Source organism: Myripristis murdjan, chromosome 1, assembly GCF_902150065.1.
Source record: "Myripristis murdjan chromosome 1, fMyrMur1.1, whole genome shotgun sequence".
Classification (NCBI taxonomy): Eukaryota; Metazoa; Chordata; class Actinopteri; order Holocentriformes; family Holocentridae; genus Myripristis; species Myripristis murdjan.
In genome coordinates, this window is record NC_043980.1 from 36,614,101 (window position 1) to 36,738,682 (window position 124,582).

The 124,582-nt window shown below is 41.0% G+C and overlaps 6 protein-coding genes across 9 annotated transcripts; all 6 read left to right on the forward strand.

Moving 5' to 3' along the window:
* Window positions 1-39,943: 39,943 nt before the first annotated feature.
* msx1b (muscle segment homeobox 1b) lies at window positions 39,944-41,612 on the forward strand. 2 transcript variants are annotated; one of them, XM_030059557.1, is made up of 2 exons: window positions 39,944-40,364; window positions 41,174-41,612. In XM_030059557.1, the coding sequence occupies exons 1-2, from the start codon at window positions 39,944-39,946 to the stop codon at window positions 41,584-41,586; spliced, it is 834 nt and encodes a 277-aa protein (XP_029915417.1). In that variant the 3' UTR covers window positions 41,587-41,612. The 2 variants fall into 2 exon arrangements, with proteins under 2 accessions (XP_029915417.1, XP_029915425.1); XM_030059565.1 differs by having other exon boundaries at window positions 39,965-40,368; window positions 41,178-41,612.
* Window positions 41,613-43,952: 2,340 nt separating this feature from the next.
* On the forward strand, window positions 43,953-49,584 carry LOC115366785 (ATP synthase subunit d, mitochondrial-like). The gene is made up of 6 exons (XM_030062413.1): window positions 43,953-44,083; window positions 45,386-45,516; window positions 47,728-47,824; window positions 48,015-48,086; window positions 48,418-48,480; window positions 48,823-49,584. Exons 2-6 carry the CDS (start codon window positions 45,395-45,397, stop codon window positions 48,952-48,954), a joined length of 486 nt encoding a protein of 161 aa, XP_029918273.1. The 5' UTR covers window positions 43,953-44,083; window positions 45,386-45,394; the 3' UTR covers window positions 48,955-49,584.
* Window positions 49,585-49,830: 246 nt separating this feature from the next.
* On the forward strand, window positions 49,831-87,168 carry pnpla6 (patatin-like phospholipase domain containing 6). 3 transcript variants are annotated; one of them, XM_030074151.1, is made up of 36 exons: window positions 49,831-49,926; window positions 55,070-55,158; window positions 56,780-56,833; window positions 57,153-57,240; window positions 57,335-57,417; window positions 58,155-58,246; window positions 58,388-58,528; window positions 58,775-58,934; window positions 59,714-59,794; window positions 60,802-60,930; window positions 61,148-61,228; window positions 62,090-62,231; window positions 62,457-62,531; window positions 62,810-62,910; window positions 63,738-63,917; window positions 65,563-65,640; window positions 66,154-66,359; window positions 66,681-66,812; window positions 67,699-67,822; window positions 67,936-68,049; window positions 68,952-69,027; window positions 69,383-69,532; window positions 69,793-69,856; window positions 70,200-70,368; window positions 70,477-70,659; window positions 71,634-71,752; window positions 72,351-72,507; window positions 72,763-72,879; window positions 73,031-73,100; window positions 75,666-75,782; window positions 80,864-81,012; window positions 81,419-81,571; window positions 82,770-82,886; window positions 83,129-83,216; window positions 83,538-83,683; window positions 85,018-87,168. In XM_030074151.1, exons 2-36 carry the CDS (start codon window positions 55,111-55,113, stop codon window positions 85,093-85,095), a joined length of 4,062 nt encoding a protein of 1,353 aa, XP_029930011.1. In that variant the 5' UTR covers window positions 49,831-49,926; window positions 55,070-55,110; the 3' UTR covers window positions 85,096-87,168. The 3 variants fall into 3 exon arrangements, with proteins under 3 accessions (XP_029930011.1, XP_029929852.1, XP_029929923.1); XM_030073992.1 differs by lacking the exon at window positions 75,666-75,782 and adding an exon at window positions 79,024-79,140; XM_030074063.1 differs by lacking the exons at window positions 49,831-49,926; window positions 75,666-75,782 and adding exons at window positions 49,957-50,040; window positions 79,024-79,140.
* Window positions 87,169-96,064: 8,896 nt separating this feature from the next.
* Window positions 96,065-100,731, forward strand: LOC115362480 (ependymin-like). Its single transcript, XM_030056425.1, has 6 exons — window positions 96,065-96,140; window positions 96,826-96,911; window positions 98,221-98,355; window positions 99,017-99,200; window positions 100,023-100,110; window positions 100,581-100,731. The coding sequence occupies exons 1-6, from the start codon at window positions 96,065-96,067 to the stop codon at window positions 100,729-100,731; spliced, it is 720 nt and encodes a 239-aa protein (XP_029912285.1).
* Window positions 100,732-107,266: 6,535 nt separating this feature from the next.
* LOC115362487 (ependymin-like) lies at window positions 107,267-112,001 on the forward strand. The gene is made up of 6 exons (XM_030056439.1): window positions 107,267-107,471; window positions 108,529-108,563; window positions 109,446-109,580; window positions 110,265-110,448; window positions 111,299-111,386; window positions 111,851-112,001. Exons 1-6 carry the CDS (start codon window positions 107,396-107,398, stop codon window positions 111,999-112,001), a joined length of 669 nt encoding a protein of 222 aa, XP_029912299.1. The 5' UTR covers window positions 107,267-107,395.
* Window positions 112,002-115,853: 3,852 nt separating this feature from the next.
* On the forward strand, window positions 115,854-120,675 carry LOC115366899 (ependymin-like). The gene is made up of 6 exons (XM_030062573.1): window positions 115,854-115,974; window positions 117,048-117,082; window positions 118,129-118,263; window positions 118,948-119,131; window positions 119,982-120,069; window positions 120,496-120,675. The coding sequence occupies exons 1-6, from the start codon at window positions 115,899-115,901 to the stop codon at window positions 120,644-120,646; spliced, it is 669 nt and encodes a 222-aa protein (XP_029918433.1). The 5' UTR covers window positions 115,854-115,898; the 3' UTR covers window positions 120,647-120,675.
* The last annotated feature ends 3,907 nt before the right edge of the window (window positions 120,676-124,582 follow it).

Below are 124,582 nucleotides of genomic sequence, written 5' to 3' on the forward strand. Positions count from 1 at the left end.
CTGAGTGTGTTAATTAGCTGTTGAAAAACAGACTTCTTCCTCATCTGACAATTTAAATTATTAAAAGACAAAACTTGAAAACTTTTAACTTGCAGTAACAAAAACAAACACTTCATTGGATGCTATATGCTCATATGTGCAGTCTGACTAAAAACTAGCCAGTCGGGCTCCATCTAAGTTTTATCCCTTTTTTTTTTTTAGGTCTCTGTTACCGTGATGAAGTATTCTTTAAGTCTTGTAAATAAACTTGGGTACCACTTTGCAAAAAAAACTACCTTTAAAATAAAGGGTTTATGAATGGCTCATAATTGAACAACTCATAATTAGATTATTAATCAGGTTTATAAATCATTAATAAACAAGTTATAACAATTTCATAACCTAAGCAGCTAGCAAGATCTGAGATTTCACAGAATAGTTAGAATAGCAGTATCTTGATCTTGCCAAATAGTGAGCCTGCGCCGATGTAAGTGACTTTTTTTTATATATATATATATATATATATAATTGTTTATTAATGATTTTTTTGCAACCTAATGAATAACCAAATTATAAACTTTTCATCAGCCCTTTATAGGAGTAGTCTTATGAGCAAGTGGCACCTAAACCTGTACAATATGATAATCATAAGGGTAGTTTAAGATCTTTATATGAATGTATGACGTAGCATCTAATCATGCAGCAGGTGTAGTTAATTACTAAAAATGTACCAGAAAAATGTAGAGGCTTCTATGATATTAACATTTTCCTATTTATTTACGATATTTAATATACTATTTATCTGTCGTTTCTTTGGTTGTTTTTTTTGTTTTGTTTTGTTTTGGTTTTTTGGGAGAGAAAAGCTGTGTTTTTATACTGTGCTCTGTAACAGTGAAGAGTTTTATTCCAAATCCAATCTGTTTCGGAGCGGGGAGTCATTACCTGAAGTTCATTACTCAAAATGGTGTGGTGTTTTGCCAACCAACATCAAAAATCCTCCACTTTCCCTGAAATAATAAAAAAAAAAAAAACATGCAATTTGTTTGATTTTGTGGTATCGCTTATTTTGTGTTTGAGCAAATTTTCCTCCTCGCCCCTCGTGAAGAGTCCGCTGGGTTTTTCAGATTGGAACAAACCTCTTCATCTGAGTAGGACGAATGTGAAATCACAGCACAGCTTGTCCCCCGGGTTCAAGTGCCAAATGTTTATACCAGACCCATCTGCTCTGATGTCACCGACCGAAACAGAAATAAATGACTGAAGTGTTGAGTTCTCTCTCATTCATAATGACCCTCGCTGATTTGGATTCATTGCCTGCACCGGCCCCGGAGTAATGATTCGCCGAGACTGTTGCGATTTTGGTTGCGTTTGACATAACAAAAAACATCCGGTGGGTGTTTGGAGCCAAAGTGCCTGACAGTGTGTGTGAATTTTAATATGTGTGGTCTTGGTGGGATTCAAACCTCTAACCCTGCTTGTTGCAGAGCTATTTCTACCCACTGAGCCACACAGGGATAAGAAGTTTACGCAAAGCTTTTTGTGGAACATTTGCTGTTGAGTGACATTTGCTATTCATTTGAAAAAAAAAAAAAAAAAAAAAAAAAAAAAGAAGAAGAAGAAACTCTAATCCTAAATTACCACTAGAAGAAAAATGTAAAGCTTGTCTTTTTTTTTTTTTTTTTTTTTTTACAGCCCATTGCTCAAAGATGACCAGTATGCATAGAATTCAAAATATGATTTCTTTCATCTCCTCAGACTTTAGTTTAGCAATTCAAAGCCAAGCCACATCCTCTCTCTCTCTCTCTCTCTCTCTCTCTCTCTCTCACTCGCTCGCTCGCTCTGTTTCGCTACACTGCTGTGAGTCTGCCTGCATCTCATTTACACTCGCATATTTTCACACCATCCCTAAACCGAGGGATGTGTGGCATGATGTTTGCATGTGTGTGTGTGTGAGTGTGTGCGTGCGTGCACGTGTGTACTTATATTTTCCAAAAGTTTTCTGTGTGTCTATGCACAGAACTTATATATAAATGCATGCTATGCTGTCTGTTATGTTTGGATGTGTCTTTTTGTGTCATGCTGTGTGTGTGTCTGTATGTGTGTGTGTGTGTGTGTGTGTGTGTGTGAGCACACATGGATATGTGAGCCCAGGCTTAGCCACGCTTGTTAATTAAATCTACATTATGCCCCGTTTAGCCTTTGGGATCTTTTCTCCCCACTGTTACTGGGTGACATACTTTGGACGCCGTTGGCCTAGGGCATGGAACTAAATAAAGTGCTAAAAAGTATTTATTAGGGCATTTACAGACCCCATGCTTGGTCAAGGCATAGCGTGTTGTGCCAAGAAGGCTTAGATTTGGGGCCGGGGAAAATCACATAAAATCACCCGAGTAGTCACGTAAAGGCCGCCAGCCCCATTTTCCTCCTTTATAGCATCAACAGATCTCAACAGTAAAATAGCAGGTTGGCTTTTTAATTTGTCCTGACCGTTCGGAGTCCCCCTTCCCGTAGCATTCCCCTGAAGACTGGGAGCGAGGCCATGCCAAGAGTCATTTGGCCGTTAACATCCACCATAATCAAATTCCTCTGAGTCCTGATGTCACTCAAATGGAGGGAATGTTTGAGAGACGGAGGGAGGGAGGCTTCGGGGTGATGTAAGTGCTCTCTCTCTCTCTCTTTCTGTGTCTCTCGTTCTCTCTGTCGGTGTTTCTCGGTGCATCAGAAGGCTGATTAGACGGGAGGTGTTGTGATGCAGGCCGCTTCCAGAGCAGTGTCAGCGTTTCAATAAAAAACGGAAAACAGAAAAGAACAGCATGATACACATGCACACACACACAAAAAAAGGAAAAACAGAGATGTGGATCATGGGGAGAAGAAGGAAATGAGGACAAAAGGGGGGGGTGGGGTGTGATCGAGGGCTGCAAGGTAAACAGACGAAGCAGAGAGAGAGAGAGAAACAGGACAACAGAGGGGAAGAAATAGGATGAACAAGATAAAGAGAGAGAGAGGGAGAGCAGATGAGAGGTGGCCAGGCATGGTGGAGGTGGGAGGGGGGGGAGGTTGAGAAGAGGAGGCCAAGAGGCATGATGGTGGGGGGGATGGGGTGGTTGGAGCGGGGGGTGAATCCAGGCTGACCCCTGTGTCTGTGTGTGTTGTTGTGTGTCTCAGTGGGTTTCCTCTGCCCTGGCGCCAGCTGGAAATGCCTCCACTAAGCGGAGGCAGTACACACATCATCCTCCATTCACCCCCATTCAGTCGCCTTTGATGAGAGTAACACTATACATGCCCACCGCGCCTCACAGATCCTATCAGGCCGCTGTTTAAATGGAAGGGGAGGGGCGGGTGGGGGGGGGGGGGGGGGGGCTTAGAATAACTGATCATAACTTATCAAATGTGGGGACGCGGTGTCATCGAGTTGCGCAAAATCAACTTGGGTTTGAGTTTTGTTTTTTGTTGGCTTTTTTTTTTTTTTTTTTTCAATTGAGGAGGATGTGAAGTGATGTGAAATGAGTTGTTGTTACAGTTGGGGAGGTTTTATGAGGCGCACTGCCACCTAGGGGTCATCTCCCATGGTTGCAGAGAGGAATCTGGCACAAGGTGACTTCCCCTCCTCGGCTCCTCTTGAATTGAATTTGACCTTCAACCTGCAGCAACAGCCACGCCAGAGCCATCGCTTGGATGAACACAACTTACGGGGATTATGTTGTCTTAGCAGCACTAAACCGCTCACACTCTGATTGGTCTTTACATTTCCACTGAAGCAGCTCCAAAGTTGCAAAGTAACATGTTTTTCCACATGGCACGACAATGTCAGATACAGTGGTTTTCAAAGTGGACTCCAGAGGCTCCCAAAGGTCCTTGAGGTGCATTCAGGGGCCCGCTGCAAAACGAGGACTAGTTTAATTTCACTATACCTTACCTGTTATGATTTTTTTTTTTAAAAAAAGGGCAAAATCACTTCAAATGGGGGTCCTCAAATGAAAATGGAAATCAAACCTGATTTTCACTTAAAATGCCTCTTAAACACCTTCAAAGACATTTTTCCATATTGGATGACAATGTCACACTGCAAAAAGTCAAAATCTTACCAAGATTATTTGTCTTATTTCAAGTAAAAATGTCTTATTTCTAGTCAAAATATCTCATTACACTTAAAATAAGACATGATCAGCTCAGAAGTAACTTGTCTTTAGACAATTTTCACTTGAAACAAGTGAAAATTAGCTTGAAACAAGAAACAAATTTTGCCAATGGAACAAGCAAATTTTTACTTGTTCACTTGTGTCACAAGTAAAAATTTGCTTGTTCCATTGGCAAAATTTGTTTCTTGTCTAAAGACAAGTAATTTCTGAGCTGATCATGTCTTATTTTAAGTGTAATGAGATATTTTGACTAGAAATAAGACATTTTTACTTGAAATAAGACAAATAATCTTGGTAAGATTTTGACTTTTTGCAGTGCACACACTTATTCTGCATCTGCTGGATGCAACACTTCACTGAGCCTACATCACGCTTATATTGAGTGAAACATTCAAACCTAAGATGCCATTGTTTTACATGTCTGAGATCTTTGCAAACCTTTGGATCTCCTTTAGAATTTGAAAAAAAAAAAGTTCTGTGGGTCTAAACCAAGCTCAGCCACTCCATGATGGCGAATCCACCAATGGGACCGGCCGAGTTGAGGAGGTTAAAGTCACTGAAAAAGCTTAGTAATCAGCGCAAAGGCTTTGTAGCTGTACTCTCAGACCCCCCCTCCTCTTTTACATGGGAATTATATCTTGTTGACAATAGGTAGCTCTCATAGCGGCTATCGGATTAGACACAGTCGCTCTTTAGAGCTGCAATAAGATCCTCGAGATGGCCTTTTTAAAATGACTCAACAGCCATGAAATTAGTCATTAGTTTGTTATCCTGCCGTGATGTTGCCCGCATGCAACGAAGCCCTCGCCAATAAACAATTATCCGACCGAGAGCACTAGGTAGGCCCAAAGCTGCAGCCCAGACATGCCGTGAGGGAGGAAAACAACCCGCTTTGCTTTGCTTTGCTTTCGTTTGCTTTGTTCTGTCCATTATGGAGCTGAAAGATTGTCATTACTCACAGACCAAATCATTTTATGACATCCTGCAATTAAACTTTAAGCTAATAGGTTAATGAGACAAATGGAGGTTGAATGCATGGAGTTGGTTTCTATTAGTGATGGCATTGCAGGGAACAGTATATGGAGGGGTGTTGCACGCTCTGCACACACACACACCCGCACGCACACACGCAAACACATGCGTACACACAGCAGAGGCACTCTCTCACACACTTTTTACACAGACACACAACAAACTCTCGTTTTCAGTCTCTCTCTCCCCCTCTCTCTCTCTCTCACACACACACACACACACACACAAGTACAAACACAAAGAACAGGCTGATTTGATTTAGATTTTGCGGTCCCTGCACAGTGAAGCCTCAGACAGGCGGAGAGGACTTGAGCAGAGTGAACCTCAGTTCAGGCTGAGCCAGGCTGCGTCTGTTAAGCTTCAAGCTGAAACCATCCAAATTGGGTTTAATCTGTGTTTTGCTTTGCCAATTATCGGCCCGCAGAGCCGCATGGCAAATGGGGATGAATGGGCTTTAGATGGGCTTGGTTGAGAGGAAGGTCACAACGTGATTAATGGTGATCCATTGAAACCATGACTCGGCCAACTAAGCTGTAGTACGGGATGAATTATCGGCCAACGCACATCTGCAGCAAAAATGTAAAACATGATGCAGCAGAAACACAATATGGGCTATGGACACTATAAGATCTTCAGGTGATGACTAACCACAGAGTATAAAACATACTTAAGGTTAAAGTATTATAATAACAATAGACATTTACCATATAAAGGACAGATTATTATTATTATTTTATTTTTTAACTAGGATGGTGTATAAATGTATCCAGACACTCAGCTCTAGTGAGGCAATGTCAAGGCCTTGTCCTCAGCACTTAAGTGTTTCAGGGCATTAGGTAACGTGATTTTATATCCATGTTGCATTCACATCATAAAGAAAGAAGCAGAAGAACCAGAGTAACAACTTGTCGGTACAACGTGCAACCTGGAAGCACTCACAGGAACGCCGTCATCCAACCTCTTTTTTATTTATGTGCTTAAAGTCAACTATAAACCAAGCGCAGTGCATTACCTGCTTTTCGTACTGTTGATTGTGTTAGTGTAAATATATTGATTTTTATTATCTTGGACTGCCAGCGTCAGCAGATTCGCTGCTGTGTTTGGCACCTGAGCAATTTGTGATGCAGAGTGGAAGATATCAGAGCCTGCAGAAAGGGGGAAAAAAATCCACATCCTACTTGTAATAACAACTAGGAGTCATGACTGTTTTGTTTTTTTAATCCCAGTCAGCGTGTTTATGGTAATTCCAACATTAATATGAATGCAGCATTAAGCTCATAGTGGATTTTAATTCGCTATGCCCAATTAATGGTTTTGCTCTCAATGCACCGTCAATTGTGCTGCTGTTCTGTATCCTCCTTATGATGGAGGACCTCTGTTAACAGACACTGGCTTAACCAAGGCATAGGTTTTTCTTGGATTTTCTTTGACTGATGCTGCTGACAGATTGTGTAAAATCTCTGTATGGGGCGGCTGAGGGCCACTGAGTGGCCTGTGCCTCAGAGAACCCCACAGAGACTCAGTTAAGGCTGACAGAGCTGCTCGGCAGCAGCACTGGCTCCTGCTGCACAGGACAGCTCTGCCTCTCTGTTACTGGGGAACTAGAGTTTCACCACTGGATTCTCTTGCTACCCATAGATGATGAGCACTGTAGATCATGCTAAATTATCTATCCTTTCAAAAGGGAATGAAAATGTCACTGTGACTTTGAGGTTGTATTCCCAGGTTTCTGGTTCTGGTTATGGACGACTGGATGTATAGCAGTCAAATTTGCAGAGTATAGTAAAATGCACAGCATTCCATCAAGTAAAAAGGGATATTGGTATTTATGAGAGTATCTCTCAAGAAAGATGCTTGGCAATTTGCAGCGACCGTTATATCAAGAATCCTCCCATAACCTCACCATAAGTATCTGTGAAAAAAAGATGTCATGTCATCTGCCTGTTGCCTCACAGTGGCCTAATTCTTGACATGTTTTCACCCCTCACTTCATTTGACAGCGGTCACAACCAGACAGGGAAAAAAAATACACTTTAAACAAAAAACAATAAAATTGGAAATGATGATGAACAACTGTCAACAAATAATGACAGTTGCCATTAAACTCCTGAGTGCCCACCCCCACCCCCCCTTTGCCACAGGCTTTTCTCGAGGGGAGAAGCGGGAAGCCAAGAATAAATTGTCTGTCTGTAGTCATTTGAATGCAACATTTAGCTGTGATTTATGTGAAGGCAGAAAAGCATTATGAGAAAACATTTTCCAAGTGCAACAGCTTGCAGCAATTTACATTATACGGGGGGAAAACCGCTGAAACAAATATTTGACTGGCCTCCATAATGAAATGGATATATTTATACACATTGAATTGAGTCAAAGGCCCTGTAACGAATGCATGGCTTTACCAAAGGACCTTTTCTGTGTTCTTGTAGTAAACATTTTACTGATGCTACAGGGGCTTGGAACGAAAGTTATTAGAGCCATAATTCTCCCAGCGGGCCAAGAGATATAGAGATAATCCACATGAAGGGAGGGAAGATACGCTGAAGGAAAATCCACATTGTGTTTGTATTAGCGGCCCTGACAGTAGGGGATTCAGTGATTTACCAATTACATTTTAATTAGTTCAAGTAAATCAGGCTGAAATGCACCCAGTTCTTTTTTAGTGTGTTGTGTTATCCTTTAACCCCCCGCACTGACTGTGTCCCGCACTGTATTTCTTTTCCAAAAATCCATAAAGACATCCAAATCATGAAATTACTTATGTATTTATTATCATAAATAAATGACTATATAAGTGAGTAAGTAAGTAAGTAAATAAATAAATAAATACATGATCTAGTATTTATTTATTTATTTTGTTATTTACTTATTCTTTTATTTATTTATTTTGTTTGTTTATTGTGGCTATAACTGTCTTTAACTATAGGCTCATGAAATGCAGATGTTTTTCATTTTTTTATAATTGCTGCAAAAGTAAATGAAATAAACATATAAATGATGAGCTGAAAACTCCGACTTTGTGATATAACTGTACAATACAGAATACAGAATGACCGACCTACCACACACATACACACACACACACACACACACGCAGGCGGAAATTCAGCACCATGCACTCTTTCCATACAGGCGACAGGACACGACTGCAGCAGCCTAATTAATATGTCACAGAGAAAATATTTTAATGAGTTACAAATGGGGTGACTGCACCCATAAGACTGCACACTGCCCTGTGCCATTTATTTACAGTGAGACTGAGACTTACTGGCATGAGGCAGCGCATGCAGCAAATTCTTAGACATCTAAATTAGAGGGGGCCCACAGTGTCGTGGCTTCAGATACATGTGTGTAACCCCTGTGGTCTCCTGTCCCCCCCCCCCCTCAAATTTGCGTCTTTCCTAATCAATGCCAAATGGAGCTTTTTCCCCTCTCAGCTTGCCGATAGAGAGCTGGAGAGGAAGGAAGTCATTGTATTCAATGAGAGCCTTCCATTTTTATTTTTTACAGCCACGTCACATTCTATCCCCCCCACATACACACAGCATCTCTTACAATTACCAACGCTTTCATGTGTCCCAGTCAGCGGCCGGTGGGGGGAAGGAGAGCCAATTGCTTATAATTAAGAGGCATTTGTTTGCGAGCTGCGGGGTGCTAAATCCTTCATGCACATGGCGCTTTTTTTTTTTTTTTTTTTTTTTTTTTTTTTTGTCATATTAGCAGTGCTGTATGGTGAAACGTTCAGTGCAAACGCAATACACAGACATCGCTCATGATGTTACGTAAAATAAAACTGTCGCTTTCTTACGACGCACTGATTTGATTATGATTTCTCGATAAAATTAAAGTTGCTATCATTGTGTTTATCCATTGCAAAAAGGAAGAAAAAAAAAAGTCCCTCCGCTGTCAGAGAGGCCGCTTAAAGCCAGTTCAAAAGTACTGGAGAAAAAAACGCCCTCGACAAGCCCTCGCTGCACTTTTAATCTCATTTACACCTAATTCCACAGTAAAAGAATTCCACACTTTGCCCAGCATATGCTTGTGATTATTAATTAGTGTTTTGCCCCACATTTAGGTAATAACCAGAGAGAGAACCAGTAAAAGGCTGTGAGCTCTTATACCCAAGGCAAAGGCTTACAATTAAAGTTTACAATGTGTTTGTTTTTCAATAGGTATTTACTTCTAGCTGATGCAACAGCTTGGCAGACAGGGACGCAGAGCAGTTTTAACTCCCCTGCAAGACAAACAGAGGAACGTGGGATAAACATCCATAAGTAATTTATTAGTGAGTTAGGCTGAGAACCATGTAGACTCAACCATGAAATTACGTGTTTAGTCCTTAAAAGCTGGTGCGCACGAGAGGACTTTGTAATCTTAGCTGATTTTAATAACGTGGGAGACCACAGACATAATGACAGATGTAACAGGTTTTTAGCACTTTAATCATAAGAATGCACACACACCAGAGGAGTCAGTCAAAACGCCGGAACACACACTCGGTGTTTGCACGAAACAGTTTCAGAATGGTGATTCTAGGGACTTGGTATTGCACAGAAACTCACGTGACTTCATTTTCGGCCACTTAGGCGGGTTGCAGTGGTAGCAGGCTAGCGGGGTCGATCCAGATGGCCCTTTCCGAAGCCAGCTCCTCCTGCGGGATCCCAAGGCGTTCCCAGGCCAGCCAGGATACATACTTCCCCCAGCGTGTCCTGTATCTGCCCCGGGGTCTCCTCTCAGTTGGTCGTGCCTGGAACACCTCCACAGGGAGGCGCCCAGGAAGCATCCTGACTGGTGGCCCAAACCACCTGAACCAGCTTACCTGTTACGACCAAAGCTAAACTTCTGGCAAACTCTCGTGTTGTGGTACATGTTGCATAAGACAGCACTCGTATTGTTTGTTTTTTGGTTGGGTATGGCCCTTTTCCACTAGTATCTACTCGGCTCAACTCGCCTCGACGCGGTTTAGGTGGTTTTCCATTACAATTGAGTAGCACCTCGCCGTGGGTGGAGTCGTCATAGCAAGGCGGCGCACCGTCCAGCTCCCTCTGGATTCTTTGGGCCGCCACCAAGCACAGAAAAGTCTCCACGTCTTTATTTGACCGTGGTCGCGGTTTGCTTGCCATTTTCCGACTTTGACAACTTCACTGATGATCAATGTGCACGGTCGCTGTTGCCGTTTTTTTTTTTTTTTTTTTTTTTTTAAATGTCAGGTTTTGTTTTTCGTGCAGGAGTCGCTCTCGTCACTCCCTGTCCAATCAGTTGCCTGCACGGCGTTTACGTCACATTTTCGGCTCGACTCAGCTCGCTTGGAACCCCGGCTGAAAAGGTCCTAAAATGGGACCTGCTACCAGGTACTACCACCTAATGGAAAAGCTCTCAAACTGAGTAGAGTCGAGCCGAGTAGGTACTAGTGGAAAAGGGCCAATACTGTCCACCTTGTTTGGGAAACACAACTCCTGTCAGTTTGGTGACACCCGGGGCATAATTTCCCTCAGGGACATGAAAGACATGTCCCTCTACCCCTTTTCAAAATACCGTTTGTGCCCCCCCACTTTCACCACAAAAATCATGCATTAATACACTGCTGCCTGGCAATCTGTCAGATTGTGGCTGAGAATGGGAATTTAGCTGCTGACTGTAAAGCCCTGATGTACTCCAAAAAATTGCCACGGACGAGGATGGACATGGACAACGTGCTTATGTGGTTCTATAGTAAATAAAAAATAAAGGCCAAAGCAGGTAGGTTATATGTGCAGTAAATAGGGTTCAAAGCTCATGCTCAGACTATTGTCACTGATTTTCAAATGAGCTTCTGTGAGATGCAAATGACAGATTATCTATCAATAGTGGCACAATAATATATCATATATCTGTTGTTCCTGTTCCTCAATATGTATATTGGGGTATATTAGATATTAGGTATATATATATTAGGTATATCAGGTATATTAGGTATTAGGTAAATTCAGGGGCGCCGTAAATGGGGGAAAAGTTAGGACGATTCCAAGGGCCCTTGCCTGACAGGGGCCCCAAAAAATAGGTAAAAACAAATATAAAATTATTAAACCATCATCGAGTAAATATATATGTAGGCTATATATATATATATATATATATATATATATATATATATATATATGTATGTGTGTGTGTGTGTGTGTGTGTGTGTGTGTGTATACATACATATATATATATATATATATATATATATATAACTACCATTATGATCACTTTGTTTTTACTTGTTTTTGGCAGTAAAAGTTTTAAATCCCCATTGACCACAAAGTAAACATCCATATTGGCCGACCACTCCCCCCTCCGTATCTGCATGAAATGGTTCGGTCCTGCAGCTATGCTACAGCACTTGTCAGTGACTGTGTGCTAAATTAATTGCAATGAAGAGACAACAGTGGGTGACTAAAATGTTGCCAAGGAAAATAAAATCAGGATTTCAGAAAAGGAAAGAGAGAAAAGAGAGAGAGGAGAGAGAAAGGAAGGGGTGTCGAGCCCTAACTGACTTTTTTTTTCCACCAAGAAAGGTGGGTAGCCTGTCTGTGAGTGCTATTAAGCTGTTAGCTAAATGTCCGTTGCGAAATAAGCTAGCTAGCTACAAACTGGTGTTAGCGTATTTCATCAACATTTAATCAGTGCAGGGAAACGTTTTGCAAGATGTTCATATTAAATCCTTGTCCCTGTCCCTTTGAGCAGACATAGCAGGAACAGATGAGTCAGCAGCACTGCAGTCTCCCCATACCAGCACCCCTCCCTGTCCCAGTGAAGAAGGTGAGCAGCACTGTGTTCATGACATGCCAGCAGGGCTGTGAACTAGCGGTCGCTACTCGCCAAATGCGCCTAAAATATCCACTTGGCGAGTTAATTTTGAAATATTTGCACCAAGTCATGCAATAAATTATGCAGGAGGTGGCTTTAAATGCACATGGTAACGTTAGCGCTTGACTGGTGATGTTTGTGTGTCGCACTTCAGTAGCTCCCCAAAGCCCGTCGACCAGCGGGAACCGTACGAGTCCCAAAGGCAGAGAAACTTTCCAGCCATTGATATAGAAACGTAGATGCCGCGTTCGCTATTGCCGTTCATCACCACTATGCGTCTGTCGGTCCGCCATATTGCACAGGGCGGAAGCTAACGTTCTAAACGTTGTAACCCCAGTAACCCCAGAGTAAACCGACTGTCACTTGCTCAATCCTGAACCGATTTTCAAGAAATTTGACTTGTTATAAACGCGAGAACTTGAACATGATACTGGTTACTTATTGGAATTAAATTCAGATACTGATGGTGGGTCTAATCAGCTCTAAATATCAAAACACCCCGTGAATAGCCACAACTTACCTCTCAGGGATATGCAGGCTACTGTCTAATGAATAGGGAACATCAAATGTAAAAGAATATTGACAATTTCAACTTGAGTGTCTCCAAATATATAGATTTCTATATCCATTGTATTGTTAGCCTATAAAGCCACCTGGTTGCTTGTTATTCTATTAATAATAATAAAATCAATTCAATAATAAATAGAACAAAACTTTTTTTTCCCCAGACTCCAGTTAAGAGAACACCCAGTCAGTTCATCCGCACACACCCAAGACACATGATAAATCCTATTTTTTCCATCTTCACAACATGTGAAAGACCCAAGTTTGTTGTTCCGTTCAACCTTTATTTAATCAGGTAAGTCCCATTGAGATCAAGATCTTATTTTCAGGAGACCTGGGTACATAGGTGCATCCACAAGCAATCAGTATAAAATGTAAAATATTAAGTTGAGAATGATTAAAATAATACCACATAACACACAATGCCACATAATGACAGCATAATAAAATAACACAAGCAACACAATAAAAATGTCAGGGAATATTATGAAAATCTGGGAATAAATTCCTTACCAACATTCTTCTTCACCAATGTGTTTATAAAGGTGTTTAATAAGATTTAAAGTCAACTCCCATAGGAAAATCTGTGACAGCTAATGAAAGTTCCGATAGCCGGGAAAACTGAAAACTGAACACAGTCCTTGCTAAGCATGGTTTGCCCAGTTCTGTCAAAGTCCTCTGCCTTGAAATGACAGCTGTAGAGAAGCGTGGTCTCAATGGGCTTAAAATCCTTCCTCCTGACAGCTATGGCCCAAGCTTTCCGAGCTTCAGGATCACTCGGGAACCTCTGACAAAAAACAAAGCCATCAGCAAGCCGTAGCATTAACGGTTGCTGAATGATGCAGCTAGTGCATTAAGCCAAAGTTAGCAGCATAAACATAGCTTACTAGACGTAGCTAACATAAATACACTCCTCTGAACATTTTTATTAACTAAATTATACAAAAAGATCAAAATATCACGTTTAACTTTACTTTAGTCATATACTCAGTAAGCTAGCTAAGCTGGAGTAAGAGGCTGGTGATGTGAGGTTACTTGCGTTAGATCACCACCACAGTGTCAGCTCATTTTCATGACAGTTTGAAGCAACATTTTACGATCACTAACTTTAAACAGTTCAATACAATGAAACTGCCACTTATACCTGTGAAAGGTTATCCCACGTTGTCGATTTTCTACTCAAAAGCAGCACATGAGGCTGGCATATTCGCTGCGGTCTGCTGTCTCACTCCCGGGCGCTCCCACTCTGTTACCCCTACCAATATGGCGGCTCCGCTGACGTATCGCCAGATAGCAAACGCGGCATCTACGTTTCTATATCTCTGTTTCCAGCTACCACAGCGCACTGACATAGATTGTGTAACAAAGTCAAGAGTTGCCACTCCGCTCTATTTTCACTGGCTAACAGCAGCACGCTGGCTTAGCTTGTCTATTCAGAGAAGAGGTATCACCTCGGCTTATTTTTCAATCTGTTATCGCATGCATGCTACTGCTCATTCATTGGTAGCTGAATTGTTAGGTCTGTTTGATAAGTAATTTACATTTTTAAAACAAATAATAATTTATCATATTGTTAATTTATTGGAGTCAAGCTTACTGGTAAACATCTACTCCTTCAAGATAAATTATTATGTTCTACAAGTCATGAACATACACTAACACTACATACCAAGTGTTTGAGCAGCATATCTCCTCTGTGCTACTAAATCAATTTATTTTGACTGAAAAGTTGATATATATTTAAGTTTGTTTTTCTTTTTTAACAATCCTTCCTAAATGTTAAGAGAGTTTGCCTTTTGGAGAGTTGACAATAAAAATACATTGAGACTGTAAAAGATGGACTTGAGCACATTTTTATGGTGGCTTTTCAAATAGTGAACTGCATACTGTATGCAGACTTGCATGTACAAGTCACCTGCAGTAAATATTGTGCTTGCACTATTATTGAACTACAAAAAGCAAGACAGTTGAAAGCCTTTCATTTGAGTTATGTAAAGCTTTTGATGGGACACTTGGGTCTTGGAGATGTGGTGACAATCTCTGCGCTGAGGGGGCCCAATTGATTTTTTTTTCATGAGGCCCAAATTCCTGGCGGCGCCCCTGGGTATATTTAGTTGGTAACCTGTCTAAGAGCCTGTCTGTAAACGCCTCAAACTAATATTAAATCTGCCCGATTATCCTCTAGGCCTCACTTCTATTGATCTGTGTCTATGTCTGTGTCTACTGATCGAAGTGCACCTTTAAAAAAAGGTAATGCACTTTTAACAAGATAGCAGGTAACTCAGCCTCAGTTGACTCAACACTTTTACTTACTGAACTGCGTTTTTTTTTTGTTTTTTTTTTAACCTCTTCAACTCTGCCGCTCCCATCGGTGGGTTTGGCATAACAAATGCATGCTGTACAGCCAAGTTTTGCTCAAACCCACAGAATTTTATTTTAAATTCTAGTGGAGATCCCAAGGTTTCCAAAGATATCAAATATGTCCTGCTGAATTCCAGAGAAATCATCTAAAATATAAAATGATGCAGAAGACATCTCAATATTTTTTCTTTTTTTATTTGATGTAATACTACAGCCATGAGGCAAAGGCATCTTGGATTTGAATATTTCACTCAGTATAAGTGTGATGTAACTTCAGTGAAGCGCTGCAACCAGCAGATACAGAATATGCTTGTGACACTGTCTTATAATATGGTGAAATGTTTAATTTTGAGGTTAATTAAAGGGGCAAATAAAGGGAAAATCCGACTTTATGTGAGTTATGTGGAAATTATGCACGTCGCATTCAAAGCCAAAGGTGAACAAAATCACCACAGAAATTTTAAAATAAATGGCTGATTCATTTTTTTTTTTTCATAAATCAAAGCAATTTTGGCTACAAGCACCAAATCTGCATCCAAGAGATTTCTGAGTGAAATCCCAGGATTCTGCTGAACTGCGTGGTTCTGGAAAAACTGAAGCTGGCAGGACAAACAAGTCGGTTCTTACTACTCATCTTCGGGGGCGGCTGAGTCACAGGTCCTGACAGACGGAGCAGAGGGCTAATTTTCTACTGGGGAGCCAGTACAGACACTGCAGTCTGACACACTTGAATACACAAAGGCATGAAAGTGAAAAAACAAAACAAAAAAAAAACTCAATAGTCAATGTCAAGAAAAGTCCAATCACTTTTTTATCTCACTCCTCTTCTAACTTCTTCATGCCATCCTTTCCTTTGCTTGGCTCTGTTTTGTGTGTGTGTGTGTGTGTGTGTGTGTGTGTGTGTGTGTGTGTGTGTGTGTGTGTGTGTGTGTGTGTGTGTGTGTGGCTACAACTGCCACAGCACTGTCATTTGGCCCTGCTGACACGGCAGAAAACCGTCTGGGTCACAGAGTCAGCTGGCACCAGAGCTAATGGGCCAGGCCTGTGTGTGTCCGTGTGTGTGGGTGGGTGTGTGTGGGCGAATGTGGACACACAATAATGGATGTGTGTGGGTGCGTGTGCATATTTTTGGTGTGTACGTGTGTTTGAGTGTGCTCATGTTTGTGTGTGGATGGACAATGAAGGTGAGTTTCTTTACATTTTTTGAACGTATGTGTGTGTGTGTGTGTGTGTGTGTCTTTGTATGTGTATATAATCAACCTGTGTGTGAATGTAAATCCACACAAATGGTTTTGTGAGTTTGCGTGCAAGCAGATACACATTAATTAGCGTGTGTACTTGTGTGTGTGTGTGTGTGTGTGTGTGTGAGTCTCTGCATGGCCCCCTGCCCTGCTCTGTCCACAATGAGCCGTGCTCTGAAACATGGAGCCGAGTGATGACAGGCCGATCGGCGGGGGACAATGTGCTGTAATTTGTGAGGGGCCTTGCCGCGAGGGGAATGATGGGTAATTAAGAAGAAGACAGTGAGAGACACGGCGGGGGCCCGGTGACAGGCGTCAGGCCATTGGCTGTGTGTTCCGACAAACCAACAAACCCTTCTCCGGTTCTCCCGTAACCGGTTGGCCCTCTTGGTCTCACACAGACACACACACACACACACACACACACACACACATACACACACACACACAACCTCTTTCTTTTTCTGTCTCAGTTTCTGCTGCTCTGTCTCCTTTTCACTGCCTCTTTCTCAATTCAGTTCAGGTCAGTTCAACCGAATCATTTCAGTTCATTTAATTCTAATTCAGGTCAGTTCAGTTCAAGTTGGTTCACTTCAGTTCAGTTTAATTCAGTTTTCTTTAGTGGCATTAATGGCCATTTTTTTGCCGTTAGAGAACAATGAACACAACATAAATGAGCGTACAATTTGCTAATTATATTAAATACATTGTAATGTCCAGTATTACATAAGGAAATGTTATCATGTAAAAAATATAATTACAAATATGTACAGAATCAAAAGCAGTTATAAAGTATTATTGTAACAGTGGTCATAAACTCTCTCTGTCTACCTGACCTCCCCTGTAGTAGAATAATAAACAATGATATTATTAATAAACTCAAACTTTTGTCTACTACTGACTCTCCCTTGCGAGGTTTTATTCTTAAGGAATCCCTTCTCTGAAGATTTTTCTGATTTTTATGTTATGTTTAAAGATAACTACAGCTACTTTACCCGAGCCAGGATATCACTATAATCATGATTGAAAAAGGCACCCAAATTTACAGAAAATTTCACAAAAGTTGACAAATTTATTCTTTCTTTTGCTGCTTTTAATCACGGACCCCCTGAGCCTGTGTGTTGAAAGCTACCGTGCTTGTCTGTATGTGAAGGGAGTAGTGTAGCAAAATTCCCGGAATTTTCATAGTTGGAAATTTTCAATGGGAAATTTCGGAAATTAACGGGAATTTTCAGGGAATTTTCAGGAATTTATATTCACTTCATTCACTCGGTCATATACATGTATACATAATAAACATTTTGGTTTGTTATAAGCAGATATGCATGCAAACATGTTACATTATAATGAATTTCCAGGGAATTTTGGGGAATTTTCATAACTGGCAATGAGTCTTTTCCATGGCTGTGGAGGAATTTTGGCCCACTCTTCTTTACATGAAAGGCCTGTTTAAGGTCATACCACAGCATCTCAATTGGATTTAAGTCTGGACTTTGACTAGGCCACTCCAAAACCTTCATTTTGTTTTTTAAAGCCATTCAGAGGTGGATACTTTTTCACAGCACAGTATGCCACCCTCAGCAACTAAAAAAAAGTGGTGATATTGATGCTGACATTCATTTTATTGATTATTGTTTATTTTTGCCCAATTCACCTCAAGTTAACAACAAAATGAAAATTTCCAAAATTCCCAAACTGGAAACTTAAAAAAAAAAAAAAAAAAAAAAAAAAAAAACCTCATTCAAATTGATGACAAGAAAAAAAAAACTCAGAAAATTCCCAAAATTCCAGAGCCGAATTTTCCTGGGAATTTTCGGAAAAATTGGGGAAAAAATGACAGCAGAAATCTCCTGAAAATTTCCAATATTCCAGAATGAAAATTCCCAAGGGAATTTTCGGAAACTTTTCGGGAAATTTACCGGAAACTTTCCCCCCCTTTGCAACACTAGAAGGGAGTGAATCTCATCTCTGTGAAATGTGTGAATATACAAACTGATCACAAATAACTGAAAATCATCCTGTGATGGTCAGTGCAATCCTTTCTTTGTGATGCTTCTGCTTCAGGGACCCGTCTCCTACATTTCCCAGAATGCTTTCCAAAGACACCCACAGAATGTGCTGAGTGTATTTCAGCTGTGGACTTTGTGTGTGTGTGTGTGTGTGTGTGTGTGTGTGTGTAAAATGATGGGAGCATTTCACAATAGTGAAAGTGATTGCGATAGCAGCGATAAGCATTTCCCGGCAAGAAAGATCAAGGCCTCTGTCTCTGCTGTGATGGATTTCTTCCTGTGTGATGCTGAACATGAATGAACAATAGTGAGTCTAGAAAAGAGCCGTTGTTGTTTGATATGGAAGGCCTGACACCGAAATCTGATGTTTCCTGCTGTGCATCGATGATTTAGATTGCTGAAAGATTTCCGTGATCCAACTGCACTGTAGAGGGGCTTATGTTTGGCCAGTTATCTGCAGAAAGTCACGCCACCAGAACGGACCGAGAAACGCAAGGTACGTAGCCAAAAGCTGTTCTCCAACAGGTTTAAACCGTTATAGGGTTTCCTTTAAAGGCCAAATCCAAAATAAATAGATTTTTGATACATCTTTGTGTTGTTTCGCCTAAAAGCGTCTCAATAGTATCGCACAAAAAAAAAATGTGGTTCTTCACATATAGGCTGCGGTTGAAATGCAATACATATGAAAAGAGGCGTTTACCGGAAAATCTCAAACATTTTCTCTTTCTTTTTCCGTTGCGTTTCTTTTTTTTTTTTCCCACCCCTCCAAACCTTTTCATCTTAAGGAGTTTTCACCGCATTACCACAGGGACCTGAACCGCAGGACCAAATCCTCAAGGTACACGGCTGCAGCGCCGAGGCTCCGTTCCCACAGACTTCAAACCCGTATCAGCCCCGTGTCTGCACATCTCTCCCCTCACATCTCCCTCGCAGTCTGTAAATCACCGAACCTTACTCCCGGGTCCATTAAATAAACGTGCAGGAGTCGCTGACTAATTGATGGCGTTACAATCTGAACTGTTTCATAGCGGCACTAAATTGAAAACAGCGGGGGGAGGAAGGGGGGGGGGGGGGCATCGGTAGTAAAGAGAGGGAGACAAAGCTCCTGAGGAGGAGGTTTTGAAGATAGAGAGAGCAGGAGAGGGATGCTGATCGTCTGGGAAGGCTCCGAGGAGGAAGTTCAAGGAGAGCGAGGGAGGGGGGGGGAATCAGCAAGATAGAGCAGGAAAATCTTCAGAGGAGGAGGTTTTGAGGAGATAGACGAACGGAGAGGGAGAGAGGGAGAGAGAGACGGCTGGATGGGGAGGAGGCGAGGGAGAGAGCAGGGGGAGTGGAGGTTTGTCTTTGATCTCGGTGCATGTCTGCCATGCTGTTTTCCTTCAAGGCTTCCTGGTAAGTTTCAGTAGACACCAGCGGGTCCACTCTCGGGGATAGGACGCTAATGGATCACTTAAAGAGGCCTAGTCTTTACGGCCGGGCTAAGTGTTATCAGCTGGGGTTAAAGACACTGACCACGGAGCGCACCTCTGCCAGATAGCCGTGCCCCCGGGGATTACGGTGGAGCGAAAGACACAGTTGAGGGAAAGTGGTTTTCGCTCCCTGTTTTGTTTTGCTTTGTTTGCCTGTCTTCGATCTCTCCTTTTTTTCTCTCTCTTTCTCCCTCCCTCTCTCTCTCTCTCTCTCTCTCTGTCTGTCTCTGGGCATGCATAAGGGAATATCTTTCCAAAGTTCCCAGACTGCCGTTTGAAACCATTTGTCAGCTGTGCAAGACAGAAAGCCGACGATGGATTCCAGAGGTTGAGGTGACCCCTTTCATACAGCAGTTTATCCATGGGGCCTGTCAGTGCCGACTGCCTCAAATAAGGCGCAGGGCCTGTCCGATAAGGATCACAAAGACAGGGACATGCCTCCTAAAGTGATCGCTCTCCAGCAGTGTTTTTGTTTTAACCAGCAGTCCAAGGGCGGGATTGACAGCTCGTAGACTCCCCCTAATTGAATGTGATAGATTCAGTCATTAAGTTAATTGGCAGCTGGTTCTGATCAAGACCCGTCACGCTCACTCAGAAATTTATGTCATAATTTTTGTTGTCAATTGGGAAAAGCTTAGCCCTCCAACTGAATACCATTTGCTTGCTCTGGAAAAAGGGCACGTTGGTCAGCAGGAGCTTCATGGGTCTAGTTTAGAGAACATTTCAGCTGTAGCCTTTCTCCGTGTCATGTGTTTGTACCAAAATAATTACTGAATTTAATCCACAGACATCTGTCCATAGATGCAGGTTGTCCATTTTTTGTGAATATGGACACAAATAAAATTAGTGAAAAAATCAGGACACAGTCTCGTTCTATGAAAACGGACATTGGTGTCACCAAGAACTTGAACCCGGGTCGCCTGAGTCAAATTCGTGTTGACAGACCCATCTATCACCTCACATACCCTCTAACACACAGTTTGTGGGTCTCTATACTACCTCATGATACATGGTACAGGTAAGAAAAATACACAACTTTTCAAGTCATCCTGATTGTCATCAAAAAAAATGGACAATTCATGTCCATGGGCATGAATCTGTAGATGAAATTTTCATGGCTGTTTTACAAACTGCCGTGGGACTGGGCAAAAGTGCATGTGGCCCAGTGTCAGATGCTCATTTTTCCAATTTGTAATCCGTTATGAGTTACTTTCTTTTCATTAGAATGTTTTTGTTTATACTGTTTTATTTTTGGAACACCCATTTCAAATTACTACTGCAATCTTAATACGCCTGATGCCAATGAAACTGTCTCAAAGTCATAAAAAGAGAGCAAAAATCTTGCATTGCATATTAAATCAAAGTATGAAAACACTATTGGCAGCACAAGCCATATTCCTATGGCATGCTTTTGAAGTTCTTTGATGTAAAAGTACTAACATTACTCACTTTTAAGATGATGAGACTACACTGCAACAAAGTAAAAAGAAAATCTGCCAGCGGTAGGGGTTAATCCCACTTGCTTTCAATGTTAACAAACTTGTTTCCAGAATTTTATTGAATCAAGTGTCATTTTCTTGATCCTAGTAAAGGCTAATCCACTTTATTCTGACTTGTTTCGACATATTTACACTTGTTCCCAGAAAAAAAAAATCCCTAAACAAGTAAAACTACATTAAAGTGGGATTATCTCATAGCACTGGCATATTTTTTCAAGGAAAAAATGGATTTTAACACTCAAATTGCAGTGAACTCGCTTTCCCCAACACTGGCCCCAGCTGAGACACACTGACATGCTGAAACCTCGCCATGTCACAAACAAACAAAATGCAGCTAAACTTTTACCTCCAAGCAGCTGCAGCCGCCACCTCGGTATACTTGTCAAACTGTCAATCAGAGAGAGGTACAGCCTGAAAACTGGAAAGGCCCCTGGTGCACACCGACACATCTCACATAAATGGAGGAGGGACCTGTCGTAAAATAGCCAATAACATGTGTTTCAAATTGGCCATTGGTTATAGATTGGTTTACAAGGCTGGCTGGTTATCGCCCGGTGGCATTTCCCTGTGTTGATAAAGCACCAGGGAGTTGTGGGTCAATTAGTTTGCCACACCAGAAATTCCTGCAGACGGCCAATTAAGCACTTAGCCTACAGTCATGCTGTATGCTCTTCCTGTTGACGGCTCAGAAAGGAGTTATTCTGAGCCCCCGGCATCTCCCCGCTCTGCCGGTGTAAAACCCTATTCTAAGTCAAGCGCTATTATGAGAGCTCTTTGGGAAATCTGCATAGTTAGCTGAAATTACTTTAAAAAAAAAAAAAAAAAAAAAATTCAAGCATGTGTGTTTGTGAGCAGCTGGCAGATGGGCTGTTTGGTGCAATGTAGTGATTGCGGTTTCGAATTTTGTGCTTTTAGGACACTGAAAAGTACGGAGCCCCTAAAGTGACATGGAGAAATTTTTTTTTTTAGGTTTGTTTCTCGTGCGCACGAGATAGTTTCTCGTGCGCACGAGAAAACACATGGGGAATTTTTTTTTTTTTTAGGTTTGTTTCTCGTGCGCACGAGAAACTATCTCGTGCGCACGAGAAACTTTCTCGTGCGCACGAGAAAATACATGGGGATTTTTTTTTTTTTTACACATGTTTCTCGTGCGCACGAGAAAACACAAGGGGATTTTTTTTTTTTTACACATGTTTCTCGTGCGCACGAGAAAACACATGGGGAATTTTTTTTTTTTTTTTTTTTTTTTTTTCAGATATGTTTCTCGTGCGCACGAGAAAACACATGGGGAATTTTTTTTTTTTTCAGATATGTTTCTCGTGCGCACGAGAAAGCATTGGATGCGCGCGCATGCCTATATGACACGTCCTTCCGCTCCACGGCGTCAGCCACCACATAAACCTCCGGTTTGCGGCTACCGCAACAGCAGCAGCTGCTTTTTTCACCCGCTCCCTCCTTGATCTCCCTAAAATTACTGTGACAGACGTTAACCGAATCATTCAGGCTAATTCCGCCACAGCCAGCAAGGGAAAGGACAAAGGATTTACACTCTACGTGTCAAATTACGTCCAGAACTATGAAGGTAAGTTAAGTGTTTTACGTTAGCCTCAGACTAGACTAGCGTACATGTTAGCGAGTGGCTAACAACGTTAACCTTCAGCGGCATCAGCTGCACCAATGATGTTACTGTTATAGTTTGTCCGGTGTCTTTTTGATAGAACGTATTTAACCTATATGTACATGTTGATCACAGTTTCAAACAAGGCTCCGACAGGGCTAACAGGTAGATGTCAGTGCTACAGGTCAGTGAGGAAGAGTTAACCTCCTCACAGCCTGAGTTTAAGGGAGAGTCCTCATGCAGGTTCACTTCAGGTTCCTGAGAAAACAACTTACTCACATCAAGTTTTTGTGAGACATACCATTGTGATAAACGTCAGTTCGGCTTACAATTGATTCAACTAGTCTTTATTTATTTATTCTTAACAGTTTATGGTATTTATAGAACAGGAGGCTAGAGAATTATAGGGGTCTTATCAGGTGAATGCTCCTGTTTATTTGCTTACACATCTCCTCTTTATGCTCACTGTAGCTGTAATGTGTTGCAAATGCAGTATTTTCTTTTGTCTTAACATGTGTGTATTGTAACAGATTGTACTGAGGGATTCACGTCCTGTAGAGCTGACAGCTGCCAGTGTTGGTGTGTGGCCGGCCCCGCCCTGTGGAACCACGGAGCAGCTCTCTTGTACCAGACTGCCCACTACTCCCAGAAGAAGCTCACCTCTGTCCCAATTGTTTACACACAAGAGGACATGTTTATCCAGAGGATTACCTGTGACAATGATATCACAAATATCATGAAGGAGAGGGTTGACTTTTTCTTTTTTTATGTCTTTCTCAGCATATATTTGTCTAATTAGTTTTCCACTATAAGGCAAACAGATCCTCCGCACACTGACGCAAACTTTTACTTAATCACTTTATTTCACTGGACTGTCTGTGTCAGTGTGCGGGGGATCTGTTTGTCTTAGTGTGTCGCACGTTCCTGCTGCCTTCCAGCACCTGACTACCTGTGGCTGTGCGAGATTTCATTGATTGTAGTTTTCCACTATGTTGACTGAATGAAATGTCATAAACCTCCAACTTACTGAATGAAATGTCATAAACCTCCAACTATGATTTGAATTAAAAACATACTGATTGAATTACAAATGGCTGGTGTTGATTAGTTGTCTATCAAATATACAAATATGTGCATATTTTAAAATGAAGTAATGAGAAAATATGACAGGCCTTGATACCAAAGTGTTTATGTCAAAGTACCAAAATGTTAACACAAAAAGCAGTAAAGTTGAAGTTACATTAAGTAAAACATACACATCAGTTGAAAAAGAAACAAGTATTTCAACAAATAGTAGTTAATTCAAAGTTAACAATGAAATATCCTTAGTAGGTGAACATACAGATGACAATGAAAGAAACAGTGATGTCATGTGATTGCATTGAAACTATTCTCCAAACGCACACAAATTATGGTTGTTGTCCATCCACAGACTTCTATGTTCTAGTACAAAGCTAGACAAATTAATATGGTACACTTCCAGCACGTAGTAGTCTGGCATAAAGACACACAACAGTGTTCAGCAGTTGTACCAGATGTTCGCTGATATTTGAACTTTCTCATCTTCTCTGTGGTAAGGATAGAGTTGACTAGCTTTGCACTTAACAATATGGAGGATGCAATGGTTACTCCTGTGAAAAAAGGGCAAAACAACGCAAAGGTCAGAAATTTGAGCATTGAGGTCAGAAAGGTCAGACACTGAGGTTTTCATCACCATGTAAATATACTGTAGGTCATTACAGCTAGTTGCAATCAGACTGGGAAATGTGTCTGCTTTTAAATCCTCATAAAACCAAAGAGACATTGTGATTCAAGTTTGACAGCATTTAGGTGATACAGTAAGTAACAATACAAACTTTATGCCTTAACCGGATCTGGGTTAATACCTTGCAGTGAGATAAGATAATTATTTAGTATTATGTAAACACACTATACACACCTACACACAAATATGCCTGTCTAGTCAAGTTTAACAAGTTACCATGGTTCTTGGCTTGTGCCACCTCTGTTCTGACTCTGTGCAGCTGTGCACTGGTGGGACAGAGGTGAGCTTCTTCTGGGAGTAGTGGGCAGTCTGGTACAAGAGAGCTGCTACGTGGTTCCACAGGGCGGGGCCGGCCACACACGCCTTGTTTGAAACTGTGATCAACATGTAGATATGGGTTAAATACGTTCTATCAAAAAGACACCGGACAAACTATAACAGTAACATCATTAGTGCAGCTGATGACGCTGAAGGTTAACGTTGTTAGCCACTCGCTAACATGTACGCTAGTCTAGTCTGAGGCTAACGTAAAACACTTAACTTACCTTCATAGTTATGGAAGTAATTTGACACGTAGAGTGTAAATCCTTTGTCCTTTCCCTTGCTGGCTGTGGCGGAATTAGCCTGAATGATTCGGTTAACGTCTGTCACAGTAATTTTAGTGAGATCAAGGAGGGAGCGGGTGAAAAAGGCAGCTGCTGCTGTTGCGGTAGCCGCAAACCGGAGGTTTATGTGGTGGCTGACGCCGTGGAGCGGAAGGACGTGTCATATAGGTATGCGCGCGCATCCAATGCTTTCTCGTGCGCACGAGAAAGTTTCTCGTGCGCACGAGAAACATGTCTAAAAAAAAAAAAAATCTCCATGTGTTTTCTCGTGCGCACGAGAAAGTTTCTCGTGCGCACGAGAAACATGTCTAAAAAAAAAAAAAAAATCCCCATGTGTTTTCTCGTGCGCACGAGAAAGTTTCTCGTGCGCACGAGAAACATGTCTAAAAAAAAAAAAATTCTCCATGTGTTTTCTCGTGCGCACGAGAAACATGTCTAAAAAAAAAAAAATTCCCCATGTGTTTTCTCGTGCGCACGAGAAACTTTCTCGTGCGCACGAGAAACATGTCTAAAAAAAAAAAATTTCCCCATGTGTTTTCTCGTGCGCACGAGAAACTTTCTCGTGCGCACGAGAAACATATCTAAAAAAAAATTTTTCCCCATGTCCCTTTAGGGGTTCCGTAGAAAAGCCTATCCAAAAAAAAAAAAAAAGAAAAAGAAAAAAGAGACAGAGAGGGAAATAAACACAAAATATAAAGATGGCATGTCGAATAAACACAATCAAAAAAGGTTACAACAAGTTCATGTGTTCAGATGTCTGCGTCGGAGCAATGAGATGATTGGAGCGTGGGTCAACGTGGTGCCGAGTGGAGGCAAAAAGATGACAGAGGATGATTGCAGGGAATCAATTTTTCCATTCTGCTCTTTCTTTCTTTGTCACAATGGCCTCCGCAAGCTAACCCATCTTCTGGAATGAGGAGGATAAACTGTTTGTTTTTTTTTTTTTCCCTGCTACTTTGTTTTCCCCCCATGCCTCTCTGTAGAAAGAGCTCCGAGCAGGAAGGGGCGGCGGTATTGGCGCTCGCTGTGTCACTCGCTTTTATGATGAAGTCTTTTGTTCTCGTAAGGGGTTGCAAATTGTTGTTTTTGTGATGTCACGCAAACAGAGTGGCAACGGTAAACACATCTCCGTTGCGGGATGCCGGGTCAAAGCGAGCAAGCGGAGGGGCTTGGAGATGAGACTCTTTTCAAAGGGCACAGAGAGCAACAGCTGAGTGGTGTGTGAGAGAAAGACACATACAGAGACAGAGAGAGAGAGAGTGAACACTAAACTCTTGTCGCGCTCCCTAATGTTTTGTTTTGACCATAATCATAACCATCCACACGCAGGGAGACGGCCGCCCCCGCATTTAATTGTCAGTGTTTTATTGTGCGGTCGACAAGTTGATGAAGGCGAGCGCCGTCGTCACAATCGTCCTCATTACCTCCATTTTGCAGGGGCGGCCATCTGCAGCACTTCAAAAGATGGACCTGCACTGAGTTACGGCCGTATAATCGGATCATATTCGGTGACACACCTACGAGCCGCCCGTATCTGTCTCCGCGTGTGCCAGCCAGGGGGCTTCAAACGAAAAGCAAGTTGGGTTTGTGGGATCGCTATCATCCCCGCGGCGATTACCACATGCACCACCACTTATGATCACTTATAACAAGTCCATGGACACGCCGGGCGTCAGCTGATCCGCGCCGACGGGCACGAGGAGCAGCACCCCGGGAGAATCCCCCCTTTTAAGGCCAATTATCCCGTGGAGCCAGCGTCGTTTCAAAGGCCAACAGTAGAAGATGTTGACTCTGATAAGGGACACATGTGTTCCATCACCCTTAATTGGAACAGGGTTTCCTGAAAAAGAAACAACCCTGGAGCAATATGACAAAACAAACAGATTTAAGGACATAACAACTGTATTTGTAATAGGACCGTGTTTCATGGTGCATGGAAATTGTTTTTTTTTTTGTTTTTTTTTGTGGTGCGTATTTTCTCTTTCAAAAAGACCTTTTGGAATAGCTTACCACAGCAGGGTGGATGTGTGAGAGAATCTCAATATTGTCTTTTATTTTTTTTTTTTTTTATTTTTTTTTTTACTGGACATCATTCTGTCTTGGAGAGCACACTGAAGGTTTTAAAGAATTACCATGACGATAGGCTTCCAAACCTCCTCAAATCTGATTACAGGTCTGCAAAAACCACAAACAATGCCGTGGCAAGCATGTCGCTTTACGGAATGTCACAAAAGCCAAACTCCGGCTCGGTTTTTTTCTCTTTTCATCCCCTGCATAAGAGTGAAGACATACTTCATGTTTGTTTAACAGGAAACACACACAGTACAAATTTACAGTAAGAAAAAAAAAATAGCTGAGCTACATAGGAAATCTCATGAATCCTGGTTTTTAAGGTAAACAAAAACAGCTTATAGTGCCTTTAATCTTGGGAACGCTGTCAGAAGGAATTACATCATCTTTTGTGAGAAGATGCACTCATGAAAAGGTCTCTGGCAAATCATTTGAAAAGCTAAAGGAGAGCAGAAAGGTTTTAAAATTTGTTTATACTAATGACGATGAAAGACAGGTTTAAAAATGGGTCAATATTAATGACAGGAGCAAGTTATGCATGAGACATTTTCTATTTTAGTAGCAAAAATAGAAAAAAAAAACAGGAGTCTGCTGTACCTTGATACATAATAGTTGCTCCCAATCTACTCCCCTGATCTGTAGGATGTATTTAGCATTTACAATTTCTTTTTTTACGGGGATATTATTACCGCTTTGGCTCGGAGCCCTCTTTTTGGAATCCTTCCCTTTAATGTTAAATCATGTGGACATTAAAGTCTTTCTTTGACTTACAAGACATGACATCTCTGGAAACATACAACCCAGGTCAAAGATGGAGCTCGTTAAAGGATTGCTCACAACCACAAATTCAGGGGGCGAGCGGGAGAGAGAGAGAGAGAGGGAGGGAGAGAGAGAGAGAGAGAGAGAGCGAAGGGATAAGGAGAAAAAATGTTTAGTTAACAGACTTCAGTCGTGGGGAAACTGGGCTTTGTAACGGGCCTGCGAGAGATGAGAGACAAAGACAGTTTTGTGCAGCCCGCTCTGGAAGGCTCCCCTGTCTCACTCGGTTTATCACAGGAAAATTGTGTTTGTTATTGACAATGGCTTTTAACAAGCACCACAAGCAATGACGGGTTTGGAGGGGATATGAATATGAGGAGATAAAACCTCAAAATAACACACAGTGTACTTTTCTCCCTCTGATGTTAAATGAGGACCACGTTTTTTAAAAAGGTCAGATATGATTAGAAACTGGTGCGTGCAACCATTTGATCACAGATTAGCTTTTCCTATTTTCACTGGTACCTAACTGCTGGGATATTGGAGTTTTGATTTTTTTTTTTTTTTTTTTTTTTCATTCAAGGACAGAAATCACTTTTATCAGGAAGAAATTGATCAATTTTCCACAAGAGATGGGACAGCATTAAATTCCAAAATTATGATTATTACGACCCAATTTACATGGCTTTCGGTCTTACTGTGGTTTTGTTTAAATTTCAATAAGATATCATCTCACCACGTTTTGTATCGAAAATCACAATTTAAATAGCATTATTAAGCGTTTGCATCAAAATAATATCACAACCAATGCCATGTGTTAAAATACAAGTGCCCAGCTTCTGTAAATACAAACAGGCCTTCTTCAGAAGACCACCAGTATGCTTTGTCAACTGGAACATGTTTACAACCACTGAGCCACTGAATTTAAATGGAGGAAATGTAATTGCTGAGGGTTACTAAAAACTTAGCTCATGTCGTCAACATATCTAATGTAGGTAACGCAACTTACAAGCTCACCTGTCATGGTGAATAGGCGAGCGGAGCCTGTAGACAGACAGATAAAAACTGGGCGGTTGATGCGAGACAGGAGCATACAATGTACCTGGAAAATAGGACTTTTTTGAAAACATGTTAATCAGAGAAAAAGACATTAGTCACCCAGTTAGGGCTTGGCTGAGCTGCTGGCGCGAATCAAAGAGTGGACTCAAGCGAGATTAGCATCCGCACACTCATGTGTCAGTGCAAATACAATACTTTATTAAGCGAGCTGTAGGTCAGAGACGCTATTCAAGGCTAAGAATGGGACTGACTCCGTAGGGCCTTTGTACAGCAGCCTGTTACGACCTACAATTACATGCAAAGTTAATGCAAAGACGCAAGCAGACGCAAATGTGTGCAGGGTGGAAAGGGCTGTGAATTTTGTGCTTGAGTTGAAAAAATTTCAACTTGCGTATAGGTATGCAAAAGGCGCAAATTTTGCGGGACAGAAATTCACACGAGTTGAAATTTTTTCAACTCAACCGAAAAATTCACAGCCATATTTGTGTGAGCATGCTGAAAATTCCCTCTGGGTTTGGCCTGAGCACGCCATTGTGGTGGGTCAGTCTTGCAAGCTTGCAAGTTGCGTTAAAACAAACAGCCTCTGTGGTCGTTCGGGTTGGAGGACTTGCTGCTAAAAACACACTAATCACTGTTAGTGTAATTTTTAGCACGATAATTCAAATTTTGTAAGTGTGTAACAACCCGTTGGATATTTTATCATGATTTATGGTAAAAGCAGCTATCGTTGGTTATTATGAAGTGCACTAAAGTTCCATTTCTCGATGAGCTGCTCTCACTAAATGTTTCTCTGGCCCGTAACAACGGCATGTGCTTAACAAACTCATCTGAAAACACACTTAATACGCTCGGTGATTCTCACCCACAGAGTACAAAGCTATCTGAAACATTCAGACTTTACACTGTCCAGAGCCAACCAGGCATAACTACAGCTAACTATTTGTCTCATTAACTACACTTTGTATCCCATTAAACCAAGCCGGGGAGACACTTAATGAGCTCATAGACGTGCAAATTACAGAGTTAATATTGTAATCTTCAATTAGACTTTACTAGACTCCTTTGGATTTGGCGACGTTATTTTTAACTCTTATTTTTCCAAAGAAACGCAACAGCCAGACGAGCTCCACAGGTTTACGCATCCCATAACGGGTCGATAATCCCGTTTGCTTCATTTGGAGTGAGTTTTCTTTTTTTTTTTTCTTTAGTTTTTTTTTTTCTGTTTCTCTGTGATTAAAGGGGTTAAATCGCCCAACATCATGATGCAATTTGGGTTTTTTAATCACCGTTTTAGCAGTTACAGCGCGGCTGTCCGATTTCCTGCAACAAAAGTGTGTAGCGCCATTAGCACGAGTAATTCCACACAGCAGGCCTCCAGTTGTGCATGTGATCCGCTCGGGACGAGAAGAAAACAACACGGTTCACAATGGAAAACCTGAGCTAATGTCCTCGATCATCCCACCTTGTTGTGGTTGTTCTCTGGGCCAATTACATTCTTTGGACATTATGGGAGAGAAATACCCACAGATGGCATATAATCACTCGGTTCCATTGTACTGTATCATGTATGTGTGCGCGCGTGTGTGCGCGTACACGCCTGTTTATGTGAGCTCACGCTGAAGTTGAGGCATGTTTAGCATTACTCTATCTCAAACGGCCGTATTCCACCCAGGCCTGTCGAACACTGAAACGCGCCATAGTCCCACATGGTTACCTAAATGGGTAGAGAGAGCGCCGGAAAGTTCCTGCAAGGTCAATGGTGAGTCATGGGACGGGTGGCAGACGACTGGGGAGTGCGGTGCGGTGCAGGGATACTTTGCTACTGTGTCATCTTTACATTAAGAGACGTCAAGGTCGGGCTTGTTAAGGGCTTCCACAAAGAGTCCCCCGTTCTCTGCACACAGGAGACGCAAGTCATCCTGTGGACAGCCACACACTCATAGTAAAGTGTATTTTTAAAGGACTCCATGTGCCTGACAATGCGGAGGCGAACACTGCCGTCTTGACCCATTCCACACTGGAGTCCAGCGCCAAAGTCAAACAAGTAAAGGCAGCGCAGCAGGTCAGATATTGAAAACCACGCGCTTATGGAGTGAAAAGGAGACCTCGAAAATGAAAACTCCTGTCCCGTTTTAAACTGTGTGTTATATAAACCCAGCCGGACCGGGTGATATCTGATAAAATAGATCAAAATTACATTATTGGCTTTTATAGCCCACTGAAAACATAGCCCAAAGGTATGCTATTTGGCAGAGAGCAGCTCGTAATATGTCTAAGAATTGTTACCATCTGGCGTGACTGCGGGGAATGCTTCTCTCTTAAAAACCTCAAAGTCAAAATGATACAAGGAAAATGCAGCATTCATAACCAGGTTGGCTTTTTATGGATGCCCGTCCACATCGATTTGGCTCCACGGTGTCTTAAAGATAAGTTGTGCTATTTAGAAGCCGTCGTGTTTTGTTATGGTTTTTCTTTTTTTTCTTCTTCTTCTTCTCTACAAAGTTGGTTTTATCATTGTGCTGCAAAAGCGCACCAAGCAAGAGCACTCTATTTGAGGGATGGTTTATAAAAGTAGTCATTTTCTCTAAAAAAGTGACTTCCAGCGATGTCGGCAGAGTTATGGCATATAGCAAAGTGCTTTTGTATAGAAGTTTGCATGTTTCTTCATCCATACCCTCTTAATGTACAATGTTAATACAATATAGAAGCCTTCACTCCGGACAAGGGAACGGTATACCCTGACATTTTAACCCCTTTTTCAGAATTACACCCTTCTAATCGCACTCCTGTACGCAGTTTCAGCCCCCATTACCTTATTATGAGATTACAATGTCAATGTGCTTAGAATTGTGACAATTACAGTAAGTGGTGAAGTAATTTTCTGCTTTAAATGGGCTCTTTGTGCGCGATGTTGCTGTTTATTCCCCCGGACTATCGTATGGCTTGAAGGAGGGCCTTCTGCCATTAAATCCAATGCATTCTCATGTATGCATGTGTACAGATGCAAGTGCTGGGCACACGTACACGCATTTGCACACAGATACATCCATGCACACACACACACACACACACACACAGAAAGCTTCCATGGAGCAGGAATCCCTGTGTGTCTGAGGCCTGTGGCATATGAAACATGAGTCCCTGTTTAGCAGTGTGAACCACGGGGGAGAGGCAAGGGGGAGGCTGTTTTCTCAATGCCTCCTTGACCTGTCACTATTGATGATGTGTGTGTATGTGTGTGTGTGTGTGTGTGTGTGTGCGTGTTTGCATGTTTTTTGTGAACACGCTTGTGTATGTGTGTGGATGAGGGGCCGTGTGCTTGTGTATATGTAAGTGTGTGTTTGTGTGAGCGTGTGAGAATCCGGCAGACATCTACAGGGGGACAGCCGGCCCCCCCACCGCACCCCGCCGCCGATATCCTCTCATACACCCCCTCCCCATACACACACCCGCCTCCTCTCTGCCTCCTCTCCTCCCCTCTCCTGGCGCCCCGGTATGAGAGAGAAAGCTGTTGTTAATAAAAAGTTTTCAAAGAATGGGATGAAAAGGGAGGTGAAATTGAGCGGCCCTGGCCATATTATTTCTTCTCTGTATGGGAGCTGGCCTCTCGCGGGCTCTCCGACGCTCTCGGACCGGGAGGGGGTCGCTGGCTCGGTGACCATTACTGCCCCGGGGCCAAAGCAAATGATTTGCCTCTCTGAGGCTTCAAAGGGGAGCAATTACACTTAAGTAACCAAATGAATAGATAGCCCAGCTTGGCAGCAGTTTGGGGGAAACAGTGGAGGCCTTTGAGGGAAGAGGCACCACACCTCAGGAGTAATATGTAACAGCTCGCATCACAGAAGAAAAAAAAATAGAAGAGAAGAAGAAGAAGAGGGGGGAAAAAAAGAGAATGTCCTGCCACTGAATTCAGAAGGAGAAAAAAAAAGGAAGGGGGTCATCAAGGTCTGAAGCCTGCCAAAACCAAAACAACAACATCGCTCAGGCCGGCTTGCTGGAGTACACCAGCCATTTTAATGGCTTTTAAGGTAGAGAAGAAATTGTAAGGCTCTTATATGCTAATCTGCAACTACTGGCCACAAAACAGTACACTCAACAAAATACTGCAATTTGGGATAAACTGCAAATTAGATTTTGTTTAGATTTTTTTGTTGTTTTTATGATGTTGTTGGGAAATGTGGTGTGTTGCGAAATTACCTCCAATTCTGTTCATTTCATTTGCGGCGCTGACTGTGAAAACACTGAGTTTTTCAAAAGTTGCACTCCCTTTGTCGCGTTTGAGAAGCGCGGCGACGCGATTCGCTTCCGACAATACCTGAGTTTCCGCGTTTGCCTGGACGCGGTGCGCGGCGCTCCCGTGAAAAGGTGCGGACCGTGCACTCAGTCACATCGATTGCGGTCTTGAGAACCGTTTTGCGGATCGCAATGCTGAGTGACACGTATAAAGTCAGCCGGTCCCCCCTCTGATAAAAGACTTGAAAAAGGCCCTATTGAGTGAAGTGGAGACTGTGGGTTTGGTAGGGGAGCTCACCTGTGGAGAGGGGTCTATAGCCGCATAGAAGGCCCAACAGCTGCCAGGGTTGTAAGTCTAGGCACCTAGCAGAGCCGCAGAATGGGAAATGCAAGGCCCTCTTTCAATGCACTGCCACTTAGTAACAGAAGGCATGTGCCAAACTTGCAGAATGAGAATGAAAACTCCCCCTTTGGAGTTCACTAAATATCAGCAGCGACTCTCTTTTTTATCCCCTCCCCTCTCTCCCCCCCACCTCTCTTTTTCTTTTCTCTCTCTGCTTTAGTCTATTATAATTCCTCCATAAAAGAACAATGGCTGACTGAAAGACCCCCAAACCACAGAGATATACCAACAATCGGCAGGGAGAGGGATTAAGGGGGGGCTCGGCTGAAGTGTGGAAGCCATCAATTACTGAGGGCCTAAAGTTAACATCCCAGCAGGATATGTGCATTAGAATGCAGATATAGCCAGGCAATGGGCAGCAGATGCCTAGCGGAGCGGTCAAAAGAGCACCCCGAGCTCATAGGAGGACATATGCAGTGTGGGAGACTTTTGCCTCTGTTCCCTTGCCTCGGATTCTGCAGAAGAATAGAAAATTAAATTGAATGATGATTGTAGTAGCCACTCAAAAGGGCCATTGTGTGGGACAAACAGAAATTATGGGTTCGAAATGTGACAAACAACTGACATCTCGCGCGGCTAATGGATGCCAAGAACTCCGTGCACGGCCGCGGCGCAGTAAATCTCACACATCAGCATGGAGACGGCCAAAGGATCTGAAGCAACAGGGTCCGCCGCGGCAACAAGTGGCCCTACCGGCTTCAGGCAGGCCACAAACGTACCGTGATTCCACCACATGCGCTGCCCTAACGGGATTTCCCCCCCTTTCCCGCATCTCTCTATTCTGGCCGCTCAGCAAGACTCAGCCCTCTGGGCTTCCCCGCACTGCTAATTTACACTAGCCCGCAGGCTACCTTCACAGTCAGAACAGTGCAATTGTATTTTCAGGCTCATTAAGCAATAGCACCAAAAAGAGGGGAGCCTTTAACCCCCATCCACTTTCCCGTCCACCCTCTGTTCAACGCGAGAGAAAGGCGAGCGAAGAAGAGATAAAAGGTGAGCTGGGGAAACAGAGCAACGTGCTAAATTGAAGTTGTGAGGCTGTATCAAATTGTTTGTGTTTGCTACAGCGGCAGCAACTGCTTTCGTTTAGGAGCTGGGGAGGAAAAGAGCCCTCACGTCTCTCTCCCTCTCTCTCTCTCTCTCTCTCTCTCTCAATCTTCTGAGAACCAATCCGGCTGCTCGGTAGCAGCCCTATTCAGGATAAACCCATGCTTGTTTGTTTGAAAGGGACCCCGCTTTTTTAACTTCCCACCCATTCCATTGTTCCACTGTTCACGGGGAGGACTTTGAAATTATAATCTGGGGAACATTCAAACACACACATTTGTTCTGACCTTTTATTGCCTGCAATAACATTATTACTGTCAGACAAGCATTGGCTGCTTCGGAGCGACAGTGCTCTCATGCTCTTAGGCTGCAACAGAAAACATTTTGTTCATTTTTTGTTGATTTATTTTCCCATTGTGGAGAAAAAAAAAAAACAATCTGGCTAAGAAAGAGCCATCAAATACAAATAAAGTTGCTATCTTGTAAACGATGCGTGCAAAAATACAAAATCACATACTACGAAAGTTATGCAGAAATTTAATCTTAGAGCACTCAAAAGGCGGAGGTCTAACAAAAAAAAAATGTGAAAACTGATCAAATAATACAAAGAATTTATCCGTTTCTTCCAGAAAATACTTCCTATTCTCTTTTATCTTTTGAGTGGAAAAGCTTTCGACACAAAGTTATTATCTTTACTGGTGTGAAGAACATAACACAACATATTAGGCTTATTATTTGGATTTTCCTGTGATAAAAGACTAGAGCTACTGTGTCTAGACTGTGTTGATTTGTTGTAAAAATGATCTGCTGTCATCACTGTAAATGTACCTGCATGCACCATGACACAGCGAATAAATTCAGAATAGATCAGCTCATTTACAAGATCATTAAAATCTGGCGATGAAATTACACTGAAAAGAAAGGAAACCGGCTGCAACACATTTTTATCATATCCTGTCCTTACGCAGTCCATATGTCAGCCAATAGATTTTTATGGTGCGAAAAAGAACATTTCATATAATATATACCAAATTGCTGTAATTTATACAATAGTTGCTGGTTTTGGCCTTGCTTGGATTTCAAGCCAACAGTAAAAGAGAAAATTGATGCTGCTGCCGAGGTTTTTCTCAAATATACTGCATCACAACTTTGGCTGCTAAGCGCGCATGAGATTGTGGCGACATTCTTCGGTTTGTGAATGAGACCACAGAGTAGCCGCACAAAGTTCCTCATCCCCAGTCCTCGGCCTAACTCGCCCACTCGCATTGTCTTGAGACTTTCCTCAAGAATGCTGATTTCTATGGCCAGAGGCAGGCCAGACAAAATTGCCAATTGCATTGTCACCTCTTGCGGTTTTTTCCCCTTTAACTATCTCTGCTGGCAGTGGAGCTCAGGAGACGCTCTCTCAAGGCTCAACAAAAGCATCTGTTTTTGTGAAGAGACAGAGAGGGACACCATTATGTAAAAAGGCAGCGCTGATGCTATTTAAAAACATATCCATCAGTAAGTGTAACACAGTATTGCTCCTCATACGACCAAACATTTTATATCAATTTCAGTTCTCCCACCGCAGCTGTACGAAATCAATCACGCTGCATTTCAGCTTGAGTCCAAAATGGCAGCTGTAACACCGGAGGACACTCCATACTCCTGATTGCTTTTTTATAGCCCCGAAAAGAAGTCATCATGATGGCCATTTGCTTCCCTCGCTTCAGTGCAGACAGAATATTTCTCTCATTACCCTGCATTCAAACGCAGGGCTCTCTGGTGCCACAAGAGGAAGTGGCTTTGGCGGAAAATGGTAAACTAGCGTTTAAAGTGCAGGATTGAAGCCGGTCTGATGTGGATTGGATCAACTTGTTAAGTCAAATGAAAGGTCAAGATATTTTTCCACTGTAAAACCCAAAGGCACTGCTATTTAAGCTGCTCTTAAATGGAGACTGTGATGCTGGTCACCTTATGTGAGCGCAGGCAAATAAAGCAAAAAGTTCCAATGAGGAGAAATTCATCCCAAAAAAAAAAAAAAAAAAAAAAAAAACAGATAGTTACCTCTTGCTTTCATGGCAATGTGAACTGAGAATTTTCCCTCGGGTGACAGCCACCGTTTTTTACACCAGCGCCTGACGTCTACTCACTCAGAGCAGGGCGGCCTTGGCCAAACCGAGCAGAATATTCCCGTCTGCGCTCGCAGGTTTCAGACGTGAAAAGTGTGAGCTGCGGTGTCACGGAGGGTGGCGCTTGCTTGGCCCCGTCCGCACTCTGTCATGTCAGCAAAGTGTCCGTCTCACTCAGGCCTGTGTAACCCGCGGCTCTTTGTGCCACTGTCAACACGTCTCGCAGGTATTGGGTTCCAGCGCTCCCTCACTCCTCTAAATGATCTGTTTGTTTGTCAGAGGGCCTCGCTACAGCAGGGAATTCACACATTGTTGATGGGAGACAGCTCAGCTCACCTGATGTAACACACCACCACCGGAGGAGCACGGCCTTGGCTCATTTAGAAATGGATTTGATCGCTCTGACTCTCTCTTGCCCTGATGTGAATGATTCCCACAAGAAAAAAGGTAGTAAAATCACACTGAGTGTGGTCAATCGTGTCCAATCGATCATTTAAAACACAGAATGCGAGGCGGCTTTCTCACATAGCTTATCTCGCCCCGGCTTGGGCCCTTTGCACTTTATGAACTGGCAAAGCGGTTTCGTCCAAGCGTGAGAGTGTTGGACACGTACACGTGAAAAAGTTTTCATTTCTGGTGCCAGCTGAGGGAAAAGCGCTTCCCATTGAGCTCGCCCCGACCTTGAAGGACAGATCTGCTTTCAAACTCAGTAACGACTTCTGACACAGTTCACTCGCCTGCATGCTGTTACAGAAATGCCTTTTGGGGTGGAGGAGAGGGGGGCCCCGAAGCGAACCGCACTGGACAAAACGCCAGGGAGGGAGAGGCAACTGTACTTGAGTGTAGATTTATCTCTGGGTGTACCTGTATCGGATGAATCTCTGTGTGAGTCTGTGCGCTTTATGGGCCGACTCTCATCCCCGTCTTGCATGACACTATGGAGATTAGATAGAGTGAGGGGTGCACGGTCACTGGGGTTTAAACCTAAACCAGCTGGGTGACGGGAGGCCCCGGCGTGCGAGGAGACAGAGCGTTAGTCTGTCAGATAGGAAATGAAGGAGCCGGCTGAACATCAGGATTTACTCAAGATCAACCAAAGTTGTGCATCTTACCTGGCCGAGGGCTAAATTGTCCTTTTTTTTTTTTTTTTTTTTTTTTTTTTGGAAACCTAGCTGTAGGTGATGTCACTTAAACATTCTGTCAGCCAATCTTTTTTTTTTTTTTTTTTTTTTTTTTGCAATTAAAATCAATCAGTATTATCTTAGAACCGAGCCCATTTCAAGTATTTGAGTTACAGTCACATGCTTTGTCACAGAGTCTTAAAAAAAAAAAAAATCCACCAGTTAACGCACACCTCCTGAAATAGACCGTCCAAACAACGAAGGCATTCATGCTTTAATTCAGTTATGCTGTATATTTGAGCACCAAGTGGACAGACAATGTAATTTGTTAAGCAAAATAGGGTGGGAATGTGGATCTTGTGTTCCTGGAGCGGCCACAGGCTATTTTCTCCCAGGCAGCCACTTGGATCCTGGATCAAACCAATTAAGATAACAACAGAGCACTATCCATCTTCTCTTCTCACTTAGCCAGTTCTTAATTGTGTATTTGATACTGCTGATGACTGTCCAGCTTTCAGTGGGGGGTCTGGAGATGGGTTGGGCTGATGGTGATGCCGAGGAGGCCATCTTGCACTGCTGACTGTATTTAATGTGGTATCAGGTTGGAAATTGAGATTATATAGCCAGCGCCATGAGGGATAGTCTGCATCTCCCTTGGCAAAGTGGAAATAATCTAACAGGGAAAATAATTATGAAGGCACAAAGAAATACCACAGAGGCTAATATGTAATCCTACACTGAATTGAGGAAATTTTATGCACAAGGAAATGTCAGTGAAGTGTTGCACACAGGCCACTGGAGTGTAAGTATGCACATAAACAGCATTAGTGTGCAATTAAATAGCCACTTTCATATGCAGAATTTTCCCCATGAAGATTGATTTTTATTGAAATATTCATTTCCAATAACAGGTCAGGGACATTTTGTTTGACTTAATTAAATTCTCCTGCTTACCTACCCTGCTGTGAGAAAGAGTCTTTAATTGTTATTGAAGTTGTGTCTTTTTTTTTTTTTTTTTTTTTTAAAGAAATGGGGTTATTTCCATTATCACCGTCCTAGGCCTGAAACAGTTAACTGTCAGAGCTCGCTTCCTTCCAGCTACACGCAGTGGACTATGAAATATTTCGAGGACAATTGGTTAAGTGGAGTTAACCGTTTGCCTTTTCTCCCCAAGGTATCTTCCTTTTTGATCCTGCCGAGCCTGGCGCCTTCCAAAACACAACTTGTCTGGCTTATTAAATAGTTTGACCTGGGGAGGAGAAAAAAACGCCCGTTGCTTCTCATCGGAGGCCATTGTGGACCAAAAAAAGGACCCATGACAGGCCTTAAATTGCTGTAATGTGTGTGACCAATAGACATACTTAATCGATTTCTCCCCCCGTTGTGCGCGTCTTCCTATCTGGTTTTATTTTTAATTAACTTTGCTTGTGTTTATTTTTTTATTATTATTATTTTATCAGGTGACTAATTAATTGGAAATAAGCTTATAGAATTCTTATAATTATGTTTTCTATTGGACCTACACTTTTCCTTATAGACTTTCCCTAAAAGACAATATATGTTATTTGTGTTATGCCGATACTGTCTATGGCATTTTTCAGTTTCCATCCAGTTTTACGGTTTTAATCCAACCTGTGATACCAAAGAGTGTCCGGCTAATGGATGTAAATGGTCAAGATAGTCCTCCCCACTGGTTAATTGCACTAAAATTGGTCTACTTTGTGTGAGCCATCAATAGCCCTGCGCCGCATGGGGTCTGTATGATTAACTTCTCCCTGCTTTCAAAGGCCTCTTGATGTCTCCTTGGAAGGCAGCGGGCCAATCAAAACTGGGGTCGGAGACGTCATGAAGCCAACTTGACGAGCTGATTGGACGATGCGGGGAGGGGGGCCAGCCCCTGTCCTTTTATAGACGACCCCGTCTAGTGCGTAAAGCTACTGGGCACCGCTGACAGCGCGGAGACTCGCTGGACACCGTACACCTCACCAACTCCATTCCACTGAACGGGCCATTCGGAGGTGCATGGCCCCATCCCCTTGTATAATGATGAATCCTATACAGGGGTCGCCGTCCCAAGACGCCAAACAAGTTCATCAAAAAGAGGAGGCGGACACGGAGGGCGAGGAGCTTCAGCCTAAAGATATGACAACCGAGAAAGGATACAAACACCAGCGGAGCAGCCTTCCGTTTAGCGTCGAATCGTTGATTTCCAAGAAGACCACCTGTCGGACTTCTTACTCCCCCTCAGATCTGGGGCTGGTGCTGCCGAAGCCCGCGGCGGCGCAGAGCGCACAGTTCTCTCCAAGGACTTTTTACGCGGAGAGAAAGGCTTCGGCAGAGAGCTCGCAGACAGTATCCACTAGTCCGAGCGACGACAGTCCGCAATTTTGTGAGAAAGATCAGAGCACTTGGTTCCAGACGTCCTCCTTTTCTACTCCTCCTCGTAAGTCCGTCCCTCCACATTTCTCGAGGCTCTAGTGAGTTTCGCTCAGCAAACACCCAAACGAGGAAACTGCATTTTACTAATCATTTTAGCGTAAATAACAGAGGCAACATGAGCGTCTTTTGTGTTCCCCAGATCCTACAAAATAACCCGCTTCTCTTTTTCTCCTTCTGCGTCAAAACAGCACTGTGCTGTAGCTCCGCAACTCTGTGCGTAAAATTCTTCCCTGCGACGTGCCTTCCACTAATTGTAGACATCGTGATGCTTCCAAATTGTGTGTTGTCCTTTGCCAAAGTGCATGGAAAGCGGTTTTTGGCCGCACAGGCATTCTTTGTTTTTGTTTTTTTGTTTTTTAACATTTGGGGAATGCGCAAAAGGAAACATTCAGACACAATTCATTTGTTACCCCCTTCTGTTTGTTTGTTTTTTTTTAAAGATGATAAGATGCACATCTGCAAGCTTTGCATGTATTGGTTCCATGTGTAAATCTGTGGGTGATTATTTGCACGTCTCAACACATTTCTGTGTGTTTGCTGTCCTGTAATGGAAACAGCTCGTAATGCGCACTTGCACATCAGCCGCATCTGTCAACAGTGCTGCTGTATTTTTATTTATTTGCTGTATGTGTTTGGTTGTTGGAATTAGCTGTTTTGTTATCTCAGCACTCTGGAAATGTATCACTCATATGCTTGCCTGTTCAGTTCTGTCCTGCTGCGACGACCCAGTTTTCCCACAGTTATCATTTAAAGTTAAATTTAGTCTAATCTAAACGTCTAAACTTTTCCGCCTTTGTTGTTTCTTCCGCACAGGGAGCTCAAGTCCAACTCAGTGTACTTTAAGGAAACACAAAAACAACAGGAAACCTCGGACGCCCTTCACTACCTCCCAGCTGCTGGCGCTGGAGCGCAAGTTCCGTCAGAAACAGTACCTCTCCATCGCCGAGAGAGCCGAGTTCTCCAACTCGCTCAACCTGACGGAGACTCAGGTCAAAATATGGTTCCAAAACAGGAGAGCCAAAGCCAAGAGACTGCAGGAGGCCGAGTTGGAAAAGTTTAAGCTGGCCTCCAAGCCAGTCCTACCCGCCTTCGCTCTGCCGTTCCCCCTCGGAGCGCACATGGGATCCCCAACATGGGGACCATCAAACGCCTTCCCGAGGCCCAGCCTGCCCGTCCCGGGACTGTTTAGTGGACCCGTCACTTATGGGATGTATTATTTGTCTTAGTATCCTTGTGTTTGCTTTTGTGAACAAAAAAATGTCCTCTGGTCATGGTCGCAATACACTCATGAATGAGGATGATGCATTATCTAGGAAAATCCCTTTATATTTTTATTTGGGAGTTTAAATGGGTTTCCTATTTTTTTTCTCTTTCTCTCTATGGTCCAGCACAAAACCAATTAGAATTTTGGACGGATCTTGAAATATATAATTGGATGTATAATTGGACTGAGTTAACATGTTTTACCCAATTATATACTTAAGATATGTCCAGTGTTGTGGATTGTGGACACACAAGCCTAAATCGGTCAGGCGACAGTCCAAATGTGAATGTCAGGTTTTTAAACGACATGCCTTAAATATCTCATTCCAGTTGAACCGCCATGTTCCGTAATGGCCTCATTGCAAGGCCTATATTCATGTTTGGGAAACTGGACATTTACATGAATGCAATAATCTACTGTAGCGGGGGGGAAATGCTTAAAAGCAACAAAAAAAAAAGTACTTAAACGGCGATCTGTGCCTTAAGACCAGTGTGCTCTCTACATAGTCACTTGAAGTGTTTCTCCTCACTCTGACTGCTTCTATCATTCCACTGATTTCGGGTAAATTCGCAGTTTCCAACAGAGTTGCTGTTTGAATGTGTTGATTTCTTTACAGCAGTCCCTTCCATGAACCCTATAGGCCTCTTTTGTAAACCTATGGAACAAGATTATATTTTAGAAAACATATGTATTAGGTAAATGTCCTTTTTAACGTTCACTACGTGGAATATGGGAGTAAGAAATATAGTTTTTGTTTTGTTTTGTTTTTTTGACCAATTTTGCTGTAACGATGTAAATAAAATTTGTAGTGTTCATAAGGCCTGCAGCATTGCTTGAAGAGCGCGCAGGAAAAGCGGTATTTATTGAATATCTTTGTATCTGTACTGTGTACATACATTCTCCTATCTAAGTCTTCAGTTACTTGTAAAGACTGATTTCTGTAGGCCTGAATAAACAATATAAATGACGCAAAGCCTTTGGATTGTTTTGCTCGACAGATTACGGGCGTAAATTAAAATGAACTGTTGCAGCCTATCCATATAATCAGCGAGAAGGATCCATTTCCAGCAAATAATAGTCATCTTATTTTGTATCCCGGTCAGTCAGCAGCCAGAGGAGGCTGGGCGTGGGCTTCAGGTTCACACAGATAAAGCCGAAATTCTGGACAGCTCCTGAAAATGAAGCTGCGCCTGCATTGAAAGGGCATATAGCCTACAATATTTTAACAATGATTTCATGTAACCTAGATAGAGGCCTCTAACCCTTATCATCTCTATATAAGCCTATCATTGATGTGTCCTAAAATTTCATTGCATGTCCTAAATTTATTTTATTATTATTCCATAGCTTAAAATGGCCCAGTAGGCTTATAGGCTGTTGCTGTGTCTCTTGCCATGCCATCAAGAAAATCTGAATGTTTGAGCAGGCTACTGAATACACATTGTGTGACTTTAACTCCAAGAAGACAGACTAGCATTAAATATTCAGTTACCTTAAAATTAATTTCATTTATGACAATCATCAGCTGATTTAGTATAAATCATACGTAGTGCCTCTAATTTATTAAAATGGCTATTTGGTAGAAGATAAACACTGCATTAAGAGTGTGAGAAAAAAAAAAAAAACATTTTCAGAAATATCTCTAATAGGAAAGCTTTAGCAGGAGTAGGAAATTCAGTAGAATGGGTTAATCCACTTTACACACAGTTTATACAGTGGGTGTATAATTTTGCCCACTTCAAGAATCACACATGCGCTCAATATACAGTGGCAATTTTCATGTGCTGTTGGAAATATTAAAATTATGAAGTGAGCGCAAATGAACTATGCACAACTCCTCCACTTACCCAAAACAGTAAGCAACCGGCAAAATGCCAGTATTCTATGATACCCTAGCTGCCAAAAATGTATGATTTATGAAGTGAAGAACATGGGAGCCGTGTCAGCAATAGATGGTAAAATTTATTTTATTATTGACAATAAGTATTTTAGATTGTCGATGACAAATTAGTCCAGTATGGCTGTTTATTTATATCCCTACTCTGTTAAACTGTTTTTGCCATACTTAACATAGGCCTACGTAAATACATCAGCATTTCACTCAGATTAAAAGTGCGCGCTAGCATTGTTTTTAATTGCTATTATTTTAAACATTGAACAATAACTACCTTTGCAGCGAGATGTATTTTTATTTTGAGTGATTTATATTATATGTTTATTGATTAATTGTTTGTGCCCGACTGAAAGCATCATTCAAGCATTCAAAAGTGAACATTAGTGTTACTCAGACAGAGGTGCTTGCGAGGAACGACTGAGAGCAGCAGTGGCAGCAGACTTGTTGTAAGGCCCCGGCCTTCCAGCAGAGGGCGGCAGCAGGCTCCCTGCGCTGCTTATTGCTCAACGAAGAAGACGCACTTCCGCCGTTGCGCACTGTCAAGGAAAACGCTTGGTGCTGCGAGGTGAGTGTATCTGCGGGGACCTTTATTTAATGACTGAACACGGCATTAAAATAACTTTGAATGAGAATTCAGTTCAACGCACGCATTTCAGGCGTGTGCGCGAGATGCAAAACTAAACCTAGCTTCATTTTGCATTTTGAGGACACACTCATGACGCGCCGCAGTCTCTGACCTTGGCTAGCTACAGGGAGCTAACCTTCGCTAGTCCGCTAACTGCCTGGACCTGAATTGAAATGCTAAGGACCTTCTGTCATGAATAGAAGTCAGATCCGTCATTAAACACACCTGCGTGTCTGTGTGTCAGTGTCCTCAATAACATGCTCTGTCCTAGAGAGTTGTCTTCTTTATGTTTGTGCTAACGACAGAGCTAACCTTGTATATTTTACTGGTTTTGATACGCAGTTCTGTCCACTGGAGAGACTGAGAGGTGAACCCCCCTGTTACCTTCAAATTTAACATTTTTTTTTTTTTTTTTTTTTTTAAATCATTTACAGTCAGTTTGACGCCGGTAATTTAAATCTCCAGAAAATTATTATAATAAAAAATCTCAAGGTTATGTTTTATGTACTTGATGTGTGTTGTTGACTACCTAAATAATCCCCTCACTCACCTCCTTCTCCTTGTTGGAGTCATGTTTTGTCACATGAACTGTCAGTGGTTTTCTCACTAGTACAGGTGTGGTTGTGTTTGGTTATAGCCCTAAAGCACAGCGACTTTTTTTTAAAGATTAAAAATGACATGTCATAGTTTCTCAGTGTCCAAAATAACTACAAGCAATGTGTGTAAAATGTTGCTATTTCTTATTTTTTATACAGCTACAAAGCCTGCGGTCAAATTGACCCCAAAGAAACACTGATGTGCACAAAATGTGTACAGATCATTGGAAACATATCATCATGTCAATCTTATGTTTACCCATTTGTCATTTTTAAATAAGGAGAAGTCATGAAATATGTAACAGAAGAGAAAGGTGTTAATCATGTATTTAGAGACGTTAAACATTGAATGGGGTCAGACTGACCCCAGAGATAAGAGCTTACCTGTGTTGGGGTCATCCCAGTAAACTCAAAGCTTAATGGCATCTCAGTGGAAAACTGTGAGATGGTCACTAGCAAGGTTTCAGCACTGCCCTGCTGATGTGTCCTTGGGCAAGGCACTGAATCCTGGAGTGCTGTTCTGTAGCTGCACCACGACCTCCCTGTGGAGGGGGACAAGCATGAACCATGATATCATCACCATGAGAGTCTGAAATGTCACCTCAGCAAAGGACGAGTTAAACACGGGTGCCCTCTGCTCTTTCAGATCATCAGGATGGCAGGCCGCCGTGTTGCCCTCAAAGCCATTGACTGGGTGGCGTTTGCCGAGCGGGTGCCACCCAACCAGAAGGGCATGTTCAACGCCTTGAAGACCCGCACCGACGCCATCTCTGCTAAGTGAGTGGCACCAGCAGGAGTCTTGAGGGAGAGCTGAGGAGTCTGCACACACACTTACAGGGGTTGTGTTTCCCATCAGAGTGTGCAAGTGTCAGCGTCTCTTTATTTTGTATGGGAACTTTTTCTTAATTGTTACACAATGGGAGCACATAGTGAGTCAATAGTAAAAGTGAACTGATGTTGTTATGGCCTGGTGATTCCTGTGTTCGTTTGCTGATTAGCAAAGCAACATTAAACTGCTGCAGTTCTCAAATTAGTGTGATGTGAAGAACCCTCCCGTACAAAACAGCAACACTGTCAGAGGTGAATACAGCAGTAACTGTTAGGCAAATTGCTCAGATATATATATATTTTTAATAAGAAGGTAGGTGGAAGTTACTGATGGCACATTGTTCCATGTATAAAGTGCAGTTGATTTTATTAGGTTCATCACATACAAATGATTGCACCTTGTGCTTTCTTTCGATATGGTTCTGCATTAAGTCAGTATTAGGCACATAGTGGTAATGGTTAGGTGTCAGTTACCTATGTCCAAGTTGTGCTTTCCAACCAACCAATCAAATGTGTTTTCATCATGTTTTAGACAAAGAAAACAGGCAGTCAAAATACTTCTATAACATTGATTGTATAAAGGGGGAAGAGCATGTAGGCCCTCTAGTGGTGTTGATGCTGGGGTCTACTTATTTGTATATGCTGTCCATAAATCCTTGGGATTTAATCAACAAAAACTGGGTTGCAAATTGTTAAGCATCATATAAGCTACACAGACAAAAACATGACTTTTCTAAGTGTCTGCTCAAGATGATATGATCTCTGTATGAGAGGACAAACAGGCTGAAGAAAAGTAATACTCTTGGCATTAAAAATTCACTAGTTCAGCGATAGTAGCAATAAGAAAATATATCCATGTATGTAAATATGAACCTGTAATGCTGCTGTTTGGCAAAAACACGGGGGCGCTGTTTGAACTTGAATGCACCAGTAAATGTGACCAGTATTAGATGTGAGTGAAGCTGTAATCAAAACAGAACATTTCAAAATAAAATTCTGCATGAAATATCAAAATAAAATTCTGCATGAAGTATGAAATCCAGTCACAGAATCTTGTAGAGGACATCCTTAGCTCTCAAATGACATGTATGTTTTCTGTTGTAATAGATATTTTTGAACAATTTTATTGAACAATAGGAACATGTAATCACTCAAACAGTGCCCTTGTATTTTTATCAAACTAAGCATTAAGCACAACATTATAGGTTGATATTTACACAGTAGACACAGTAACATATCAAAAGACAGCACATGAGCCGTCTGTATGTAATGAACCTAGGAAAAGCATCTGTACTTTACACATAGACCTACATCCCAATGAAATGTGTGAGGAAAAGCTTTAAAAAGATGTAAAAAGTGCCAGTGGTAAATTGGTATGCCTTTCAGTTTATTAATTCTTTGCTGACTCTTGCATGTGTTTTGCCCTCAATATTTATGTGTGTTGAATTATTAGTTTGGGGTAGTGTTTAACCAGTATACCTGAGAGTAAATAAGGAGCACATGTATGATGGCATATTAGTGCAGCTGGTTTCTGTGTGATCGCGGAGCAGGCACTCTAGGCTTTAATGGCGTTCTAGTGTTTGTTCATTCTGTATATTCAAGTAATCACAAGGAGAGTGTGTTTAATAAGTTGCATTTTTAATGGATAAAATAGGTTGAAAGAAGTCATTATGATAATATTCCTCTGACCTTGCACTTCATGAACTTAGTGTGCATGAGTCATTGTTGCACTTTGTATTCATGAGCTTATCAAAAAAAAATTTCACTGCAACATGGAGTTTTTGCCACGGCAGGTCCATTTATTGAAATCTTCACACAAGCTTTTAAGTGGTTGCTTAGTAGCCTGTCCCTGGGGTTTCAAGTTTAAAATTTGGCTTGATTTAGTACTTTCTTAAATTAGCCTTATGGGGATATTTATCTGACTGTTAACAGCTATCATGACATTTTTGTAATATAACACCCTATTTATGTCAGACAAAAGACAAATTATTGATATGCAAATAAGTGTATTTGGAACAGAAGCTCTGAATGGCACTGTCACATTTTTGTTAATGGTGATTTAACAGTAACTAATATTTAATACCTACTGATCAAAAATAAGTAAAATCCGAGCACTTGCCTTACACTCTTCGGTCACACTCCTGTGTTTGTCTGTCCCAGGTTGGCCTCCCTGCCAGAGACTCCTGCAGCCATTGACTGGAGTTACTACAGGAAAGCAGTGGCTGCTCCTGGCATGGTTGATGAGTTTGAGAAGAAGGTGAGCTTGGCAGGCTGTCGGGTGGTTCCACATCTCCAGCACTGCCTAATAAATCTCTTGACCTCTGGGTGCGAGAATCGGTCATGTAGTGTTCATTCATGGTTATCTAGCTCTGTTATAATTTTGTTTTGTAGGAACTAGTTCAGTATTTTATGTGCATTACAAGATTCTTTCTTTTTTATGTCTGCAGTTCAAGGCCCTAAAGGTCCCTGAGCCTGCTGATACACAAACAGCAGCCATCAATACACAGGAGTCCGAGGCTGTAAGTGGTCCCATCGCATGACTCCACTTGACAAATTTCAGCTTTACTTCAGCAAGCTAGACTTCATTGATGACTTTAGCTTTAATACTGGTGCTGTCAAACAAAGACTGATAATCCTACTTTTTTGTAAGTTTACAATGGGGTTTTGAAGTGGTATAATTGGTCCCAGGGTTATGAAATTCACTTGACACAAATTGCACACTGTATGAAGAATGCCAAGGCTGGAATCATGAGGTTCTCATATGATATCAGCAATATACTTTGTTGTTGTTCTCATCTTACATTCTTGTTTTTTTTTTTTTTGTTTTTTTTTTTTGTTTTTTTTAAACAGAATCAAAGTGCAACAGTTTACGTTGAAGCATCTAAGACCCGTATCGCTCAGTATGAGAAAGAGGTGAGACCTGGATGTGTTTCCATCATTAAAACACCTAAACTGTTTCATTTATACAGAGGAGGCATTACATAATTTCTATGAACTATTGGATGTCATGGTGGCGTAATAGGTCAAAGTGCATAGAGCATATATGTAAAGCGTGCATTTCAAATTGAAAACGTAACTTTTGTTTTGTGTAATTCCCTCTCTGCGCCCCGTTCACTGCTGTATGCTACCAATAGACCAGAGATAATGACAAAATTAAAGCAGGCTTTTTTTTTAGCTCCACATAGACACATACAACTGTTGTCTGTGCCTTTCCTTACTGGTCTCTTTCTCTCTGCTCTGTCCTGTTTGTCCCAGCTGGACAAGTTTAAGAACATGATCCCCTTCGACCAGATGACTATCGAGGACCTCAACGACGTCTTCCCCGAGACAAAGCTGGACAAGGTCAAGCATCCCTACTGGCCACACAAGCCCATCACCGAGCTGTAATGGCATCAGCTGACACTCAACTCACAATAAAGATTATGTATTTTAATGAGAACCTTGTGATGGTTTGATTGTGTAATACATGTAAGAAGACAAGTTGTTTTGCCAACTCAAGAAGTCAACCTGTGTGTTGGTCTTTATTTGATCTAGAGAATTTAATATGTGGAGCCCTGCACACACAGTCCTCCACTGATTACACTTTGGTAATGTGTGAGGCTTGAGCCACGAGGGGGCAGTGTAGGCATAGCTTTACTTTGAATATGTCTTTGAAAGGTCAGCTGTGGAGTTAATGGCTAATTTTCTACTTTTCCACATTTAATAATGCCATCTGCATTGAACAGGGATTAACATATCTTGCTACTGTAATATGGAGAGTAAGACTTGGTGTCAAATGAACTAAATCATGTAGCACGTGTAGAATGGAGAGTGGATCAATCATTTCGCTTATCAAAGTGGGTTCTCTGATTCAATTAGCGACAGTTTTGATAAGATACAGTACTAAGGTATGATGATGAAAAGATGCAATCAGTTTTCTCAATGTAATAATAAAGCTTAGGTGAAAAAAATGTTCTGCATCAGATATTTAATCAAATTAGAATATATTCCTTACCAATAAAACTGAGATTGAACCACGACCTGCAGTGATGTGTGTTAATTCCAGATTTGACAGGGATATTTATCTGTGTATATAAAGTAAGTCAACGTGTCAATCTCGCGGTTGGTAACCAATCACAGGTCGATTCACTCTGTTTCCCCCAATGAGCACCGGGCATTGAGTTTATATTTACATAAAAGTGGGCGGGTCATCAGGTCACGACCCCTTCCTTTGCTTCGGATTGGTTCAGGCCCGCAGACTCCCAGTTCATGATTGGCCGGAGTTGTTGCAGGATAACATAGGAAGGGCTTCGTGAAACATAATTTCCGTTATGTGTTGTTTGACAGTCAGTGACGATTGACGGGAGTCCCTCAGTTCAGGTGAGCTTATAAACCTTTACATGTCCTCTTTTACTAACCTGACTGCAATTTCACGAACAACATCCACCGGGATTTGTCTCCACCGTGATTGTCTGAGATTTGTGTTCCCCTTTGGTGAGTAGCCGGGGCTGAATTACATTCGGTCAACAGTCTTTTCACCTCGGACTGCGTTGGACTAACATGAACATTTTCTCGGCGGCGGTCAAAAGAGTGTATATAAGCTCAGGAACCGGCAGCAAGCTGTTTCATGTCCGTGTGAGCACAGTAAACATCTGTAACGCCACTAGCTAGCTAGCTCGCCTGACAGTGTTAGTGGTGAACGTTAGCTAACGTTACTGAAGATTACCTCAACGTTACGGTAGCCAGCAACAGCCAGTCAAGTGCCACCTGCCCTATCTCGTCTAAATATGATTATTTTTGCTGTTTTTCGCCCCTATGGATTTTGTTAAGTTGCACTATTATCAGTAAAGATGAAATGTTTGGTATTCCTGTGTGAATGGACACCTGGGCCTAGCTCTAGCGTGCTGGCTGTCACCTCCAGGCTTCATTTGAGCTGTTAGCTAGCCGACTCAAGTCCCCACTGCGTCAGGACACTGGCCGTGTCCGCCGGCCTCCATTCAAGCCGTGGAGCCTGGGCTTCAGAGGGAGCTTAATGGAAGAAAAGTCAACACTGTGCTGTTCAACGACTCCCCGTCAGCTCTCAAACGCAGCTATGTTTACAACACGACCAAACAATCCTGCCAAGTGATTTATGAAGGAGTCTGTAAGGAGACACCCCTGGGTGCAAATTATGCAAAACTATTTTGGCAAGAGTGATGTGATCTGATATCGTCCTCTGAACTCACCTTGGTAGTCAGTGTTGACATTGGTGTTCGTCTAAACTCTTACTCAGTGCATTTTAGCTGTCATGTAGGCAGGTGAAACCTGAAGTGACACACTCGTTGACAGGCAGTGGGCCGCTATTAGTGTGGACCACACCTTCCATGTTTGGCTAGACTTTCAGGGTGAAAGGTCACTGATCAGCTCACAGCAAATCTAGCACTTTCTGAAGGCTTACAAGTTGGTGTTGAGGGGAGCACACCCAACCAGATATCTCTGTCTCTGTTGTCTTGTGTTTCATGAATGATGCAGACGTGGAACATTTTCAGGATTGCATATGGTGCAGGGGGCATAAACAAATGTCTTAATGGCAGTGCCAGGTTTCAGCATTTTCAAAGAGTTTATAATGCACCTGACACTTTCTCATGTATCTGTAACACTTTGTAATCCCTGAAACTTATCAGCTTGTTTGCTGTTGTTGTGAATCCCATGGGCTTGAGTGTATTGTGTCAGGGCTCAGTCTGTGGATCTAGCCCTGCACAGAGGGGGTCGACACTAGCCCTATTGTTTCTTGAGGACAATGGGAGTAAGTCCACATGGAGGGAGGCACTGCTTGGAGGCTAGAGGTTGGCTAACTGTCTCAGCCTAAGGAGAGGACAGCCCTGTGCTTTATGTGCTGTGTTATTACCACATATCTATGTAGTAATATCTATGTGGTTCAGTTTCTGAAATGAAACAGCCAGGGTCTTAAACATGCCAGCTTCACTGTTCCTCCATTGGTTTGTGTGCCTCTATTCTTTAGGTAACCTATAACCTATATTCACTTTCAGTTTATTTTGTAAGATAGAGGAAAGTAGCATGTCACTTAGGTTATATGCATATAAAGACTGAAAAATGGTGTCATGTTGTTTGGGTTAATGTTTTAATGTCAGACAAATCTGATGCTGCAGATCATCAGCTGAGACAGTACAGCTCCTTTTGAGGTTTTGCTTACCTCACAACATGGACAGGCTTATTGTGTGTAACATGACACTCCATCTTCAGCCTTCCAGTAGCTTAATTTCATCTGCAGAGCCATTTAGCTGCCCACCTCCCAGGCACTGATGTCATGGATTACAGAGAGAAATACAATTGGATCAATGATCCAGCCAGTGCTAGCCTTTGCCATCATTAAATAGCTGTTTTAGCCTAAACAATCACAGGGGATTATTTGTAGATAATTGACTAAATCTTTGTAAGCCTAATATCAACACATATCTACAGTTATTACACCATGATAAACTGATGTCATCACTGTTATCTTTTTAAAAGTAGTGTTCTAGTTATAAACTCATAAAATACTGTCATACAGACTTTTTATTAGCAGATAAATGGACAATCATCTATCCACTGGGTCTTTTCCATAGCAAGGCAGTCTAATTCTATTGGATGAGTGCTGTGTTTTCCTCTAACGGTCCTCGTATTATCTGCCTTTGGCTTAGAGCTGCTTTGCCTGTTTGTAGGCTACACACTCCTCAGTGAACTAGCCTACTTTGCATGCACTCAGCAAGTACGAGGTCTGTGTTGTCAGCCTGATTGTTTTCCCTCTGACCCCGCTGTCTGCTGGAGCTGTCAGAGCAGGACTGGGAAACCAATGCACTTCAGTGAGCTAAGCTAGCCCAGCTGTTTATTTGTCCATAGACAGTGAATGAAGCCTGTTGTTCCAGCTACATTATGCCCATGTCAGCTGAATCAGTCTGCATTAGCAGAGGCAGGCAGGGCGCTGGTATGTAGCAACCCTGGATGGACTTTTGGAATTATTGCTCCTGTGCAACAGAGGAAGACTCTGTGATGTTGGACAGCTCCGAGATGTGAATGAGTGTGCTTATATGACTGTTGCTCACAGGGTAAATAAAGGTATAAGTATTCCATTTATCTGAGACATATCTGTTCCCTGAGTGGAAGGCGTGAGATGAGGGAAAGGGTGGGGGGTGGGGGGGGATGGATAGACACATCAGTTTGCTTTATTTCTATAGCACTGTTTCAAAACAATCAGCAGTTGACCAAAGTGTTTTACACAGTCACAGAAGAGTAGGAAACAGGAAAAAAACACACACAAATTGATACACAGAATAATATAGAAAGTGTCTCTAAAGACACATAGACAATAACAAAACCTATGTGGCCTCTAGAATGCCTGGGGTGGGGGGTGGGAGGGCATGAGCAAACATGTAAAGGGAGGGAATTCCCTGACTTGGGTCCAGCAACAGAAAAAGCACAGTCATCTTTATGCCTCAAACAAGTATCTGGGATGGAAAGCAGTTTAAAGCTTTTTAGATGAAAGTAACATGTTATAGTCCACTGGTAAAACCAGTGCAATGATGCTAAAATTGGACTGATATGGCACAGTTTTTTGGTTTTTTTTGAGTTTTTTTTTGACAGTTGTGCCACTGCATTTTGCACCAGTTGAAGTCGTGACAAAGTGGACTGACTGACTGTGGAATTCAGTGTGTTGCAGTAATCCAGGCGCAAGGAAATAAAAGCATGGATCATTGTCTTAAATTCCTAAAAAGAAAAGGTATTTGACATCAAAACTCTAAGTTGATAAAAGACAACTTGACTATAGCTTTTGTTTGCCAAATTTGAGATCGTGGCCAAATAAAACGGCAAGAATCTTTGCTTAGAGTTTGACATAACCAGAGAGTGATCCTAGATTACTATTACTATTATTATTATTATTACATTTAGCAACATCAGGGGAAATCCAAAAATTTAAATATCTGTCTTACTCTCATTTAGTTTTCGGAAATAGCCGTTCAATACTCCATGTCGTTTAGGCAATCTGTCAGGCATTTCAATGTATCAGGGCCACCAGGTCTCAACGGGAGGTACAACTCTGAATCGTATGTGCTAAGTACCAGTTCTTGTGGTACACCATACAGGAGAGCGACGGGGGCAGACAGTCCACCAGCTCGGACCAAAAAGGTCCTCCCTTTTAGGAAAGAGGCAGTATCTGAAATGCCCACCCAGTTTTCCATGTGGTCAAGAAGGATGAGAGAGAGAGGGAGTGACAAGATTGTTTTCCTCATGATCTTGTCACTCATGTGTTTGCCTCATCCATTTTTAAAGTAGGCAGGTCAGACGGGTTTAACAACAATCCTTGTCCTATACAGAATCCCTGGCATATGCATCAAGGTGTTAGAGAAAATCTCTCCTTCACTACAACTACCAATAAACACACACCGCACAGACACATTTTTAAGGAGAATAAATTCTTAAGAAAAACGGTGCTAACAGACATAACAGATCTTGTCATGATCACATTTTTTGGTGTTTTTTATATATAATCAATATATCTATGTAATCAATATAATGTTGTTGTATCTTAAGTGCTAAAACTCCAGTAGAAGTAACCCAAATTGGCGAGTTGGGTAAGAGGATCATCCATTGGGGAGACAAATGGAGAGGGGCGGATGGATGGATAGACAGAAGGGATGGGGTTACCATCTGGTTAGGATTTTATCTGGTATCTGGATGGCCTGTTTTATGTGTGTGTGTGTGTGTGTGTGTGAGAGAGAGAGAGAGGGAGAGAGAGAGCCTCTGACCCAGTGTTCTCTGGGGGGCAGCGCTAGAGGATGCAATAATTTGATCCCTCTCTGATTCTAAAGCTCAAACAGAGGGGTTTTGAAGGAGAGATTAAGGATGGGTTATAACAACCCAGAAAATTAAGAGTACAGAGAGTCCAATTATGGGCTCTCTCAACCCCTCTGCCCACGGCATGGCTGTGTGCCCAGCTCCGTATTCTCTCTCCCTCTCTATCCTTGAGTCTCTTTCTACATCTTGTGCAGGTGCACTGTTTTTTCAGCTCAGAGTCATTTTGTTTTTGCATACATGTGCGAATTTTAATAATAATGCAATTCCTCTGCCCACTTGAGCAAATCTTAATGTGCCACAGGAACAAGACAATTAAAAAGCAAGAAGAAAACAAAAGCAAAGCGATATTTGTAAACACACTGAGGTAAATTTGTGGTTCATTTCAGCAGAAAAAGGTTTTTAGGCCTGATTGTCCCATAGGCAGGGAACAGCCTCATATACAGCTTGTCTCCCCATGACACAAAGTTTAATGGTGTGGGAAGAGCAGGCTGTTGCCTGATCTAAGGATGTCAGTGGGTGTTTGTGGGTAACACATTCTCAGAAGTAGAGCGGTACATTTCTGTGGAGGCACTGCCAAGCCAGGATGGGGGGTTTAAATGCAGTCCATGACTGTGCATGCATGAACGTTGATGTGTTTACCCCTGCATATGAGTCAGCCTGTCTGTTGAGCACTTAATGTGTTTGTTTCCAGTGGCCGTTGATGGACCATCCCTATGAAGAGGCGGGGTTAGAATGGGACAGAGTACCTCGGAACAAGAGGTCCAAGGAGACCCCTCCGAGGTTGGTGCACAGTTCAGTTTAATGTGAAACACAATGCTAAAACACCACAAATCAGAGCAGCTAAGATTTGAAATAAAATTAGGTATGGGAGGCAGAGTATCTCAGTCCAAAGAGACAGCTAAAAAACATCTACGTCAAAAGAAAAAACACCCGCATTTATATATTTAATTCAAAACTAGGAAAATTATATAATTAAATTAAAGTGTAATCAGCTTACAGGCATAATACACACATCACACACATACATATACACACACGCAGGCTACAGTGCACCTACTCAAAGCCTCTTCCACTGTCAACTTTCAGCAAAAGCACTCTTGTGCCTGCACATGCTTGTGCCTGTGAGCTCACCATCTGGCAGTCTTTCGTCCATATCCTCCGTCTCCAGCTGAGGCATTTTGCTGCCAAATGACCCTTGGCTCCACCACCCACCAATCAATAACCACTGATAACAGACATGCTGTCTCCCATTGGCTCTCAGCCGAAGCGTAAAAAAAAACCCCTATAGGACATGCTCTAAGAATACTGTATCTGATGACAAGCTTAACACGCACACACACTTTGAGTTCTGATATTGCGAAACAAACATGCTTATCTCGACCACATGATCTCCCTGCAGGAACCACATTCTGTTTTGCTGACGAGTAAACAATGTACTTGACATGACTGTACTGAACCTGAGTGATGAAGGTCTTATTGATCACGCTAAAGCGGAGGGCCAATCTGCTTTCCATGAATAGGCCTGTTTAATCATGAATAGGTTTGTTTGATGTTGAGTGGCGCCATGCACATAATTTGAATAGGCTACTTCCTGTTTATTGTTGATTGTTTTGTTTCTCTTTCGTTTCTGTTGAATTTTTTGTTTTTAATTTCTTCCTTGCTTTCTTATTTGCTTGGATTCTGTCTCTCTTTCTGCCTCACTCCAGTACAATTCTATCAGATTGCATTATAATCTTGTGGCCTGTGTGTAGAAAAGCGTCATCCTCTCATGCATCCATCACTGACTTGAGGCAGTGACACAGAGCAGTGGAAGTCAGTGAGGTCAAGGTCACACGGCATGGTTTTCCGCCTTATCTAAGCTCAAGTGCACCATACCAAGCATCAGATTCATTTGGTGATGTGGGGAGGACTCGGGCCCCATGGTGGATGGAGATAGTCCTGTAGAGTGAACTGGTTCAAGACTGGAGACTTTGGCCTTGCCAGGAGTGGTCAGAACCTGACAAGCCTTTTTTCTAAGCATCAAACTGCACTAATTTAGAGAAGAAAGGTCATATTTTCCAATGTGCTGTACAGCCCAACCTTCCTCTCTTTCTACATAGTCATCCAAACTCACATACACAGTCACACACACACACAAGTGAGTCTAATTCAACTCTGAGATGCTACACCATCATCCCTCATCTCCTCTCCTTCCCCCTAGCACTGAAAGTCAAGCATTCCTGCCACCAGGGCAAATCCCTTATTCCCACATTCCGTTACACTTCACTGGAGCTGAAGCCTCCCAGGAACAGGCTCTCACAGTGCTCCACTCTGAATACAGTAGCCAGGCCTGCTAACATAGTTTTGGTGTTGTGGTTTGGTCAGGTCAGTGACGTGCTTCTATACTTGTGTCTTATATCAGGAAGGGTTTGATAATATCAAGACATTTGTGGAGGAGGAGCTGCAGACAAGCATGGTGAGTGACAATGTTTCGTTCAAATATTGAGGTCTCTTCTTATTATTTCATTCATTCAGCAGTGGTGGGCCATCACAGCAAGATTACCACAGCCACTACCGTGTAATTACTGCCATGGTGCAGCAGTCCACTATATCCAAAATGGAAAGGCTCATGAAGCCCCTACTATAAAATAATTAAAAATTAATTACACAGGAAGAACTGATGTTGTTATATTTTAATTAGATTTATAATTTCTGCATTTTTCCTTATGATGCAATTCTCTTGTCCCTTTGTCCATATTGCGACTGTATCCCTATCTTCCCCCTTCTCTCTGCAGATGGTGGGGATGGTGATTGGCGCAGGCATCGCCATAGTCCTCATCGCCATCCTCATCTTCTTCATCCTGCGGAGGATCCATCTTCGAAGTCAGTAATCAGCTCTTTTCTCACTATGCCCCGATAATTTATAACAATTAGCTTTGCTCTAATGTTCTGATTTGTTATTTTCAATGTTTCACAGACCTAGAAGCCCAGGAAGCGCCCAAATACCGCTTCCGCAAAAGGGACAAAGTCATGTTCTATGGGCGAAAGATCATGCGTAAGGTGAGCGTCTCACTGGCAGCAAATGAGGAGGATACTTCAGCAGCTGCTATGCAAGTCGGGATGCTTGCTGGGCTGGCAGGCTTGAGCACTTGCCATTTCTTCACAGTGTCATGGCCTCGAGTCTTACCCACAGCCTTTGTTCAGCTGTGCAGAAAAACAGCCAAGCTAAAAGAATCACCTTTAAAACAATACACCAGCAGGTCCTTTTAAAAAGTCTCAAAATGTCATATATTCAGTTTTATATATATATTAGGCCTTCATAGTCCTAAATGTGATTGGATAAACGCTTAATTCCAACATAAACATTTTATGTGATTTCAGTTTCAGTCTGTCTTTCTGTCAAAATGGTCTGTCAAAGTTCTTTTCCATCAGTGTCTTTGATCTTATAAAAACTTTATTGAACCTAGTACTGCCTTTATACTGACCTGCTACACTTACGTTTTGGGAAAACGACCCAACTTATTTTGTACTTACCTGTTTTCCCTGTAGTTACTTAACTTGCTCAAGCTGTGAGTTAAAAAAAAAAAAAAAGTAATGTTCAGTCATCTAGTTAATAACCAACCATATTAACAAAAAATTATCTCTGCATTGGATAAAATACATAATACTTACTTATACTTACCTGCAGTGTTTATTTGGATGAGAAAAAGTTGACTTGCACAAAAATTGGTCAAAAAGTGGTCAAAATATCCTTGCTTCACCTCCTTCCTCATTTGAATTTTGCTCTTTCTCACCAGGTCTCTCAGTCTACCTCTTCCCTCGTGGGTACATCCTCTTCTTCTCGTCCACGCCTAAAAAAGAAGCAGAAGATGCTCAACATTGCCAAAAAGTACGTTGGAAACCTCACCTCACTAACCACAGATTTTCGTTTTCAAGCTGATCAACTGACCTCCATTATCATATCAGCCAGGGACTCATCCCCTTCCCCTCTCTTCTCCTCTTTCCTCTCTCTCTCCATGTGGCTGTGCAGGATTCTGCGCTTTAAGAAGGAGGTACCCACCCTGCAGGCCAAGGAGCCCCCTCCCTCAGTGCTGGAGGCTGACCTCACAGAGTTTGATGTGGCCAACTCCCACCTGCCTTCTGAAGTGCTCTACATGCTCAAAAACGTCCGGTAGGTTTGTGCTGTTAGTCGCCTGCATGTGATTGTGCGATCACGATTGTACACATACACAGTATTCATAAAGGTGGTGGTCTAGCTTCTCAGAGAATTTTTTTTATTTCATTTCATTTGAGAGACTTCAAAAAGCCGTGAATTTTTGCAAACCCTTGTGTGCTGTCTAGAATGTGAATGCTTTTGATTATGCTGTCAGACGAGTTAAGTATTAGTCTTGAACTTGTCTTCTGTCCTCCCTTGCAGTGTGCTGGGTCACTTTGAGAAGCCGTTGTTCTTGGAGCTGTGCAAACACATGGTGTTTGTGCAGTTCCAGCAGGGGGAGTACGTCTTCAGACCAGGCCTGCCTGACAGCAGCATCTACGTGGTGCAGGACGGAAAACTAGAATTGTGCCTTACTGGAACGGTACAGGACCAACACATTTGACTGTGTCTCTTTTGCCTACCTTTGAATCTCAAGCATGTACAACAGTTGCTTTTGTCGCTGAAGTTGTGTGGTCTTTTGTTTGTTGCCGTGAACATTTAATGCACACCCATGATTATCCATACAAAGCGCGAGCAACCTAAGAAGGGGCTTATCCGTGAGCCTTCAATTAACCAGAATTCTGGCTTTTAACCAATGATTAGCACTTACTAGTGTTTGACTCAGATAATCTCATCAGGGATTTGAGAGAATATGGCTACTCGCAGTGGTTTCTCTCTGAATGACAAATAAAAAAGCTCAAAGCCACTTTCAAGGATATTCAGCATGTCTAAGATGGGACATTTCTCTTTACTGAGATCCCTATTTAAAATCTAGGATTTGGTTTAACAAATGTCTGTGAAAGCATACGGACTCAAGTTTTAAGAAGCACTATGAAACAAAAACCTCCCGTGCAGCTGTATCTTTGAAGCTGACATTCATTCAGTCACTTTTCAGGCTAAAAGTGTGGATAATGGCAACTTCAAAGAGCAGATGGAAACCAAAGTTATGACAGTGTCCAAATGCAATCTTGTCTTTCTTTTCTCAAGCAATAGTGCACTAGATAATCTTTGAAAAATCATTCTCGCTAGTGCTCTCTTTTTGGATCGACAGTGCTGTCCCACAAAAGCTTGATGTGAGGTGCCGGTATAATCTCTGTGATGGAAACATTCATCAGTCATATTTTTGCCCCATATTTCTACTTGTTTGTTCCTGTCTTCCAGGATGGCAAAGAAAGTGTGGTGAAGGAAGTTTACCCTGGGGACAGCGTCCACAGCCTCCTCAGCATCCTGGACGTCATCACGGTAGGCCACACACACATAAACGTGTACATACATGCAGGCTGCTTCCCACGCATAACGCCATACACATACACACACGCATTCAGACACTGTTGTAAAAGAGATTACAGTGCTGGATGTCATCCGCACAGACCATGCCCATTTCCTGGCATAAATTCCTTGCTCCTTGCATCATGAAACACTGACTTCCCTGCTAACGCTGCAGCCCAGTACCACTGGCTTTGTTCACACTTTGATTGCGTGTTTTGCGCAAGTCATTGCAGCATCTTGCATGAGTTGGATGAACATTTCAATATTCACTATGATGTCCAATTGTGATCAAAAGTTCCTCTTAATCGGGGATGGTAAAAATGATGGTGACTATGAAGATTTATAATTTACCAGTAGGCATATGACAGGAACACTGGGTGGATATACCAATATTGCATTTACATCATAATCATCATAAAATCTGGATTTTACATATAATATTGTGATTTGACATGCGTGGATGCAATTTTCTGAACTTATTCGACAGCTGTAGCTGTTTTGTTATTTGCCTCTACCTGCTTGGTCATCATACCCACATTGCTATTGAAAGAATGAATGTGAATGAATGACTAACGAATATAGTTTATTTCAGTCACACATTAAAAAGAACATCAACTAATTTGTGAATATGCAACTGAGAACACAAAATTTATTCTTAACTACAGTCCTTGCATATTTTAGATTTTAATCATTTGACATTGTAATCCTTCATTAGTGAATAAGTGAACAATACAATGTATACAGACATTTCTTATTCAACAGATCAATTTAACTATTTATCAGAAATCTCTGTGTGTAAATGTCTTGTGAAAGGCAATTGACAGGTAATTATTGTGCACTCTACAAACAGTAATTGTCCATGTTTGGGCTTTTATTATTAGATTTATTAGATTCAGAAAAGTGAAATGTTTTTGAAATAGCGTATTATCTCTCCGATGACTCATACTAAGCTAGTGTGTTTTTGTTTTGTTTACGCACAGGGCCACCAGAAGCCATACAAGACGGTGTCTGCACGGGCAGCTGAGGTTTCCACTGTCCTCCGTCTACCTGTAGAGGCCTTCCTCTCCATATTCGAGAAGTACCCAGAGAGCCTTGTGCGAGTGGTACAGGTGAGTTGAACGGTGAACACTTGAATTTCAGTGTCTACTCAATTTCCATTATTTTTCCTGTTGTTGATTATGTAACTCGGCCACATTTAAAGGTTTAGTTCCCACTGAGGCCACCCATGGTACGAAATGTATGCACTCATGGCATTCTAATGGGTTACCTATTAAGTTTGTTTTGTTATAGTATTGTTATGTTATTGTTTCTGTTTCATCTGTACAGATCATCATGGTTCGTCTCCAAAGAGTAACTGTCCTGGCCCTGCACAACTACTTGGGGCTCACCAATGAGCTCTTCAGCCATGTGAGTTCATCACACACATGCACACATACACACACAATGCCTAAGCATACACAGTACAACAGAAGTGTAATACATTCACCTACAATTTAAAAAAAAAAAAAAAAAAAAAAAAAAAAAATTGTAGCTTGTTTTTCTGAGTTAATGCGATAATTATCTCACAAGTATGAGAAATGTTTTCATGGAAAAATAATTCTGCTTGGTTTATCTTAGTTAATGATGCAGTGTTTCCTCTGTAATTTGATGCAGCTGTGCTGCTCTGGCTGGTTTTGTCCGCTATCTGTCACTGTTTGGGTCTAAGTTATGTATCTAGCCGATGTACTAGTGCTAAAAAAAAAAATTTAATCATAATAAAATAAGCATTTCTAAAACATTTGGACCACACTCAGTTTTATGTAATAATAGCCTAAATTACAATGATTAATGTTTAGCAGTGGTGTGCCACCTGCTAAATTATTACAGCAGAAATACTGAATGACATAATAATCCCAGAATTCTGAGAGAGGTTTTATTTAAAAAATTTATTTTTCCAAATAAATTAGGTTATTATCTCAGCAGAATAGATTATTTTCTATGACATCTGCCATTTTCTTGCTTAATGAGTAATTATCTCAGAATTCTGAGATAATTATCTCATGAATTCAGATAAACAAAGTGAAAGCATTACGTTTCTGTTCGGTACAACCAGATAATCCCATTCCAGCATCTGAGACTACTTCAGTTTGGCATTCATCAGGAATGCTGCATCACTACCTCAGTACACATGGTGTTTTTATTGTGACTTGGGTCAAATACCGCCAACTACACACAAACAAATCTACCATCTCCTGAATATGTGTATATACTGCGCCCACTGTCCCACAGGAGATGCAGCCCATGCGTGTGCCACCCCTGTCCCCCCACCCGGCTCGTCCATCCACCAGTCCCATCCGCCATGGCAAACGCTTCGGCAGCCTGACGGTACCTGAGGAGCATAGGGAAGCTGCCGTTAAGGGTGAACCCTCAGGTGGGGAGAGAGAGATGTAAAGCCTCTAACAGGGTTTGTCTGAGCAAAGCAGGACAATGAAGTCACAGATTAACAAGAGGATATTGAATTGTTACATTTGGCATTTTCTTTTAAATCAGCTCTTATTTTCTTTTCTTTATGTGACTGTTTCTGTTAAAATGACAAAGTTTAATGTGAGACTGTTATTTATATTTATTGGGTGCTGCATTTGCGGTTTATGCACAGGAGGGGAACAAGGAAAGGATGGAGCATCAGTGCCAACTCTTAGCAGGACCATCTCCATGCCAGTGGACATCGCTGGTGAGGGATTTTTCTACTGTCCTAGAAGGCTTTTCTCAGCGTTTTTATTTATTTATTTATTTATTTATTTACCATTGTACAGGGGATGATGAAACTGTCCTTCCAGTTTGTTTTTACTTCTTTAGCACTGAGAATTATGAGGCCCTTTCTGTTCCAGTGTTGATATAATCCTTCAAATCTAACATGAACATCACCCAAAATTGAAGTACGAGCTTTTTGCCTGACAGCAACAGAATATTTTTGTTTATTTCTTTTTTTTTTTTTTTTTGACTGTGCAGGCATACAGAAAAGCCTGAGATCAGACTTTGACATGGCGTACGAGAGAGGACGCATCTCTGTTTCAGCAGAGGAAAGCAACACCCCTCCCACCTTCACACGGGTCAGTACAATACACACGCACTTTACACAAGCAAGATAAGATACTGCAGCAGTAAACATAAAGATAACATCTTGATAACGTTTCGATAAAGTATATGCATAAAATATGCTAAAGGATATAGGTAACAATAGTTAAAGTAAATAGAAATACAGTATATTTAAAATGTACTGTATTTTTATTCAACACTAGGGCCCTGTCTCTGTTTGTCCAAATAATTAACGCCTAAATTGGCGTGTCGGAGATGCTTCATGTTTATACGTGCTGGCTATCATTAAATTAGAATAACTACAGTAACACTTTACCTCTCACAGGTCTTATATCAATAATTTAACACGCTGAATGAAAGGGAGACTTAAGGGAGAATTCAGCATGAGTACTTACTTTTAATACTGAAAATTTTGAATGCAAACCTTGCACTTTGAATGGAATGTTTTTCCATCATGGTATTGCCACTTTTACTTACTACAAGTAAAGGATTTCAGTGCTTTTTTTCAGGCTTCCTAATGTCCTTCCCCAGTCTTGTTTTTTTGTTTCTTGGTTCTCTCTGATAAGATATGAGCAGTATTAGTTTCTTTTTATCATTCCAAAACGCAAAATGTCCTTCTTGAAAGTTTAAATGCAACATTCAGCGTATCAAAGGTGCCTCCGACTATATTATCTGAAGTCTGAGTTGTAACCAAAGATCTTAAGATAGCCAGTCATGTCACTTATAATCCATTGTGAGCTTTATTTTTGTCCCAGCAATAATTTCTTATTCACTAATAAATTTTGTAGTGGAGGAATTTAGGATTGCAACTCCATAACAATCTTACTGTATATCCTTGCAGTCTGTGTCTCAGGACCAGCGGGAGAGGAGAGTGACAGTGGACGAGGTTCCCTCCGGGGTCTACTTGTATCCGGAAGAGGAGCCAGGGGTGGACAGTATTTTTGCACCTCTGCCGGGTCGGCCCAGCGCTGCTCTGTTTGAGGAGGCCCAGAAAGAAATCCTAAAACTCATGAGGATCGAGGTTAGTTTGACTTTTTATGCCATTACTTATTTTTTCATGCTGTATATTGCATGGCACTTATGAGTTTTACGTTTATTGTAATATAGACAAGTAGAAAAAGTAGCTACAATGTTTCCCAGGTGCAGTTGCCACGCAAACACTAAAATTGCATGCAAAAATCAAAGAGACATCGACTTTTCAGTCAGCAGACCTTTCTCTGGGTCTGTGAATAACAAAGGAGTTAAAAAATTTCCAATCACATGAAGTGACAAAATACGCTGTTTTGTGGATGCTTTTAGCAGTACCAAAACATTGTTAGAACGAGTGCTCCCTGTGTGAGAATCAAACTAGAAGCAAATTCAAGTCAGTGGAGCGAGGCAGACGGAGTGAGATGGATGCAACTTCACCTCAGGCAGTGTGCACTGCAAAGCAAAAGTCAGTCAGTTTTAAGCAGGACTCTGTCCAGCTGCATATACATTTCTTTCCAAAATGGATGACAACTTCACTTCAACACTACTTAGTGGACATTTATTCCACTGTAAATATTGAGTATTTTTGACCAGTTCAATCTGCATAAATAATAAAGCTAAATTCCCATAAAAGCTATTTTTGTGGTGCTGGCTGCAAAACCTACATTTGTAAGGGCTAAAATGCTAGATGATAGCATGACCAAAAAAAAAAAAAAAATGCAGTTAAACTCATGCTTGTACTGTAAAGCAAGCTCTGAATGTATGGTTCATGCCCTGTTTCATGGACCGAGGAACAACAATAGGTCCATCACATTATTCTTTTTCACTTGAACGAGCACAATGTCTCAAGACACCGTGGGACCTTGGAGCATCTGTTGCAAGATTAAAATGACTAAGATGTTGAAAGAGGTCAGGCAGCCAGTAAGCTCCATCTAGACTCATGAGCTATACCCAGGCTACATGAGGGGAGGGGATAAGCCTCAGCCACTTTAATTCTCAGACAGCAGCATTCTCTGTCTGAGTTTGGAGTTTAGAGTTACAGTTCACTGGTTTGCACAGAAAACAGTAATAAAACAGGAAACCTGGAACAGAATATCCTGCTCAAATAAAACCCCAAGGGGTTTACAAAAGCATTTCTCCCTCAAAACACAAAAAAGGTCAAGATGATAAAATTGCAGCTGATTTTTTTTTTTTTAAGACACTTGATGTGGATGGCCCAGTTTTTATACCCACTATTAGGTGGCAAAAGTTAGATATTCACCAAACTGTCACTTGCCTATTTGCTACAGATGGTGTAAACCTAACCCCAATCATAAAATTACCCTCACTTGACACTACTTTTTGCACTATTGTATGAGCTGAAACTCAGAGGACTTGTTAGTGACAAATTGTAGTTACTTGATAGTACACTGAGCATAAGCATAAGCAGATGTGCACCTGCATATGTGTGGTGTGTGTGACAAGCCTTCTGTCTCTGTGCCTCTTATTGCGACACTTCATCTTACAAAATATCATGTCGGTGTGAGGACAGAGCTTGAGAAGTCAACTAAATGTAGCAGTATCCTCTGCATTTTGGGTTTCCTGCAAAAATGGCAAAAAGACAGTGAAGACATTGTTTTGCCAACATTGTTTCCCCACAGTTCCTCATTCACTTAAGTGTTTGACTGTTTTCTCACTGACTGTCTCTTCTCATCCAGGACCCAGCCTTGTTAAATGGGAGAGTGACTCTGCACCATGCCAAAGCTGGAGCTGTCCTAGCCAGGCAGGGAGACCAGGTACAAAACACAATATATACTGCTCCCTTTTTTGGCAATTAAAAAAAGGGTGAACTAGCACTGGGCGATAATGCAAAAAAAAAAAAAAGAAAAAAAAAAAAGATGCCTCAATATCTTTCAGCTCTTCCACAATATCACCTGTCCATGCTACAGAAATGATATTGAAATTATCTCTGTATTTGCAATAATAGTAAATTTTACACCATCATGAAAAGTATTGTGAGTATACTTAAAATATTTAAAATTTACCCAGCCCTAGACTGAAATGGTAAATGTACCTGGAAAAAACAGAGCCAGTGTGTTATGGTGGTTAGATTGTCCTATAAACTGAAAGTCACAGGTTTGAGTACAAACTGGTGAAATGCACTCATACATGTGTGACTCGCGGGGGGAAATTCACTGTGAGCAATGCAGTAGTCGTAGGACTGTAACTAAAAAGAAACGTGACAGAAAATAAAACATCTTTTTCTGCTTTCTCTGTCCCTTTTCTGCTTCCTCTTTCCACCCCCTAAGGACGTGAGTCTGCACTTTGTCCTGTCTGGCTGTCTTCATGTCTACCAACGCATGATTGACAAGCAGGAAGCGGTCTGTCTATTTGTGACCCAGCCGGGCGAGATGGTGGGCCAGCTGGCCGTGCTCACAGGAGAGCCCCTCATCTTCACCGTCAAGGCCATGAGAGACTGTACTTTCCTCAAGATCTCAAAGTCGGACTTCTATGAGTGAGTCATTGATATCTAGAGCGGTCAAATGTCCAAGCACACAGAACATCATGAGTTTATCAAGGACTCACTCTGAGCAGGAATTCAGCTGAGCCCTATACTTTGTGTGGTTGCATTAATAATATAATAATAATTAATGCAACAAACACAGAGTTTACCGTACATCCAAACAAGACATTTTGTAATGTTATTCACAATTTTATTACAGAAATATCGTAACCTTGCAATTTAACTATCCAGTGTAACTGTAATTAGTATAAATGTAAATCACTGTGTGCTGAGTGGTGCTGAGGTCTCTGTGCTGTGTGCTGCCCCCTGCAGGATCATGAGGGAACAGCCCAGTGTGGTCTTGAGTGCAGCCCACACTGTGGCCATCCGCATGTCCCCTTTTGTCAGGCAGATGGACTTTGCTATCGACTGGATGGCAGTGGAGGCTGGCAGAGCCCTCTACAGGTACTTGAGTGCACAGTCATTGCTTACTTTGTGCAGGCATTCAAGTCTAGATGGGTTAGAGGACCTTGTCATGTTTCTATTTTTACATCACAGTCATGTTCATGTACTGGATTTAAGAAGAAAACAGTCAGTATACTTCTCAGGAATCCCAGTTAAAGATAGAATAGTTCACTCAGAAATGAAAATGTGCATAATTTACATATCAGCCTTTTTCAAAACAGCTGAAGTGGGTGTGAACCAGTTTTTTTAGACTTCCAAAAAGGTAGATAAAACCTAACAAAGAGCACATGAAGGCAGTAAGACTTTTCCACCAGATTGCTGTATAGAGATCAGAGCTCCGTGACTGCAGAAAATCTAGGAGGAAACAGCGTAAATATAAGACTTTGTTTATATAGGTTTTACTTCAGAACACATGGGTTACGCTACCGGAGCTGTTTGGACTAATTTTATTATAATGTTTTTTTTGTTTGTTTTGTTTTGTTTTTTGCTACTTTTGAAATGCTAAAGAACCAACTCAAGTCACTTGACAAAGCGGTACCAGCAGACGCACTGTGCACTAAAGTAAAGTTTAAATCTCATTTCTAACATGGGGGTAAAAAGTTAAGGACAAGCTTTTCTTTTATAGGTGAACTATTCCTTGAACTATGAAGTGAACTAGCAGCAGCCCGACTTGACAACTCCACACATTGACAGGCTGATTGCAAACACTATTACTTATGCTAGTGTGTTTTATGAAAGAACTGAATAAAAGTGTAGAGAAAGTTAGAAGCTTGACTGTCTAGGGACCTATGACAGGTATTATTACCGACGATGCCTCCATACTTAATGCCATGCTTTTCAAAGTCTGTGTTGATGATGCTGTGTTTCTTCCTCTTCCTACTCACAGACAGGATGACCAGTCGGACTGCACCTATATCGTTTTGAACGGCCGCCTGCGTTCAGTTATACGCAAGGCAAACGGCAAGAAAGAACTGGTAGGGGAGTATGGCAGAGGAGACCTCATCGGAGTGGTGAGAATAAAGCTCTTTCCCTCTCAGTCCCTATCAGTCTGTCTTGGTGTCAGAGGAAACAGCTCTGAAAAGGTATTTCATGATAATGGCGTCCTGATATATTTGTGCTTTAGGTGGAGGCGTTGACCAGACAACCAAGAGCCACCACGGTCCATGCTGTGAGAGACACAGAGCTGGTCAAACTTCCAGAGGGAACACTAAACAACATTAAGCGACGATATCCTCAGGTCAGTGTCTTTACCTTGTTCAGCAAAAGACCTTTTTCACAGCAGCCATTTTAACATGAAAAAGCAGGGTAAACACAGGTATTGCTAATAACATTAAGTAAGATTCCATCCCTTTGAGATGTAGCAAAGTCTTTCAGGATCCTGGCTCTGTTTGACCTAAATGGAAGGAAATCTTAATTAATGTAATTAGTAACACTGCTCACATCAACTGGAAAGTTTAAGGTTCAACAGAAAAGTACAGTAAGCGAGCATGCAGTTCTTCAAATTTATATGAAAAGGTAACACTATCAGCACTGTTAATTTAACACAAAGATGTTAGGCAGAATTGGTTTGTTGCTCAAACATTAGCATTAATATTAGCAGGTAGCATTAAATATGGATTTAATTATGTTTACAGTTTTCATTTGCAGGATACTTTCAGAAAATTAGACATTCAAGATTGGTAGTAGTAATTACCAGATCGGATGTTGACATGAACGCTATGAGAGAAGTTTACACTTCTAGTAAATACAATATGATGTGAAAGGAGTATAGTTTACATAAGAATGTCCATAATGGTACTACCAAACTGAATTTGATCTGCAGATTCCCTCTCAATCTTAAACAGAGGGCTAAAACCCCAGCTCTTTAGGGAACACCTTCTCACCTAATGGATTGTGTAATTCCCCATAAAAAAAAATCTGCCTTTATGCTCTCATCCTTCCTCATCCCATCCTTCCCTCCTTGCACTGCCTTCTAGCTCTGATGTCCGTTGGACCAGAACCAGAGCTTTGTGGCACTTGATGTCATTGTTCTTTCCTGAATAGATCTTAACTTGTGGTGTATAAAAATCTCATATGTATGTCACTTTGAATAAAAGTGCAAAATGTAAAATGTTATTGTAATTGATTCTCTGTCTTTAGGTGGTGACAAGGTTGATCCACTTGCTGGGTCAGAAGATCCTGGGGAACCTGCAGCAGGGTCGTGGGCCATTTTCAGGTGAGACGATGATGATGAAGATGTTAATAGTGGTAATGGTAATGATAGTAATGGCCAGACACGAAAATAAAATTCATTCATTAATTTATTCCTTCAGTATGAATGAATGTAATAGTAACCTATAGTAACAGTAAAGTTATGAAGTATTATAAAACAAAATGAACAATTTTTTTTACATAAAAAAACTTCACAAAATCTTATTATGGAGAAAATCATGTGTGGACACGTCTCTACCCACAGGTATTGACAAATAAATATTTAGACAGGTGAAAATTTCATATTGGCCTTGAATAGCAGTGAGTGATCCAGAGGATACTGGACATACCGACATTAGATCTGTGATCCTCTGATCCAGGTTCAGCGCTGGGTCTGCCCTCTGTGACGACCAGTGCTGACGTCACCAACCCTGCTAGCAACCTCTCCACTGTGGCTGTCCTGCCGGTATGTGACGAGGTGCCAATCAACGCTTTCAACCTGGAGCTCAGCCATGCCCTGAGTGCCATTGGTAAGCCCATCATGGTGTCAGTCAAGCAAAGCAGCCCATCTTACTCTTTCACAGTTTTATTCTATTAAGTTTACGTCTAGTTTTATATTACAGCAAAAGGGATCAGTGCCATTTTTATGTGATCTTAAACTGGTGCTGTTTAAATGAAACCCTTTCCATATTCTGTAGTAAAGCAAACTGAAATCTCTGTGAGGAAGTGTAAACTCCCTTGTCTTGTAACAATGTGTATTGATGCACAATTGTCCCCATCTGATGTTTAGGGCCCACTCTGCTGCTAACCAGTGACATAATCAGAGAGCGACTGGGTGCCTCTGCTTTGGACAGGTCAGTTTGATGACATCAGTCAGTGAATCTTCTCATTCCTCAGTCTTATCAAACCTCCAACACAGAATCTCAAACTGCAATCAGCTCCTTTGTATAATCTCTCATGCTTGTTTCTTTCATTTCAGTCTTTCTGACTTAATTTTTGTCTTGCTGTAGTCATCTCCATGATTTCCACTTTCTCTGTCTCCCGTTTGTCAATTATAATATCCATTTACTCTCCCCTTAGTTTTTTTTGTTTGTTTGTTTGTTTTTCAAAATCATATTCCTACTGTGACTGTCCACTACCTTATCACCCTGTGTCTGTTTGGTCTCCTTATCTCTGTCTTTCCTCTCTGTCTGACAGTATCCATGAGTACCGTCTCTCCGGCTGGCTGGCCCAGCAGGAGGACATCAATCGGATCGTCCTGTACCAGACAGACAGCAGTATGACCCCCTGGACTCAGCGCTGCATCCGACAGGCAGACTGCATCCTCATTGTGGGCCTGGGGGACCAGGAACCTGCCCTGGGAGAGGTGTGTGTGTGTTTGGGTCAATTTTTTAGCATTTTGGTCAGCAACACATCTTAGAAATAAACTTTTACTCTCTTTCTCCTCTCCTCCTCATCTTCTCTTTCACTCCAGTTGGAGCAGATGCTGGAGAACACGGCAGTTCGGGCTCTGAAGCAGCTGGTGCTGCTGCACAGAGAGGACGGGCCAGGCCCCTCCAGGACTGTGGAGTGGCTGAACATGCGCAGCTGGTGCTCAGGACACCTGCACCTCAAGTGTCCACGCAGGGTCTTCTCCAGACGCAGTCCCACCAGACTGGTATGAAGCCTTGCAATCTTTTTCCCCTGTCTCTGCCTGGTTTTTAATATTTCTTTAACCCTACACTTCACTAGCTGGTCTCTAAGACTTTGTCATGCTTCTGAAAAACAACAAAAGTTGCGCAGACCTTACTTTTATGCCCCCTAAGGATGCCCACATTTGTTTAGTTTAGCGTTATTCAATCAAAGAAGAACACATGGTATGTGGGAATATAAAAAATCCTGTCTATATTTGTTCTTCAGGTTTTTTGTTGCGTTTTGTTTTTAACACTTGTACCCTGCAAAAGATGTAAGAAATGTGATGTAAATATGCTGTTTAGGTTAGCTAATGTGAGTTTTGTTTTAGCTTTTCTGTGAGGAAGGTAATAATCTGACAGGCCTAATTGCTTAACTGTTGCTTTTAATTATTTATCAAGTCACTAGGCTCTCAATAAACAAAAGCACAGGATTCACAAAAGAGGTTTTCCTCTATCTCCATACACCAGCATACAATAAATGTCCTGTTAACATATAGATTGAAAGGTCATCTGTAAACTGAGTCATAGTGTGAATCATTGTGATCATTTGAATTTTGATCGTATTGGTTTGTGAGGTATATTCAGTGCCATTTTCCTGAGGTGTTTGTTATTTTAATAGTAATCCTGAGTCAGAATGATATGACCTATAGGATAGTCATATTGCATTACCACTATCAGCATTGAGCTTTTTGAATATTCACAAAATATTAGATTGCAGTCAAGAAATTAACATCTGGAAAGCACTGAAATGAAAAATTTATCACAACCCTGACTTTGAATTGATGAATGGGGCATGTGAAGCTGACACAGTTTTTCACAATCTCTCACATACACACTCTCTCTCGCGTGCATGTGTTTATGTGTGTGTATGTGTGTGTATGTGTGTGTATATGTGTGTATATGTGTGTGTGTGTGTGTGTGTGTGTGTGTGTGTGTGTGTGTGTGCGCGCACATGCAGAGGGAGGTATATGAGAAGGTGTTTGAGAAGACGGCAGACAGACACAGTGATTTCTCTCGGCTGGCCCGGGTTCTGACTGGCAACAGCATTGCCCTGGTGCTGGGTGGAGGGGGAGCCAGGTGAGTGATGCCGATGAAAGAGGTACAAGCCACAAGCAGCCTCACAAACATGAAGAGCGGTTTGTGTTTCAGTAGTGCTCATGTTTTTTCTACTCACTCGTCATGAATATTATCCTGTGTGAAGGCAGGCCATCGAGTCTGACAGTAATGTTAAATCAAACAAAGAGATTTGCTGTAGCTGAAATACCCATTTCACAGCCACGATTTCTAAGTAAATTCACAAAGTGGGCCTGTAATAGAGATGCTGTTCATTTGTCATATTTGCAGAGTGAATCCCTTTTCTGTCCATAGCAGGTGACAGATCAAAATACAAAATTTGCTCCTAAATAGCAGTGCTGACACACTCCCCAGAGAAAGCTCTATTCACTCGCTGTATTTCAGTGTCATTGTTTTCTTGTTCCATTTGGTATAACGTGATCATTGACTGGCCAGGTTGGCAATAATGAGTGTGCTGGGTATACTCTGCCAAGGCGACATGATGTTATTTTTGGATGCTGCAGTTTAAACAGTTTCAAACTATTGCCTCTTGCTGCCATTTGGAGCAGGCACCATATGAAGTTGCCGTGTGTCTGATTTGTTATTCTTTTCTCGTATGCAGAGGCTGCTCTCATGTGGGTGTGATCAAGGCCATGGAGGAAGCAGGGATTCCCATTGATATAGTGGGTGGAACCTCCATCGGTTCATTCATTGGTGCACTGTATGCTGAGGAGAGGAGCGCCGTCCGAACCAAGCAGAGGGCTAGAGAGTGGTCCAAGGTACACACCTCCATTTATGCCAGCCATCAGAAACTATTGTCTCCTGCTGTCAATCATTTTCCTCATACCTGATGTCCAAGAGGATATTTTTGATCACTCCCAAAACGAAAAAAAAAAAAAAAATTATTTAGCCAGCAGCCTTCAACTCCATAAGAAAGGGAATGCCTAGTAACTGAAACAAGAGCCATCCTAGTATTGGTTCATGCAAGAGTGTAGTCTTATTTTGCCCTCTCACACACTGTTGCTCCCTTATAGGCAATGAACTCAGTATTCAAAACAGTCCTGGACCTGACCTATCCCATCACCTCCATGTTCTCTGGGTCAGCCTTCAACACCAGCATCTACAAAGTGTTCCAGGACAAGCAAGCTGAGGTGAGAGGCCGTAAATTAGTTTCACATTGTAATATGTTCTGCCAAAAAACTAAAAGGGACACGAGTTTTAGGTTAAGAAAAATAAAGACAATGATGGAAATGTTAATAATTAACTTAAGTTCATTCTATCCATTTCTTTGTGTGTGCCCAGGACCTGTGGCTGCCCTACTTCAACGTCACCACTGACATCACAGCCTCAGCCATGCGTGTTCACCAGGATGGTGAGTGACAGCAGAGCTGACTGCGTGGGCACCTTTAATTAGTTATTTATTTATGGATTTATTTGGGTTCAGATTGTATGTTAACGCTCAGGATTATAACCAAATATATAAAGACAGGATATGTTTATTTCTTCATTTTTTTTGATGAATTACAACACACATAATTGAAGAATGGGCATGTGTATGAAGTTAAATGCACTTTCTCAATATTTAACACATGCTATAGCTCAGTCCAACCACACTGTCCAGAATGGCAGAGAACTAATGTTTGAAACTGACATGGTCGGTAGTATATTTATCAAAAATAATCCAACCGCCAGTAATAATTATGCTTTCAGCCCTCAGTCACTCAGTAGCAAAATGGCTCAGTGACTAAATCTGTTACTTAACTGAGTTTACTGGCGTGCTGAAGCGGCCAGTTAACCTTCAGAAGTGACTACATTCACTGTCACTCTTCTTGTTCTCCATAACACAAGGCTCATCAATATTATACTCTTAAACACATGAAAAATTCTTGAGGCAATACAAACTTTAACTGGCCCATATGTAATCTTGACTAATTGAATGCTTGCTTTTAAATGTACCCTATATTAAGATAAGGCTATATTATAAGGAGATTATATGAATTAGGGACAAATTATGGACAAAAAAATATGTAGATGTTCGGATGCTGGCATCCTTATGCATATATTGTTTCTGAAATGGGTTTTATTTGACTGGCAAGAGAAATGCACCATCACTAACATTAGCTAAAGTAGACGTAGTGTGGGATGACTCCAATCAGCCACCCACCCCCAAATCCAGCATGGAATTAACTGCTACTTTCCATGGCATGTTTTGCCGTTTTTACAGTAATCAAAGTTATGCTGCTTTCTAATTTGGTTTAGATCCAACTGAAAACAATTGTTGTTCCAGTGTACCATCAGTGTTGTGATGGAGGCTATTTAGAATTCAGACTGACTGCTGGATTTGTTGGGGTTTTTGTGGGTTTGCAGGGCTGGGTCTCCCAGAGAAACGTTGAATGCTCATGATTGCATCTTGGCATGTGTGTACTAACTGCTGGAGCAAAGCCTTTATCTCTCCCTCAGTCTCACTATTTCCCTCTTCCACCTCATTCACCTCTTCTCCGCAATCTAGTCTCCACTCTTGATTTTTTTCCTGTCTCTAGTTCCTTCTTAATCACCTTCTTCATCTCTCTTTTCTGTTTTTACTCATCTCATTCCTCACTTTTCTCCTCTTCTAAAATAGGTGAATGTGATGAAGCTATAGTTCCTTTGCTGTTTTTCTTTGCCCTCATTTACATTACACATCTGCTTTGTGTCCAAAACATGTCTAAAAACTCCCAAACCACGCCCTAGTTATCTCCCTAATGTCAGTTCCTTTGACAAATAGAGACATTGCAGAGCTGTCTGTTTATAGGCTGCACTCTTGGCAACATAACCGGTTTAGTCGCTGATCCCTAGATGCCAACCCCTTCCCACGTCCATGTCAACATGTAGGATCCAGAACACTCCACCCTGCCTTTCTTCACCCTGCTCCTTAATGCCACCCTGCTTTCCTCGCTCCTTTACCTCCTCTCTGTGCTTCCTGAAGCACATCTGGTGTTCTTTCTTCATACATCTCTATTGTGGCTCTACTCTGAATGTCCGTTTGACTCTATACCCTGATCTGATGGGTAGATTGACGCTAGGCCTCACTGCAGTTTGAGGCTTCTACAAAAACAATGTTTTATTCTTTTTTTTCCAACCACAGTGACAGAATGCTGACAACTAAAGGAAGTCAGTAGTCTACTGAAGTTGAGATTCAAATTCCATTTCTTAAAGTTAAGAAGAGAAGGGTCATCCCTTCTCTCTCTCTCTCTACTGCTTTCTACCTCTCTCTCTCTTTCTCTCTACCTCTTTCTACCTCTCTCTCTTTTTCTCGCTCAGCCCTCCCTCCCCCCAAAACCTGTTGCTTGTTGGGGATCCAGTGGTCTAACCGCACTAATACTAATTCATTAATACGCTTAATAAAACTATCAGACTTGGTATACCTGTTCTAAGGATATAAAGCTAAATTACATGTGTTGTCTTTCATCCAATAAATTTGTTATCATTTGTATCATAGGCTATGTCATCGGCTGGTAATTTGTTAAATAATTAACATAAATGGGTTTTTTTTTGTAATTATCAAGAGTGGCATCTTCTATGACATTGTTTATCTGAGCTCATACTTTCACTAGGAATAAATGTTGATGTTCAACTGGCCATGGAATAGTTCTAGAGTAAACCATAATAATGGAATTTGTCTTGTCTAGAATTGATTATTTTCTGTTAGAAATTGTAGGCATAAAGAGTAATTTTTGTTAAGACTGTGTTGTGTAAGAGCTTTGTTACACCCTGTTCATTCCCCTTCCCCTCTGTCTCGCTCTTTGCAGCCTCTCCCTCTTTCTTCCTCTATTTTGCCGGCGTTCTCTCTCTCTTTCTTGCTGGTTGTTTCTCTCTGTTCCTCTCTCTTTCCATGAGTGACGTGGAGTCTCGTCCATGTTTGACGCATTCCTCCTTCTCCATCTCCATCTCCCGACAGGTTGCGTCTGGCGCTATGTTAGAGCCAGCGCCTCCTACACCCCCTATTTACCTCCCCTCTGCGATCCCAAGGATGGCCACTTGCTTGTGGATGGTTGCTATGTTAACAATGTCCCAGGTCAGACTTCAAGCTCCCGCTCACCAAACCCCTCTCCCCCATCCCTAAATCGACAGTCGCCCACTTGGCTACCCTCCTCCTTCCTGTCCTCTCCCTCCCACGGTCCTCACTCACTCCTTAACCAACCCCGCCCTGACCAGTTGGACATTGGGTACCCATGGTTTGGAAGGAAAGACTAAACCCAACATGTCTTTGGATTGATCAAATCAGTTCACCATTTTTTTACAACATATCTTCGTCACTTGGCTTTGTAATGCCCACACACAGCAGATACTGTACTATCAAATCCCTTTTGGCTTGTTGCCACTCCTGAATCTCAGCCCTTACCTACACCCTCTGATTGGCTGTGAGATTTCCCCGTGCATGTTTGTATATTCAGAGAGGCAAGCTTCCTACCTTTTGCTGCTTTTAGACCTAAATAGAGTGGGGTGGGTTGGTTGGATTGATTGTGTTACATGCAAATCGCATAATTTTAACTTCAGCAATACAAATCCTTGGTTTGGAGCCAAGAATTCCAATTATGTGGAAAGCATTTGAATGTGCAAAAAGTCATATGAGTCTGCCAGTTAGAACAAAGGAGCTTATGAAAGGTACTTGAAGACAACAGTTCAGCTGACGTTGACGAGAATAGAGTGGTCCATAATAGCATGACCCTATTTGTTTCTACAGTACAAGAAGTCTGTTTGTTTGTCTATCAGCCATAAAGTATTGTATGGTAAGATGTAGGTGATTTCATTGACAACTAGTTGCATTGTGTTAGGTAGTGTACATCTTGTTGCTGCTCTAAGTGGTGTGATATCAGCTGATTACAGGTATGAAACAGTCGTAACACTACAGCTACAGTTAGGTACAGTTAGCTTGTTCACTCTCATGCAACTGCAGTGCTCTTAATGAATGACTAGACAGAATGCCTAGGGACAAATTAGCCAACCTGACATCAAATCTGTCCATTCTCACATATCTTGTTATATACACTGGGAAATGAAATTGTGACACAAGATTAAGCCATGATATTGCTTTTCCTGCAGCTGTTAATTTTTGTCTGTGCGGCTGTTGTTGGTCTGGTTCAGATACTGCGGCTTTCTTAATAGCCTGTGTTCTCTCATTAGTCACTGGCACATAATGCAACATGTTGATTCACTCAGCGTCCTTATCAGCAAGGCCTCTTGTCTCCTGGTCTGTGCAGTTTGCCCGGCTCAGTGTGTCAGCCTGTAGTAAATACCTTCTAAGGCAGGATCAAAGTGTAACTTCACATTTTTGTAGTCTTATAAGAACATGTTGTGGTGACAATATTGTCAATTGTCAATATGGTCTGACTGAACACCTACAGGCCATCCATATTTAAACCTCTCCATTCTATAGGGCATGGCTTATGGTTGGCCCTATTGTTACAGCAGGGTGTCTCTTTGCATACTTTTTTTAACCAGGATGGTTCCATTGAGATACAAGATGTCCTTCTCCAGGTAGTCCTGGTCAATTCAGCTGCCACATCTATTGATTCCTTTTATGTCTTATGTATGTTTTACCCAATTATGGCTGTTAGAATTAGTATTCAGGCAGATATAAATATATCTCAAAGAAACTAGGAATGAGCATATCAAGTGAACGTCTTTCAAAATTTTCTCCCAAGGGAGCATGACCCGAACGCCCCTAGTTGTGGCAGGTTTTCTTTAACTGTTGCAGTGCTCTCACCCCTTTCCTGTTTTCATTCCTGCTCATGGGTCAGAGAAAGAGGTGCATGATGGTCCTGCTTCTTGTGGCCTGCATTTTGTGACTGCAATTTCCACTCCCCTTTGTATCTCCAAGGATCTCGACTTGGCAAGTAAACCCTGATGTTTTCATGCGCCACGACACTTGCTTTTTTAGGTTTTCCTAAAAACAAAACTAAACAAAATCTCAGTCTCTCAAGCAGCATACACAAGGACACATACTTTAGCCTGGCCAATGGAAATGAATCAGTCAGTTTTTTTGTGGTTCAAGCTTGAGATTCAGGTATGAAGAACAGTACTGTGTATTATGTGTATAATATAGGGTTGAAGGTGACCTGGCAGTACTTTCTATTACTCTGTGCTGCCATACTGGAGAGTTGTAGGACTGTAGCAAGGTCATCATTACATCTGTCTGTTTTTGTTGTGGGTTACTGTCAGTTCCTGTGGGCCTCAACGTGTCAGTCATGTGGACTCAACTGTGGCTTATTACTGTTGTTTCCCATGAGGAAGACCTTGTGGCTTTGCTTCTGTGTCACATCAATCATCTGTACCTACAGGAACATGTAATGCCTTTCCCAAACAATTCCTGTCTTCCCCCTTGGCTTTGCTTGCTTTTATGTGCATGCCAATATTACACACAATATGAGCCAATCAATATATTTCTTATAAATATATACTGATGGCATGTTATGTTTTTTTTTCTTCTTCTTTAGTTTCTTTTGAGTTATTTTGGGAGTACGTGTTCTGGATCCTGCCGTTGCCCATTCTGGCCCTCACACACACACAGAATAAGCTTTGTTGCATAAGAAGTAGACAATTTCAGACTTGTTGGCAGTTAAGTAATTCCCACAGAGTTTCTCTTCACTTCACTGTGCATCAAAGAGAATTTTGCTTCAGCATTCATCTTTTCCTGCCCTTTTAAAAACTCCAAAAACAGTTGCACCCCTTTCTTTTGTACGCGGTGCTCCTTATCCTTCCAACCCATGCAGCACCTGGCCTGCTCCTGCCCCCTGCTGGCAATAAGCTGTAGTGCAGGACTGGGCAGGCTGGTTGCCCCCTGACATGTTCACTGTGAGAGATCTCCAAACAATGTCACAACATCTGCTGCTGCTCCTTTTCTAAGATGTTAACAAGGGCAGTACTGTACTCTGGTTGTTTTACAGTCAAGTTATGGGGCATTTCGCAGACAGTTAGGAGAGACTAATTTATAAAGTCACATGGAACGAAAAGCTGTTGTTGGGACATCATTTGGAGATCAAAACAGCCTTGGTGCTCTGTGATGGTTGCCATATACTTTTTTACCTTCTGCACAGGTCCATTATCACACAGGATCTCTGTGCAGGGTAATGAGGTTTGCAGTGGTGTGCATCAGAGTCTAAAGGTGGGCAGAACCGCAGTCCTAGCCTCCCTTCGACCAACCAACATCTGAGGTTGGGATTGTGGTCTGCATCGTCACTAACTGAGACATTTAGGCAACGTTATTGAGATGTTATCCCCCTTCCCCCTCCCTCCCTCCCTCCCTGGTGTGCCAGGCTCACTGTGGCGCTATGTGCGGGCGAGCATGACCCTCTCGGGGTACCTGCCGCCTCTCTGCGACCCCAAAGATGGCAACTTGCTAATGGATGGTGGCTACATCAACAACCTGCCAGGCAAGTAGAGGTGGAACCCGCCACCCACATAAAATCCTCCATGCCCACCAAACCCCTTTTCCCCAAAGAAGAGGAAAGGTGAAGGTGGGGTTGAGGGACGGGGATGTTTTTTAGAAGGGGCTTTAATGGAGTTAGAGAGTGTATAAAGGCTGGTAAGTATGTAGCAGTGTGCTTGTCTTAATGCTGATGGAGGGTAGTCCAGTGGTAGTGGAGTGCTGTGTTGAGTTTTCCCCATCTGAAAAGTGACCTTTTAGAAACATGGAAAAACAAGTTCAACTGATAAGGCATTTGACAAAAATGCCTCACGTCTTAGTACAAAAAAATAGTTAAAATTAAGAAGTTAATAATCATTGTTTATTAGGCTCTGAAATTTCCTAATTTTTTCCTAGATGGGGAAAAATCAGCAGTGGGTGTTGTGTTGAAGGTGAATTCTAAATGAGGACAAGCTATCCTTGTCCACCAAATTTTGAAAATGAGAGATATCCACATTGATTTTCAGGAATGTGGTGTGTTTGTCTGTCAAGCAAAATGGTGTCAAGTTGGTGTAGAAATGGGGAAGGAGTTTCAATTATATTTCGGTTGGACCTTTGACATTTAAAAGACACATATTAACACTGATCCTCTAGTGTAAAGTCACAAATTTGGTTTTTAACGCTTAAAACCACAGGGTGATTCCTCAGTTTATTTCTGATCTACAAGACACCAATCTGCTTTGAGATTTCTTCCTCATGTTGAAATTAGCACTATGCCGTTCATCATACTGAAAATTTAATTTGTACGTAAAAATTAATATTTGCATCCAGTTCAACCAGAGGAAGAATTAGACAAAGGCCTTATTGAATGGAAGGATTAAGGGGGGCATTCTTCTTCTCTGCGGACCATTAAACATCTTTCCAAAAGCATTAGAAATTGCACAAGACGACATCTACTTATTCAAATAATGTTTATGTGAAGCAACTTTAATCATGGTGTGCAGATGAATCCTCCCCTTAATCTGTCTCTGTGAGTTATAATGAAGTGTCTACTCCATGCAAAAGATGAAGCCCACCTCGTATTTCACAAAGCTCTCAACTGAGATATCGTTTTTGTGTGTTTGGTATGCTGACTTATGTGGCGTAACCTTAATAGTGCAACTAGTTTCTTGAGGTTTGTGAAATATAGTGCTCTCTGAGCTCAAAGATTGATCCACAAAAAAAGAGAGCCGCGGGAAATGAACATCCTTCTGAATTTTATTACTATGCCTTTTCCCCAAAGAGTTTGTGCTCAATCAGTGCTGCAGCAACAGTTGTTTTTGGCCCGAGTGGATCAGTGCTTTGGGCTTGTGGGACATCTTCCTGTTTCTTTCGTTGAATAGACTCAACACCACAAAAATGCTAACCACTTCAAGACTCCTTTTGACACAAGCAATTCAATGAGAAAGGTCCTGACTCCGTGGGTCTCAGTGGACCCTGTGCTTGTTGGTCAAGAAAGCTCTGTATTTTTTAAATTGCTGTGTAATTGGCCCTGAGTCCCTTGCAATGAGTCTGACCACTTAGAAAACTGTTGTTTTTGTGGTGTAAGTCTTTCTGAACAGTGTTGCTTTCGAAGTGGAGGTTTGAGTAAACGGAAATTGCTTCAAAACAGGAGTAGCAATACAAGATTGGTATCTTATCATCTTTGCTGCTGGATTTTTCTGTTTTTGTCTGTGTTTATGTGTGCATTTGTGAATGCCTGCGTCCCACAGCGGACATTGCAAGGAACATGGGTGCCAAAACAGTCATTGCCATCGATGTGGGCAGCCAGGATGAGACAGACCTCTGTAACTATGGTGACTGCTTGTCCGGCTGGTGGTTGCTGTGGAAACGGATCAACCCCTGGGCCGAGAAAGTAAAGGTACAGTACGGGTGGGAGGCACAAGCTACCGGCAGCTATGGATAACTGAGCAACTTCAAATACAGGGTGTTTTGTTTGAGTCAGAGTAAAGGCTTTAATAAAAACCCTCTAATCGATGTGCAGCGGTGTTCCCCTGCCCAATGAATCGGCAGGTTGGGCCACCCTGCTTGAACTAAAATCAATTTCTGTTGGTTTTTGTGGAACATGCTGGAATCACATGGTCTAAATGCGGTTTCAGCAGCCCACCCTAAGGCATATTCTCAGGGCAATGACATTTGTATTCAGTGCATGTTTACACAGTGTTTTTTTTTTTTTAAATTTGAGTTTAAGATGCAGTAGTATAAGTTCTTTTGGATTTTCACACCCACACCACCCACATTCACTCCCCATCCCCTGTGATGGACAGGTACCAGACATGGCAGAGATCCAGTCTCGGCTGGCCTACGTGTCATGTGTGCGCCAGCTGGAGGTGGTGAAGAAGAGTGCCTACTGCGAGTACATCAGGCCTCCCATTGACCGTTTCAAAACCATGGACTTTGGCAAGTTTGATGAGATCTATGTGAGTTCCTTACTGAAACTGGCCTGTTTTCAGTTTTTGCTACCATGTTTGCTTGTCTTCCAATGTAAGTGCCTGCTTTTTATACCTCCAGGCTGGTGACAGCCATGCCTGGAGGCATTATGTTTGCGGGTTGTCCATCCAGCTGTCTGTCCATACGTCCCATTCGAGTGAACGCAATATTTCAGCAACGATTTGAGGGAATGTCTTCAAATTTGGCACAAACATCCACTTGGACTCCAGGTTGAAGTGATTAGATTTTGGCTGTCAAAGGTCAAGGTCACGGTGACCTCACAAAACACATTTCTGCCCAAAATTCAACAATTCATACACAAATTATGACAAAGTTACACACGTCTAATAGGATAAAATGATGAAGTCATGACATTTAATACCCAAAGGGTCGAAGGTTAACTTCACTGTGACATCATATTTGTCTGCAAAAAAGCAGTTTTTTGGCCACTATTCATCATCATAACTCTGGATGACAACCAGGCCTGGGGGCCTCCTGTTTCTCTGGTGATTCACCACAAGCTCATTGGTTTTGCTGCTGTTGAGCTCTAGGTGATTATCGTGACAATATGTGACAAATCTCTCAGTCAGTCCTCTGTACTCCTGTGAAAATTGTCTCTAAGTGAAAACAGCATGTTGTTCATCAGAAATTATTCACCAAAATCATACATGTCAATATAGCAATAACTTCCATTTCACCAAAACAAACAATAAACAATACATTTTTTTAAAAAAAAAATCCTTTTATTAAATTCCTTCAAACTCTTGACTACACATATGCAAGTCTGGACAGATATAGGCATAAACTGCATGTAATTCAAGTTGTACAAAAATTTAAAGTTTTGTTTACAGTAATGGTGCTGTATGTGGCATTTTTAAACATCAGTGTATCGCTGTCATATTAATTGTCATGCCTTGATGTATTTACCAAAAGAATTAGACCATGGTTAAAATGATAAGGTGTCTTTATCTTGTGACAGTAATATTAGAGTTGGTGCTTATCAAAATAAGCTTGAAGATAAGATTCTGACATAAAATTATAAATAAGGCAACTTTAACACCATTATGAAAATTAATTCATGTTTTCCAACAAAGTACAAGCTACACTGTTGCCACAGATGTTAGGAGAGTCACAAAGCATTTATTCTCAAGTTCTTAGCTGGTTTAATTAAAATATCCTGTCTGGCAGGATGTGGGATACCAGCATGGCAAGCTGCTGTTCACTGGCTGGGCCCGAGGGGACATCATTGAGAACATGCTGAAGGACCACCGTTCAGCCGACTACAATGACAGCAAGAGGACTGACGTGAGTTTCACACACACTATAAATGGTCTGTGAAGTTGTGTGAAGATGCGTAGCCACATGGATTGTCATTCATGAGGCTTGTTTGTGTTGTGATGGCAGCAAACTAGGACTCTGGCACTCAGGATGAGAGTACCAATTGCATGCCTAAATTATAAACTGTAAATCATGTCACCACCGAAGCTGTTACTTGAACACTCTTTTGCCTTGTTTAAATACTTTTGCAATGATTTCTTGTCTCCTAGTCCTGCACGTGTCCAGGAGCTGACTTCACTGACCTTGCAGAGATTGTATCCAGGATAGAGCCAGTCCAAAGCTACGTAGCTGCAGAGGGTGAGGGACCACTAGCTCATCCATTTCACTCTCGTAATTGTTGCTGTTAGAGAAGATTAAACGTTTTTATGTTTAAAATCATTCTAAATTACTTTAAGTACAACATTGAATTTCACAATCTAAGTTTTTAATTGTCTTAAGGCTTAAAACATCTTGTTGAATACTTATCCTCATCCACATCTTCACTTCATGATCATAATAAGTTTAATCTGTTAACTAATTAAGGAAACATAGCTTTCTCTAAGTCTGTTTCAACGGCAAGTATCCTTGATATCTCAGTTTCAACCTGGTGTCACTTAATGTGATTTTTCTTCCATCCAGCGGAAGAGTCAGACTGTCTGACAGAGTATGAAGAAGACGGGATGGACACAGTGAGAGAGGAGGAGGGGGAGGAGGAAGAGGAAGAGGCTGACGACCCTGAGGACCAGTCCCCTGGAGAGTGGGGCCAGAACGGAGTCTTCCAGACTGTAAGTACAAACACATAAAAAAAAAAAAAAAAAAAAAACAGCTGGCCACTGAAAATGTCCTCTTTTTCCCAAGTCCTTACTTTGCATGTCCAACACGTAAAAATACATTCAAAAACCTAAACTGCTGTGCATCCCAAGTGAGACCCTCCATCTATTCTTTTACAAACCCTTGACCTTATCATTATCCTTCCACTGCCCAACCTTATGCCTCAAGCCAGTCTTAATCTAACACATATTTTAATCCTCCCGTGAACTGAACCTCTGACCTTTTTCAAGTCTTAACTTTTCCATCATATCAGCTGATTTTAACCAACATTTCGTCATTTTATTCACTGTAGAGCCACTACTGTCTCGCTAGGCTCAGTATATAGCTCAGTATGTGGCTCTCCAATACAGTCCTACTCAAAAAATAAACTTGAAAAGCGCCAAAGCGCGACGGCTCAGTCTGTAATGACAGAATGGCAAAAGAATAAAAATGAAAATAAAAATGAATGTGGTCTTTCTCATACAGTTTTGGTGCTGCCTTGGTCATTGCTTCAGCAATTCCTGCTGTAAATTACTCTTAGCCAGCTGGCTGCAGCTGCCTGTGTAGGGAGTGCCACTATGTGTAGTAATGCAAAATATATATGTAGAGTTCTCAAGTCATGAATAAACTAAAAACTTATTCTATGCATTAATCATATGAATGCTCTGAAGAAGACTGTTGTCCAAACACGAAACAGTAAAACTATCATCTCTGCAGTTGGCAGCCCTGTTTGGTGGGCCAATTTGATGTGTTTGTTAGTTATATTCATGTTTTATTACAGAGAAAGTGCATGTTGCCACCAGAGTATGTTGGAAAAAACATACTGTGGTTGCTTTTGGAGTGAATTATAATTAGTGGTAGTATGTTTTTTGTGTGTCCAGTGCCCTGTTCAGACTCTATACCTGAGTGCAAACTGATAAGCAAGAGGCTTTATAGCAAAGAAACATTCAATGAGATTTTGAGTTAGTTGGTGTTGGTCCACAATGACAGGAGTTATGCATAACAGCTACAGTGTTTTGAGAATATTTGGCTGCTGGTGCCAGTGAGCTTTGTTGGGGTTATCAATTGCAGAGAAGTCTAGCTCTTTATATACAGCTTTATTAATGTGAATGACAAGTGGAGCAGGAACTTGACCAAGTTAGGGAGAAGAACATGGGCAAAAAGGCTTGAAGCTTTAAATGGAGCCCTTTCAAAATGGAGAAGGTCAAAATGTCTTCTGTTTCTCAAAATTGCTCATTTCATATTCCATAGCTCAAAGTCACTTTCAAGAACTTGCCGGTGGAAAATGACAGTCTCTTCCTCTCTACAGGATGAGGAGAAATCCGTGCGCCAGCGCAGGAAACGCACCGGAGATTCCAACACCTGCTCTGAGGTGTCTGACTGCTGACAGAGGGCAACAGAGGAGGACAAAGAGAGGGAGAAAAAAGGAGAACAGGGGCCAAACTATGAGTCCAGAAATGGTCAAGGACTCGAAGTTTGACGCTCAGCTCTCGCAACTTTTGAAACTCTGAAAGACTTGTGTTTTTCCTTGAGGGAATCACTTTTGAATCTTCCCCTGAACTGATGAACACTCACCTTTGAACGCACATCAAAGTGGCTTCCACCTGGCTTTTCACACTGGCTTCAGCTCTCCACCCTTCGACGCACGGTCTCCAATGTAGACCGTCCTTGGAGGTCAAACCCACACGGTGTCCTTCTCCATTCTCCCTTCACCCACAACCACAACCCCTGCTTGCAACTCTACAAACACCAAACGGGATTCCCTCATCCGAGTCACTCGCTCCATCTCTCAGTTTCAAGTGACCAGGGAGACGCTGCCTGCATGCCCTGTCTGTCTCTCTGAATGTTTATATATGTTTCTAATGTTGATTCAGCCTCACTGCACTTCATCACTGATGATCAGAGGGTATTACACGGTCCATTCATTTCCTGTGTGTCCGTGTGTTCAGAAGAACACATGTTTATGTTGATGTGCCTGTAAGTATGTACGTATGTATGTATGTATGTACTTATGTAAGCTTTCAGGGCAGAATGAAGTACTTTTGAGAGGTGGAAATGTCATGTTGGAATAGAGGAAGAGTGACACCGTGTAGAAGCTGTAAATGAACAGACAGAGAAGTGTAGTTACTAACAGGCAAGGCCAGGTTGTGAGTTATGTTTTATGCCAAGTAGGGAGACACGTAGGGAAAGATGCGGGCATACATGTTTCATGTAGTAACTTAATGTTGAACGAATAATATTAGATATTGTTAGAGAGCAGTGCATGGGTAGATTAGAATTAGGAGGACAAAATGGGTAAAGAATTGAATGGGGAGCTGTTGAAAAGGAAAGAGGATGAAGTCAAAATTAAAGTGTGCCGCAGAGGGAAGAAATATGATTAAAAATATGATCATTTTTATCCACACAGTAGAGAAAGCTAAATGTACTGTAAGTAGACTAGATTGGATGGAGAAAGGAGGAGTAGGGATGAATGAGGTGACTGAATGCTTGGATGAGATTGTCTGTCTGCGTTAGTGAATTTGTGTGATCCAGCCATATTTTTTTTTTTTTCTTTGAGAGAAAAACGATGCCTTTTCAACTGGAGTTTGATCCATCCACAGTGAACAATGACTTCGGTGAAGGAGAGCGGAGGATTTGCCAATCGACCCAGACAATACAGCAACAACAGCCTCCATGTCTTCCTGCTTCCACTTGCATGGGATCACACGCGTCATTCGTGATTCTTATGTGTAATTAAACATGTCATTTCCTAGTTTTGGGGAAAAAAATCACAATTGAGAGAAACATACAAAAAGTCTCAATGCTTGAAAATGTTATTATGAGGAATAAGCCCTTAGCTGTGGGGCAATATGACCCAGATGACCTTATACTGTGCATCAGTGAAAATCTTCAAAATCCAATTAAGAAATGAAATTTTTCAATGGTTCTCAAATTCACTTCATGTAACTGATGCTTGATTGTGGACCTCTTGTAGAAACTGTAACAGAGCTATATTATAACATACATAACGCTGATATTCATATGTATATGAGGAGGAAATATGTAAGTTAATGCTTTGCTGCAAAACACGGGGATCTACAACTTTAAAAAAAAAAAAAAAAATCCCCTCTTAAAATCCATTCACATGTTCTGGATGGTTGCCACTTTTTGCTTTTTGTTTTTTAATTTATTTGTGTTACTACTAGCTTTTTAAAAATGTTCTCTTTTTTTAATGGGGGGCGGGGCACATAAATGAATAATATAACAAAGTGAATGGTTCTTATCTTAATTAGCTTGGCTTTAGCTGTTTTTGCACTGAAATATCTGGTATAATTCCATGCTTGGAAGATGGGATGTTTTGGTTTATTTGCCATCCACCTTGAGATGCCAAGAGATACTGAATATGTTGTTCTGACTTGAAAAGAGAAATGTTAATTTAATATGCATATTGGATAATAAATATAAAATATAATATGCATCATATCTTGGTGCATCTATTTTTGTTTTTGTCAACCGTTGTCACAATCTTGATCATGAAACTTAATAATGAAACTTGAAACTTGAAAACATGACATTTCAGTGTATCCTTGGTTTGCAGAAACCTAAAATGCTGACATTTTTTCTTGGCAGTGGGCTGAGACATCTGTCCAGTGACTCTTGTGATGTTGAATTCCCACCAGCCTCACCACTGTAAAGACCGTGAAGCCCCAGATGATGGAATCTGCCTTCCTCTTCCTCTGTGCAAGTGCAGCAGTCTGCACTAAAACTGCTGGGCTAAAAACAAACCAGTTTGGGTTATTTTGGTAAAGGGAACCAGCCCAGCACTGAAACCACTGGAAACCGGCAGGGTTGGGTTATGGGTTTGACCTGGCATGCTGGGCTGTTGGGGTAAAAATGACTGCATTACTGAGTCAAAGCTACCAAAAAAATGGGTTGAAAAATAGAACCTGGGAAAATTCTAGGTTACCAGTATCACTCGGGTTAGAATTACTTATTTTATTTTGATCAACCTCTGCATTAAGGATTGATGAAAATGATATGAAATGATGCTGCAACGAAACAAGCACATGACATCCCGACCATTTTTTAATTGTTGCTACAAGCAAAAAATCAAGTTAGTCACACGTTTCCAATCAATTATTTAAACTGGACCTTCCAATACATACAATGTATAAAATTCTTCCTTCCCATTCAAATTATCTTCACCACAAACACATTTTTTGTGTGATATTCTGTGCGGTTGAGGCCTGTTGAAGCATTCCAAACAAACAATCATTTCCTACTGCTGTTATGTTTCACTAGAGACTATCGTGAGTAACAGTATGATGGAGACCAATACTTTAACATCACTGTATGTTCATTTTTGGTCACCAAATCATCTGACTTTTGATTCAGAATTAAAAAGTTTAGAGAGATATGTTTTGTTTTTTTTTGTTTTTGTATTTTTTTTTTACACCAAGATATTTGACTGTGCTAAATGAACAGAACCCAAAATAGCTCACAAATCCTGTCAAAGAGAACAAATTCTGGCTGGCAGACACATTAAGGGAGCATCAAAAGAAATGTTCCCATAATTGGCATCTGGCTCACCTGTTGTGTTGAAAGAAGGCTGCTATTTTAGTGCAGTGATGATGTATATAGCTCGCAGCGCAACGTGCACTTTGCCAAACAGTTCAAAATTGCTTTGAACTTTGAGGCTGCCATGTGTTGACCTTCAAAAGCAAACCAACCTTATAAACCGAGGAAAAACAGTGGCACGTCAGAGATCCCACCCAAGGTTGGCTGAGATATAACTGAGTGGAGAAACAGGCCCTGCGTCCACAATGGGAGTTTTTGCATAAAATCAGAGGTGGAAGTCATTAATTATATTTACTTATGTAACTGCAAATAATTACCTTTTTCCTGACTTTCCTGAGTATTCAGTGTTTTTGGTTTTACTTAAGTCCATTTTTGCTTGTGCACTGTACTTCACTACATTTTGCATCATATCCATTACAGAGAACAAACAATCAATTTACAGATTGCAGAACCTTTCACAATAAAAGCTCGATCAGCAAAGATGAGGAGGAACCTGCTTCTGCTTTGTTGGTTCTACGTTTTGTCATTTCCAATAAAAGGTTCTCAACGTAAGACTAAAAAAAGTTGAATAAGTGTGGGGGAAAGGGGGGAATAATCCTGGTGAGCTGACCTGACAGTGAGAGCTGCGTAGACTCAACCATCATAATTATGTGCCACTTGATTCTAGAGGTTTCTCACTTCAGTCAACCCTCTGCAGTTTTGCACATTAAAAGAATGTACTTTGAACTTTGCACTGTCATCCTTTTATACATGCAGGGAAAAGCCCTTACGGAAAGAAAATATATTTACCAATATATTACATGAAAAATATTACAATATATTACATTTAATATATGGAATTACAATACATTTATATGTTATGTATTTGAAAATGTCTTAGCAATACATGGAATAATATACTCCTGATCAAAATCTTAAGACCAGTTGAAAAATTGCAAGAATTTACATTTTGCACTGTTGGATCTTAAGAAGATCTTTTTACATTTTGAAGCTCAGCAGCCTATTTCTACAGCCTATTTCAGTTTAATGGTTGTTTGCAATAAATTGCTTACTCAAATTTTTTTTTCTTCTTTTTGCATTTTGAAGCTCTACTTAGAACCTTCTTAAGATCCAACAGTGCAAAATGTAAATTCTTGCAATTTCTCAACTGGTCTTAAGATTTTGATCAGGAGTGTATATTGATGAAACATATAATACAATATATTTATATATATTGTATCAATTATTGTAATATATGGAATAATACATAAGTAATTGTGCATTTCAGATATTGCAGTATTTTGGAAAATATAAAGACTAGTTCCCATATATAGAAATATATGATCTAATATATCAAGATATTTTCCAATATACTGCAATATATTTGTTTCATAAGGGAGATCACAGGGGACCTAGTTATTGTTATGAAGGAAAAAAACCTCAGTGACTTTTACTCAATACCAACAAAGTAACAGCACTTCTCCTTTGCAGCAGTTCGCAGCTCATGTTGCTCAAAAGTAGCAGTTTGCAACATCCAGCCGCAGTCAGAAATCTCTTGGCTTTAAGACATCGCTACCCCTCAGTCCTTTTCCTCTTGTGTGAGGAGCTGAGTCTCTTCATGGGTATGGCCCTGACCACCTCATCCGCCTGCTCCTCCTCCTCCTATCGGGTTGTGAAAGATAAGTAAATCCTCTCACTGGGTGGTCCTACAGACCAGGAAGACCACAGTTTCTCCTCCTCCTCTTCCTCCTCTGTGAGGGATTTAGAGGAGGAAGAGCTTAATGCATGACTGTCATCATCAGCAACATAAAATTCTTCCTCCTCTGAAGATGACTCCGAGCTGGACTTGCTGTGGTCAGAAGTGAAATTAGAGGGATCCTCTTCTTCATATGAAGAATGTGAAGACCTGGAGGACTGGCTCTCCTCACTGCTCATCTCAGACTCATACCAGGCTAAAAGAGCAAAAAAAAAAAAAAAAAGCTCCCCACAAGCTCCCCTTACGGAAATGAAATATATTTACCAATATATTAAATGAAATATATGGTAATATATTATATATGGAATTACAATATATTGAAATACATTTTTATATTTGAAAATGTCTTAGCAATACATGGAATAATATATTAGTGAAACATATATTTTTCAATATAAATATATTGCATCAATATATTGTAATGTGTTTCAATATATGGAATACCATATTGATCTGAATATAAGACGACCCTGATTTTAAGACAACCCCTCTTTTTCAAGACCCTTTTTTGGAAATATACTTTTTATTTGGTCAGGTCTGCTGGATCTGACAGGTGCGCGGCGCACACAGAATGCCATATCTTTCATCATAAATCAACTTTTGTTTATACGCGGTTGCAGCAGCACAATGGACAGCGACACAGACCTTGTCCTAACTTTTCCCCCACATACAGCACCCCTGCTGTCATGACCTCCTGATGGCAAAGGCAAAAAAGCTTTCTTGTTTCTTGTAGCCAGGTGCTGGAAGGCAGCAGGAACGTGCGACAAACTTGGACAAACAGATCCTCCGCACACTGACACAGATTTTACTAAATCACTTTATTTTATATTTTAAACCATTTAAAAAACACACCTGGAAACGACCAGGTCAGACCTGAGGTGAACCTGAAGACGGTGAGGCGAAACGTGTTGTTCCCTCAAATAAAGTGATTTAGTAAAGTCTGCGTCAGTGTGCGGAGGATCTGTTTGTCCAAGTTTGACACATGTATTGTACTGTATTCCGTGCTTGAATACAGTAGCTAGAGCTTCAAAATGCAAAAAGAAGAAATGGGAGTGAGACAGAAAAAATTGAGTAAGCAATTTATTGCAAACAGCCATTAAACTGAAATGCCCTTACGAAACAAAAATATATTGCAGTATACTGGAAAATATCATGTGATATATTAGATAATACATTTCCATATATGGGAACTAGTCTTTATATTTTACAATATATTGAAATATATGCATAGACCATACATGTCTATATATTGATACATATAAAAAAAAATATTGCAATCAAGACCAAAAACGGCACTATATTTTTACATGCAATAGTTTGTCTTTATATGTTCAAATATACTGCAATATATGCATATACCATATACACTATATTACCAAAAGTATTCGCTCACCCATTCAAATGATCAGAATCAGGTGTCCTAATCACCTGGCCTGGCCACAGGTGTATAAAATCAAGCACTCAGGCATGCAGACTGTGAAACAAGACATTTGTGAAAGAATGGGCCGCTCTCAGGAGCTCAGTGAATTCCAGCGTGGAACTGTCATAGGATGCCACCTGTGCAACAAATCCAGTCGTGAAATTTCCTCGCTCCTAAATATTCCACAGTCAACTGTCAGCTCTATTATAACAAAATGGAAGCATTTGGGAACAACAACAACTCAGCCACGAAGTGGTAGGCCACGTAAAGTGACGGAGAGGGGTCAGCGGATGCTGAAGCGCATAGTGCAAAGAGGTCGGCGACTTTCTGCACAGTCAATTGCTACAGAGCTACAAACTTCATGTGACCTTCAGATTAGCCCAAGTACAGTACGCAGAGAGCTTCATGGAATGGGTTTCCATGGCCGAGCAGCTGCAGCCAAGCCACACATCACCAAGTGCAATGCAAAGCGTCGGATGCAATGGTGTAAAGCACGCCGCCACTGGCCTCAAGAGCAGTGGAGATGCGTTCTCTGGAGTGATGAATCACGCTTTTCCATCTGGCAATCTGATGGACGAGTCTGGGTTTGGAGGTTGCCAGGAGAACGGTACATTTCAGACTGCATTGTGCCGACTGTGAAATTTGGTGGAGGAGGAATTATGGTGTGGGGTTGTTTTTCAGGAGCTGGGCTTGGCCCCTTAGTTCCAGTGAAAGGAACTTTGAATGCTTCAGGATACCAAAACATTTTGGACAATTCCATGCTCCCAACCTTGTGGGAACAGTTTGGAGCGGGCCCCTTCCTCTTCCAACATGACTGTGCACCAGTGCACAAAGCAAGGTCCATAAAGACATGGATGACAGAGTCTGGTGTGGATGAACTTGACTGGCCTGCACAGAGTCCTGACCTGAGCCCGATAGAACACCTTTGGGATGAATTAGAGCGGAGACTGAGAGCCAGGCCTTCTCGACCAACATCAGTGTGTGACCTCACCAATGCGCTTTTGGAAGAATGGTCAAAAATTCCTATAAACACTCTCCTCAACCTTGTGGACAGTCTTCCCAGAAGAGTTGAAGCTGTAATAGCTGCAAAAGGTGGACCGACATCATATTGAACTCTATGGGTTAGGAATGGGATGGCACTTCAGTTCATAGTATGAGTAAAGGCAGGTGAGCGAATACTTTTGGTAATATAGTGTATGTATATATATATCGCAACATAATATATAAAAAAATATATTGGGATTTTTCTTAACATTGCATATTTTCCAATAAACAACCATAACATATGCATGGACCACGCATGGCATATATTTAGGGTCCGGGCAGCTTAGGACACCGGACACTATTGTATTCCCAGGTCTTCTTTCTTTCTTTCTTTCTTTCTTTCTTCTTTCTTCCAAGGAAATCATACTTCCCATGGGTGAAAACTCATCAAACTTTGCACAAAGGTCCTGTCCAATGCCAGATTACCTCAGCTGCAAACTCAAGCCAATAGTCCTGATGGTGGCGCTATAGCAAGCCTTTAAAGTTCAAAACTTTGAAAATTCATAACAAATCAACCATATGTGCTACAGCTTCACAACTTTCATCAAACTGTAGCCTCAATATAGAAGAAACTTTTGTACATTTAAACCTATTGAAAATTATGAAGCCATCACTCTGTTTTTTTTTTTTGTTTTTTTTTCAAAAACTGCAAAACTTCTTAAACTATCTCCTCCCACAATTTTTGCTCAAATGTCACCAAACCTGCTACGGAGCATCTTCAGACTGTCCTACACAAACGATGTTCACAGATTTTTGATTTATCAAAAATTAAGCCTACAGTGCATCAAAATGTTTTACTGTAAACGCTACTGTAAACATATACCTGCAAAGTCTTGCTAAATAAATCTTCAATGTTCATGAAAAAAATTGAAAAATTCTGGAGTCATGGTCGATGATGTGTGGCAAATTTCAGAATTGTATCTCAAAAACTGAATTTTTGACAGCATTTTGAATTTTGCTCTCATGTGAACAATTGGAGTCAATGTAAAAATGGCATTTTTAAACATCAATTTTTCACTTATGGAGCCGATCAATCATTGTTAAAAACAAATTAACATCATCTCCCTGTTGTCTAGATCAGTGTTTCTCAAATGGGGGTACACGTACGCCTGGGGTAGGCTACTTAGAGGAACTCCAGGGGGTACTTGAGATTTTTTTAAGTTATAACACGAGACTACCTTGCGTAGATCCGACCGAGTAATCTGTCAAATGTCTACAAGACTACCTGACAAACACCAGGCATACAGCTGATTTCTCAGCTTAAGTAAACAAGAGCTAAACAAGATCCCCCGTGAATTTTAATTTCTATAATAAAGTGCCTCAGTGGAGTCAGCACCACGGACAGTAGGCTACCTGTAAGATTTTCCACGGAGATATATATTGTTATCAGTTATTAATTAGCCTATTAATCGTTATTCATTTGTTTAGTCTTCATGAGTTTCCTGGGCCATTTATTTAATTAATTTGTCAGTTTGTTTGCATCTGTACATTGAAATGAACATTTAATAAATCAACACATCTGTGAAAACTGTTGTCTTTATTTCAGAGGTAAATTGATAACAGCCTGAAAAGGTGATTCTATAACTCTGTTCAGCCTTAATGTGGCTGCTTACTGTCCTTACTTTTGCTGCATAGCCACATTAATCGGAGCTGACGTTAAATTGGAATGACACGCCCCCAGCTGAAATGAAACATCTACCAGTTAAAAATGACTGAGAAGTCGGTAGAAGTATAATTATCAGTCCATGAAAAAAAATATTTTTTTTTTCCAGCAGATATTCTAGTTACAACATGATTGAGCTAGTAGAGCAATTTTATTTTGCTATGTTTGGTATCTATTCATTTTCAGGAAAACACGATGTAACCACTGGCTTAGTCAAATTGTCAAGCTGCTATTGAGCTGCTCCTTGCCAATTAGCTCAGAGCGTTAAACGACTGTCTTTGGCTCCAGAGGTTGCAGGTTCAAACCTCGACTTTTGCAGAATCCACATTGTAATGTGAACATCTTAATCATGTGCTCCAAACTGCGTGAGTGTGACTGATCACTGAGCAGCAACTTCCTAAAAATGCCTGGACCCCACCCATCACTGCACAGCAGCTGTAATTTTACGTATATTTCCAATACATGTTCCCATATAATTAGAATGTCATAGATCATGTATTTATAAATATATTAACCCAGTGTTCATCACATAAATGTAAATACATTATGGAGGACTTTTATACATATAAAAGTCAATATATGAACACATATATTATATATTTATATTGTATATATGGCAAATATATGAAATGCGCAATTGTTGCTGTATTTTTCCATATATTAACATATATTGCAATATATTGATGCAATATATAAATATATGCCACATATATGATTCACCTATATATTACACCATTTATTTCTGAGACATTTTCAAATATATAATATATTTCTATACATTGTTGTTCACATATTAAATGTAATATATTCTAATACATTACAATACATTGCATTTCATATATTGGTAAATATATTTTCTTTCCGTAAGGGTGGGCTGTTCATCAGCTGATCAAAAGTTTAAGACCACAGCCTTTAAAAGCCCAAATCTTCGCAAAAATGTGGATTCAGTGTCATTTTCTGTCAGGTCAGGCTACTTAGAGCCTTCTTAAGATCCAACAGTGCAAAATGTAAATTCTTGCAATTTCTCAACTGGTCTTAAGATTTTGATCAGGAGTGTATGTATGAGAGAGAGAGAGTTGACAGACAGCTGCCTGAGAACTAGGCAGGTGGCATTGACTCGGAAAAATAGGTTATCTGCAAAGCAGCTGGAACGCCCACTCAAAAACACACACACACACACCCACACACACACACACACCCACACACACAAACAAACACATACTTATATAGTTAGTTATAGTGTATAATGTGCCTTTGAAAAAGGCACGTTGGCAATCTCAGAATTTCTGAGTTTTTTCTCACAAATATGTGACTATAATCTCAGAGTTTTCTCAGATTTTTTTCTTGTAAAATTCCCACTTTAATCTGAGAGAATATCCAAATTTCTTTTTCTCCTAAGTTTTCTTCTTAGAAAATTAGGCCCTCCCTTAGCTCTGTAACTTACAGCTTCCATGTGAAGAGAGAGGGGAAAAAAAAAAAACTCAATCCAGAGATTTGAACACAAAAGTACAAAATTGTTCATTCTAACAACTGTTTGCAACCACACATGCAGCCAAGGCAGTTTGTAAAACTATCCTTGATTTTGACCAGACTGTCAGAGCATACTCATAATTTCAAGGTCACATTATGAATTATTCTCTTACTAAGTTCAGTATAAAGACAACATAAATAACATCTACACAGTCAACTCAAGCCCAAAGTGGGGAGGGACCGGCTTCAGCTCCTGTGTGATGAGCCTGCAGCTCCAACAGGTTGAAAACGTGACACGTTGCATAACCTTGCCACCATTTGTATGTCATATCAGCTTTCCCACTGAAGTGGTGATGGTGGCAACGGGCCCACTGGGAGCAGCTACATAAAGAGGAGTGCGTGATTCCCTGAGGTCCTCGCACTCTCAGCTTCTCCAAGTCTGGATGCAAAAGTTTGTGCTGGTCAACATGAACGTCGTCAGCCTCCTGTGCTGCCTCAGCCTGCTGCTGGTGGCAGCTGCCGCCCAGCAGCCCAAGCCCTGTGGTGAGTGCCGGGCCTGCCCTTACGGAAAAAAATATATTTACCAATATATTGAATGAAATATATGGTAGTGTATTAGAATATATTACATTTAATATATGGAATTACAATATATTGAAATATATTTTTATATTTGAAAATGTCTGAGCAATACATAGAATAAGTTTGGCTGACGGGCGCGCAGTGCGCACACGTCACCAAAACCTCACAGGCAGGTGTCCAGAATGTCAGGTACATTAACAACGCAATAAATACCCACAAAAACCCCTATTCAATGCTACTATCTCAATCAGCACATAAATATATCACAACTGATGTCAGATCAGGAGATGGGCACCGTTTGGCATGCGTAATGGAAACCCAACCTGATCACCCGTCAGTCAAACAATGTGTCCAGTACGGTGATGTCTTTTTTCCAGTCATGGTGTCTGGCGCTGCTCACTACCAAGTTCTTCTTCCATATATATAAATATTCCGCTCAAATCGAAAATGTAAAAGGCATCAGTTTCTTGCCAGACACAGGTAGCTCCAGCAACATTCCAGCAGCCAAGACTGGCCTCATTGTCCTGAGTGTGTGTTGCTGCTGCTCTCTTCCTCCATGTGCATACGGGGGCTCATTTGATTGGTTTAAAGTGAATCTGCTGTGTCAAACCCACTCCACGCCTTCTCTCCTCCCTTCTGCCGGTAGGAGGGACGGCGGAGTACTTGTGCCACCAAGCACGACGTGCCAAACTTGCAAAATCCACCTGGCCAAACCCAATTGGCGAAGCGCAGGTGCACTGCGCCCCCGCCTCGCCCAGTCTGCGAAACTAGAGCCCATAAGTTGTGTGTGTGTGTGTGTGTGTGTCTCCTAACCATATGCTGACAGTGTATGCTTACAATATACTTAGTGTAGTTTGTTATTTTGTCATAGCTGCTTTTTTTCTCAAACGATCAGTATCTCATTACTTAGATTAAGATCATTTGTATGACTTATTAAAGGCATGCGGTGATGATTTCTACCTTCTGCTCCACAGTTGTCCCACCTCTGTTGAGCGGAGGCTTCTCGTACGTGAGTATCGTCCTACGGCACAACTTCCAAAACCTCCCTCCCTCACACTCTCTCTCCTTCACTCATCACTCTGCCTCCCAGAGACGCTGTGTCCTGGGCAATGATTTGAAAATGTTACCACACTGCACCTCATTTTTGTGCCCACACATAGATAGATAGATAGATAGAATTAGAATAGAATTTAATTACAATTCTATTTATCTATCTATATGTATGTATGTATGTATCTATATCTATCTATCTATCTATCTATCTATCTATATCTATATCTAGATGTAGATAGATATAGATATAGATATATATACATATATATAGATATATACATATATATATAGATATATATTATATATTTTAAATTATTATTTTTATTATTTTTTGTTATTACTACTACTACTATTATCGCTATTACTTTTTTTTTTATCTGATGTTCTGGTACTTTTTTGCTTATTAAGTTGTTAAGTAGTAAATTGGCTGAGGTGTCTCAGCTTGGGTTTGGTGCTTCCAGTTATGAGTTTGGTTTTGTCCCCATGACAAATGACTGTAACTGGCCCTTATATGAGGCATAAATCTGGCAAAGCAAACAACGCGTTATCGTGTTTTGTTCTCTCATCCTTATGCCACTTTTCAGTCAACACTCTTCCTGTCTTTGGCGTTTCATCTTTGCTTTCATTATTTTCTGTTTTTGCAGCTTCCAGCTGGCTTTGTGTCACCACAGAGCTGCACACTGTTCATTTTACCCGCCACCATCACTCTGTTTGTAATTCTCAGCAGCTCAGGACAGACAATTTAATTATTGTATATAAGAGATAAGTTATATCATTGAGAATAGGACTGAAAGGGGAGAAGGTGGGGCTCACAGATTTGATGCGTCATTTTGAACCCGATTTCTTTAATTCTAGCAACACTCCTGCCCGGTCTTCTTCTTCTATCTCTGTTGCTCCCACATTGTGTGTGATCGATTCCCTCCTCTCTCTTCATTGTCTTCTCTCTCTCTCTCTCTCTCTCTCTCTTCTCTCTCTCTCTCTCCCTCAGGTGGGTGCCGATGGTGCCATCATGTCCACCGGAAGGATCAAATATGACGCTTTTGGTCAGAGGGTGCTTGTCAGAAACTTAGTGACGGCTGGCAATCACACTTTCAGTGTGGAGCACCTGATGCTTTTCAAGCAGGTACTGTGCTAAACACAAACCATAATCAACAGGTTTTGCAAGCACTGATTCGTTTCAGTCTGAAAACCCTCCTGGTAGGTGGACTTGACTGTGGATGGACAGTATATGTGACACTGCTGGAGCTGTCCTATACGATTTTCATGTAGTTCTAGTTCTGGTAGTCTGCGCAGGTTGAAACACACAAACAAACAAAATATTTGCACCCTTACAATGTAAGAATTCCCAGTTTGATATCACTTCTCTTAAAGCTGACAGTTTCTTAGTTGTAGTGAACCAGGAACTCACCTTGCCAAACTCTTTGGTTCATTCAAATTTCACTTCATGCGCTGTTTTGTCTCCCTGTTTTCTTTCATCACCTGTAATTCCACTCTTTAAACTGCAATTAATGTCCAGTAATCATGAATGATGTGCATAATTTAGAACAAACATGCAAAGAATTTGTTCAGAATTGCAGATCATTGCAGAAATCCAGATTATGTTACAGCAGTTGCAAAATCCTCTACAGACATACACAGAGACAATAAAATACATGCTAACAGCAAAGTAAAAGTCAAAAGACGTCACTACACATTCACACTGTAAACACCATGTGTTTTAAGAGTTAAACATATGTAAAGAATGAGTGTTACAAGGTATAGACTCACTTCCTTTCTCCCTGCAGAATGTCTACTATGAGATGGACTGGAGCAGATTCTCTTGCCAGAAGAAGAAGCTGGATCCCAGCTTCATTCCCATGCAGGTCCCCGCTGATGCTAATCATATGGGTCAAGTGGTCATAGGCTCCTTGTCTTCCTGGGGAATGGGTGTGACAGTCAACACTTGGTATGGAGCTCTTCCACCTAACGGTAAGAGGGGAAGAACATATTCATCAGTCAGCCTAATGGGGTGCTAAAATGAAAATTTACAATTTTAACAAATGAAAGACGGGAGGAAGTCTGAGCAACGTAAACTTTGCTACACACACCTAGTCATCATTAGAAAGTACGCTTAGAAGCCCGACAGAGGTATTATCATTAATGGTCATTATATAATAGTTGAGGTGAATGCTCAATTTCTATTGGAGGGTATGTTGCCTATTAAAAACACACATAATCCAGCTCAAATTTAATCCCTGTTCTAAATTCATTCACTGACCATAAAGTTGGGAACCACCCAGAGCGACAAACTGAAACATCCACCCTTAATCCCAAAAATTTGGCTTGATACACATTGTAGGTGATAGAGAAGGTTTTTAATGGACAAGCTGTGACACCTTTTTTCAGCTGCTGGGAAAAGGGAAAATTCAAAGGCACTGCCTGCGTATCTCCACTTCTCTGGTGCCTGAGAAGCTGAGAACTGTGCACAAAAAAATGTTACGCTGATAGGCCCAGTAATATGCAAGATTAGCTGCGGGCATAAATGAACTGATACAGACGACCAAACACAAGATCCAGCAATGGATTATGTATTTTTGGATAATTAGGCCAAAAATGACTACACCACTCACTGACTTTGATGTATACTGATGTTTTATGTTACCTATCTACTAATCAGCTACATGAAAGGTTTTGGAACTTAATGAGAAACTTAGATGTATATATTAAGTATATAAAAGTGTTAATAAAAGTGTATCGAGCCTTGTCAGATGCTTTGATTTTTTTGTGCACCAAGTTGTTTTGTGTTTTCAGGCATGTACATGCATGTGTTCACTGACGCTGGCTGCTTCCCCGCCACCCTCTTGGCCTTCACACCAGAGTCTGGATGGACCGCCGTCAGGTCAGTGGCCACATCAGGGAAGAGTAACTCATGTGTGGCATATACAGTCTACTGGACATCATGTGCCATGTCCTGCGCCTCCTCTTGACACTTAAAGAGAAGTCCATGTTCTTGGCTTAAAAAAAAAAAAAAAAAAACACCATTAAGCTGTTTTTTATTTCAGTTAACACCTTAAGAATTAATGCGACACGTACAGTTTGGAAGGCCCTGCCACACCCAAAGCCAAATCAATGTTATAACGGGACCACCAACTCTCCAGTCAGCTCTGTAGCACATCTTGCAGTGTTTGTCCGCATGTGAGGTGGTGTTGTATGATGTCTGTCACTGAGTAGTGTGAAGCTTCAGAAATTCAAAGTGTGTCTCTGTGCCAATAACAGGATGAATTCCTGTAAGTTTTTTTGTGATTGATAACCTGCAATGTGATGTTGAGTCTTCACCCCTCACCAAACAAATGGTACCTCCCGTTTCAGCACCTACAACTGGGTACTGGGCACCACAGATCCCATGGACTTCCTTCCTCCTTTCTTCTGTGGCAAGTCTCAGCTGGAGGAGACGGAGAAAGCAGACACTTTCTTCACGGCTTTGGAGTCTCTGGCCAAGCAGTCCACCAGCAAGCAGTAACAACCTTGAGTGTTTTCAACCCAGCTGACTGCCAACACCAGCACCTTCAAAGCAAAGACGCTGCTTTGTTTTCAGAATAAAATTCATTCAGCAATTCATTCAGGCTGGGCGTGCTTCTTTGGACAATAACTAAATATACTTTTATATTTTTTTTTCTGTGATCCACATTTTACTTAACCCTAGCCAGAGTTTCTACACTTTTTTCCCGATTAACTTCCAAAACCTTTTTCATGAGTTTTCCATAACTACACACCAAATTTTTATGGCTGGTTTTCTGAGAAATAAAGAGTAAAGTAACCTTTACAACTTAGGGGTGAAACCAAAAGACAAATAAAATCTGTCTCATAGCAACCAGCATGTCTCTGGACTGGTTGTTTTCCTAGAAAAACACAAGAGCACAAAAATAAATAATAATAAAAAATGCATTAATTACTTCTCAGGTTCTAGCTCCACTTGTCAAGTTTACAATCATCATTAAACATTTCCAAGATTTTTTTTTTTTTTTTTTTTTTTTTTCAAAATTAAGGGATATTTCACCAGTTTCCAAGACATTTCTAGGCCTGGGAAACACATTTTCAAATTCATTGACTTTTCCAGGCTTTCTGTGCCGTTAAAAACCCACCCATCTGTTTTCATGTCCAAACACGAAACAGTAAAACTATCAGATGAAATCCAACACTGTTTTGCCGGGATTAATGTTGGAGGGTCTTCTTGTGTTTCCAGCAAGATTGTAGTGAATTGTGAAACTGTACCTGCGACCCTGAAGACTGTTCCGGGACTGTCAATGTTGAATTTTGTACCATTTTGGATTGGAAGATGTCTTTTTAACTAGTGTATTATCAACTGACTTTTATTGTAGTTTTTGCTTTGTTTTCCAGGCAGTGTGGAGACCTGCGGGGAGCACTTGGGCCCCTCTGGCTTGCCGTGTGATTGTGGTTTATGATTTGATGGTGGTGGTCACTTGGTGGTGTCTGTTTTCTTTTTTTTTTTTAATTTATTCTTAGGACCGTGTGGCGTGCAGTGTGCTCATGTGCGTGGGTGTACCCTGGGCTGCAATTGAACCTCCCCGCAGGAGACCCACTGCCCCTTTTTCTTCTCCCCTGTAGTTTTTAGGGCAGATGCCTTATCTCGCAGTTGATATTGTCTTTTAGCTGGTGTTAAATAAAATTCTTTGACTGTGGTTTCTTTGGTCTATTTCACCGACCCACCCAATTGAAGTTGTTTCCTTCTCTCTTACAATAAAATTCTAATTGTGAACTGAATACACGTCTCTCCGCTCTCTCTGAACCTTAATTTGTTTGTGTCCACCCTTTGGGCCGGGTCACAAACGCACAGTACGGACAGAGGACTCCATCCATATCTGTATCTGTATTTCACACTGAGTATAAATGCTGCTGCCTTGGGTTTTGGACACAGCCAGTACATGCAGATGAGTGAAGATTGCATGATACAATTAACCAATTAACATCCTGTAATGCTCTGTGGGATGTATAAAAATGCTGAGTAGGCCCAAGTGACTTTGATTTTGGACCAAAACAGCAAAAGGAAAAGATCTGAAAGAAGTGACTAATGGCATATCCAAAATGTTTCCAAAATTATACTTGATCAGTTGCTACCAAATAATGTACCATCCCCTTCTGTAAGAGCTCTGGCGTATTTTGTCCTTATAGTTACTGCTAAAGCGTTTTCCGTCAGCCCCAACGCCAATGAATTCTTCTCCTCCTGTCTGCACAGAAGTATAGCGCCTGTGGTCTCAGGACTTGATTTGTTATTGTTTCATGCAAGTCATTATGTCTGTGGTTGCTTCCATAATTGCAGATTGCAAAACAAAAACAATTTGCTTCACAGGATCAATAAAGTACTCAATTCAAATTTGCTTCAACTGTCTGATCAAAGAGGAAATAGGTGTACTGGGAGTTATATGATGTTTGGTATTCTTGATGCACTGCACCTGTAGTCTCCCAATACAGAGGAAGCACTTGAACATGACCTGACCTGCTCTTATGGTTATTATTAATACTGAGCTGCAGTTGTTTCCATTCCTGTTGTGTAATTCAGGTTAATATCTCTTACAAAACCCTTTTTTAGATGCAAAGTGACTTTCATGGATCTTGAAGGTAACTCCCTCCACCCCTCACTCACTAATGGGATTAACTCATCTGACCCTCGTGGCCAGTAGGATGCAGGGCAGTGTGTACAAACAACATAATCATCATTTGTCATGTTTCATGTTTTCAATGAAATTACAGTAGACATTATTTACTTTTCTGACTGAAAAGCAATACACTTTTCCAGCACAATTTAATTGTTATACTAAAACATTTCTCATTAGTGGTAGTAGTACTTGTGATTGTAGTTGTACTGACAACAGCAACTACTGGTAGGGGTGCTGAGTAATAATTTACCACTATTAGGGTCATTCTATAATTTTGGAACATTTTGCGTTTCAGAATTTTGAAAAAAAAAATGTTAATGTTTTCCAATATAAATATTTTTCCCTGACAAAGAAGTGTTTAAATGATATATTTTTAGTAACTGGCAAGCTCCAGCATTATTGATTTCAGATATTTATTAAATAAAAGGAGATATTAATTGATTATTTCATCAACTATGTTACGGACAAAAACTGTCAAATTGTAACTTTGGATAAATGCCAGATATTAAAACAACCACTATTCCTGGTAGAATATGTGTCCATTTACCAATATTTTAAATTTTAATTGCCAATTGAAAAAGAAATTAAACTTTTTTTTTTTTTTTTTGCTTTTAAACCCCCAATTTCACAGAATGCAATCAATGGTCTACATATTTTCTTCAAAAACTTTTGAAATCCAAGGTAATTTTGTTGAAAAAAGTATACAGCATGACATACTTCTCAGCCACAAAGTTTCTACTTATTTACTTTGGTTTTAGGAAACAATTAAATGTTTTTTTTTATCACGTATTACATAATGGCAACTTAGTTGACAGTGTGGTATCATAGTTGACTAAAGTAACAGAGTTGACTGGACATAAAAAAAAAAATATGATGAAACATAACCATAATGTAAATGATTAATATTATACTGCTTTTATGTTAGCAATACTGCATATTCCAACTCTTACTAGATTTATTTAAGACCATTTGGAATCATTGTGACATCAAAAACATACACCAACCAGACTAGTTTGTAGTGGAACACTAGTAATTTTATTAGCTGCATTTATAGAAAATGTTCATTAATTTCAATATAACAGTCTGAAGTCTTAAAAGGTTAAACAAAAGTGTGTTGATTTCTTATTATATGTTAAAAATTATTAGAATTTATTTTAAAATTAACTCCTGAAAACTACAAGAACATATGGTGTCAAGTGTCAACTGCAGTATGTCACCCTTAGTCAACTCAGTTACCTTTCTAGGGTAACATAGTTGATGGGTAACATAGTTGACATTATTGTTGTTTTCAGGGATTAAATCAACATGACTGCCTCCAACCAAATACCACATGGCATTTTTGAGAAGGATTTTCTTAAACTATGACAGAAATAATTAAGTAATTTATTATTAAACATAATTTAATGATATTCGAGTAACAATGTTGACATTCTTCCTAGACCCAGACACTACTTTATAAGAAATATTTAAGAAAAGGCAGAAAGAACATACCATGCAGCCTGCTGAGTGTCTTCTTGAGGATGAAATGACATCACAAGGTGAAGGTCATATGATTTGGGTAAACCAGACCTTATTGGGAGGGGTTTTTTAATGGGTAACTTAGCTGACAATGATTTCGGGGACACACATAAAAAATGTTATTTTGCATATAATATTTTATATATTGACAAAATTTTTATCTGTCATCATTATCTCTACTTAATGAATGGGAATTTTTTTTTGCTAATTAGAAGTTTGTTGTGATTAAAAAAGGACAGAGGGAAAATGTAGATTGTAATGATATATAGCCATTTTTTAATCAATAAATGGCTGTTTCTATAATACATAATCATTGTATTTGTGAAAACATGACCAACTGTCAATATAAAAATGTTTTTTTTTTTTTTTTTTTACTTTTACTAAAAATTCATGCAAGATATATCCCAGGGACGTAAGATGTCCCAAAATTATAGAATGACCCATTAGTAACTGCAATTATTAATGTTATTATCTCCACTGTCATTTTTAACTCGAGCACCATCATCAGCTTTCTACACCTGCACCAGACCAGGACTTCTGCTGAGCAGTTCTTCATAATCATTATCAAAGTCAGTGGATCACTGTCTTTTAGAGCCTCTATATTGAAATAACAAAAGCTTTATGTATGAGAGAGAGTTGACAGATAGCTGCCCAGGGGCGGACTGGGACTAAAAAACAGCCCTGGACTTTGACTAAGCCCGGCCCAAAACAACAGATGCACAAAAACTCAGCCTAATCCCCCCCCCCCCCCCCCCCCCCCCCACAAAAAAAAAAAAAACAGACCTAACAATCAGCTACCAGTAGTATGCATGTGATAACAGATTGAAAAATAAGCCAAAGTGATACCTCTTCTATGAATAGACAAGCTAAGCCAGTGTGCTGCTGTTAGCCAGTGAAAATAGAGCGGAGTGGCAACTCTTAACTTTGTTACACAATCTATGTCAGTGCGCTCTGCCTTTTGGACTCATGCCGGTGCAGTTGTTGGAATATTTTTTCTTGGTGGTGCAGGTTCAGGTGAAACGACTGAAGGGGTTGCGCCACCCAGATTTGCTTCCCTTCTCCCAATGCGTGAGACTTGAGAGCCCTGCCTCAGTCACCAAAACATAAGGCTATCAAGCTATTGAGGCAGTACCTCCTGCATGGTGCACCGGAGGCAGAGCAGCAAACTCCGATGGAAAAAAAGATGTGCACTTGAAGACTGTACCATTTCAGGGAAGGGGTGTGTTTGTGGGGGAGGGCTCTTTTAGGTAAAACATTTATTTTGCTCAAATTGAGTGGGGTACACAATTTAAAAAGACAACGGTGGGCCTGTTCAAAACTAATTTATAATTTTTTTTGTTATGTAATAATGTTATAATTATCATGGCATTTTTTTATTATCAACCTTAATTTTTGCTCTGTGCGTTGTCTGCGTATAGGGAGCGGCGGCCCTGATGGTCTCTCTCTAGTCATCTCAACTTGCACACACTAGGAGTATCTTTGACACGGCTGAGTGGCGAGTAAGCCTGCGCATCTAAGGGCCTACCGGCGCATTGTTGCCACCTATCGGTCTGGACATGGAACAACAGTAGATTATAAGCAAAAAGGGGAGGGATAAAAAAAAAAAAAAAGAGTCACCTGGCAGCACCGGCCGTTCTGGTATTCTCCAGAACGTCCAGATGGCCAGATTTGCTCCCCCTTATCTCGCCCCTGAGTGTGCGAGATAAGGGGGAGCAAAGGGGTGCACAGCTCCCCTGGTGGTGACATGAGCTCCCCTGGCTGGAAACATTGTGAAATTTTGGGGGAGTAGTGCCTGCTCGGTGCCGGCCAGCACCGCGCGGTGTGCGTGGCCAGCCGGTCAGGTCTGCCGGATCTGGTTAATTATTATTATCAGTTGATTACTGATGTGCAATGCCACGATTCGCAGTTAATCGCGCTGCGCGCATTAGCTAAACAAGCAGGAGGACGGCATGATTTACATCATATCCATGTTCGCGCGCTGCTTGCGTGACCGTGCATGTGCTCGTGCATGAGCGCGTGTACAGTACTGGTGCACACCTCCTCTAACCATGCCAGAGTAATTTTAAGTTGATTTAATTAAACAGTCAAACGTTACTTTTGTGGTCCGTGGATTAATTTTTATGATGTGGATTGAAGTTTGCGTAGCCCATATAAATGCTCGGAAAATCTTTTGTAGAAATGAAATTAACCTGATCCATCGGGGCGTTTTATGTAAATATCCTACATTAAGATATTAATGGTATCACCCGTGTGCAACGAATTTTCTCTTTATAATAATCCTATGCAGGGGCACCGTATATGGGGGAAAGGTTAGGACAATTCCAAGGGCCCTTGCCCGACAGGGGCCCCAAAAAATAGGTGAAAACTAATATAAAATGATTAAACCATCATCAAGTAAATATATATATATATTTCAAATATAATACTACCATTATGATCTCTTTGTTTTTACTTGTTTTTGGCAATAAAAGTTAAAAATCCCCATTGACCACAAAGTAAACATCCATATTGACCGTCTTGTGGAGGAAAAAGCATTGTGTCAATTGTCAAACCAATCGGACTGCTGCTGTTTTTCGTAATTTATCAACATGAATGGAGACTCTGCCCCCCCCCACCCCCCCGCGCTCCATGAAATCTCACTCCAAGGTTTTTTGAAAAGTTGGCAGCTCTGCATTATGAATTATTCTCATACTAGGTTCAGTATAAAGACAACATAAATAACATCTACACAGTACCATGAACTCAAGCCCAAAGTGAGGAGGCACCGGCTTCAGCTCCTGTGTGATGAGCCTGCAGCTCCAACAGGTTGAAAACGTGAGTGGTTGCATAACCTTGCCACCATTTGTATGTCATATCAGCTTTCCCACTGAAGTGGTGACAGCGCCCAGGGGCCCGTTGGGAGCAGCTACATAAAGAGGAGTGTGTGATTCCCTGAGGTCCAAGCACTCTCAGCTTCTCCGAGTCTGGACGCAAAAGTTTGTGCTGGTCAACATGAACGTCGTCAGCCTCCTGTGCTGCCTCAGCCTGCTGCTGGTGGCAGCTGCCGCCCAGAAGCCCAAGCCCTGTGGTGAGTGCCGGGCCCAGGACCACCAACGCCACATATTTTACTGTGCAGTGGCTCTATCATAGTAGCATTCACTGACCATGTTGTAGACAATATTGATGAGCAATATATAATCAACAGTTTGACTGGACATGGTGTTACTGGTGTTAGTAACTAGTTTGTGGTCATTTCATAATCATTTTCGTGTCATTTTTAAAATATGTTTAACATGATCAGAAATGTAGTTTGTTGGTCACTCTCTGGTCATTTTTCTGTCACTTTTCACAATTGCTATCTAATTTTCATGTCATTTCTTGCCAATTTGCAGTGTATGTTTTGAGAGAAATCCAATCAGTTTGCTGCTGTTTCCAAACAGTTATCTGGGTTGATATTTTAGTTTGCAAATTGTGTCTGAGGCGGGACGTTCAGTGTATTGGGAAAAAATCAAAGTTGGAGCTGAATTTTATAGGGCAGTGGATTTAAAGTGGGATCCCGGGGCCCCGAGGAGGCTTTGAGCGCCGTCCAGGCGGTCCTCAGCAAAATCAGGAATTGTTCTGTTTTCATTATAAACTAAATGTTTAAAATGCAAATAAGAAAGAAAAAAGGCATGAGGGATTATTTACTATTAGGTTTTAACCTTATTCATCTGAAACTATTTTGCCAGTGTTCAAGTATTGTATCTCAGCAGTGTAGCACTCAACACAAACGAAAATATCAAAGGGCACAATAATACAGTACACTAGGTCTAATGTAATAGGATACAATATATTTCCATTCAAACTTTCAGCAGTTTGAGGGAAATTAAAGTTTTGATCATTTAGTTGAATTGTTTAGTTTAACCACTGTAAAAAAAAAAAAAAAAAAAAGTTAAATCCTGACTTACTGAATTGTGTAAGGTTGTGTGTGTGTGTGTGTGTCTCCTAACCATATGCTGACAGTATATGCTTACAATATAGTATAGTTTGTTATTTTGTCATAGCTGCTTTTTTCTCAAACGATCAGTATCTCATTACATAGATTAAGATCATTTGTATGACTTATTAAAGGCGTGCGGTGATGATTTCTACCTTCTGCTCCACAGTTGTCCCACCTCTGATGAGCGGAGGCTTCTCGTACGTGAGTATCGTCCTACGGCACAACTTCCAAAACCTCCCTCCCTCACACTCTCTCTCCTTCACTCGTCACTCTGCCTCCCAGAGACGCTGTGTCCTGCGCAATGATTTGAAAATGTTACCACACTGCACCTCATTTTTGTGCCCACACATAGATAGATAGATAGATAGATAGATAGATAGATAGAATTAGAATAGAATTTAATTACAATTCTATCTGTCTATCTATATGTATGTATGTATGTATCTGTATATATATATATGTTTTTTATTATTTGTATTATTTTGTTATTACTACTACTATTATCATTATTACATTTATATATATATATATATATATATCTAACGTTCTGGTACTTTTTTGCTAATTAAGTTGTTAAGTAGTAAATTGGCTGAGGTGTCTCAGCTTGGGTTTGGTGCTTCCAGTTATGAGTTTTTTTTGTCCCCATGACAAATGACTGTAACTGGCCCTTATATGAGGCATAAATTTGGCAAAGCAAACAACACATTATCGTGTTTTGTTCTCTCATCCTTATGCCACTTTTCAGTCAACACTCTTCTTGTCTTTGGTGTTTTGTCCTTGCTTTCATTATTTTCTGTTTTTGCAGCTTTCAGCTGGCTTTGTGTCGCCAAAGAGATATATTGTCTATAAGAGGAAAGTTATATCATTGAGAATAGGATTGAAAGGGGAGAAGGGCTCACAGATTTCACAAAATTTTGTTGCATCTTTTTGAACCTGATTTCTAGGGATGGAAGTCCTTTAATTCTAGCAACACTCCTGCTCTTTCTTCTTGTTCTATCTCTGTTGCTCCCACATTGTGTGTGATCCATTCCCTCCTCTCTCTTCATTGTCCTCTCTCTCTCTCTCTCTCTCTCTCTCTCTCAGATGGGTGCCAATGGTGCCGTCATGTCCACCGGAAAGATCAACTATGACGCTTTTGGTGAGAGGATGCGTGTCAGAAACTTTGGGATGGCTGGCAATCAGACTTTCACTGTGGACCAGCTGATGCTTTTCAAGCAGGTACTGTACTAAACACAAACCATAATCAACAGGTTTTGCAAGCGCTGATTCGTTTTAGTCTGAAAACCCTCTGGTTAGGTGGACTTTACTGTGGATGGACAGTATATGTGACACTGCTGGAGCTGCCCTATACGATTCTCATGATCTATCTGGTAGTCTGCGCAGGTTAAAACAAACAAACAAACGAACAAAATATTTGCACCCTTATAATGTAAGAATTCCCAGTTTGATATCACTTCTCTTAAAGCTGACAGTTTCTTAGTTGTAGTGAACCAGGAACTCACCTTGCCAAACTCTTTGGTTCATTCAAATTTCACTTCATGTGCTGTTTTGTCTCCCTGTTTTCTTTCATCACCTGTAATTCCACTCTTTAAACTGCAATTAATGTCCAGTAATCATGAATGATGTGCATAATTTAGAACAAACATGCAAAGAATTTGTTCAGAATTGCAGATCATTGCAGAAATCCAGATTATGTTACAGCAGTTGCAAAATCCTCTACAGATATACACAGAGACAATAACATACATGCTAACAGCACAGTAAAAGTCAACAGAAATCAAGTCACTGTACATTCACACTGTAAACACCATATGTTTACATATGTTTAACTTTAAGAGTTAAACATATGTAAAGAATGAGTGTTACAAGGTATAGACTCACTTCCTTTTTCCGTCCCTGCAGAAAGTCTACTATGAGATTGACTGGAGCAGATTCTCTTGCCAGAAGAAGAAGCTGGATGCCAGCTTCATTCCCATGCAGGTCCCCGCTGATGCTAATCATATGGGTCAAGTGGTCATAGGCTCCTCGTCTTCCTGGGGAATGGGTGTGGCAGTTAACACTTGGTATGGAGCTCTTCCACCTAACGGTAAGAGGGGAAGAACAGATTCATCAGTCAGCCTAATGGGGTGCTAAAATGAAAAATTACAATTCTAACAAATCAAAGATGCTGCGAAAGGAAGTCTGAGCAATGTAAACTTTGCTACACACACCTAGTCATCATTAGAAAGCCCGACAGAGGAATTATCATTATATAATAGTCTAGGTGAATGCTTACTTTCTATTGGAGGGTATGTTGCCTATTAAAAACGCACATAATCCAGCTCAAATTTAATCCCTGTTCTAAATTCATTCACTGACCATAAAGTTTTGAACCACCCAGAGCGACAAACTGAAACATCCACCCTTGTTCCCAAAAACTGGGCTTGATACACATTGTAGGTGATGGAGAAGGTTTTTAATGGACAAGCTGCGACACCTTTTTTCAGCTACTGGGAAAAGGGAAAATGCAGAGGCACTGCCTGCGTATCTCCACTTCTCTGGTGCCTGAGAAGCTGAGAACTGTGCACAAAAAAATGTTACGCTGATAGGCCCAGTAATATGCAAGATTAGCTGCGGGCAAATACATAAATGAACTGATACAGACGACCAAACACAAGATCTCCTCCAGGCTGCCACAAGCCTGAGATTAAAAGAAAATCCAGCAATGGATTATGTATTTTTGGATAATTAGGCCAAAAATGACTACACCACTCACTGACTTCGATGTATACTGATGTTTTATGTTACCTATCTACTAATCAGCTACATGAAAGGTTTTGGAACTTAATGAGAAACTTAGATGTATATATTAAGTATATGAAAGTGTTAATAAAAGTGTATCCAGCATTGTCGGATGCTTTGATTTTTTTGTGCACCAAGTTGTTTTGTGTTTTCAGGCATGTACATGCATGTGTTCACTGAGGTTGGCTGCTTCCCCACCACCCTCATGGCCTTCACACCAGAGTCTGGATGGAACACCATCAGGTCAGTGGCCACATCAAGGAAGAGTAGCTCATGTGTGGCATGTACAGTCTACTGGACATCATGTGCCATGTCCTGCGCCTCCTCTTGACACTTAAAGAGAAGTCCATGTTCTTGGCTTAAAAAAAAAAAACACCATTAAGCTGTTTTTTATTTCAGTTAATACCTTAAGAATTAATGCGACACGTACAGTTTGGAAGGCCCTGCCACACCCAAAGCCGAATTCAACATTATAGCTGGACCACCAACTCTCCAGTCAGCTCTGTAGCACATCTTGCAGTGTTTGTCCGCATGTGAGGTGGTGTTGTATGATGTCTGTCACTGAGTAGTGTGAAGCTTCAGAAATTCAAAGTGTGTCTCTGTGCCAATAACAGGATGAATTCCTGTAAGTTTTTTTGTGATTGATAACCTGGATTGTGGTGTTGAGTCTTCACCCCCCACCAAACAAATGGTACTTCCCGTTTCAGCACCTACAACTGGGTACTGGGCACCACAGATCCCATGGACTTCCTTCCTCCTTTCTTCTGTGGCAAGTCTCAGCTGGACGAGACGGAGAAACCAGACACTTTCTTCACGGCTTTGGAGTCTCTGGCCAAGCAGTCCGCCAGCAAGCAGTAACAACCTTGAGTGTCTCCCAACCCAGCTGACTGCCAACACCAGCACCTTCAAAGCAAAGGAGCTGCTTTGTTTTCAGAATAAAATTCATTCAGCAATTCATTCAGGCTGGGCGTGCTTCTTTGGACAATAACTAAATATACTTTTATTTATTTTTTTTCTGTGATCCACATTTTACTTAACCCTAGCCAGAGTTTCTACTCTTTTTTCCCGATTAACTTCCAAAACTTTTTTCATGAGTTTTCCATAACTACACACCAAATTTTTATGGCTGGTTTTCTGAGAAATAAAGAGTAAAGTAACCTTTACAACTTAGGGGTGAAACCAAAAGACAAATAAAATCTGTCTCATAGCAACCAGCATGTCTCTGGACTGGTTGTTTTCCTAGAAAAACACAAGAGCACAAAAATAAATAATAATAAAAAATGCATTAATTACTTCTCAGGTTCTAGCTCCACTTGTCAAGTTTACAATCATCATTAAACATTTCCAAGATTTTTTTTTTTTTTTTTTTTTTTTCAAAATTAAGGGATATTTCACCAGTTTCCAAGACATTTCTAGGCCTGGGAAACACATTTTCAAATTCATTGACTTTTCCAGGCTTTCTGTGCCGTTAAAAACCCACCCATCTGTTTTCATGTCCAAACACGAAACAGTAAAACTATCAGATGAAATCCAACACTGTTTTGCCGGGATTAATGTTGGAGGGTCTTCTTGTGTTTCCAGCAAGATTGTAGTGAATTGTGAAACTGTACCTGCGACCCTGAAGACTGTTCCGGGACTGTCAATGTTGAATTTTGTACCGTTTTGGATTGGAAGACGTCTTTTTAACTAGTGTATTATCAACTGACTTTTATTGTAGTTTTTGCTTTGTTTTCCAGGCAGTGTGGAGACCTGCGGGGAGCACTTGGGCCCCTCTGGCTTGCCGTGTGATTGTGGTTTATGATTTGATGGTGGTGGTCACTTGGTGGTGTCTGTTTTCTTTTTTTTTTTTTAATTTATTCTTAGGACCATGTGGCGTGCAGTGTACCCTGGGCTGCAATTGAACCTCCCCGCAGGAGACCCACTGCCCCTTTTTCTTCTCCCCTGTAGTTTTTAGGGCAGATGCCTTATCTCGCAGTTGATATTGTCTTTTAGCTGGTGTTAAATAAAATTCTTTGACTGTGGTTTCTTTGGTCTATTTCACCGACCCACCCAATTGAAGTTGTTTCCTTCTCTCTTACAATAAAATTCTAATTGTGAACTGAATACACGTCTCTCCGCTCTCTCTGAACCTTAATTTGTTTGTGTCCACCCTTTGGGCCGGGTCACAAACGCACAGTACGGACAGAGAACTCCATCCATATCTGTATCTGTATTTCACACTGAGTATAAATGCTGCTGCCTTGGGTTTTGGACACAGCCAGTACATGCAGATGAGTGAAGATTGCATGATACAATTAACCAATTAACATCCTGTAATGCTCTGTGGGATGTATAAAAATGCTGAGTAGGCCCAAGTGACTTTGATTTTGGACCAAAACAGCAAAAGGAAAAGATCTGAAAGAAGTGACTAATGGCATATCCAAAATGTTTCCAAAATTATACTTGATCAGTTGCTACCAAACAATGTACCATCCCCTTCTGTAAGAGCTCTGGCGTATTTTGTCCTTATAGTTACTGCTAAAGCGTTTTCCGTCAGCCCCAACGCCAATGAATTCTTCTCCTCCTGTCTGCACAGAAGTATAGCGCCTGTGGTCTCAGGACTTGATTTGTTATTGTTTCATGCAAGTCATTATGTCTGTGGTTGCTTCCATAATTGCAGATTGCAAAACAAAAACAATTTCCTTCACAGGATCAATAAAGTACTCAATTCAAATTTGCTTCAACTGTCTGATCAAAGAGGAAATAGGTGTACTGGGAGTTATATGATGTTTGGTATTCTTGATGCACTGCACCTGTAGTCTCCCGATACAGAGGAAGCACTTGAACATGACCTGACCTGCTCTTATGGTTATTATTAATACTGAGCTGCAGTTGTTTCCATTCCTGTTGTGTAATTCAGGTTAATATCTCTTACAAAACCCTTTTTTAGATGCAAAGTGACTTTCATGGATCTTGAAGGTAACTCCCTCCACCCCTCACTCACTAATGGGATTAACTCATCTGACCCTCGTGGCCAGTAGGGTGCAGGGCAGTGTGTACAAACAACATAATCATCATTTGTCATGTTTGATGTTTTCAATGAAATTACAGTAGACATTATTTACTTTTCTGACTGAAAAGCAATACACTTTTCCAGCACAATTTAATTGTTATACTAAAACATTTCTCATTAGTGGTAGTAGTACTTGTGATTGTAGTTGTACTGACAACAGCAACTACTGGTAGGGGTGCTGAGTAATCATTTACCACTATTAGGGTCATTCTATAATTTTGGAACATTTTGAGTTTCAGAATTTTTGAAAAAAAAAAAATGTTAATGTTTTCCAATATAAATATTTTTCCCTGACAATGAAGTGTTTAAATGATATATTTTTAGTAACTGGCAAGCTCCAGCATTATTGATTTCAGATATTTATTAAATAAAAGGAGATATTAATTGAGTATTTCGTCAACTATGTTACAGACAAAAACTGTCAAATTGTAACTTTGGATAAATGCCAGATATTAAAACAACCACTATTCCTGGTAGAATATGTGTCCATTTACCAATATTTTAAATTTTAATTGCCAATTGAAAAAGAAATTAAACTTTTTTTTTTTTTGCTTTTAAACCCCCAATTTCACAGAATGCAATCAATGGTCTACATATTTTCTTCAAAAACTTTTGAAATCCAAGGTAATTTTGTTGAAAAAAGTATACAGCATGACATACTTCTCAGCCACAAAGTTTCTACTTATTTACTTTGGTTTTAGGAAACAATTAAATGTTTGTTTGTTTTTTTATCACGTATTACATAATGGCAACTTAGTTGACAGTGTGGTATCATAGTTGACTAAAGTAACAGAGTTGACTGGACATAAAAAAAAAATATGATGAAACATAACCATAATGTAAATGATTAATATTATACTGCTTTTATGTTAGCAATACTGCATATTCCAACTCTTACTAGATTTATTTAAGACCATTTGGAATCATTGTGACATCAAAAACATACACCAACCAGACTAGTTTGTAGTGGAACACTAGTAATTTTATTAGCTGCATTTATAGAAAATGTTCATTAATTTCAATAGAACAGTCTGAAGTCTTAAAAGGTTAAACAAAAGTGTGTTGATTTCTTATTATATGTTAAAGATTATTAGAATTTATTTTAAAATTAACTCCTGAAAACTACAAGAACATATGGTGTCAAGTGTCAACTGCAGTATGTAACCCTTAGTCAACTCAGTTACCTTTCTAGGGTAACATAGTTGATGGGTAACATAGTTGACATTATTGTTGTTTTCAGGCATTAAATCAACATGACTGCCTCCAACCAAATACCACATGGCATTTTTGAGAAGGATTTCTTAAACTATTACAGCAATAATTAAGTAATTTATTATTAAACATAATTTAATGGTATTCGAGTAACACTGTTGACATTCTTCCTAGACCCAGACACTACTTTATAAGAAATATTTAAGGAAAGGCAGAAAGAACATACCATGCAGCCTGCTGAGTGCCTTCTTGAGGATGAAATGACATCACAAGGCTCCTGTGTGATGAGCCTGCAGCTCCAACAGGTTGAAAACGTGACTGGTTGCATAACCTTACCACCATTTGTATGTCATATCAGCTTTCCCACTGAAGTTGTGACAGCGCCCAGGGGCCCGTTGGGAGCAGCTACATAAAGAGGAGTGTGTGATTCCCTGAGGTCCGAGCACTCTCAGCTTCTCCGAGTCTGGACGCAAAAGTTTGTGCTGGTCAACATGAACGTCGTCAGCTTCCTGTGCTGCCTCAGCCTGCTGCTGGTGGCAGCTGCCGCCCAGAAGCCCAAGCCCTGTGGTGAGTGCCGGGCCCAGGGCCACCAACGCCACATATTTTACTGTGCAGTGGCTCTATCATAGTAGCATTCACTGACCATGTTGTAGACAATATTGATGAGCAATATATAATCAAGAGTTTGACTGGACATGGTGTTACTGGTGTTAGTAACTAGTTTGTGGTCATTTCATAATCATTTTTGTGTAATTTTTAAAATATGTTTAACATGATCAGAAATGTAGTTTGTTGGTCACTCTCTGGTCATTTTTCTGTCACTTTTCACAATTTCTATGTAATTTTCATGTCATTTCTTGCCAATTTGCGGTGTATGTTTTTGAGAGAAATCCAATCAGTTTGCTGCTGTTTCCAAACGGTTATCTGGGTTGATGTTTTAGTTTGCAAATTGTGTCTGAGGCTGGATGTTCAGTGTATTGGGGAAAAATCAAAGTTGGAGCTGAATTTTATAGGGCAGTGGATTTAAAGTGGGATCCCGGGGCCCCGAGGAGGCTTTGAGCGCCGTCCAGGCGGTCCTCAGCAAAATCAGGAATTGTTCTGTTTTCATTATAAACTAAATGTTTAAAATGCAAATAAGAAAGAAAAAAGGCATGAGGGATTATTTACTATTAGGTTTTAACCTTATTCATCTGAAACTATTTTGCCAGTGTTCAAGTATTGTATCTCAGCAGTGTAGCACTCAACACAAACGAAAATATCAAAGGGCACAATAATACAGTACACTAGGTCTAATGCAATAGGATACAATACATTTCCATTCAAACTTTCAGCAGTTTGAGGGAAATGAAAGTTTTGATCATTTAGTTGAATTGTTTAGTTTAACCACTGTAAAAAAAAAAAAAAAAGTTAAAATTGTGTAAGGTTGTGTGTGTGTGTGTGTGTGTGTGTGTGTGTGTGTGTGTGTGTGTGTGTGTGTCCTAACCATATGCTGACAGTATATGCTTACAATATAGCATAGTTTGTTATTTTGTCATAGCTGCTTTTTTTCTCAAACGATCAGTATCTCATTACATAGATTAAGATCATTTGTATGACTTATTAAAGGCGTACGGTGATGATTTCTACCTTCTGCTCCACAGTTGTCCCACCTCTGATGAGCGGAGGCTTCTCGTACGTGAGTATCGTCCTACAGCACAACTTCCAAAACCTCCCTCCCTCACACTCTCTCTCCTTCACTCGTCACTCTGCCTCCCAGAGACGCTGTGTCCTGCGCAATGATTTGAAAATGTTACCACACTGCACCTCATTTTTGTGCCCACACATAGATAGATAGATAGATAGATAGATAGATAGATAGATAGATAGATAGATAGATAGATAGATAGAATTAGAATAGAATTTAATTACAATTCTATCTGTCTATCTATATGTATGTATGTATGTATCTGTATATATATATGTTTTTTATTATTTGTATTATTTTGTTATTACTACTACTATTATCATTATTACATTTTTATATATATATACATCTAACGTTCTGGTACTTTTTTGCTAATTAAGTTGTTAAGTAGTAAATTGGCTGATGTGTCTCAGCTTGGGTTTGGTGCTGCCAGTTATGAGTTTTTTTTGTCCCCATGACAAATGACTGTAACTGGCCCTTATATGAGGCATAAATTTGGCAAAGCAAACAACACATTATCGTGTTTTGTTCTCTCATCCTTATGCCACTTTTCAGTCAACACTCTTCCTGTCTTTGGTGTTTTGTCCTTGCTTTCATTATTTTCTGTTTTTGCAGCTTCCAGCTGGCTTTGTGTCGCCACAGAGATGCACACTGTTCATTTTACCCGCCACCATGACTGGTGAACTAAAAAATAAAAACTACCCGCCGCTGCAGATGTTTTTCCTCATCTGGCAGCTGGAATTTGTCCCTCTGTTTTCTAATTCTCAGCAGCTCAGGACAGACATTTTGATTATTGTCCATAAGAGGAAAGTTATATCATTGAGAATAGGATTGAAAGGGGAGAAGGGCTCAGAGATTTCACAAAATTTTGTTGCATCTTTTTGAACCTGATTTCTAGGGATGGAAGTCCTTTAATTCTAGCAACACTCCTGCTCTTTCTTCTTGTTCTATCTCTGTTGCTCCCACATTGTGTGTGATCCATTCCCTCCTCTCTCTTCATTGTCCTCTCTCTCTCTCTCTCTCTCTCTCTCTCTCAGATGGGTGCCAATGGTGCTGTCATGTCCACCGGAAAGATCAACTATGACGCTTTTGGTGAGAGGATGCGTGTCAGAAACTTTGGGATGGCTGGCAATCAGACTTTCACTGTGGACCAGCTGATGCTTTTCAAGCAGGTACTGTGCTAAACACAAACCATAATCAACAGGTTTTGCAAGCGCTGATTCGTTTTAGTCTGAAAACCCTCTTGGTGGGTGGACTTTACTGTGGATGGACAGTATATGTGACACTGCTGGAGCTGTCCTATACAATTCTCATGATCTATCTGGTAGTCTGCGCAGGTTGAAACAAACAAACGAACGAACAAAATATTTGCACCCTTACAATGTAAGAATTCCCAGTTTGATATCACTTCTCTTAAAGCTGACAGTTTCTTAGTTGTAGTGAACCAGGAAATCACCTTGCCAAACTCTTTGGTTCATTCAAATTTCACTTCATGCGCTGTTTTGTCTCCCTGTTTTCTTTCATCACCTGTAATTCCACTCTTTACACTGCAATTAATGTCCAGTAATCATGAATGATGTGCATAATTTAGAACAAACATGCAAAGAATTTGTTCAGAATTGCAGATCATTGCAGAAATCCAGATTATGTTACAGCAGTTGCAAAATCCTCTACAGACATACACAGAGACAATAAAATACATGCTAACAGCACAGTAAAAGTCAACAGAAATCAAGTCACTGTACATTCACACTGTAAACACCATATGTTTACATATGTTTAACTTTAAGAGTTAAACATATGTAAAGAATGAGTGTTACAAGGTATAGACTCACTTCCTTTCTCCGTCCCTGCAGAACATCTACTATGAGATTGACTGGAGCAGATTCTTTTGCCAGAAGAAGAAGCTGGATGCCAGCTTCATTCCCATGCAGGTCCCCGCTGATGCTAATCATATGGGTCAAGTGGTCATAGGCTCCTCGTCTTCCTGGGGAATGGGTGTGGCAGTCAACACTTGGTATGGAGCTCTTCCACCTAACGGTAAGAGGGGAAGAACATATTCATCAGTCAGCCTAATGGGGTGCTAAAATGAAAAATTACAATTCTAACAAATCAAAGATGCTGCGAAAGGAAGTCTGAGCAATGTAAACTTTGCTACACACACCTAGTCATCATTAGAAAGTCCAACAGAGGAATTATCATTATATAATAGTCTAAGTGAATGCTTACTTTCTATTGGAGGGTATGTTGCCTATTAAAAACACACATAATCCAGCTCAAATTTTATCCCTGTTCTAAATTCATTCACTGACCATAAAGTTTTGAACCACCCAGAGCGACAAACTGAAACATCCACCCTTAATCCCAAAAACTGGGCTTGATACACATTGTAGGTGATGGAGAAGGTTTTTAATGGACAAGCTGTGACACCTTTTTTCAGCTACTGGGAAAAGGGAAAATGCAGAGGCACTGCCTGCGTATCTCCACTTCTCTGGTGCCTGAGAAGCTGAGAACTGTGCACAAAAAAATGTTACGCTGATAGGCCCAGTAATATGCAAGATTAGCTGCGGGCAAATACATAAATGAACTGATACAGATGACCAAACACAAGATCTCCTCCAGGCTGCCACCTGCCTGAGATTAAAAGAAAATCCAGCAATGGATTATGCATTTTTGGATAATTAGGCCAAAAATGACTACACCACTCACTGACTTGGATGTATACTGATGTTTTATGTTACCTATCTACTAATCAGCTACATGAAAGGTTTTGGAACTTAATGAGAAACTTAGATGTATATATTAAATATATAAAAGTGTTAATAAATGTGTATCGAGCCTTGTCAGATGCTTTGATTTTTTTGTGCACCAAGTTGTTTTGTGTTTTCAGGAATGTACATGCATGTGTTCACTGAGGTTGGCTGCTTCCCCACCACCCTCATGGCCTTCACACCAGAGTCTGGATGGAACACCATCAGGTCAGTGGCCCCATCAGGGAAGAGTAGCTCAGTCTACTGGACATCATGTGCCATGTCCTGCACCTCCTCTTGACACTTAAAGAGAAGTCCATGTTCTTGGCTTAAAAAAACACCATTAAGCTGTTTTTTTTTTTCAGTTAACACCTTAAGAATTAATGTGACACGTACAGTTTGGAAGGCCCTGCCACACCCAAAGCCGAATTCAACATTATAGCTGGACCACCAACTCTCCAGTCAGCTCTGTAGCACATCTTGCAGTGTTTGTCCGCATGTGAGGTGGTGTTGTATGATGTCTGTCACTGAGTAGTGTGAAGCTTCAGAAATTTGAAGTGTGTCTCTGTACTGTAAGTTTTTTTGTGATTGATAACCTGCAATGTGATGTTGAGTCTTCCCCCCCCACCAAACAAATGGTACCTCCTGTTTTAGCACCTTCAACTGGGTACTGGGCACCACAGACCCCATGGACTTCATTCCTCCTTTCTTCTGTGGCAAGTCTCAGCTGGAGGAGACGGAGAAAGCAGACACTTTCTTCACGGCTTTGGAGTCTCTGGCCAAGCAGTCCGCCAAGGAGGAGTAACAACCTTGAGTGTCTCCCAACCCAGCTGACTGCCAACACCAGCACCTTCAAAGCAAAGGAGCTGCTTTGTTTTCAGAATAAAATTCAGTCAGCAGACTTGGCTGGGCGTGCTTCTTTGGACAAAAATTAAATATACTTTTATATTTTTTTTTCTGTGATCCACATTTTACTTAACCCTAGCCAGAGTTTCTACTCTTTTTTTAAATAATAAATAAATAAATAAATAAATAATAAAAAATGCATAAATTACTTCTCAGGTTCTAGCTCCATTTGTCAAGATTACCATCATTAAAACATTTCCAAGAATTTTTTTTCCAAAATTAAGGGATTTCACCAGTTTCCAAGACATTTCTAGGCCCGGGAAACACATTTTCAAATTCATTGACTTTTCCAGGATTTCTGTGCCGTTAAAAATCCTGCCTATCTGATAAAGCCCACCCATGTGGCACTCTATTATACTATAATAATATACTATTATACTACTCTATTAATATACTATTAATATATTAATAGTTGCAGTTACCATACATCTCCATTTTAGGTCACTCTAACTATTTTACTCTACATTATTTGAATTGAGACTTTTAAAAGCCATCCCACCATTTGTATTCCTGCAATGTTTCACACTTGTGCTTAAAATGAAATACATTGAAATATATGGAGTGCTGCTTGTTATAAGGCACCTCTCACAAAACAGCAGCAATGTGACTTATAATGAGAGGACGCAGCCAATAAAGGCAGCAAATACAACACAGAATAGCACACAAGATTTTTTTTTTTTTATCTTCAAAATTGACAGATTGTATTTAATCGCTGATATGTTTTAAGTTAAGGAGCTTAAGGTAGCTAATTCCTCCGATCAAATTTAGCCTTGAGTTTTAACTTCATGTTAGTGGGGATTTTGCCGAAGCAGATGTCACATTTCCTTTGAGTGAATATTCCATTTTGATCTGAAACTCCTGGTGTAATTTTGGCCTTTCCTCCCTTTGTAAACTCCCTTTCAAAAACTGCAGTATTTATTTTCCTCCAGCAGATGGAAGCAGCATTGCTTTAATTCCTCAGTAATGTCCTCTGCCATTCCCACACTGGCAGGTTTCCTCAGTAAATCCTACAGGTATTGTTTGCAGTGCCTCAAGGCGATTAGCAATGGCATTCTGCTGCACTAATGTAATAAAAAAAAAATGTAATTACTTGCAACAGTGAATGTGCCTTATGTGCCCTTTTGCTCAAGCTAAAGCTACTAAATCACTTTCAATAGACAGAAATGATGATACAGATTCCTGAGCATGTTGTTGAAACAGAGATTTGCTGACGTGCGAGACATTCCCATAAATGAAAGGAGCAGCCATCCACGAGAACTGTGTCCTCCTATGTACGCATTGTTGAATCCTTACAAAAAAAAAAGAAAAAGAAGAAAAAACAGGTGGGCAGGTGAATCACACCTCAGTGTGTTCTTTTTGTGAGGGCTCACTAATCCACAGCCTATCAACACTGAGTGCATTTCATTCCGCCTGAAAGACATTAGAGCGTTTTCACACCTTTTTCTCCAGGCATCCTTGAGTCATCCTCTCTTAATGAAAAGCAAGGTGTTCAGGTGGGGCTTGCTTTGCTCATTATCAAAAAATTACCCATCTGTCCTGTGTGATAAGGAATGAGAGGCTACTTAAACTCCAGAAGCATTAACAACAATAACAGCCTTGCTAGTCTAGCCAATTAGCAGTCTAATGATTACCTAAGCATGCTGGGCCGGCGGCGTAGGCCTGCAGGAAGGGATGGGAATGGGGGTGTAAACTCCCTGGTGGGAGAGGGAAATAGCATTGTTAAAGTCCATTCCACATTCAAATTCAAATTTTACCAGATTTAACTGAGCTTAAATGTGAAAGACGCATGGCTGTTTAGCCGATCTGTTAATTTTGTGCGTGACTGCCAGTTAATGAAAAAGTTGCGGCGAACTTCAAACTCTGTGTCCCTAAAATTTTCAACAGCATCACAACGGGCTGACTTAGCATGAAGCTCATTTGGCAGCGGCGTGCACTTGAAATGAAACAGCAATTGCTGGTGAACGTGCGGTATTGGTAATGGGTTTTCGAGTCGGCTTGCACGTGCTTCAGTGATTCGCGACCGAATAATATCAAGCAATGAGCGTAAATGTGTATCAAGTTGTGTGTTTTGACAGTTTGTGCTAAAACACCCCTGCTCCCTCCGCCCTCCCTGCTCCCCCTCTACGTACAGTGTGGTGTGAGCTTTTGCAATTGATTTCAGTGACAGTCAAACAATGTTAGTACTGAGCTATGTGTTGCCTTCAGGCTCTGACCGTAACCACTCAAAGGATGATTCTTTTATTCTAAGCTGACGACACTTTTAAGAGTATGTGAGTAACATATTTTCCCCCAGTTCCCCCAGAGCAAAGCAAAATCCAAATAATGTTACTATTATAAAGATGAAAAAAATAGATGTCACAGTATGAAAAAGCAGGGACACGCCATCTCTGATAGTGCACAGTGACTTATTTGACCATAATGTGCATCTTATAATAACAGCTTTAAAAGAAGCAAGTTTTTCCAACCTGAGGGATATTGCTAGTGGCACACACAATGTTAATGTTTAATTTTATTACAAAAGTTACTCTTACTGAAGACAAATTACCTGGCCTGAAGATTTCATGTTTTACCAGGGTGAGCATCATTTCAAATATTTAGTAAGTAATAAGGTGTGAATGTCAAACTTTATTCCTCCGCAAATGTTCAGTGTCTGGTTGCTCTGACACTCCTCTGTGATCTCCAGCCCAAAGGGCAGGATCATGAATACAAGCAGGGAAAAGGCTGCTTTTTTTCATAGCTTCCCAAATAGATGGACATGGGGTCAGTTGCAAACAGACTGACACTGTATGGACAGAAGTATTGGGCCACCTGCACATTACACATAGAGGTGCTTTCATGGTATCCCATTCTAAATCCATAGGCATTATGGAATATGGAGTCGGTCCCTCCTTTGCAGCTTGAAGAGCTTCCACTCTTCTGGGAGGCTTTCTACAAGATTTTGGAGTATGTTTGTAGGGATTTTTGCCCGTTCATCCAGAAGAGCTTTTGTGGGGTCAGAAACTGATGTTGGAAGAGAGGGCCTGGTTGGAATATCCATTCTTGATCATCCCAAAGGTGTTGGATGGGGTTGAGGTCAGGGCTCTGCCCAGTCAAGTTCTTCCACATCAAACTCAGCCAGCCATCCCTTTATGAAGCTGCTTTGTGCTCTGGGGATGAGTCATGCTGGAAAAGAAAAGGGCCTTCCCCAAACTGTTCCCACAAAGTTGGAAGCATAGAATTGACCAAAATGTCTTTGTAAGCTGAAGCATTAAGATTTCCCTTCACTGGAACTGAGGGGCCGAGGCCAAGCCCAGAAAAACAGCCCCATAGCGTCATCCCTCCTCCACCAAACTTTACAGTCGGCACAATGCAGTCAGGTAGGTAACGTTTTCCTGGCATTCACCAAACCCCAACCTGTCCATCAGACCGCCAGATAGAGAAGCATGATTAGTCGCTCCACAAAATACGTTCCCACCACTCCACAGTCCAGTGGTGGTGTGCTTTACACCGCTCCATCCGACGCTTGGCATTGTCCTTGGTGATATGAAGCTTACATGCGGCTGCTTGGCCATGGAAACCCATGCCATGAAGCTCCTGGCACACAGTTTCTGTGCTGATGTTGATGCCAGAGGAGGTTTGGAGCTCTGCAGTTATTGAGTCAGCAGAGCGTCGGACACTTTTACGCACTATGAGCCTCGGCGCTCAGTGACCCTGCTCTGTAATTTTACGTGGTCTGCCACCTAGTGGCTGAGTCACTGTGGTTCCTAAACGCTTCCACTTTGCAGTAATCCCACTTCCAGCTGATGGTGGAATATCTAGGAGGGAAGAAACTTCACCAGCTGACTTGTTGCAGCGG

Bases quoted from the DNA above. Each gene is read 5' to 3' on its own strand.
- msx1b (XM_030059557.1), top strand. From the start codon at position 39,944: ATGGCCCCATCCCCTTGTATAATGATGAATCCTATACAGGGGTCGCCG. The intron at 40,365-41,173 runs GTAAGTCCGTCC...TCTTCCGCACAG, and splicing joins CTCCTTTTCTACTCCTCCTC to GGAGCTCAAGTCCAACTCAG.
- LOC115366785 (XM_030062413.1), top strand. From the start codon at position 45,395: ATGGCAGGCCGCCGTGTTGCCCTCAAAGCCATTGACTGGGTGGCGTTT. The intron at 45,517-47,727 runs GTGAGTGGCACC...TGTCTGTCCCAG, and splicing joins ACCGACGCCATCTCTGCTAA to GTTGGCCTCCCTGCCAGAGA. The intron at 48,087-48,417 runs GTAAGTGGTCCC...TTTTTTAAACAG, and splicing joins ATACACAGGAGTCCGAGGCT to AATCAAAGTGCAACAGTTTA.
- pnpla6 (XM_030074151.1), top strand. From the start codon at position 55,111: ATGGGACAGAGTACCTCGGAACAAGAGGTCCAAGGAGACCCCTCCGAG. The intron at 62,232-62,456 runs GTGGGGAGAGAG...GTTTATGCACAG, and splicing joins CGTTAAGGGTGAACCCTCAG to GAGGGGAACAAGGAAAGGAT. The intron at 70,660-71,633 runs GTATGAAGCCTT...GCGCACATGCAG, and splicing joins GACGCAGTCCCACCAGACTG to AGGGAGGTATATGAGAAGGT.
- LOC115362480 (XM_030056425.1), top strand. From the start codon at position 96,065: ATGAACGTCGTCAGCCTCCTGTGCTGCCTCAGCCTGCTGCTGGTGGCA. The intron at 96,912-98,220 runs GTGCACTGCGCC...TCTCTCCCTCAG, and splicing joins ACCCAATTGGCGAAGCGCAG to GTGGGTGCCGATGGTGCCAT. The intron at 100,111-100,580 runs GTCAGTGGCCAC...CTCCCGTTTCAG, and splicing joins TCTGGATGGACCGCCGTCAG to CACCTACAACTGGGTACTGG.
- LOC115362487 (XM_030056439.1), top strand. From the start codon at position 107,396: ATGAACGTCGTCAGCCTCCTGTGCTGCCTCAGCCTGCTGCTGGTGGCA. The intron at 107,472-108,528 runs GTGAGTGCCGGG...TCTGCTCCACAG, and splicing joins CCAGAAGCCCAAGCCCTGTG to TTGTCCCACCTCTGATGAGC. The intron at 110,449-111,298 runs GTAAGAGGGGAA...TTGTGTTTTCAG, and splicing joins TGGAGCTCTTCCACCTAACG to GCATGTACATGCATGTGTTC.
- LOC115366899 (XM_030062573.1), top strand. From the start codon at position 115,899: ATGAACGTCGTCAGCTTCCTGTGCTGCCTCAGCCTGCTGCTGGTGGCA. The intron at 119,132-119,981 runs GTAAGAGGGGAA...TTGTGTTTTCAG, and splicing joins TGGAGCTCTTCCACCTAACG to GAATGTACATGCATGTGTTC. The intron at 120,070-120,495 runs GTCAGTGGCCCC...CTCCTGTTTTAG, and splicing joins TCTGGATGGAACACCATCAG to CACCTTCAACTGGGTACTGG.